This window comes from Hordeum vulgare, chromosome 2H (assembly GCF_904849725.1).
Source record: "Hordeum vulgare subsp. vulgare chromosome 2H, MorexV3_pseudomolecules_assembly, whole genome shotgun sequence".
NCBI classification, from domain to species: Eukaryota; Viridiplantae; Streptophyta; class Magnoliopsida; order Poales; family Poaceae; genus Hordeum; species Hordeum vulgare.
This window is the reverse complement of record NC_058519.1, coordinates 422853279-422997457: the sequence shown is the minus strand read 5'-3', so window position 1 is coordinate 422997457 and position 144179 is coordinate 422853279. Positions and strand designations below refer to the sequence as shown.

At 43.3% G+C, this 144179-nt stretch overlaps 1 pseudogene; it reads right to left on the bottom strand.

The window, feature by feature from the left end:
* Window positions 1-60086: 60086 nt before the first annotated feature.
* On the bottom strand, window positions 60087-126468 carry LOC123427850 (annotated as a pseudogene).
* Between the last annotated feature and the right edge of the window lie 17711 nt (window positions 126469-144179).

Here is a 144179-nt window from a genome sequence, read left to right as displayed (position 1 = left end):
GATGCACACCCACTAGTTCTACTTTTGAGCTTTCACATACTTATAGCTCTAGTGCATCCCTTGTATGGAAATCCCTACTCATTCACATTGATATCTATTAATGGGCATCTCCATAGCCTTTTGATACGCCGAGTCAATGTGACCATCTCCTCCTTTTTTGTCTCACAACCACCACCACACTCTATTCCACCTATAGTGCTATATCCATGGCTCGCGCTCATGTATTGCATGATAGTTATAAAAAGTTTGAGAAAGTGAGAGTCGAAAACAATTACTTGGCCAATACCGGGGTTGTGCATGATTTACATTAGTTGTGTGAGGATGATGGAGCATAGCCAGACGATATGATTTTGTAGGGATAACTTTCTTTGGCCTTGTTATTTTGAAAGTTCATGATTACCTTGCTAGTTTGCTTGAAGTATTATTGTTTTCATGTCAATAGCAAACTATTGTTTTGGATCTTACGGATCTGAACACTCATGTCACGTGAAATAAGTTTCAAAGGACAACTATGCTAGGTAGCATTCCACATCAAAAATTCATTCTTTATCACTTCTCTACTCGAGGACGAGGAGGAGTTAAGCTTGGGGATGCTTGATACGTCTCCAACGTATCTATAATTTTTGATGGTTTCATGCTATTATCTTGTCAAACTTTGGATGTTTTGTATGCCTTATATATATTTTTTGGGACTAACTTAGTAACTCAGTGCCAAGTGCCACTTCCAGTTTTTCCATGTTTTTGACCCCTTTCGCAGGAGGATTTTGAACGGAGTCCAAATGGAATGAAACTGCCAAAAAGATTTTTTCCGGAACACAAAAAGATCGGAAAGCCGGAGAATCAGGGCAGGTGCCCACCAGGGACCCCACAAGCCCTCATGGCGCGGCCAGGGGGGGGGGGGCGGCCCCCTGGCTTATGGGCTCCCTGAGGCTCCTTTTCCCTAGGTTTTGCGCCTATATATTCCCTAAAATCCCATAAAAAATCAGGAGATCATCGAAAGTACTTTTCCGCCGCCGCAAGCTTGTGTCTCCGCAAGATCCCATCTGGGGCACGTTCTGGTGCCCTGCCAAAAGGGGGATTCGGATACGTAGGGATTCTTCATCAACACAATGGCCTCTCCGATGATGCGCGAGTAGTTCACCATAGACCTACGGGTCCATAGCTAGTAGCTAGATGGCTTCCTCTCTCTCTTGGATCTTCAATAACAAGTTCTCCATGATCTTCATGGAGATCTATCTGATGTAATCTTCTTTTGCGGTGTGTTTGTCGAGATCCGATGAATTGTGGATTTATGATCAGATTATCTATGAATCTTATTTGAGTTTCTTCTGATCTCTCTTATGCATGATTTGATATCCTTGTAATTCTCTTCGAGTTGTGGGTTTTGTTTGGCCAACTAGATCTATGATTCTTGCAATGGGAGAAGTGCTTGGTTTTGGGTTCATACCGTGCGGTGACCTCACCCAGTGACAGAAGGGGTAGCGAGGCACGCATCATGTTGTTGCCATCAAGGGTAAAAAGATGGGGTTTTCATCATTGGTTTGAGATTATCCCTCTACATCATGTCATCTTGCTTAAGGCGTTCCTCTGTTCGTCATGAACTCAATACACTAGATGCATGCTGGATAGCGGCCGATGTGTGGAGTAATAGTAGTAGATGCACAAAGTATTGGTCTACTTGTCTCAGACGTGATGCCTATATGTATGATCATTGCCTTAGATATCGTCATAACTTTGCGCGGTTCTATCAATTGCTCGACAGTAATTTGTTCACCCACCGTAATACTTGCTATTTTGAGAGAAGCCTCTAGTGAACATTATGGCCCCCGGGTCTACTCCACACCATATTTTCAGCCTTACACTTTTTACTTCGTTGCACTTTCCGCCTTCAGAGCTCTCTTGGCAAACAATCTTGAAGGGATTGACAACCCCTTTACAGCGTTGGGTGCAAGCTCTTTGTGTTTGTGCAGGTACTCTGACTTGACGAGATTCTCCTACTGGATTGATACATTGGTTCTCAAACTGAGGGAAATACTTACTGCTCCTGTACTGCATCACCCTTTCCTCTTCAAGGGAAAAACCGACGGAAACAAGAGAAGTAGGAAGAAGAATTCCTGGCGTTGCCGGGTAAGGACTTTTGTTGTCGTAGCAGTCATCACCATCACCACTCCATCATCCTTCCACGGTTTCCGCCATCATGTGTGAGTAATTCCCTGCTGTAGGTGAAGGGGATGGGAGAGATTGGATGAGTTAGATCATGTAATAGTTCGTCGGATTGTTGCGGGCATGTTGCCTATCATCTACTATGGTGTTTATCATCTTTGCTACTACTTGTTACTCTTAATTCTTGTCACTTTGGGCCCGAGTGCCATGATTTTAGATCTGAATACCTTATGTTTTCATGAATATATTTGTGTTCTAGATCCTATCTATGAGTAGTATGCACCTAATATAGTCCGGAAGCGGCGATCCCGATGGTGACAGCTTGGGCCACCAAAGGGGACGGGCTATAGTTTGAGGATACCATGTATCCATTGATTATTAATGCTTTTGTTCTAGTGCTCTTTGACATGAGCACCTTAATATCCTTAAGTTCCATTTGGCCCCGTTGATAGATGGATGGTAGGACAAAAGATGTCATGCAAGTTCTTATTGCAAGCACGCACGACTACCGCGGGATACATGCCTAATGTTTGATATATGCCTAGATGATCATTACTTTTCTATGTTCCTTGCCCCAAGTTAAATACATGATATCTCTCATCCATGGCCAACCATCCATCTCCTTAGCCTAAAGTGTTTTAATCCTGCTAGTCGCAAGTAGCTTTACTTTCGCTGTTGTACTTTCGTTGCTTTGCCACTATTATTCCCGTTGCCACCATCACTTCCATATCACCGTTGCTACTAATATTTCTTTGCCAAGCAAGTATCTTTCAGGTGCAGTTGAATTGAAAACTCAACTGTTAAAGCTTATAAATATTCTTTGGCTCCCCTTGTGTCGAATCAATAAATTGGGTAACTTACCCGCGAAGACTGTTGCAATCCCCTACACTTGTGGGTTATCACCCACCAATCTGAGTGCTTCTGCGACCAACATCTCCACCTCATTTAGAGAGAAATAAGAAGCCAAGCTCATTCAGTTCTTCCGTGAGAATTGGGATATATTTGCATGGAAGACGTCTAACATGCTTGGGGTTCCCAGGGAGCTGGCTGAGCATCGCCTCCGAGTGGAACCAAAGGTCAAACCCATCAAGGAACACCCGCGTCGCTCCTTTGTGGAGAAGCGTAGGGCAATCGGCGAACAGATTGCTCGGGTCCTAGTTGCCGAGTTCATCCACGAGGTCTACCACTCCAAATGGTTGGTGAACGTGGTCCTCGTGCCAAAGAAGAACAATTCACTCCGAATGTGTATTGATTTCAAGCACCTCAATCGGGCGTGCCCGAAGGACCACTTCCCTCTGCCTCGCATAGATCAAATCATAGATTCCACTGCCGGGTGTGAATGCATGTCGTTCATGGATGCGTACTCCGGGTACCACCAGATCCGAATGTATGGACCTGACAAAATAAAGACAACCTTCATCACCCCATTCGGGTGTTTTTGTTACATAAGGATGCCATTCAGTCTAAAAAACGCTAGAGCTACCTTCGAGCGCATGATTCAAAAACGTGTGCAGGAACAGATCAGTTGGAATGTCGAAGCATACATGGACGACATCATGGTCAAGTCCAGGAAAGATTCCGACCTCCTGGCCGACCTCACCAAAACCTTTGAAAACCTTCATCACTTCAGGATTAAGCTCAACCCGGCCACATGCAGCTTCGGTGTACCGACTGGTAAGCTACTCGGTTTCCTTGTTTCCAAACGAGGTATCGATGCCAATCCCGACAAGATCGGAGCCATCATCCAGATGTGATGGTCGGAGCTCATCCACGATGTACAAAGGCTTACGGCAACGCCCTGCCTCTTTACCGATTGATGAAGAAATCCGACAGATTCGAGTGGACTGATGAAGTATAGGTCGCATTCGACCAACTCAAAGCTCTGCTTTCCATCCATCCGGTGTTGGCTGCTCCTTGCAGCCAGGAGCCCTTGCTCCTGTACATCGCTGCCACTAGCCAAGTGGTTATCACCATACTCACCGTAGATCGAGAAGAAGTGGACAAAGCATACAAGGTACAAAGTCCCATCTACTACATTTTTGAAGTGCTAACCCCTTAAAAACAAAGGTATCCGCATTACCAGAAGCTGGTCTATGGGATCTACCCGACTGTGAAGAAGGTGGTACACTATTTTCAAGATCACTCAGTCACTGTCATCAGTGATGCTCCCGAGGCGGAAATTTTGCACAATTGGGATGCAACCGACCGAGTGGCCAAATGGGCGATTGAGCTCCTTCCACCAGAGATCAAGTTTGAAGCCAAGAAAGCAATCAAGTCTCAGGCCCTCGCATATTTTCTTGCCAAGTGGGTAGAACAAGAACAGCCGGCTCCAGGCGTCCCCGAGCATTTGACCATATTCTTCGATGGATCCAAAATGCACAATGGCTCGGGGCTGGGTGTGGTTCTCGTTTCCCCCAGAGGAGATCGATTGAGCTACGTGCTCCAAATTCACTTTGATTTGTCCAACAATGAGGCTGAGTATGAGGCCCTCCTGTATGGGCTCTGCATTGCCATCTCACTCGGCATCCGCCGATTGACAGTTTATGGCAACTCAGATCTCGTTGTCAACCAAGTCATGTAGGAATGGGACATCCGAAGCCCAGCAATGACAGACTACTGCAACGCGGTCAGAAAGCTCGAGAAAAACTTCGAACGGTTGGAACTACACCATGTGCCCTGAGCCAAGAACCAAGCGGACGATGACTTGGCAAATATGAGGTCCACTCAGAAGATCGTTCCAAAGGGTATTTCCTCGAGCACCTATGTGCCCCCTCGTTCAAGGAGGATCTCTTCCCTGAAGAGCCCCCATAAGCAATCTGTCCATCCAATCCGACTAAGATCGACGTCCCGACCGTGGTTGACCTCTTCCATGGGATGCTGGTCATCACCCCCGAATGGACACAACCCTATCTAGGTTACTTGCTCCCACAAAGAGCTTCCCAAGGCGAAGAGGAAGCCCGCCAGATCGTTTAGTGATCTAAAGCTTTCGAAGTACTCGGAGACAAACTGTACAAGAAGAGCATTACAGGAGTCAGCCAGAACTGCATCTCTCCGGAGGAAGGACTACAAATCATGCATGAGATCCACTTGGGAACTGATACGTCCCAAAAGTATCTATAATTTCTGCTTGTTCCATGAACTTTTGGGTGACATTGTTATATGTTTTGCTACACTTTTATATCATTTTACACATATTTGGACTAACCTACTAACTCAGTGCACCCAGTGCCAGTTTTTGTCTGCTGATGTCTTTTTTGTAGGGGCTTTTACCCAATTTTCCGAAGCCCGAAAAAATCCGGAAAAATATATCAAAAAAATCAGCGAAACAAAATCTTCGGGATCACCGAAGGAGGGCCAGAGGGGGGGGGGGGCAGGGGCATCCCAGGCGGCCTGCTGGTGCGACCAGGCCCTAGGCCGCGCCAGGAGGTCGCCTGGGTGGACCCCACCTCCTCCGGTGCCCTCCTTTGGCCTATATTTAGTGTTCCGTGAGGAGACCCTCGCAAAATTTCTGGAATCGCGAATTTCTCCATCGTTCCGCCGCCGCATCGCTTCCAAGATCGGGAGCGTCAGGAGACCTCTTCCCGGGACCCTGCCGGAGGGACAATTGACCTTGGGAGCTGCTCGACCGCCATGGATGCTTCCCGGACGTGCCGTGAGTAGTCCTCCTTGGGACATGAGTCCATGACGAGTAGCTATGTGATATCTTCTCTCCAATCTTGTGCTTTAATGGTTAGTCCTTGTGAGCTGCCCTACATGATCAAGGCATCTATGTAATTCTCTTGCTTTTGCTATGCTCGGTTTTTTGGGATCCAATGGATTATGAGATTATGTTCAGATTGTTATGAGTTATATATTTGATTATCATTTTATATTATGTTCCATAGTGATTCTTGCATGTTCTCCATTGCTCTTTATTGCTGTGGCCAAGTAGTAGATCATAACTCCAAGAGGGAGCGTTATGCATGATTGTGGGTTCGGGCCCCTCGATGTCTAGCTTGAGTGACAGAAACATGAGACTAGGGGATGTGCTTGTTGCCACCAGGGAGAAAACAACGGTGCCTGTGACCACAGTTGCAAGGATTGTTTACCTTACGCATAGTTCGTTAATGCAGTTGTTCGTTGCTTTGAGTTTACACTTTGGGTGGGGCTCGCAACTTAATACTTGAGAGATGTTCTGGATAGATATCTTAAGGTGGATGATTAGTAAGTAGATGCTGTCGAATAAAGGGTCTACTTGTCTTGGCGTACTGCCCATTACTATTGAACGTCTAACTATCAAGGAGCATAATTAGCATTGCGGTGCGATCATAATCCTGTCAATTGCCCAACTGTGATTTGTCTACCCTAGCATAGTTGTTTATCATCTTTTGGGAGAGAGAGACATCACTAGTGAACATCATATGACTCCTGTCCATATCACCATCATTGTTTACACCTCCACTATTTACCGCTTTCATTTACTTTTCCGTTGCAATCACTATTACCTTCCCTCTTGTGTTTTGATCTTTTGCAAACTACAAGGCCGAAGAGATTGACAACCTCTTTGTACTCGCTGGGAGCAAAGTTATTTGTTGTGTGTGAAGGTCCATGTCTTCTGCTAGCACCAGGGTGGAAGACACCTACTTGTTGAGCCTAGGAGTCCTTCTGGTTCGATAAACCTTACAGTCTCTTTGTGAGGGAAATTTGCTGCTCACTACATCTTCACCTTCCACTTGGGTCCAACGAGGGGCGAGAAGTATATACATCATCTCGTCATCAAGAGAATTTATGGCGCCATTACCGGGGACTCCAGTATCTTTTACCTTTGCTTTTAGTCTTGTTAGTTTGCCATGAGCTGGTTAGGCTTATGGAAAACTGCAGTCTTAGTTCGCTACTTGGGGAAGGCCGCTTTACCACACTTGTGGTAGAGAAGTCTCCTCCACCTACTGAATGCATCCCATTCAAAATACCACTTGGGATAATTGAAATAATTAGGAATGATTGTTATGATGGAACAGTCAATCCTAGTATTCATTTGTTTAAACTTACATAACTTTGTGAGTTGTTTAAGATTTCAGGTTTGACAAGAGATGGAGTCGTGAGGAAATTATTTGCATTGTCACTGAAAGGAAAAGCATTGGAATGGTATAGGCTACTAGATGATTCTCACCTACGGGATTGGGAAGAGATTCAGTCTCTCTTTTACTCCAAGTGTTATCCTCTTCATGAAGTCCATGTGGATCATGGTAACAGTGCTTTATGTGATACTTATATTGTTGAGTTTATTCATGGTCCAACTGAAAATTACTATGATAAGGGAACATATGCTTATAGATATTTCAATAATATCAAGTTCCCTCTCTTTATGATGAAGGTTTTGAAGCTGCACTTGTTTTGCCTTCCTATGCTTATTGCTTTGTGCTTCAATGAATTATTCTATTGCAATATCCCTGTGCATAGGAAGCATGTTAGACTTAAATGTGTTTGGTATTTTCTTCTTGATGCTCTCTCTTTTGTTCTACAACTCTTATTCCTACGAGAGCATCATTAAAATCTTAAGCCTATCTTTATGGCTATAAAGAAAGAGCTCTAGGGATACAACCCTTGTTATCTTTACTTTGAGTTTTTTACTTTCAGTTTTAGTGGTCTTGGTACTTGTTACTACTGTAGCAACATCATTGTATCTTTATTTTTAAGCTTTGTGCCACGTTATAGCCTCCGATTGCAAGAAAGTTCAAAAATTGTGACATGCTGTCCAGAAACAGATTCTGTGTGCTTGACGGAAAGATTTGCCAAAAATCACCAGATCATCTTTTTGATCTGAATTGTTTTGACAACATTCTCTATATAATTTTCTTTCTAGCATGTGTTCTGAGTTTTTTGATTTGAGCTGCAGAAGTGCCCCGAATAAATTATTTACTACCTGTTGTTCTATTTTCACAGATTCTGCCATGTATTGCATTTTCATTGTTTTGCAAATCTTAAGCTTGCTTTTTTATTTTCAAAAACCCTTTGACATTCATAATAAGCAGTATCTTTTCTTGAAAATATATATTTCTAGCACGTAATGAATTATTTTATTAAGGGAACTAACCACTCTAATCAGCTTATGATGAGTTTCATATGAAGGGAGATTTCAAGTATGCGATGTGAGAGATGATGAAAGAAGATACAAGAGTGTCAAGCGCTCAAGCTTGGGGATTCCCCCATGTATCCCAAGAAATATTCAAGGACACTCAAGCGTCTAAGCTTGGGGATGCCCCCGTGCATCCCGTTCTCTATCAACAATCATCAGATCATCCATCTCCATGCTATATTTTTATCACTTCATATGATATGTGCTATGCTTGGAGCGTCCCGCTATTTGCTTTTTTAGTTTTGTTTGCTGGTCATAACATGTCGGAACTGTAACGACCAAGATGCGGTCCTTTCCGATCTGGGGTCGAGGCCCCCGAATAGGAAATAAGCGCATCTAAGCGTTTCGCAAGCAAGTAACATAGCACAAATAATAATAAAAGTAGACAATTCGGGATTCAACTGTCTTCTTATTAATAACTCAGAGTACATCACAGATACAATCAAGGTAGTTCCGCTACGGACTACAAAACATGGAAATGCTATGCTACCTTCCTGCAGGCCCACGATCACGACCACGCCTCAGTCCTCTCGATAGTTCACGTAAAGGCGGTCTGTCTCCTCATCGTACTGCCACGCCAGCTGGGTGCCGTCGGGATCATCTGTCTCTGGGATACCTGTACCTGCTGGGAGTTCCGGAGGAATCCGTGAGCCACGGGGACTCAGCAATCTAAGACCTTGGTGCCAGAACTAGTCATGTTATTAGGTAGGGTAAGGGTGAAGTGTATAAGGCTGCAACATCCTAAGCTTGATTAAGTGGCTAACTTACGCGAAGTAATTGTGAAGGTGGTCTACACTAGCGGTCGGGACTACTTGATCACTAAGTGATCCTGAACACCTACCTACGGCATTCATAACCCCACCGTGTTCCCGATCGAAGAGAGATCTTCGAGGGGACAGTCACGGTTACGCACACAGTTGGCAATTTTTATTAGCTTATGTTAAAGTTCTCTAATACCGGATGTTAACAAAATATTCCAAGTTGCCACATAACCGCGGGCACGGCTTTCCGAAAGATTAAACCCTGCAGGGGTGCTCCAACTAGTCCATCACAAATGAACACAGGCCGCAAAGGCATCCTCTATCACGAATCTCGTGATCTTGTCGGATTCCTTAGAGGAAAACCTCAACTCTGGAGGAAACCAAAGCTTCACTGGGATTCCTATACGCAAGATATACCGCTAAGGTAAGACAAGGATAGCAGGACCTCCCGTCGTGTCGACGACCCTAATAAGAGCCGTGTATCTCAGTCTCAGGACACGACAGATGAGCTAGACGTCAGGATGGCTAAACCTGTGGGTGACCAGTGGGGCCCCGGACATCGCTCAGGTGGGGCCAACACTCATGAGGAGCACTGGCCCGGGTTGTTGATTAAATTCCTCGGGGTAGCTATTCCCTATGCAGATTATTATGTGATTAGCCGATTAAAACCAAAGTTGGGTCCTGCCGAACAAGCCTTAGCACTACGCGATTTATCAAGGGGGTCCCCATAACAACCCCGAACGTGTTAGGAGCGATCATTATGGAATCAAACACCGGTAACCGGTAACTAAGGCGGCAATAACGGAACAAAGCACCCGGAAAAAGGCTAGGCCTCCCGTTATTTACCAAGTAAATAGGTGCATTAATTAAATAACAGAATTTAAGATAATGATATCAAGCTCATGTCATCACATGAGTCAAAGCACGTGCATCTAGCAACGCTAATATTAGTAGATGAGCAAAGCCTACTTAGCCATACAAGTTATGCTGGGAAGGGATCAGTGTAATGGGCTCATGGCATCTGAAGAGGCAATTGAATTCAGTGGTAGGCAGCGAGCAATATGACATGGAAACGAAACTAGCATAACAAGTCTAGAGATGGAACCAAGGTCATATCATCTTGCCTGTGATATCCTCAGCTTGGAATGGTTCTGGTTCGTCCTGCACGTACTCTCCTGACTCCACGTATTCGTTCTCCGATCCCGGTGCTACCCAACATAAGAATAATAGCCAATGAACAGCAGCACCACAAGATGCAACAATCACATGATGCATCAGATGAAAATTGAGCATGCACCACTATTTCTATCACTAGCACAAGCAAAATAAACTACTGCAAGTTTCTGGACAGAACTGTACACTAAGCTATTTTGACATGCATGAGGATGTCATGAACAGACGCAGCTCGTGAAAACGATGCAAAACCATATAAAGAACATTGCAAACGGAGCTACGGATCAACGGGAATCAACGAAACAAGATATGAAGCTCTACGTGGAAGAATCAACACCACTCACTCAAATGGCACAAATCTGGTATTCCCAGGTTGCCAAGACATAAAACAAGCCATCATGGATGGAATGGAGCAAGGAAGAACACCACAACATCCCCTAAGCACACACAATGATCAAAATGACAAAACTACATAATCTGCCATAATCTGCATCTTAGCTCTTCGGGAACTACATGCAACATAGCTACAGGCCTCCAAACATGACAAATAATATATGTGGCTGTTGCCAACCAAGAACACTACAAGCACCAGCAATAATCACAGCAAAAGGAATTAATATCTAGAAGATACAAGGCCACAAACTTTCCCAAAACCATCAGTTCTCAGGGACTTGGTGAAAATTCTTGCACCTGAGTTTCTGTCTTTGTTCTGAAGCTTATTGAAAGCAATCAAAACACAACCTACTGGACTCCAAATGATCTGAAATTTGACAGGGAGATTCACAAACATATCAGGTTCAAAATCCTAGCACTGAACTAAGGCTAGTTCTCAATACAATGACCAACACATCCTCATCTATAAGAGAAGAAAATGTTTCCAGAATCCCAGACTTGGTGAAATTTCAGATTTCACTAAACTGGAATTTTCAGCCACATACCCACTTTGTCTAGGCATAGTTTGCACACACATAACACCAAGTGATAAATGACACCACTATGGTGTAGAGAAAAACCCCTACTACTATCACACAAAAACTCATGCCCCTTGGGCTCCACCTATTCCATGGAATCAAAGATCAAACTTGCAACAAATCTGAATATGTCAACTCCATAAAGTTTCCCAATGACAAAAGTAACTTCACCACTGGATCCCTTGGGAGTTTCTACCCTAAGATCATATATAAAATGTGGGCACCTACTTGGGACAAGTGACCACAAGTTAAGGGAGAGAGAACTACTCCAAATCATGCCTAGGGAATGGGCATCATTTCATGTAGTTCCTACTAAGACAACAACTACAAAGGTGGAGCTCATGTGCACAATGACAAAGTGACATGGGGGTTTGAACCCCATGTTTGTGTCATGCACACCAACTCCACCAACACTTCTCTCACTATATCACCCACACACACACACTTCATGCCCCCTCTCATATTTAGCATGAGGAGGTGCACAAGTTGCAAATGGGGCTGTTTTCACCACATGCATATCATCAACTCATATGCATATCATCTAGTAGGAACCACACCACCTACACATGCTAGCAACACAAACGAATGCTAACACATGCAATGGCACTTACACACACATGCATACATACACTAGCTTCACCACATGGTGTGCAACACACACACACACAATCTGCCATAATCTAGCCACTCAAGCAAAATAATTCAAGCCACCTACACTTACATCATCTACAAGGGAGGCACCACACACACACCTACACATGTGGCTAACACCATGTGCAAGCACACACACACACATACACCTTACACATGAACACACACATGCATCACACAATCTGCCACACCTATAGCAGCTAAAGGAAGAAATAACAGGAAACAAGGAGGAAAAAAATAAACTAAAGAAAAAAAAGGGGGAGGTGCTGGGGTCGAACCCCAGACCTGTTAGATACAACACAACAACACACAGGTGCACACCACTCTGCTACGCCACTGGATCGACCAGAGAGGGTGTGCTAACAAGGTAAGCTATCCCTCCATCATTCCTACTCTACAACAACGAGGAAAAATATACAAAAGGGCTGCCTACGGGGGGATTCGAACCTACGCCCTCTCATCAGGCAGCTACGCTCCCTACCACTACGCTATGATACGGGCGACTGAGAGAGATGGAACCTAAAGCAAGGTAAACTAACGCGAGCACGCGGTGCTCTGCACAGCGCGCAGGTCGCGTCGACAGGGAGGTCGCCTTGATCTCTGCTGCTGCTGCGCACCAAGAGGGGAAACGCACACCTGCTGATGCTGCTACGCGGGGGAAGGTGCCCTGCTACTACTGCATCGCCGAGACACGCCACAACCTACTGCACCACTGCATCTACTGTCGGCTACCTGACAGAGAGAAACGCGAGCACTTCCACGGCGGACCTACGACGGAATCGAGGAGGAAGAAGGAAGGGGAGGTGCAGCCTCACCTTGGGAAGGAAGGGGGGCTCCGATCTCAAGGGGAGGAAGCCGGACCGGAGGGGAAGAAGACATGCCGAGGGAGATCCTGCCATAGACCGAAGCAGTGCCGAAGTGCACCGGGACCGAGGTGCTGACGAGGTCGAGCTCGTCGGTGTGGTCGCTCCCCGACCCTACCGACGACGGGAATGGAACGCGGGGTCAAACCCCGAGCTCCTGGACATGGCGGACTCGCCGGACGGCGACGTACGTAGGGTAGACGCGGCGAGCTTCTCCCTCTCTCTCTCTGCTGCTAGCCTACAGATCTTACCAGGGAAGAAAAGAAGAGATGGAGATGGGGATGGGGAGAGGTGGCGGCGGCGGCTGAGGGGAAGAGGAACCCTAGGAGAGGGGAGGCACGGACGCCCAGGTTAAATAGGGGGTCCCCTCGACGTTGGTGCACACGGCGGCAACTCTCTCTCTCTCTCAGCTACTGACGGAAAGCGAGTGAAGGAGGGAGACGGCGTCACGGAGGGAAGGAGGCCGCGGGGTGGGCTGCTGTTGCGAGGGAGAGGAGGAGCTGGGCCTCTCTGAGTGGGAGGAAGCCCACCAGAGCAACAAATAGAGAAAACAAACCCTGGTGCTATTATGTAATTAGAATATTTACAGAGAAAGGAAAAGGCCCACAGGACTAACTACTGAATATTAAATCAAAACAAAAATGCCCCTGGACTTGAAAATACATAAGCTATTTAAATAAAATGCAAAAGGAATTTTATGGGGCAATTAAATAAATACAAAACAGCAATTTTAATAACTATTTTGTGATTTATTGCACCTTTAGAACACCTAACAAAACCCCAAATCTTGCACAACATAATACCCACAATATTCAGTAAACAGAGGACATTTTAAAACTAGGTAAAGAGCAAGTGAAAATTTGAGCTTGGGAATAAAAGAGAGAAAATGTTTGAAACTAACAAGGGGGGTTTGAAAATAATGCCAAGCACCACCCTCCACTACCTTACACCACATCATCACATGTGCATCAACACATGAAATCACAAGATCACAAAATCACACCTAGCATGATCACATGCAATCATAACATGACATAGAATCATAAGGTATGGCAAGGATGGTATGGCATGGATGCATGCATGCAAAAGAAGAATACAAGGTGACACATGAAATCATACATGCATAGATAGCTCTCATGACAATGTCAAGGTGGTCCCACATGGGAGGTTACAAAAAGGGAAAGCTTTACACTTGGGGCACTACAAATTCTCCCACACTACAAACAAGATCTCGGCCTCGAGATCTAAGACTGGAAGAAATCGGGAAATTCGGAACGGAGGTGGTCCTCGCGTTCCCACGTAGCCTCTTTATCGGAATGGTGAGACCACTGCACTTTGAGAAACTTGACAGTCTTGTTACGGGTCTTGCACTCAGTCGCCTCGAGAACCGCAACTGGATGCCCACGATAAGAAAGGTAAGGCTGAAGGTCAATATCTTGAAGATGCACTGTGCACTCGGGGGTCTTGAAACATCTCTGAAGTTGAGAAACATGGAACACATCATGGACATTTGCAAAGGTTGACGGAAGCTCGAGCTGGTATGCAAGGTCGCCCCTCTTGCCAACCACTCTGAACGGACCAACGAAACGAGGCGCAAGCTTGCCTTTGATGCCAAAGCGCTGCATACCCTTCATAGGTGACACCTTGAGATAGACAAAGTCATCAAGCTCATAAGACATGTCACGGTGCTTGCTATCGTAATAGCTCTTCTGACGGGACTGCGCTGCTCTAAGGTTGTTGTGAATGATCCGACACATCTCCTCAGCTTCTTCTATCATGTCATTGCCAAGGATCTGACGCTCGCCTGTCTGGGACCAGTTGAGCGGAGTACGACACTTCCTGCCATAGAGAATTTCAAACGGAGCCTTGCCAGAACTAGCTTGATAACTATTGTTATACGAGAACTCCGCGAAAGGTAGAGAATCTTCCCACTTCATGCCAAAAGAGATAACACAGGCTCTCAGCATGTCCTCAAGAACTTGATTCACTCTCTCCACTTGACCACTTGTCTGAGGATGGAACGCTGTGCTGAAGCGGATCTTCGTGCCCATAGCAGACTGAAAGGAGTCCCAGAACTTGGAAGTGAAGATACTTCCGCGATCTGACGAGATCATCATAGGTAAGCCGTGCAACGAGACAATCCTGGAGGTGTACAACTCTGCCAACTGAGCTGCTGAAATGGACTCCTTGACTGGAAGGAAATGCGCTACTATACTCAATTTGTCGATGACGACGAAGATAACATCATTGCCCTTCTTGGACTTTGGAAACCCGGTGACGAAGTCCATCTCAATGTGACCAAACTTCCACTCGGGAATCGGCAAAGGCTGCAAGAGGCCTGCTGGTCTTTGATGTTCAGCTTTCACCCTTCGACATACATCACACTCGTTTACAAATTGTGCAATTTCACGTTTCATACGAGTCCACCAGAAAGTCTGCTTCAAGTCATGGTACATTTTGGAACTTCCAGGATGAATAGAGAGCAGAGAGTTATGAGCTTCTTCCATGATCACCTTCCTGAGATCACCTTTCAGGACGACAAGGCGATCCTCGAAAAACAACGTGTCCCTGGCATCAACAGTGAAACACTTATACTTGGGGAGACTCTTTCCCACGCCAATCTTGATCTTTTTCACCATAGCGTCAAGTAGCTGAGCTGCTCTGACCTGATCTTCCAAGGTAGGAGAGATCTGAAGGTTCGCAAGAAAACCATGAGGAACTAGCTGAAGATTGAGCTTCCTGAAAGACTCAGAAAGACCCGGCTGGAGAGGTTGCAGAATCAGACTGTTGCAATATGCCTTCCTGCTCAATGCATCTTCCACAACATTTGCCTTGCCTGGCGTGTACTCAACACTCGGATTAAAATCCTGGAGCATTTCCACCCAACGTGTTTGCCGAAGATTCAAGTTAGGCTGAGTGAAGATATACTTGAGACTCTTGTGATCGGTGAAAACTTCAACCTTACGTTCCAACAAGATATGTCTCCAAGTCATCAAGGCGTGCACAACAGCTGCTAGCTCGAGATCGTGCACATGATAGTTCTTCTCCGCAGGCTTCAGCTGCCTGGAGGTATAAGCAACCACCTTCCTATCTTGCATCAAGACTGCACCGAGACCCTTGAGAGAAGCATCGCAAAAGACCTGGTATGGCTTGGAATCATCCGGAGGGACCAATACCGGAGTGGAGATAAGCTTCTCTTTGAGTGTATCGAAAGCCAATTGACACTCTGGAGACCAAACATACTTGACACCCTTCTGGAGAAGACTAGAGAGCGGCTTGGCGATTTTGGAGAAGTTCTCAACGAATCTTCTGCAATATCCGGCAAGCCCGAGAAAGCTTCGAAGCTGCTTCACATTCTGTGGAGGTTCCCATTGAACAATGGCTTGAACCTTGGACGGGTCAACCTTAATGCCCTCGGCCGAGATAATATGCCCAAGATAAACCACTTCATTCAGTCAGAACTCGCACTTGGAAAACTTGGCATACAGCTTGTATTCTCTCAGTTTATCAAGCACCAACCTGAGATGTCTCTCATGTTCTTCCTCATCCTCAGAAAAAACCAGAATGTCGTCGAGATAGAGCAAGACAAATTCATTCTTGTATGGAGAGAAAATATAGTTCATCAATCGACAAAAAGTCGGAGGAGCATTAGCCACACCAAAAGACATGACCGTATACTCATACGAGCCAAAACTAGTCCCGAAGCCCGTCTTCGGAATGTCTTCCTCGCGAATGCGAATCTGATGATAGCCCATTCCGAGATCAAGCTTGGAGAATACTTTAGCACCTTTCAACTGTTCGAACAACTCAGTTATGTTCGGAAGTGGATATTTGTTCTTGATTGTCTTCTTGTTCAATGGGCGGTAATCGACACACAGCCGGTCCAAACATCCTTCTTCTTGACAAATAGAACACCACATCCCCACGAAGACGAACTTGGTCTGATCAAACCCAAACGCTCCTGCTCATCGAGTTGCCTCTTGAGTTCCTTCAATTCTTCTGGACCCAGCTTGTACGGACGTTTGCACACTAGCTCTGTGCCTGGCTCAAGCTCAATGACGAACTCAACTTCACGGTGCGGAGGCATGCCTGGTAGCTCTTCAGGAAACACATCTTGATATTCACAGACTACTGGAACTTGCTCAATAGGATTGATCTCACCCTTTTCATTCAAGGAGAACAAACATATTGTATCATCGCGCGCCGCGAATATAATCACATCCTCCGAAGAGTGGGTAAGCTTGACTTCTTTAGCTTCACAATCAATTGACGCCTTGTTTATGGCCAACTAGTCCATACCAAGAATCAAGTCGATGTCGGACTTGCCCAAGACATACGGAGAGGCCAGAAAAGAATAATTGCCCAACTTGATAGAAACATCGGGAGCACGGGTGCTAGCATGCATGAACTTGCCTGGTGAAACTACTAACAACGGACTAGGAAGCTCTTCAACAGGAACATTATGCTTGGATGCAAATGGAATGGAGAGGAACGAATGCGAAGCACCAGAATCAAATAACACTTTAGCAGGACTATCATTGACGAGAAGGTTACCCATGATCACATCAGAGGAGTTGTCTGCTTCAGCTGCATTCACCATGTTGCTTCGAGCTGATCTGGGGTTGAATTTGACAAGAGCGTTGCTTAGAGGTTTTCCTGGAGGAGGAGGCGGCAGACGGAGCTAAGAAGTACATTTGTTGGCATAGTGACCCTTCTACCCACATTTGTGACAAGTGACATCTGCTGGCTGCCGAAACTGAGTCTGAGGAGGCCCTTGCTTCTGATGCTGGTATGTCTGCTGGAAGCCAGGGTTGGGTGGGTGGGAAGAACCACGTCCACCTGAGTGTTTAAGCTGTTGTGAGTGCCGAGGAGGAGGAGGAGAAACCCAAAACCTCTGTTGCTTCTGAACCACCTGAGTCGAGGAAGAGCTGGAATCTCTGAAGCGCTTCTTGGAGTTCGCCACCCTGAGCAAGGCTGCCTCTGCTCGGAGAGCTAAGTTGTAGAACTTATCAAACTCCTCAGGATCGTGCAAAGCAAGTGCTAACTGCAAATCATCCTTTAAGCCACCCCTGAACTGGTAGATCTTGCTCTTCTGATCCGGGACATCCTGCAACGCGTAACGGGCCAGCTCGTGGAACTCGACATTGTACTTGTACACAGAATTGGTGCCCTGCTTCAAACGCCTGAACTTCCCATGCATCTCCTCAACAAAATTGGAAGGGATGTAGTGGGATCTGAAGTCACGACAAAACTTGTCCCAAGACATCACCCTATCACCTCTGGAGTCCTTAAGCTGCTGCCACCAAATAGAAGCCAGCCCCTTCAACTGAAACATAGCAAACTTGACATAATCCGCAGGACGCACATTTCTACACTCGAAATGCTTGTTCATATCAAGGATCCAATCTTCCGCATCAAACGGCTGGTCGCAAGAAGTGAACGTCTTAGGCTGGTTTGACAGAAACTGACTCAGATTGGCGAAGTGATTGCCACCCTGCTGGAAATTGCCCTCCTGATGATTGGCTCTCTCCTGGATCAACTGCAACAGCATCTGAGTGTTTGCATTAGTAGCTGCCATCATCGCCTGCCAGGCCTCTGCAGGAGGAGGCGGCGGTGGCGGAGGAGGAGGAGGTGGAGGCGGCATATCCTCACGCGCTGGGGTCTGACGAGTCGGTGGAGCCATCGTAAAGACGGACAGCATATTAGTCCACAGAATAATTGAAGATATTGCTGAATCAAAAGACAGGAATATCTGAACAGAATTTAGCATTGCACTCAAACAACATAGCAAGAGTGCATCCTCAAAGTAACAGATGACAAAATTCCGATAAGGACCACTGCAAACAAGTGTGAGCTAGAACTGCTCGAAACAAACATATGACCGAGATTTTCCAAACCTCAATCAAGCGTCTGTAGGAAGATAGTCCTATAAGATACTACTAGATATCCCACCTATGAATTCCTGAAATAACTGGTCATGCAATCAGGTACACGGATACAAGGAGTATTTCACACAACTCCTAAACTAACCCGTCACCTGTATCACATCCTTCAACACACAACCAGCATCTCGGACCTTCATCTACAATAGATCCTCGTGATCACAACGATACAAAGTGTGGTAATAACCCCGAACAATCTACACCAGTACTAGGGACATCGGGGTTATCTCACCACTACCCGTATTGAAGCAATAACGAACACCCTCCGTTCTTAGATACTCAGAAATCTGAATGATGGCGATGTGCGCAAGAATCCCTCGAGCTCAACTCCCCTGATACTTAGATTTCACAAATACCCGCGTGGTCCTAAAAAATTTTTTGAGCGAGAAAAGGAGTAGAGTTAAAGATATCCTAAGAGGGAACCTCACCAGAGCATAGAAGAGGAGAAAAAAGAGTCCTACTCTCCGATATAACTAAGACTCAAAACATTTCCTAGACTCGACTCGGCCAAGTACGATCACACAAAGGCTCCTATGGTCGCAAGGCTCTGATTACCAACTTGTAACGACCAAGATGCAGTCCTTTCCTATCTGGGGTCGAGCCCGCCGAATAGGAAAGAAGCGCATCTAAGCGTTTCGCAAGCAAGTAACATAGCACAAATAATAATAAAAGTAGATAATTTGGGGTTCAACTGTCTTCTTATTAATAACTCAAAGTACATCACAGATACAATCAAGGTAGTTCCGCTACGGACTACAAAACATGGGAATGCTATGCTACCCTGCCTGCAGGCCCACGATCACGACCATGCCTCAGTCCTCATGATAGTTCATGTAGAGGCGGTCTGTCTCCTCGTCGTACTGCCACGCCAGCTGGGTGCCGCCGGGATCATCTGTCTCTGGGATACCTGTACCTGCTGGGAGTTTTGGAGGAATCCGTGAGCCAGGGGGACTCAGAAATCTAAGACCTTGGTGCCAGAACTAGTCATGTTATTAGGTAGGGTAAGGGTGAAGTGTATAAGGCTGCAGCATCCTAAGCTTGATTAAGTGGCTAACTTACGCGAAGTAATTGTGAAGGTGGTCTACACTAGCGGTCGGGACTACTTGATCACTAAGTGATCCTGAACACCTACCTACGACATTCATAACCCCACCGTGTTCCTGATCGAAGAGAGATCTTCGAGGGGTCAGTCACGGTTACGCACACAGTTGGCAATTTTTATTAGCTTATGTTAAAGTTCTCTAATACCGGATGTTAACAAAATATTCCAAGTTTCCACATAACCGCGGGCACGGCTTTCCGAAAGATTAAACCCTGCAGGGGTGCTCCAACTAGTCCATCACAAACGAACACATGCCGCAAAGGCATCCTCTATCACGAATCTCGTGATCTCATCGGATTCCTTAGAGGAAAACCTCAACTCTGGGGGAAACCAAAGCTTAACTAGGATTCCTATACGCAAGATATACCGCTAAGGTAAGACAAGGCTAGCAGGACCTCCCGTCGTGTCGACGACCCTGATAAGAGCCGCGTATCTCAGTCTCAGGACACGACGCATGAGCTAGACGTCAGGATGGCTAAACCTGTGGGTGACCAGTGGGGCCCCGGACATCGCTCAGGTGGGGCCAACACTCATGAGGAGCACTGGCCCGGGTTGATTAAATTCCTCGGGGTAGCTATTCCCTATGCAGGTTATTATGTGATTAGCCGATTAAAACCAAAGTTGGGTCCTGCCGGACAAGCCTTAGCACTACGCGATTTATCAAGGGGGTCCCCATAACAACCCCGAACGTGTTAGGAGCGATCATTATGGAATCAAACACCGGTAACCGATAACTAAGGCGGCAATAACGGAACAAAGCACCCGGCAAAAGGCTAGGCCTCCCGTCATTTACCAAGTATATAGGTGCATTAGTTAAATAACAGAATTTAAGATAATGATATCAAGCTCATGTCATCACATGAGTCAAAGCACCTGCATCTAGCAACGCTAATATTAGTAGCTGAGCAAAGCCTACTTAGCCATACAAGTTATGCTGGGAAGGGATCAGTGTAATGGGCTCATGGCATCTGAAGATGCAATTTAATTCAGTTGTAGGCAGCGAGCAATATGACATGGAAACGAAACTAGCATAACAAGTCTAGAGATGGAATCAAGGTCATATCATCTTGCCTGTGATATCCTCAGCTTGGAATGGTTCTGGTTCGTCCTGCACATACTCTCCTGACTCCACGTATTCGTTCTCCGATCCCGATGCTACCCAACATAAGAATAATAGCCAATGAACAGCAGCACCACAAGAGGCAACAATCACATGATGCATGAGATGAAAATTGAGCATGCACCACTATTTCTATCACTAGCACAAGCAAAATAAACTACTGCAAGTTTCTGGACAGAACTATACACTAAGATATTTTGACATGCATGAGGATGGCATGAACATTTGCGGCTCGTGAAAACGATGCAAAACCATATAAAGAACATTGCAAACGGAGCTACGGATCAACGAGAATCAACGAAACAAGATATGAAGCTCTATGTGGAAGAATCAACACCACACACTCAAATGGCACAAATCTGGTATTCCCAGGTTGCCAAGACATAAAACAAGCCATCATGGATGGAATGGAGCAAGGAAGAACACCAAAACATCCCCTAAGCACACACAATGATCAAAATGACAAAACTACATAATCTGCCATAATCTGCATCTTAGCTCTTTGGGAGCTACATGCAACATAGCTACAGGCCTCCAAACATGACAAATAATATATGTGGCTGTTGCCAACCAAGAACACTACAAGAACCAGAAAGAATCACAGCAAAAGGAATTAAGCTCTAGAAGATACAAGGCCACAAACTTTCCCAAAACCATCAGTTCTCAGGGACTTGGTGAAAATTCCTGCACCTGAGTTTCTGTCTTTGTTCTGAAGCTTTTTGACAGCAATCAAAACACAACCTACTGGACTCAAAATGATTTGAAATTTGACAGGGAGCTTCACAAACATATCAGGTTCAAAATCCTAGCGGTGAACTAAGGCTAGTTCTCAACACAATGACCAGCACATCCTCATCTATAAGAGAAGAAAATGTTTCCAGAATCCCAGACTTAGTGAAATTTCAGATTTCACTAAACTGGAATTTTCAGCCACATACCCACTTTGTCTAGGCATAGTTTGCACACACATAACACCAAGTGATAAATGACACCACTATGGTGTAGAGCAAAACCCCTACTACTATCACACAAAAACTCATGCCCCTTGGGCTCCACCTATTCCATGGAATCAAAGATCAAACTTGCAACAAATCTGAATATGTCAACTCCATAAAGTTTCCCAATGACAAAAGTAACTTCACCACTGGATTCCTTGGGAGTTTCTACCCTAAGATCATATATAAAATGTGGGCACCTACTTGGGACAAGTGACCACAAGTTAAGGGAGAGAGAACTACTCCAAATCATGCCTAGGGAATGGGCATCATTTCATGTAGTTCCTACTAAGACAACAACTACAAAGGTGGAGCTCATGTGCACAATGACAAAGTGACATGGGGGTTTGAACCCCATGTTTGTGTCATGCACACCAACTCCACCAACACTTCTCTCACTATATCACCCACACACACACTTCATGCCCTCTCTCATATTTAGCATGAGGAGGTGCACAAGTTGCAAATGGGGCTGTTTTCACCACATGCATATCATCAACTCATATGCATATCATCTAGTAGGAACCACACCACCTACACATGCTAGCAACACAAAATAATGCTAACACATGCAATGGCACTTACACACACATGCATACATACACTAGCTCCACCACATGGTGTGCAACACACACACACGCAATCTGCCATAATCTAGCCACTCAAGCAAAATAATTCAAGCCACCTACACTTACATCATCTACAAGGGAGGCACCACACACACACACCTACACATGTGGCTAACACCATGTGCAAGCACACACACACACATACACCTTACACATGAACACACACATGCATCACACAATCTGCCACACCTATAGCAGCTAAAGGAAGAAATAACAGGAAACAAGGAGGAAAAAAAATAAACTAAAGAAAAAAAAGGGGGAGGTGCTGGGGTCGAACCCCAGACCAGTTAGATACAACACAACAACACACAGGTGCACACCACTCTGCTACGCCACTGGATCGACCAGAGAGGGTGTGCTAACAAGGTAAGCTATCCCTGCATCATTCCTACTCTACAACAACGAGGAAAAATAAACAAAAGGGCTGCCGACGGGGGGATTCGAACCTACGCCCTCTCATCAGGCAGCTACGCTCGCTACCACTACGCCACGATAGGGGCGACTGACACAGATGGAACCTAAAGCAAGGTAAACTAACGCGAGCACGCGGTGCTCTGCACAGCGCGCAGGTCGCGTCGACAGGGAGGTCGCCTTGATCTCTGCTGCTGCTGCGCACCAAGAGGGGAAACGCATGCCTGCTAATGCTGCTACGCGGGGGAAGGTGCCCTGCTACTACTGCATCGCCGAGACACGCCACAACCTACTGCATCACTGCATCTACTGTCGGCTACCTGACAGAGAGAAACGCGAGCACTTCCACGGCGGACCTACGACGGAATCGAGGAGGAAGAAGGAAGGGGAGGTGCAGCCTCACCTTGGGAAGGAAGGGGGGCTCCGATCTGAAGGGGAGGAAGCTGAACCGGAGGGGAAGAAGACGTGCTGAGGGAGATCCTGCCGTAGACCGAAGCAGTGCCGAAGTGCACCGGGACCGAGGTGCTGACGAGGTCGAGCTCGTCGGTGTGGTCGCTCCCCGACCCTACCGACGACGGGAATGGAACGCGGGGTCAAACCCCGAGCTCCTCGACATGGCGGACTTGCCGGACGGCGATGTACGCGGGGTAGACGCGGCGAGCTTCTCCCTCTCTCTCTCTGCTGCTAGCCTACAGATCTTACCAGGGAAGAAAAGAAGAGATGGAGATGGGGATGGGGAGAGGTGGCGGCGGCGGCTGAGGGGAAGAGGAACCCTAGGAGAGGGGAGGCACGGACGCCCAGGCTAAATAGGGGGTCCCCTCGACGTTGGTGCACACGGCGGCAACTCTCTCTCTCTCTCAGCTACTGACGGAAAGCGAGGGAAGGAGGGAGACGGCGTCACGGAGGGAAGGAGGCCGCGGGGTGGGCTGCTGTTGCGAGGGAGAGGAGGAGCTGGGCTTCTCTGAGTGGGAGGAAGCCCACCAGAGCAACAAATAGAGAAAACAAACCCTGGTGCTATTATCTAATTAGAATATTTACAGAGAAAGGAAAAGGCCCACAGGACTAACTACTGAATATTAAATCAAAACAAAAATGCCCGTGGACTTGAAAATACATAAGCTATTTAAATAAAATGCAAAAGGAATTTTATGGGGCAATTAAATAAATACAAAACAGCAATTTTAATAACTGTTTTGTGATTTATTACACCTTTAGAACACCTAACAAAACCCCAAATATTGCACAACATAATACCCACAATATTCAGTAAACAGAGGACATTTTAAAACCTGGTAAAGAGCAAGTGAAATTTTGAGCTTGGGAATAAAAGAAAGAAAAGGTTTGAAACTAACAAGGGGGGTTTGAAAATAATGCGAAGCACCACGCTCCACTACTTCACACCACATCATCACATGTGCATCAACACATGAAATCACAAGATCACAAAATCACACCTAGGAAGATCACATGCAATCATAACATGACATAGAATCATAAGGTATGGCAAGGATGGTATGGCATGGATCCATGCATGCAAAAGAAGAATACAAGGTGACACATGAAATCATACATGCATAGATAGATCTCATGACAATGTCAAGGTGGTCCCACATGGAAGGTTACAAAAAGGGAAAGCTTTACACTTGGGGCACTACAGGAACCTAGCCTACCTTGTTTGGGAGAGAGACACGCTCCATTCCACTCTAGAACACAACATAGCTTTTCATGCTTATCCTTTTTGTGTGTTCTTCATATTTTCGTAGCTACTCTCATGTCTAGCTCTTAGATTTCATGCTTATCATTTTAAGAGCTATTATTTAGGTTGATTTCGGAACTTCTTGAGTTATCATTCTTATCTTGTTTAGAGAGTTGGCTCGTTGCAATGAGTTGTGTGTGTTGCATGAGTAGGTAACTGAGGTTGCTATTTAAGTATAGTAGTAACTTGCAATTGTTTTGAGGTATTGATTTGAGTAATGTTTGGACTATTGGTGCCAAGAGCTTGAGCCTATTAGTGATAGGTGTCGTATTTTGGGAAATCCGTGTGTTTTTCAAAAACTAAAATTAGTTGAGAACTCTAGCTACTAAATTGATCGCTAACCTCTCGAGGGGTTGGAATATCTAGAGTAACCTCACGTTACCATGAGTAGAGGATGCACAATGATAACCAAACCCCCAAACATTCCTCCTCGGGGTACTTGTCTCTTTGTGAATTTCCTAACTAGATAGAGTGTTACCGATAATAAGTGTATGAGTTCTTCGGACTAATGTGAGTATTCGATTGTTGGCACTTCCACCATCCATATTTTGCTAGCCTCTTCGGTACCGTGCATTCCCTTTCTCACATTGAGAGTTGGTGCAAACTCCGCTTGTGCATCCAAACCCATGACATGATACACTCTATCATACATAAGCATCATTATATCTTTCCTCAAAACAGCCACCATACCTACCTATTAAGGTATTTCCATAGCCTTTGAGAGATACATTGCCATGCAACATCCACCATCTCATGACTTGATCTTCATGTCATACATGGTTTTGCTTGATCGTAGAGCCGCATGATAGTTGGGCCTTGCCCTCATTACTGCTACATGACGCACTAGTATCATTCCATATCGTGCTACACTCGTAGAGGCATACATTTGCATATATCATGATAGTTTTCACTTGTCTTTATGTTGAGTACTTCCTATAAAGTGTGATGATTTTTCTTTCTATTTATGTAACACATAGAGTGTTGCCCTTAAGTGAGGAAAAGATCCCAAAGTGGACAAAAAAAACATCCCAAAGAGGACACATGAGAGATAAAAAGAAAGAGCCAAAGAGGCCACACAAAAATAAAAAAAGAGAAAAAGAAAAAGGAAAAGAAATAAAAAGAGAGAAAGGGGCAACACTACTATTACTTTTGAAAGATCCACACTCGTACTCCATTACTATTTGGTACTACATAGAGATTATAATTCATGCATAACTATGTGGGGACCCTTACACTATAGAACTTGGTTTGCATATTCCAATGATGAGCCTCCTCAAATGAGATCTAGGTGTTCATGAGCAAACAAGTTGGATGCACCCCACAAGTTCCATTGGAGAGCTTACCTTAGCTCATATGTGCATCTGTTACATGGCAATCCCTACTCCTGACATTATATCTATCATTTGGCTTTCTCTCGCCTATGGTTGTCCTCATTGATGTGAGCCTTTCACACCTTTTTGTCTTCCTTCCCCATAATTATTCTATTTGCCATCCTAAGTACCAACATATCTTGCTTACGCTCATCCATTGCATGAGTGCTCAAAATCGAAAGGGAGAGGATCATTTTGACTTATGCCTGACAAGTGGTCCGGGGATGAGTCAAAATAAGATTCCGAAGGAGACTAAGTGTGAGGTTTAGTAGATTGAGTTCTCAATTAAAAAATATTTTTTCTCTGAACCCATCTCCCACTTATTGCACGCAAACACCATTTGGAGACATTCGAGTCACGGACATCGAGAGATCTTTCACCTTTATGTTCATACTTTGCTAAATTCAAGACTAGATATAGACTCTTGTTTGTTATTGTCTTGACTTGAATTGCATATTTCACTTTGTTTACTTTGAAGTTCTTATATGTGTATTAGCATGCCACCATAGAAATTATTGTGTTATCATTTATCTACTCGAGGACGAGCAGAAATTAAGCTTGGGGATGTTGATACGTCCCAAACGTATCTATAATTTCTACTTGTTCCATGATCTTTTGGGTGACATTGTTACATGTTTTGCTACAATTTTATATCATTTTACACATATTTTGACTAACCTTCTAACTCAGTGCACCCAGTGCCAGTTTTTGTATGCTGATGTCTTTTTTGCAGGGGCTTTTACCCAATTTTCTGAAGCCTAAAAAAATCCAGAAAAATATAAAAAAAATCAGCGAAAGAGAAGCTTCGGGATCACCGAAGGAGGGACAGAGGGGTGCCAGGGGCCTCCTAGGCGGCCTGCCGGCACGACCAGGCCCTAGGCCGCACCAGGAGGTCGCCTGGGTGGGCCCCACCTCCTCTGGTGCCCTCCTTTGGCCTATAGTTAGTGTTCCATGAGGAAACCGTCGCAGACTTTCTCGAATCGCGAATTTCTCCATCGTTCCGCCGCCACAGTGCTTCCAAGATCGGGAGCGTCAGGAGACCTCTTCCCGACACCCCGCCGGAGGGAGGATTGACCTCAGGGAGCTTCTCCACCGCCATGAACGCTTCCCGGACATGCCGTGAGTAGTCCTCCTTGGACCATGAGTCCATGACCAGTAGCTATGTGATGTCTTCTCTCCAATCTTGTGCTTCAATTGTTAGTCCTTGTGAGCTGCCCTACATTATCAAGGCATCTATGTAATTCTCTTGCTTTTGCTATGCTCGGTTTGTTGGGATCCGATGGATTATGAGATTATGTTCAGATTGTTATGAGTTATATATTTGATTATCGTTTTATATTATGTTCCTTAGTGATTCATGCATGTTCTCCGTTGCTTTGTATTGCTTGGCCGAGTAGTAGATTGCAACTCCAAGAGGGAGCGTTATGCATGATTGTGGGTTCATGCACCTCGATGTCTAGCTTGAGTGACAGAAACATGAGACTAGGGGATGTGCTGTTGCCACGAGGGATAAAACAATGGTGCTTGTGACCATGGTTGCAAGGATTGTTTACCTTACGCATAGTTCGTTAATGCAGTTGTCCGTTGCTTTGAGTTTACACTTTGGGTGGGGCTCGCAACTTAATACCAGCGAGATGTTCTGGATAGATATCTCAAGGTGGATGACTAGTAAGTAGATGCTGATGAATAAATGGTCTACTAGTCTTGGCGTACTGCCCATTACTATTGAGCCTCTAACTTTCAAGTAGCATAATTAGCATTGCGATGCGTTCATAATTCTTTCAATTGCCCAACTATAATTTGTTTACCCAAGCAGAGTTGTTTATCGTCTTTTGGGAGAGATACATCACTAGTGAACATCATGTGATGCCGGTCCATATCACTATCATTGCTTACACCTCCACCATTTACCGTTTTCATTTACTTCACTGTTGCAATCACTATTACTATTCCCGCTTGTGTTTTTATCCTTTGCAAACTACAAGGCTTGAGAGATGGACAACCTCTTTGTACTCGTTGGGAGCAAAGTTATTTGTTGTGTGTGTAGGTCCACGTCTTCTGCTAGCGCCAGGGTGGGAGACACCTACTTGTTGAGCCTAGGAGTCCTCCTGGTTCGATAAACCTTACAGTCTCCATGTAAGGGAAAACTTGCTGCTGACTACATCTCAACCTTCCACTTGGGGTAACCATGGAGGAGCGAGAAGTATATACATCATCTCGTCATCAAGTAAAGTTTTTTGGCGCCTTTGCTGGGGACTCCAGTCTTCAAGATAGGGGAGTTGCACACTATCCTTTACCTTTGCTTTTTTATCTTGTTAGTTTGGTTTCTAGTTTTTGTTTAGAGTCTTATACCAAAAACCAGAAAAAATAGTTGCTTTGTTCTTGCGTGTTGCCGCTGCTATGGGTTCCATTGCGAACACCAAGTTGTGTGACTTCACTAGTCGTAACTATACTAGTCTATTGCTCCAATTACCACTAAGGGTCTTTATAAAAATAAACCTTGTGACTATAGTAGTCATTATGGAGAATTATGCCCTTGGCATGGTTGCCCCGCGAAGCCACATGATCTTTGGTTTGAAGTTGCTCCTAAATGTCCCCAAACTTGGGAAGACAGCCAAACTCTTATAATAGAGAGCAAATCAAACATAGAGGATGACACTACAATTCTACTTAATAGCAATGATATTGATTTTTACAATTGTAGTCTTTCTGAAGTTATCACCTTTTTGCAAAGAATGGCTAAAGACCCCCACACTAGTACACTTAATATTGCCTTCACCGAGCATATTACCAATGCTCTTATCAAAGCTAGGGAGAAGAAGCTCAAGCTAGAGACTTCTATTCCTAGAAAACTAGAAGATGGTTGGGATCCTATGGTCAAAATTAAACCGAGTAATATCTCTTGCTTTGCTTTATGTGATGTTGGAGCTAGTGCTTCCGTTATGCCAAAACAATGAATGATATGCTTGATTGGAAATCTTATGATGCATGTTCTTTGGTGTTCGTCTTGTTGATTCTTCCATAAAGAAACCTTTAGGGAGAATTGATGATGTGCTTATTATTGTCAATCATAATTATTTGCCCGTTGATTTTCTTATTATGGACATTGAGTGTGATCCCTCATGTCCTATTATTTTGGGACCTTTTCTCCGCACCGTTGGTGCTATCATTGACATGAAAGAAGGGACCATTAGATTCCAATTTCCCCTTAAAAATAGAATGGAACACTTCCCTCGAAATAAGATTAAGTTAACTTATGAGTCCATCATTCGGGCAAGTTATTCTTATGGAGTTGATAATACTTGATCTTTTGGCACTATGCCTAGCTCAAAGGCATAAAAGACAACGCTTGTTGGGAGGCAACCCAATTTGTTTTTACTTTACATTTTAGTGGTCTTGATGCTTATTACTACTGTAGGAACATCATTGTATCTTTATTTTTAAGCTTTGTGCCAAGTTTTAGCCTTCGATTGCAAGAAAGTTCAAAAGTTGTGACATGCTGTCCAGAAACAGATTCTGTCTGCTTGACAAAGAAATTCGCCAAAAATCACCAGATTTGATCTGAAGTTTTTTGAAAGCATGCTCTATAAAATTGTCTTTCTGTCATTTGTTCTGAGTTTTTTGATTTGAGTTGCAGAAGTACCCCGAAAAAATTATTTAATACCTATTGTTTTGTTTTTCACAAATTCTGCTATGTTTTGCATTTTCATCATTTTGCAAATCTTAAGCTTGCTTTTCCTTTGCAAAAACCTTTTTGAAATCATGAGAAACAGTAGCTTTTCATGAAAATCATTATTTCGAGTAGGCAATGAATTATTTTATCATGGGTGCTAACCACTCTAATCAGCTTATGATGAGTTTCGTATGAAGGGAGTTTTCAAGTATACGATGGAAGATGATGAAAGAAGATACAGAAGTGTCAAGCGCTCAAGCTTGGGGATGCCCCCATTCACCCGTAAGAAATATTCAAGGAGAGTCAAGCGTCTAAGCTTGGGGATGCCCCCGTGCATCCCCTTCTCTATCAACAATCATCAGTTCGTCCATCTCCATGCTATATTTTTATCACTTCATATGTGATGTGCTATGCTTGGAGCGTCCCGCTCTTTACTTTTTAGTTTGTTTTAGTTTTTCTTGCTATTCATAACAAGTCGGAATCTAGCCTGCCTTCTTTGGGAGAGAAACACACTCCATTCCACTCTAGAACACAACATAGGTTTTCATGCTTATCTTTTATGTGTGTTCTCTATCTTTACTTAGCTACTGTCATGCTTAGCGCTTAGTTTTCATGCTATATCTTTTTAAGAGTTATTATTTAGGTTGCTTTTGGAACTCTCTTGAGTTATCATGCTTGTCTTGTTTACAGAGTTGGCTTGTTGCACTGAGTTGTGTGTCTTGCATGAGTAGGTAATTAAGATTGCTATTTAAGTATAGTAGTAACTTGCAATAGGTTTGAGGTATTGATTTGAGTAATGTTTGGACTATTGGTGCCGAGAGCTTGATCCTATTAGTGATAGGCGTAGTATTTTGGGAAATCCGTGTGTTTCTCAAAAACAAAAAAAAATAGTTGAGATCACTAACTACTAGATTGATCGCTAACCTCTGGAGGGGTTCGAATATATAGAGTACCCTCACATTACCATGGGTCGAGGATGCACAAGGATAACCAAACCCCCAAACACTCCTCCTAGGGGTACTTGTCTCTTTGTGAATTTCCTAACTAGATAGAGAGTTACCGATAATAAGTGTATGAGTTCTTCGGACTAATGTGAGTATTCAATTGTTGGCACTTCCACCATCCATATTTTGCTAGCCTCTTCGGTACCGTGCATTGCCCTTTCTCATCTCGAGAGTCGGTGCAAACTTCGCTAGTGCATCCAAACCCATGACATGATACACTCTGTCATACATAAGCCTCATTATATCTTTCCTCAAAACAGCCACCATACCTACCTATTAAGGCCTTTCCATAGCCTTTCCAAGATACAATGCTGCTGACCCACAAGTATAGGGGGATCGCAACAGTTTTCGAGGGTAGAGTATTCAACCCAAATTTGCTTGTTCACCAAAAGGGAAGAGAAAGAATATTCTCAAGTATTAGCAGCTGAGTTTGTCAGATTCAACCACACCTAAAAGATTACTGTCTGCAAGCAAAGTATCAGTAGCAAAGTAGTATGATAACAACGGTGCCAGAAACGATCTGTTGACGGCAGACTATTCCTAACTGTTGTATCAATGGTGCTAGTAGGTTGCACGTGGGCGAGTAACTATTCTTCCCCGACAACAGTGTCGGAAAATGATCTTGCAACAAGTAACAGGGAAGTAGCAAGGAACAGCAGTAGCAACAACAGTAGCAAAGTGGCCCAATCCCTTTTGTAGCAAGGGACAAGCCTAGATAAAGTAACGTAGCGAGGACCAGTAGTAAAAGACTCGTAGGGAGTAGATCGGTGATGGATGAGTATGACGGATGTGATTCATCATGTAACAGCTATAACACAGAGAGATATATAACTAGCTCCCATTCGTCAATCTAATGTAGGCATGTATTCCGTATGTAGTCATACGTGCTTAGGGAAAAGAACTTGCATGACATCTATTGTCCATCCCTCCCGTGGCAGCGGGGTCCTAATGGAAACTATGGGATATTAAGGTTCTCCATTTAATAAAGAACCGGACCAACACATTAACACGTGGTGAATACATGAACTCCTCATACTATGGTCATCTCCGGGAGTGGTTCCGGGTATTGTCACTCCGGGGTTGCCGGGTCATAACACATAGTAGGTGACTACAACTTGCAAGATAGGATCTAAAACACACATATATTGGCGACAACATAATAGGTTCAGATCTGAAATCATGGCACTCGGGCCCTATTGACAAGCATTAAGCATAGCCAAGTAGTAGCAACATCAATCTAGAACATAGTGGATACTAGGGATCAATCCCCGTCAAAAACTAACTCGATTACATGATAGATCTCATCCAACTCATCACCGTCCAGCAAGCCTATGATGAGATTAATCACGAACGATGAAGAGCATCATGGAATTGTCGATGGAGGAAGGTTGATGATGACGATGGCGACGATTTCCCCTCTTCGGAGCCCGATACGGACTCCAGATCTGCCCATCAGATGAAGAACAGGAGGTGGCGGCGCGTCCATATTGTAGAACGCGATGAAACCTTCTCTCTGGGTTTTTCCAGGCGAGACGGAAGATATAGAGCTGAGTTTGGGGGCGGTGGTGCCACGTGGGCCCCACAAGCCCTCATGGCGTGTCCTAGGGGGGTGGCCTCGACCTGTGGGCTTGTAGCCCACTGGCACGCCCCCTCCGGTGGATCTTTGCGCATGTATTTTTCTTTTATTCTAGAAAAAATCTCCATAAATTTTCAGGACATTCCGAGAACTTTTATTTCTGCACAAAAACAACACCATGGCAATTATGCTGAAAACAGCGTCAGTTTGGGTTAGTTCCATTCAAATCATTCAAATTAGAGTCCAAAACAAGGGCAAAAGAGTTCGGAAAAGTAGATACGACGGAGATGTATCAACTCCCCCAAGCTTAAAGCATTGCTTGTCCTCAAGCAATTCAGTTGACAAACTGAAAGAGACAAAAGAAAAACTTTGACGAACTCTGTTTGATCTTGTTGTTGCAACTATGTCTAACTCATAACCAGAATTTCAGCAAGATCACAAGAAAACCACATAAGCAAATGACATCTAGGTCTCATGGTAAACTCATATCAATGGCATAATCAACTAGCGAGAAAATAATAATAAGCCTCAAGTGTCAACACTTCAATCAAAACAACATGAAGCAGTACGAACATGTGGTATCTCGCTAGCTCTTTCTGAGACCGCAAAACATAAATGCAGAGCACCTTCAAAGACCAAGGGCTGACTAAACATTGTAATTCAAGGCAATGAAGATCCAGTCACAGTCATACTCAACACAGTTTAAAGAAAAGCATAAAAATGACAGAGGTGCTCTCTAATTGGTGCTTTTGTAAGAGGGGGATGACTCAACGGGAACATAAATAGACAGGCCCTTCGCAGAGGGAAGCATTGATTTGCAGAGGTGCCAGAGCTCAAGCTTTTAAAACAGAGATAATAATTTTGGGTGGCATGCTTTCATTGTCAATACAATGACTAAGAGTTCTCAACATCTTCCACGCTACACATGCTATAGGCGGTTCCCAAACAGAAAAGTGAAGTTTTGACTCCCCCACCACCAATCAATCACACTCCACGGCTAGCCGAATCCTCGGGTACCGTCCATACCAACATCAATCCTAGGGGAGTTTTGTTTGCAATTATCTTTTCGATTTGAGCATGGAACCGGGAATTCCAATTACCGGCCCCTTTCTCGTGAATGATAGTGAATAAACACATATCAAGGATAACACGCCTAGCATGGAAGATACCAATAGCCCCCTGTCACCACATGAGCGGTTCGGGCATGCAAAACAGATTATTTCTTGAAGGTTTAGAGAGTGGCACATGCAAATTTACTTGGAACGGCAGGTAGATACCGCATATAGGTAGGTATGGTGGACTCATATGGCACAACTTTGGGTTTATGGAGGTGGATGCACAAGCAGTATTCCCGCTTAGTACAAGTGAAGGCTAGCAAAAGACTGGGAAGCGACCAACTAGAGAGCGACAACAGTCATCAAAATGCATCGAGATTAACTAACATTGAGTGCAAGCATGAGTAGGACATAAATCACCATGAACATGAACATCATAGAGGCTATGTTGATTTTGTTTCAACTACATGCATGAACATGCGCCAAGTCAAACCACTTGAAACATTCAGAGGATACCATCCTATCATACTACATCATAGCCATCTCAACATTCATGTGGGCATCCAAGACAAACCATTATAAGCTCCTAACTAAGTAAGCATTGCATAAGAAACTATGATCTCTAAGTTGTCATTGCAAATATGTTTCTCTCACAACAAAGCTGAACTAGGAACAGTGAGCTAGTCATATTTACAAAAACAAAATAGATCGAGTTCATACCAGCTTTTCCAGGCTCAGTCACTTCATCATATATCGTCATTATTGCCTTTCACTTGCACGACCGAATGATGTGAACAATAATAAGAGTGCTCGTGCATTGGACTACGCTGGAATCTACAGGCAAACACAAAGGCGAAGACAAAGTAATATGGCTCTTTGAAAGCTAAACAGGTATGCATGCAAGAGCCACTAAACATTGTAACCAATATCTTCTACCTTGACCCAGAGAAAAAGAAAACTATCTACATGGGAAAGCTCCCAACAAGCAAAAGAAGAAAAAGAAAATCTTTTTGGTTTTTTCAAACTAGATAGACACACGAAAAGAAAACGAGAAAAAGAAAATAAACTAGCATGTATGATACAGTGGCAAAGTGTGAACACCGACGAACAAAGTGAAAGCATAAGCAAGAATGTAAAGTCGGTGAGTACACGTACTCTCCCAAGCTTAGGCTTTTGGCCTAAGTTGGTATACTCCCAAGGATGGTCCTGGCGAAACCAAAAATCATAATGAGGGTTATACGGGAGCGCTGCAACCACTTCCTGAATAGCTGCCTCACGGAGACGAGCAACCTTTGACTCCCTCTCATACTCCTCTGGTTACGTAATATCTCCATTTTACGTGAAAGTCAAAGAAAGAAGGAGTAGGAAGGGTAATATGGAAAACACGCTGCCGGTTAAATATCAGACGGTATAGGAGGGATTCGTCATCCCTCTCAAGGATCTGGTAGCGTGTCAAAGCGACGCGGTCAAGGAAAGCTGTATGGAGTGGGGGATCTCCTTCGCGGATGGGAACTCCAAGAAAATTTGCTATGCGAGTGGAATAGATCCCACCAAAGAAATCCCCTTTAATAGCATTATTATTCAGCCTCCTTGCTATAATATCTCCCATGTTGAAGCTTTTTCACCCGTCACTGCACTCTTAAGGATATTAAGGTCGGGTGCGCAGAGGTGACAATGCTCAACCTTGCCATTAATGCATCTTCCTATGAAGAGGGCAAAGTAATGCAAGGCAGGAAAATGAATACTCCCCATCGTAGCTTGCATAATGTCTCTAGTTTCTCCAACTGTAATACTAGAGCAAAAATCTCTAACCGAAGATTTAGGAGGATCATTGAGGCTACCCCAAATAGGCATCTTGCAAATTCTATTGAAATCCTCTAAATCCATGGTATAAGATTTATCATAGAGATCAAATAGTACCGATGGCTCACGACCAGCTGAAAATTTGAATCTATGAACAAAAGAGGCAGTGAGAGCAACATACTGTTCACAATTATCAGAGATGAATTCTTCGAGTCTGACGTTGTGAACAAGCGCATCAAACTCATCTTTGAAACCTTCCTCAATCCTAAATTCATCACAAGGCCATTCACATGGTTGTACCTGCGCGTCCCTAGGCTGGTAAGGATCAGGCTCCCGAATCGCAAGACGGGGACCTCTCTTGCTTGAGGAACCACCATGATAGTTTCTCCTGAACATCTTCCTTCTCTGAATTTTTCAGTGATTCTGAGGAAAGGTGAACAAGGTTCAACTAAAATGGTAGCAAGTACTCCCACAAGTGCCTAGAGGACATATTACGCATCAAAACTAGTTGGGACCAGCTAGAATCAGCATGCAAAGCTCAAGAACATGGTCACGAAGGCAGCAAAAATACGCGGAGTATAAGGCACTAGAGCAAAAACTAATTGGACCAATGGAGGAGTCATTTACCAAGGAGTAATTTTCCCAAAACAGTTCGGAGAACGGTGATTTGAGCAAAGAGATCGAAAATCCCAGCAAGAGGAGCAAGAACACGGGTTTGAGCTGCGAAACGATTTTTTCTGGAGGTAGGAGAACCAGATGAGAGCAAGAATGAGTAGAGGGGGTGCCTGTGGGCCCCACAAGCCTGGGTGGCGCGGCCAGGGGGTGCTCGCGCCCCTAGGGCTTGTGGCCCACTGGTGTGGCCCCAGACAAACTCTTTGTCTCAGAATTTTTCAAAAAATCCAGAAAAAATCATACTTGATTTTCAGGACGTTCGAAGAACTTTTATTTTCGGGGTACTTTTCTACCGGACGCTAAAACAGAAAACAGGGAAAACTAAACTAAATCTATCATTTTTCTTCCAAGCAACGAAAGTGAAAGCTTGGAACAGAGGTTTGTGACTCCTTGATTCATCCATATCATGGTCATCGAAAGAAAATCTGTCAATGAGGTTGATCAAGTCTTCTTGACAAACCTTTTCAAATCGCAAAAGAGAACGGAGAATTTTCGAATAGTCACTAGGTTACCTCAATGGGGTTGTGTATCTCCCCAACAACCATATCATTCTTCATCTTGACACGAGGAATAAGGCATTCAAAGCTCCCAATAAGAATCGATGAAGTCTTTTTGATAGCATTGATGCAATGTACTCGATATTGTTTCTTCGGAAAGTGCACCGTATGCTCATTACCGTTGACATGGAAAGTGACATTGCCTTTTTTGCAATCTATAACAGCCCCTGCAGTGTTTAAAAAGGGTCTTCCGAGGATGACAGCCATGGCATCGTCCTCGGGAATATCCAAGATAACAAAGTCTGTTAAGATAGTGACGTTAGCAACCACAACAGGCACATCCTCGCAAATACCGATAGGGAAAGCAGTTATTTGTCGGCCATTTGCACAGAGATTTTAGTGGGTGTCAACTTATCCAGTTCAAGTCTACGATAAAGAGAGAGAGGCATAACACTAACACCAACTCCAAGATCACATAACACAGTTCTAACGTACTTGCCTTTAATGGAGCAAGGTATAGTGGGCACTCCAGGATCACCTAGTTTCTTGGGAGTTCCACCCTTGAAGGTATAATTAGCGAGCATGGTGGAAATCTCAACCTCAGGTATCCTCTTCTTATTAGTCACAATATCTTTCATGTACTTAGCATACGGAGACATCTTGAGCATATCTGTCAAACGCATGTGTAGAAAGACGGGTCTGATCATTTCAACGAAGCACTCAAAATCCTCATCATCCTTTTTATTGGATGGTTTGGGAGGAAAGGGCATAGGTTTCTGAACCCATGGATCCCTTTCTTTACCATGCTTCCTAGAAGCGAAGTCATTCTTATCGTATCTCTTAGTCTTAAGCTGTGGGTTATCAAGATCAACACTAGGTTCAATCTCCACATCCTTTTCATTGCTAGGTTGAGCATCATCATGAACATCACTATTAATATTATCATTAGGCTCATGTTCATCACCAGATTGTGTTTCAGCATCAGAGACAGAGGCATCGTTTGGACTCTCAGGTGTAGCAGCAACAGGTTTGCTAGCGTGAAGGTTCCTATCATCTTTCTTCTTCTTTCTAGGATGACTTGGTGCATCAGTGCTAACTCCTTGAGAATGTTGTTCAATTCTCTTCAGATGACTCTTAGGATACAAAGGTTCCTGGGTCATTCTACCGCCTCTAGTGACGACTCTTACAGAGTTGTCATTCAACTCATTGAGCAAGTCATTCTGAGCTTTAAGTACTTGTTCTACCTAAGTAGTAACCATAGAGACATGTTTACTCAGAAGCTTAAGATCATTGACGTTTCTGTCTACACAAGCACTTAAATGACTAAGCATACAAGCATTCTTTTCCAATTGTCTGCTAACATAATCATTGAAACTTTGTTGTTTGGCAACTGAAAAGACCTCGATGACGCCTAGAGGGGGGGGGGGTGAATAGGCTATTTAAAAACTTCTTCGGATTTGGCTTAAACCTAATGCGGAAATAAACTAAGAGGATACTTGTCAAGCACAAATCCTAAATGCACTAGGCACTGCAACGTGTATCAACAACACGATCTACCAAGATGGAAACAATATAGTTACTAATAAGCACAAGTAAGTTACACAAACTTACTTGAGCTATATCACACGACAAGTAGGTGAACAACACAAGATACTAGATCACACTATATCACACGATATATCAAAAAGTTGCAAGTATGAACGTGTGAATATAGAAGGTATGCTTGAATGATTAATCTTGTACAAGAAATAGCCAACACAATATAATGAACACAAACAATATGCAATGTATGTATGCTCAAGTAACACAAGTAAACCACAAGTAAGGAGTTAGGGTTAAGGATAACCAAGGTCACTGAGACAAAGATGTATCCCGATGTTCACTTCCTTGGAGGGAAGCTAGTCACCGTTAGAGAGGTGGATGTTACCACGAAGGCACACCAACGCCACGAAGAGTCACCCTATTCTCCATTTGAGATAACACCACGAAGGCGTTTCTCAACCACTAGTGGTAAGCCTTTGAGGTGGCTTCCAAACCCTCACAAACTTTTCCGGGGGGTAATCACACGGATTGATTCCTCTCCGAAGAACTCCTACCGCCTAGGAGTCTCCAACCTCCAAGAGTAACAAGATCACGGGGAATGCTCAAAACTTGCTCAAATCTCAAATAGCTTGGGTTGAGAGGAGGAGAGGGAGACGATCTATCTTTTGATTGGAACAACTCTCAAAGGGGCTCACAAATGCTCTTGGGATCTAAGATTTGGTGTGAGCAAATGTGTGTAAGGTAGAAGTGTGTTCTTATGAGGATAAGGCTGTGTTGGGAACCCTCTCACGAAGTGGGAGGGGGGTATTTATAGTGAGGAAAGAAAAACAGCCGTTGGGGACACTTTAAGTCACACAGGGGTCGGACGTCCGGCAGTTTATGGAAGTCCGGGCGTCCGCAAGGGGTCGGACGTCCGACAGGGGTCGGTCGTCCGAGAGCTGTAGATATGTCTGGAAACACTGTGAGTTGAACAGGGACCGTACGTCCGGAGAAGGCCAGAAATCTGAGTTATTCGACTCAACTTCTTCTGGTGCAAGGTTCCAGATTTCTGAAGGGGTCGGACGTCCGGCCCTCGGACTTCCGGAGGGAGCCGGAAATCCGAGTTATAGAGCTCACGTTCTTCTGGTGCAGGGCTCCGGATTTCCGAAGCTGGTCGGTCGACCGGCCCCCGGATGTCCGGAGGGAGCCGGAAATCCGAGTTATAGGGCTCAAGTTCTTCTGGTGCAGGGCTCCGGATTTTCGAAGCCCGTCGGTCGTCCGACCCTTGACCGGCCCTCGGACGTCCGGAGGGAGCCGGAAGTCCGAGACATTAGACCTGTTTTGAGATAGGAGCAGAGTAGAGAATATGTGGTATTGAGCAGAATAGTGGATATCTATTTTGAGCAAGTTCATCACAAAAACCTGTGATCCCCTCTTAATAGTGCTGGATCCCTAAAGACTCAAGAATTGTAAAAGGGATACCGATGACCCATGCTTGAGTGTGTACTTTTATTCGCTGATCATCACTCCGCACCGCTAACATCAAAGTAAATGATACCTTGAGTTAGACCTTTCACTTGAGCTTGATGTTGCTGTTCCTTCTTGGCTCAAGTTGAAAGCAAGACATGATGAAGTCTTCAAGTAGCTCTCCCATACACAATGTGGAAAGCCTAGCTTATGTATTCATCTTCATTTGTCCATCATGTGAACATTCACAAGAATCAAGCATGTAGTGCTCAGGAATGCTTATCTTGATCTTGTCCTTGTTAGCACATGAGCTTGTCTTTATCAACACATGATCATTAACAATAGTTTCAATGATATATTCATGCTGATCCACTTGAACTTGCACACCACAATTTTGATGACGATCACCACTTTGACGTCATCCTTCATGGGTTGTATGAGATCTTCCTTTTGACGCAAGCCCATGGAAGCACACCTAACCCCCACATAGGACTCTCACAAAGACCATGGGTTAGTACACAAACACGTAATGGACAATGCTTACCATACCATGGGATCACGCTTTGTGTGTTGATCATCTTGATTTGCTCTTTGTGTGAGATCTTGATCAACCTATTGTCTCTATGACCATTCTTTGGATAATACCTTGAATACCATCTTGGTCATCATATAAACTCCTTGAACCCAACAGATGGACTTCAAGAAGTGCCTATGGACAAATCCTTTGATTTTCTCTTTGTCTGAGATCTTGATCAACCTAGTGTCTCTATGACCATTCTTTGGATAATACCTTGAATACCATCTTGGTCATCATATAAACTCCTTGAACCCAACAGATGGACTTCAAGAAGTGCCTATGGACAAATCCTATAAATATAACTTAAGGCAACCATTAGCCCATAGGAATTGTCATCAATTACCAAAACCACATATGGAGATATATGCTTTAACAATCTCCCCCATTTTGGTAATTGAAGACAACCACTTCAAGAGAGTTTATATAAGGAAATAAGCATAACCAAGCGCACACATACAAGGTAATAATGCATGCGTGCAAGATGTAAATGCTTATGCAATAATAGCAAAACCCTCTAAACATATCCAAAGTAAACTCTCTAAACTTCTCCCCCATTGGCATCGATTGCCAAAATGGACGAAAAGTTTAGAAAGCCAATATAGTAGGTGGTCCTCCAAAAAGTGTGTACTTCTCAGCAAATGAGTGCAGAGAAATACACAAATACAATGACAAGTAGTTGGAGGGAAATAAACTATATTGAGGACCCAAAGATTGCAAATAAAAGGATCGTATGCCACAAAGACATACAAAAATAGAGGCAAGCAATCAAAAGATTCCAGATGGAACAAACAATCATATGATCCTTCCAACCACATGAATAAAAGATATTATGATAAAGGCAACAGAGTGTTTTATCAAAAACTAGGGAAGCTCCCCATGATTTGTGCACTAATACAAGATTTTTGTATTTGATACAGGTGCACAAAATAGGATAGTTGCTCCCCCAAAATTAATAAAAACACACAACAAGTGCAAGTAAATAGATGAGACAATAAGCATATGAATTGCACAAAACAAATGGTTGAGCAACATGTAAAAGAAGCAACTTAAGAATAGGCTCAACCAAAGTAATGTGTGTGAGTCATGGCAAAGCACTTGAGAATACTAAGATAAGGATGATCATTTCTCATCAACATAGTCTTGATGAAATGAGATACAAAGTGCAAGACATATCATTCCCTCACACACATACTAGAAAATGGGTTCACAAGCTTACTAATAAACAAAAATAAGAACCAACGCTTGTGACAACCCATTGTGAAGATAGGAAGTAAGAACCTTGTCAACAGGAGGGATACTAATTGAAATGGCAAAACCCTCATCAAGACAAGCATGAGGAAAAATAATCTTCACGGCCAAAGAGTGCATCAAGATGTAGGAAAATAAGATGCGCACTCAAAATAAATCCTTTCACGAAGCCACCAAAAACTGAAAAAGGAAATGCAATGATGGACGTGAAAGAAAAGAGGATATCAATTAGAGATGTAACTTCTCTTATGTGTAAAAGATATATATCATCATGATTGTCTTCTACTTAGAATCTTTTACACACGAAATGGTTACAAGAAGGAACAAACTAGATATCCAAAAGGAAGTCATAAATATATCAATGAGATCTTTTGTTTGGAAGCATAGCACATGGCCTAATATTTTCTTATTGTACAATATGAACTTCCAGCATACAAACCTCAAGGACATCCCAACTAGTAGTAAGACATCATCGTTCGGATGCTTTGAGAAAGCAAACAAGTACTACAAGAACGAATCAAGAGATTCATGCCATGATGCAACCTCGAAAGGAAAAGACAGGTTGGGGCCTTTGCAAGAAAAGAATGCATGAAGTGGATACTTGTTACCGAGACAACATTGGATTGATGTAGTAGATAGTTGTTCTTTGATCATCCTAACTTGGCTCCAATAATCACATGGTCTCAACACCTTCCTTATAGGTGAGCCGGGCATCCAATGCATCTCCAGTTGTTCCTGGAACAACAAAACAAACAAAATGGTGCCCAAACTCATTGGGACCAAAGAGTTAGAAAACCAGCAATACATAGGACAAACTCCACATACATATGTGCATATAGATATGAAGTTGAATTTCATGCACACTTTAGCCAATTTATGACAAGGTGGAGTTTCCCCTATATATTGGGTCAAAGAAGGAAAGCAAGCAAAAGAAGTTGTAAATAGTAGATATGCATGCTCAAGACTCTCAAGAATCAACTTAACACAAAGTTGATAAGTCACCAAAAGACAAGGTATCAAGTGATAATAAGATCCTAAACAAAAAAGGAACTATCACTTGAAGGATATCAATTAAAAGATACCTCAAGAATGAGATATCCATTGACACATGCCAAATAAAAGGAAACAAGAAACCAATTGAAGGAAAACAAACACGAGGTATCTAATTTCCAAAAGAGAGCTAGGTTCCAACAAACCAAGCCCTCGACAAATTTTCATGATGGCACAAAGCATCATAAAGAGCAAGACTTGCCTCCCATCAACACACACTTGATGGGGATCAAAAGATTTTATGATGGGTGAATACACAGAGTGTTCTAAAGAAAATAGGATAGCTCCCCCAAGGGACGTGCATTATATAGAATTTTCATTTAAATACAAAATGCACACGATGGGATCATCACTTTCTCTATATCTATAAAAACAATAGACATGTTAAGATAGATCCATAAGAGGCAAGGAAGACAAACGAAACACAAAATCCAATGTAAAGACGATTAGCAATTCCTATCACATGATGGGCATACCAATTGTCAAGGACAAGAAGTATTTTGGAAGTGATACTCATTGGTAGATCGCAAATATATCCAAGATCATTTTTACCCATAAAACGCAAGCAAATGACACTTGTAGAGATAACATGCCACCTAGGAATAAGATAATTTACAGTATCAACACTAAGTGGCAACACCTCAAATGTACACATTTTCTAGGTTTGTAATATGCACATCGCATATTACTCCCCCATACTATGATAAACCAACAATATTAACAAGTGGCAAATTGAAACCAACAAGAGATAATTAATGGACCATATAGAACTTGAATTTCTCATGAGTAAGACATACCACATAGAAACTAGATAATCTTGAAATATCAAAACTAAGTGGTATTCCCCATGTATACACATTTATAGGATTGTAAGGTGTGCAAAGCACATCACTCCCCCACAATGGGATAATCCATTAGTCTCTCACAAGAGCCAATAAAAATACAAACAAGATGCAAAAGGCTCAATACAAGACTCACATGTACATGATATGCAAACCAACATACACATACTCGATTACTCAAGATAAGCAAGTTGGAAGAACAACATATACAAACGCATGCAAGGTACAAAACCACAACATGCAAAGGGGCAAGCACCTAACAATGTAAACAATTTAAGTATAAGTTACCGTAAGGAGGCACATTGGATATAAGATAGAAACTCAATAATCCAAATGACTTGGCTTGAGATAATATGAATGATGAAGACCCATTAATTCTTCATTATGTATCCAAGTCTCTAATGTCCTCCATAGTCACCTATTGATCAAGTTTGAGCTTGTTGGTCCCCAACTACGTTGGGTCCTAAGAGGTTAATCACAATAGGCTTGGCAACCCAAATGGTTCTTTTCTTGACACCATTTTGAGTACCAACAAACTTGGCAAACACATTGCCAACCTTATCCTTCCCAAGGGAATAGATATCATCAATAGTGATTGGGTTGGATAAGTTACCTCTTGTGCAAGACGAAGCGACGTGACCCTTCTCACGACATAAGTAGCAACATCTAGCCTTTGCTTTCTTCCCAGTTGATTTCTCACCACGGGGAGTGTTGGCTTGGGTCTTATTGGGAAGAGGCCTTCCTTCAACTTGTAGCTGAATATGTTATTGAGTTTGTGGCCGCTTCCCTTGTTGCTTGTGACTTTGAGACTTCGTCTTCAGAGGGCAAGATCTAACATGGTGCCCTTTAACTTAGCACTTGAAGCAAATGATTTTGGCCGAATTATTGACTTGTTCTAGGCCCCTCTTGTTCTTGTTTGAGTTCACTCCAACATCATTTTTGTCATTCAGAGATGTTTGCTCACACATGACGTTGTTGAGTGTGGACATCCCTTCATGACACTGTTCCAAGTCTTTCTTCAAAGAAGCGACTTGGGCCTTGAGCTCTTCGATTTCCTCTGCACGGTTAGTATCAATGCAAGTACTAGAGGAAGTGTAAGCTTCAATGTTAGAGCAACAAGGCAAGGAAAGTAATTCATCACACGAGGTAGCAACATTATGAGTAGACGAATTACGAGGACTAGCACATGGAAATATAGTACTTTGACTAGAAGTAGTGCCATTGTCCACATGAGGCTCACTTGATGTTACCTTGGTGATGATAGACTCATGAGCTAACTTTTGCACATTATAGGATGTTAGAAGATCGGCATGAGAGCTTGTGAGCATTACATGGTTTTCTTCCAATTTCCCATAATTGCTAGTTAGTAAATCAAGTTGAGCACGTAGCTCAATATTCTCCTTCAATGTTGATACTTCAAATGAGGTAGAGTTAGATGTACAAGTATCATCAACAATATGAGAGGAGTAAGTAGCAAATAGAGACTTCTCATGAGTAGATTGAAGCTCCTCATAGATCTTAGAGGTTTTGATGAGCTCTCCCTTGACATTATTGCATTCAAGGAGAAGGACCTAAAAATCCTTTTTAAGTTTATCATGAGTAACTTCAATCTCTCCTTTTGAAGATCTTAAGTCTCTACATGCTTGATGACTCTTCTCAAGTTCATGTTCAAGTTGTTCACTTTTAGCTTGTTCATGATTAAGTGAATCATTACAATTTTCAAAGTAAGCAAGAACATCTTGGAATCTTTGAAGAGCATTATTTTTAGCTTTATGAAGAATTTAATTGATCACATAGATATTTTCAGTCAAGTCATCATCATCATCCTCATCGCAAATATCATCGTTATTGCACAGGGAAGATGATACCTCATTATTACCTCTTGCCATGAGGCACATGTGAACTGGAGGAGTTGATGATGATTCTTTTGGTGAATCAGATTCTTCATTAGTCAAAAGTACTTCATATTTCTTGATTTCCCCTAAATGATTAGTCATAGAGCAACTAGGGAGAAACAAGATATTTTGATCAAGAGGACACGATGAAGCAGGCATATCACCACAGATATTTGTCGAGGGATCTTTAGGTGAAATGCATGACCTATCAGCACAATAATTTACACTATGTGTGGTGCTAGATATGCTCGTGTCCATAGAGGCTATGACTCGTGTCCATAGAGGCTATGACATTTTCATCAACATATATTTCTTCACTCACCATGTCATTACCTTGTGAGATTGAAGATGCTGAGGTGTGCAAGCAATCGGATATGGAAGTAGTGGTGGACTCTTTAAGATCGAAAAGAGTGAAGAGCTCATGCACCAACTCCTTCATCATAATACCGTCTTCATCAAGATTGGACCCACCATATATATCTTCAAGTTTAGTCCAAACTTCATGAGCTGACTTGCAAGTCGAGATAGACTTAAACACTTCAGGACTTATGGTTCGATGAATGGCAAGAAAAGCCTCACAATCAAGATACATTTCGTTAGTAGATGAAGATGCATCATCCTTTTTGTCGGCAATCCCTACAAGAACAATTCGTAAAGTATTTGGGCCCATGGCCCGAAAGTGATGAAGCATACGAATTCTCCATAGGGTATAATTTGTGCCATCAAAGTCAAAGGTGTCATTGTGCACTAACCCAATAGTCGACATCGATACTCTCTAGGTCGTGAAACCTAATTAAAGAGAGACCTAGCTCTGATACCAACTGAAAAGACCTCGATGACACCTAGAGGGGGGGGGGGTGAATAGGCTATTTAAAAACTTCTTCGGATTTGGCTTAAACCTAATGCGGAAATAAACTAAGAGGATACTTGTCAAGCACAAATCCTAAATGCACTAGGCACTGCAACGTGTATCAACAACACGATCTACCAAGATGGACACAATATAGTTACTAATAAGCACAAGTAAGTTACACAAACTTACTTGAGCTATATCACACGACAAGTAGGTGAACAACACAAGATACTAGATCACACTATATCACACGATATATCAAAAAGCTACAAGTATGAACGTGTGAATATAGAAGGTATGCTTGAATGACTAATCTTGTACAAGAAATAGCCAACACAATATAATGAGCACAAACAATATGCAATGTATGTATGCTCAAGTAACACAAGTAAACCACAAGTAAGGAGTTAGGGTTAAGGATAACCAAGGTCACTGAGACGAAGATGTATCCCGATGTTCACTTCCTTGGAGGGAAGCTAGTCACCGTTAGAGAGGTGGATGTTACCACGAAGGCACACCAACGCCACGAAGTCTCACCCTATTCTCCCTTTGAGATAACACCACGAAGGCGTTTCTCAACCACTAGTGATAACCCTTTGAGGTGGCTTCCAAACCCTCACAAACTTTTCCGGGGGGTAATCACACGGATTGATTCCTCTCCGAAGAACTCCTACCGCCTAGGAGTCTCCAACCTCCAAGAGTAACAAGATCACGGGGAATGCTCAAAACTTGCTCAAATCTCAAATAGCTTGGGTGGGAGACGATCTATCTTTTGATTGGAACAACTCTCAAAGGGGCTCACAAATGCTCTTGGGATCTAAATTTGGTGTGAGCAAATGTGTGTAAGGTAGAAGTGTGTTCTTATGAGGATAAGGCTGTGTTGGGCACCCTCTCACGAAGTGGGAGGGGGGTATTTGTAGTGAGGAGAGAAAAACAGCCGTTGGGGACAATTTAAGTCACACAGGGGTCGGACGTCCGACAGTTTACGGAAGTCCTGGCGTCCGCAAGGGGTCGGACGTCCAACAGGGGTCGGTCGTCCGAGAGCTGTAGATATGTCTGGAAACACTGTGATTTGAACAGGGACCAGACGTCCGGAGAAGGCCGGAAATCCGAGTTCTTCTGGTGCAAGGTTCCGGATTTCCGAAGGGGTCGGACGTCCGGCCCTCGGACGTCCGGAGGGAGCCGGAAATCCGAGTTATAGAGCTCACGTTCTTCTGGTGCAGGGCTCCGGATTTCCGAAGCTGGTCAGTCGACCGACCCTCGGATGTCCGGAGGGAGCCGGAAATCCGAGTTATAGGGCTCAAGTTCTTCTGGTGCAGGGCTCCGGATTTCCGAAGCCTGTCGGTCGTCCGACCCTTGACCGGCCCTCGGACGTCCGGAGGGAGCCAGAAGTCCGAGACATTAGACCTGTTTTGAGATAGGAGCAGAGTAGAGAATATGTGGTATTGAGCAGAATAGTGCATATCTAGTTTGAGCAAGTTCATCACAAAAACCTGTGATCCCCTCTTAATAGTGCGGGATCCCTAAAGACTCAAGAATTGTAAAAGGGATACCGATGACCCATACTTGAGTGTGTACTTTTATTCGCTGATCATCACTCCGCACCGCTAACATCAAAGTAACTGATACCTTGAGTTAGCCCTTTCACTTGAGCTTGATGTTGTTGTTCCTTCTTGGCTCAAGTTGAAAGCAAGACATGATGAAGTCTTCAAGTAGCTCTCCCATACACAAGGTGGAAAGCCTAGGTTATGTATTCATCTTCATTTGTCCATCATGTGAACATCCACAAGAATCAAGCATGTAGTGCTCAGGAATGCTTATCTTGATCTTGTCCTTGTTAGCACATGAGCTTGTCCTTATCAACACATGATCATTAACAATAGTTTCAATGATATATTCGTGCTGATCCACTTGAACTTGCACACCACAATCTTGATGACGATCACCACTTGACGTTATCCTTCATGGGTTGTATGAGATCTTCGTTTTGACGCAAGCCCATGGAAGCACACCTAACCCCCACATAGGACTCTCACAAAGACCATGGGTTAGTACACAAACACGTAATGGACAATGCTTACCATACCATGGGATCACGCTTTGTGTGTTGATCATCTTGATTTACTCTTTGTCTGAGATCTTGATCAACCTAGTGTCTCTATGACCATTCTTTGGATAATACCCTTAATACCATCTTGGTCATCATATAAACTCCTTGAACCCAACAGATGGACTTCAAGAAGTGCCTATGGACAAATCCTTTGATTTACTCTTTGTCTGAGATCTTGATCAACCTAGTGTCTCTATGACTATTCTTTGGATAATACCTTGAATACCATCTTGGTCATCATATAAACTCCTTGAACCCAACAGATGGACTTCAAGAAGTGCCTATGGACAAATCCTATAAATATAACTTAAGGCAACCATTAGCCCATAGGAATTGTCTTCAATTACCAAAACCACATATGGAGATATATGCTCTAACAACAACAAAGTTATCAAATTCATCCATGCATAAGCTAGCAGGTTTATCAAAAGGAATATCACTCTCATCAAACCTACGCACATAATTGCTTCTACTACTTGTATCAGGTTATCGAGACCATGGATCTCTTCGATAGGTGGTAGATTTTTGACATCTTCAGATTTAATGCCTTTCTCTCACATAGATTTCTTGCCTTCTTGCATATCCTCAGGACTGAGGAATAGAATACCTCTTTTCTTCGAAGTTGGCTTAGGAGGTGGTTCGAGAATAGTCCAAGCATTCTCATTGCACAAGATATTATTCAGTAGAATCTCAGCTTGTTCTACGGTTCATTCCCTGAGAACACTACCAGCACAACTATCTAGGTGGTCTTTGGAAGCATCGATAAGTCCGTTATAGAAGATATCAAGTATTTCATTCTTCTCAAGAGGGTGATCAGGCAAAGCATTCAGTAGCTGGATGAGCCTCCCCCAAGCTTGTGGGAGACTCTCTTCTTCAGCTTGAGCAAAGTTGTATATTTCCTGCAAGGCAGCTTGCTTCTTATGGGCAGGGAAATATTTTTCAAAGAAGTAGTAGACCATATCCTGGGGGCTACGCACACAACCAGAAGCAAGAGAAGTGAACCAGGTCTTAGCATCATCCTTTAGCGAGAAAGGAAACAACTTGAGCATATAGTAGTGGCAGATCTTTTCCTCACTAGTGAATAGGGTGGCTATATCGTGCAGTTTGATAAGATGGGCTACAACCGTTTCAGACTCATAACCGTGAAAAGGATCAGATTCGACCAGAGTGATTAACTCAGGGTCGACAGAGAATTCATAATCCTTATCGGTCACAAAGATAGGCGAAGTGGCAAACTTCGGGTCGTATTTCATCCTAGCATTCAAAGATTTTTCTTTCCACTTGCGTAGTAATTTCTCAACATCATAGCTATCCTTACACGCAAGAAAGTCCTCAGCTATCTCTCCCTCCATAACATAGCGCGTATCAGGCATAACAGGCAATTCAGGCATAGTAGCAGGTTCTACTTCAATAGTATCAACAGTTTCAGAAGTATCATCACATCTAGCAGCAAATCTAGCAATATGTGCATCAAGGGCACCTAGTGGCAAAGCAGTATCAGGCATAGCATCATCATGCATAGTATCAAGCATATCATCATCACACATAGTATCAAGCATAGCATCATCAGGCATAGTATCTAGCATAGAATCATCATAAGCATCATGGGCAGCAGAAGTAGCATCATCAAGCACATGCGACATATCAAGATTTCTAGCAGGAGGCAAAGTCGCAAACTTACTCATAACTGAAGGTGAATCAAGTGCAGAGCTAGATGGCAATTCCATACCTCTCCTCGTAGTGGAAGGCAAGATTTTAGTTCTTGGACCTTTCGGATTCCTCATAGTGATCAACAGACGTCAATCCCGAGTGACTCAAAGAATATACCTGTGCTTCCCCGGCAACGGCGTCAGAAAAAGAACGTTGACGGGAGAATATTCTTGACTTGGCTTTCCGGGCAATGATGCTAGAAAAAGGTCTTGATAACCCACAAGTATAGGGGATCGCAACAGTTTTCGAGGGTAGAGTATTCAACCCAAATTTGTTGGTTCACCAAAAGGGAAGTGAAAGAATATTCTCAAGTATTAGCAGCTGAGTTTGTCAGATTCGACCACACGTGAAAGATTAGTGTCTGCAAGCAAAGTATCAGTAGCAAAATAGTATGATAGCAACGGTGCCAGAAACGATCTGTTGACGGCAGACTATTCCTAACTGTTGTATCAATGGCGCAAGTAGGTTGCACGTGGGCCAGTAACTATTCTTACCCGACAACAGTGTCGGAAAAGGATCTTGCAACAAGTAACAGCCAAGTAGCAAGGAACAGCAGTAGCAGCAGCAGTAGAGTAACAGTAGTAGCAACAACAGTAGCAAAGTGGCCCAATCCCTTTTGTAGCAAGGGACAAGCCTAGACAAAGTAACGTAGCGAGGACCAATAGTAAAAGACTCGTAGGCAGTGGATCGGTGATGGATGAGTATGACGGATGTGATTGATCATGTAACAGCTATAACACGGAGAGATATGTAACTAGCTCCCGTTCGTCAATCTAATGTAGGCATGTATTCCGTATGTAGTCATACGTGTTTAGGCAAAAGAACTTACATGACAGCTATTGTCCATCCCTCCCGTGGCAGTGGGGTCCTAATGGAAACTACGGGATATTAAGGTTCTCCTTTTAACAAAGAACCGGACCAACACATTAACACACGGTGAATACATGAACTCCTCATACCATGGTCATCTCCGGGAGTGGTTCCGGCTATTGTCACTCCGGGGTTGCCGGGTCATAACACATAGTAGGTGACTACAACTTGCAAGATAGGATCTAAAACACATATATATTGGCGAAAACATAATAGGTTCAGATCTGAAATCATGGCACTCGGGCCCTAGTGACAAGCATTAAGCATAGCCAAGTAGTAGCAACATCAATCTAGAACATAGTGGATACTAGGGATCAATCCCCGTCAAAAACTAACTCGATTACATGATAGATCCCATCCAACTCATCACCGTCCAGCAAGTCTACGATGAGATTACTCACGAAGGATGAAGAGCATCATGGAATTGTCGATGGAGGAAGGTTGATGATGACGATGGCGACGATTTCCCCTCTCCGGAGCCCGAAACGGACTCCAGATCTGCCCTCCAGATGAAGAACAGGAGGTGGCGGCGCCTCCGTATCATAAAACGCGATGAAACCTTCTCTCTGGGTTTTTTCCGGGCGAGACGGAAGATATAGAGCTGAGTTTGGTGGTGGTGGTGCCACGTGGGCTCCACAAGCCCTCACGGGGCGGCCTAGGGGGGGTGGCCGCGGCCTGTGGGCTTGTGGCCCACTCGCACGCCCCCTTCGGTGGATCTTTGCGCATGTATTTTTATTTTATTCCAAAAAAATCTTCGTTAATTTTCAGGACATTCCGAGAACTTTTATTTCTGCACAAAAGCAACACCATGGCAATTCTTCTGAAAACAGCGTCAATCTGGTTTAGTTCTATTCAAATCATGCAAATTAGAGTCCAAAACAAGGGCAAAAGAGTTCGGAAACGTAGATACGACGGAGATGTATCATATGCCATGCAAAATCCACCATCTCATGACTTGATCTTCATGTCATACATGTTTTTGCTTGATCGTACAGCCGCATGATAGTTGGGCTTTGCCCAAATTATTGCTACATGATGCGCTAGTATCATTGCATATCTTGCTACACTGGTAGAGGCATAGATTTGCATACATCATGATAGTTTTCACTTGTCTTTATGTTGAGTACTTCTTATAAAGTGTGATGATCTTCTTTTTGTTCATGTAAAATATAGAGTGTTGCCCTTAAATGAGGAAAAGATCCCAAAGAGGACAAAACAAAAGATCCCAAAGAGGACAAATGAGAGATAAAAAGAAAGAGCCAATGAGTCCACAAAAAATAAAAAAAATAAAAAAAGAGAAGGGCCAACACTACTATTCCTTTTGAAAGATCCACACTCGTACTCCATTGCTATATTTATACTACATAGAGATTATCATTCATGCATAACTATGTGGGGACCCTTACACTATAGAACTTGGTTTGCATATTCCAATGATGAGCCTCCTCAAATGAGCTCTAGGTCTTCATGAGCAAACAAGTTGGATGCACCCCCATTAGTTCCATTGGAGAGCTTACCTTAGCCCATATGTGCATCCGTTGCATAGCAACCCCTACTCCTGACATCATATCTATCAATTGGCTTTCTCTCGCCTATGGTTGTCCTCATTGATGTGAGCCTTTCACACCTTTTTGTCTTCCTTCCCCATCATTATTCTATTTGCCATCCTAAGTGGCAACATATCTTGCTTACGCTCATCCATTGCATGAGTGCTCAAAGTCGAAAGGGAGAGGATCATTTTGACTTGTGCCTGACTAGTGGTCTGGGAAATGAGTCAAAATAAGATTCCGAAGGAGACCAAGTGTGAGGTTTAGTAGATTGAGTTCTCAATTAAAAAATATTTTATAATCTCAACTCATCTCCCAGTTCTTGCATGCAAACACTATTTGGAGTCATTCGAGTCACGGACAGCGTGAGCTCTTGCACCGTTATGTTCTTACTTTGCTAAACTCAATACTAGATATATACTATTCCTTGTTATTGTCTTGACTTGAATTGCATATCTCACTTGCTTTACTTTGAAGTTATTATATGTGTGTTAGCATGTCACCACAGAAATTATTTGCGTTATCACTTATCTACTCGAGGACGAGCAGAAATTAAGCTTGGGGATGTTGATACGTCCCAAAAGTATCTATAATTTTTGCTAGTTCCATGATCTATTGGGTGACATTGTTATATGTTTTGGTACACTTTTATATCTTTTTACCCATATTTGGACTAACCTACTAACTCAGTGCACCCAATGTCAGTTTCTGTGTGCTGATGTCTTTTTTGCAGGGGATTTTAGCCAATTTTCCCGAGCCCCAAAAATCCTGAGAAAAATATATAAAAATCAGCGCACCAGAAGCTTCACAGAGCACGAAAGGGGGCCAGAGGGGTGCGACCCACCCCTTGGCCGCGCCAAGAGGCCGCCTGGGTGGGGCCCACGCCCTCTAGTGCCCTCCTTTCGCATATATTTACCCCTTGACGAGGAAAACCCTATAGGGGACCACAATCGCAAACTTCTCCATCGTTCCGCCGCCGCAGCACTTCTGAGATCGGGAGCGTCGGGAGACCTCTTCCCGGCCCCTTGTCGGAGGGAGGATTGACCTCCGGGAGCTTGTCCACCGCCATGGACGCTTCCCGGACATGTCGTGAGTAATCCTCCTTGGACCATGAGTCCATGACCAGTAGCTATGTGATGTCTTCTCTCCAATCTTGTGCTTCAATGGTTAGTCCTTGTGAGCTGCCCTACATGATCAAGGCATCTATGTAATTCTCTTGCTATTGCTATGCTCGGTTTGTTGGGATCCGATGGATTATGAGATTATGTTCGGATTGTTATGAGCTATATATTTGATTATCCTTTTATATTATGTTCCTTAGTGATTCATGCATGTTCTCCAATGCTTTGTATTGCTTTGGCCGAGTAGTAGATTGCAAATCCAAGAGGGAGCGTTATGCATGATTGTGGGTTCATGCCCCTCGATGTCTATCTTGAGTGAAAGAAACATGAGACTAGGGGATGTGCTGTTACCACGAGGGATAAAACAATGGTGCTTGTGACCATGGTTGCAAGGATTGTTTACCTTACGCATAGTTTGTTAATGCAGTTATCCGTTGCTTTGAGTTTACACTTTGGGTGGGGCTCGCAACTTAATACCGGCTAGATTTTCTGGATAGATATCTCAACATGGATGATTAGTAAGTAGATGCTGGTGAATAAACGGTCTACTTGTCTTGGCGTACTGCCCATTACTATTGAGCCTCTAACTTTCAAGTAGCATAATTAGCATTGAGGTGCGTTCATAATTCTGTCAATTGTCCAGCTGTAATATGTTTACCCAAGCATAGTTGTTTATCGTCTTTTGGGAGACAGACATCACTAGTGAACATCATGTGACTCCGGTCCATATCACCATCATTGCTTACACCTCCACCATTTACCGTTTTCATTTACTTTATTGTTGCAATCAGTATTATTATTCTCGCTTGTGTTTTGATCCTTTATAAACTACAAGGCCGGAGAGAGTGACAACTTCTCTGTACTCGTTGGGAGCAAAGTTATTTATTGTGTGTGCAGGTCCACGTCTTCTGCTAGCGCCTGGATGGGAGACACCTACTTGTTGATCCTAGGAGTCCTCCTGGTTCGATAAACTTTACAGTCTCTGTGTAAGGAAAAAGTTGCTGCTGACTACATCTCAACCTTCCACTTCGGGTAACCAACGAGGAGCGAGAAGTATATACATCATCTCGTCATCAGTTCATAATCGAAGGATTATCCTCACAGCTTCACAAAAGGCTTATGTATGACTTTTACTCAAATGTACCTGCAATGTACTTCACAAAAGGCTTATGCGGACTTGGTTACGTGTAATGTTTGAGTGTCCGACTTCTATTCAAATGTACGCCAACCATACATGGTTGTGTAGTTTTCTTTATCTACACAGTACATTTTTTCTAATTTCAATTTTGGCTGAAGTATTACATTTTTTGCATGATGCTGAAATTCTATACTCGTTTAGCTTGGAGTACATGATGTTGAAAGTTTATACTCGTTTAACTTGGAGTATGAGATTTTAATAAGGCTAAAAGTTTATACTGGTATAGCCTTGGAGTATTATTTTTGTGTATGTGAGAATTTTTCTAAAATTAGGTGCACATAATGTAGCAACATTTATATTGCAGACATTGATGCAAAATATATGTCATTTCTATTCAGATTTCACTTGTCTCATGTAAGTACATAATGATGATACAAGAATATTTGTTTTCCGCATCAGCATATTGAAAATGCACATAGTGAACTAGGCATAACCATAAAAACAATGTCCGCGTACATCATTTTCTTTTACAATGACTCAACTACCTATTCGTACATATTTCACTTAGCAACAAACATTTCAACGGGTTCTAAGATAACCGGTTTTGTTGCAATGTTGCCTATAAACCTCGAAGCTTGCATAGGCATCTAGGCATGCATAGTTGATCTGGTCATGGTCTAGGCTAGACTTCTTCCACTGAGTAAGGGTGATGCTTTTGTCCTTGTAAGGACTTATTTTGCAACCTTCTTTGCTAGCCTCTCCAATGAAACCAAGCCACCTTCTTTTGATTAGGAACCTTGATACCTAGTCCCTACACGTCGACGGGTTTCTTGAGAACCAAGTTATAGAACTTGAGATTTTTTATGTCATTGCCAATGGCGATGCCTACAAATTTGATTGTTTCATTGCCAAGGAAGCTATGGAGAAGCGGAGGAATAAAATTCTGAGCATGAGCCTAGTATAGCTGGCAAATTAGGCAATGCTTACCCACACAAAGGTGCAAGACAGCGACACGTTGCGGCTCTTGATTTGAGAGTGCAACTTGTTGCTCAATTGGAAGCTTCTTGCGCTCTTTGTTGTTGACATATCTAGTGTATTCACAGTCGAGGCTGTCGACATGCCACTTGGCGTGATTAAGATACTTTTTCAAGATGAACCATATGAAGGCAACAACTGTTGAGGGGTTGCTAGTAACTGTAGTATGGATTCTTATACCATCCTTGTTGATATGAAAAGGCGGTCTAGATGATTGTTGTTCACACTCTTGGGGAATTGGACACAGACTTTGTCGTCCCTAATATTGCGAAGCTCGACATGGTAAACACTTTTTCGCCGATGTTGATGACATACTAACTCAAACGAAGCCTTGGAGGATACACTTCCTTGAGGGTACACTTCCTTGCATTCAAGGGAAAAATTGAGAACCTTCTTAGAGATTTCTTCACTGGATTTATCGGCCATCAAACGAATAGGATCTGGAGCATCAACTTGAACTTTATCCCAATCCTTTGATGTTCTTCCATGTAGAAACCTTGAGGAGGTAAATATAATCATGGCACTACCCTCATTCATAGGTTCCTCATAGTGGAGTTTTTTTCACCATCTTCCCTTTTCCTTGTTTGTCCATCCTCATACTTCCCACAAACTTGAGTGTAGTGCAGACTTTCATGCATTTGTCTTGTTCAGTTGGTGATGTAGTTATAGTACCCAGATGTTGATTTGTTAAAGTCGTACATGGACCAGTTGGCACATCAAGTCAAATGTCTCCAATGCGGAGTTTCACCGAATGCGGCACCTGACCCTCCATACCTTCGAATAATGAAAACCATATATGAGTTTTCTTTGAGTATATTTTGTGTACACAATGTTTATATACTTCATGTACTTTATAAATTCACATATTGTAATCCTATGTTGGAATTCAAAGATGAGGGGAGAAATAGGTCCCAGCATGCGTGCCAGAATTTGATGGTGGAAAAATGACGGGCGTGAGACACACGTCCACGTCATTGATATAAAATGAATAAATACAGCGCATACGATACATAAAAATAAATTGAAGATCAAACATTACAGGTACTTATTTCTAGAACTTTTACATTTACATAAAGATTCTGTTAGTTACATCTTTAAGAGAAAACCATTGATTAAGAATTCTAACATATCTACTACATAAGATTGCAACACATTTCTATTATAATATGCCACAAGAAAAATCATCCTCGTGGTAAACGCTGAACCCCCGCTTGGCAAACTTGAAGTTTATCCGCGGTGATTATCTTTGATGCCGTTATATTTGATGTTTTGCCATACGTTTCTCTATATGAAACAATTTTGTTTGTGTTCAATTTTATTTATGTTATGATTTAAAATGAAGATTGAATTTGGCCAAGCATAATTTGGCCTTATGAAAGAGGAGGGGTAAAACTAAAAGGGTGTTTGGATACGTTTTAGTTCCATGACTAAAAGTAGTGGGACTAAAACTTGCTAGCCTCATCCATGCTTGGATCCAAATACTAAAGAGACTAAAATCAAGTTAATGAGAATTTATTATCCTCCAAACCCTCTAATCTAGAACTTGCATGTGTTAAAGGAGAGGAGTTAAATGAGGAGAGATGACTAATCCATATTTTAGTAGGGGTACCCCTGACTAAAAGATTTTTGCCTCAAGAATAGTTTTAGCCTCTCTTTAGTCAGGGGTGCTTGGAACTTTACCCTTTTAAAGAGACTATTTTTAATCAGACTAGTTTTAGTCCCTTGAATCCAAGGACCCTCTGAATAAAAGCTACTACAATTCCCATAAATCCACTTCAGTTTGCTTACATGGCGCAGGAGGGTTGTTGCCGTGTGTGATGGGAGGCGGAGGATGCACGGTGGGAGACGAATGAATGAGAGATTCCTCGGCTGTCCATAAATTACATATTAGCACGTGCATAATCGAGAAATCAGAATAGAATTGCTAGGATCTGAACGAATTAAGAAGATGGGTGGGAAAGGGGCGATCAGAGAAGGACGATGGTGGTCATAGCTCATCCCGTGTTGGTTGAGCTCCACCGGCAATTCCCACAGTGGTGGCTAGTACCGCAGTCTCACCATGGATCCTTGAGGAGAAGGGGCAGGTGTCCGAGATCCCGAACGCCATGGATCATCGAGGAGATCGTGTCTCTCTGCTCGGGGAACTAGGTGCGGACCCATAACGCCACCAGAGCTGGGTGGAGAGCAACAAATGCTGATGAAGGAGAGGAGGGAGATGGTTGGATCTGACAGGATTCTTTTCAGATTATTTTGTTGAAATAACCAGATTCTTTTTGGATGGACCGCGAAGCTCGGGGAAGTTTTTTCGCTTACGTGCCGTGGCCTTGGCGTGAAAGAATTTTGTTCCTGCATCACCTAGTCGCATCCAGGTGAGGCGTGATGCTTGCCATCGACGAGCTCGTTCTAGTGCCGCTAGCCCTAGTAGCCTCAGTTTTAGCAGTTTACGGAGATGGAATTCTGCGTCTGAGAGCTGTCGCCTCTCTTGTGCTATGTCTAGTCCAAGCACTACTTCCGCTGCAAGATGAAATTGTAGTTTTGCCTGGCTGAAGAAACCCTTGCTCCAAGTCTTCAAATCACGCGCCGTCCTAGTCAACTTAGTGCTAATTATTTTGAAGGGACAAGAAGATTGCACTGGTCTATTCCATGCCTTTTCGACCGTGGCGTGGAAGCGTGGGAAGCTAGGCCAAAAATTCTCAAATCTGAATTGTGCCTGCCTAGTGGTGGCTGTGGTGTCCAGGAGTAGTAACGGGCAATGGTCTGAAGTTGCAGTTGATGCCGCATGCAGGGACACCGAGGGGAAGTAGTTGTCCCAGGGGATGTTGCAGAAGAACTTGTCGATGCTGACGAGGGTGGGATCCCGACGCTCATTGCTCCATGTGTATTTGCGGTTAGTGCATCTAATCTCTTTTAGTCCCGCCGAGTCGATTGCCGATCTAAACCTACCCATTACCCTATGGTTGAGGATAAGGTTATTCTTGTCGCGCGCTTCGTATATGAGATTAAAATCTCCATTGATGAGCCATGGCTCAGACGCCGGTGGTGCGGAGGAGGATACTTCCCTTAGGAAATTTTCCTTTCTAACATCGTCCGCCGGGCCGTAAACCGAGGACACCCAGAAGCTATTCTGGTGCCCCAGCAGAGTAACCTTGGCCGTGACGGCAAAGACTCCTATTGCATGGGAGGTGATGGTGGCAAGGTTTTTATCCCAAAGGATAGCTGCACCTCCACAAGTGCCTAAGGCCGGCAGCGCGATACATCCGGTTAGATTTTCTCCTCTGATATCCCTAACTAGTTCTGGCGACCAGGCATAAATCTTAGTCTCCTGGAGACATAGGATAGCCGCCCGTAGTTTGTTAGCCATCTCCCCGATAGCCGCCCTCTTAGCTGGGCTGTTAAGACCGCGTACGTTCCAACACATAATTGGGGGAAATTTTTCACTCATTTGGAAACGTAGCAAAGCTCGAAAGGAAATAACTAAATGGCCTCAGGCCGTTGACACCCACAGCCAACTTAACTATGGCGCGCCGGCGCCCACCAACAGCCCCCAAGATGCGCCGGCGACGAGTTGCCTCCTCTCTACCCGAACAAATTCTCGACGAACCTAAAACAAACCTAAACCGAGCTATCCTCAGTTGCCGATCGATAGACTGGTCGATTCTAGACCTTCCGTCGGTGAAAAACAGGGGGTTAGATAACCCTTTCTCTCAGGAAGAGGTTTGGGAGGCGATAAAAGCGTCACCAGCAGAAAAGGCACCCGACCCTGACGGCTTCACAGGGACGTTCCTCAGGTCCTGCTGGTCCATTATTAAGGAGGACATAATGAGTGTGTTTAGTAGCTTCTACAAGTTAGCAAGGGGAGATTTCGGCAGGCTTAACACAGCTACTGTGATTTTGATACAAAAGAAAGAGGGAGCCGAAAGGGTGGAGGACTTTCGACCAATTAGCCTAATCCACTCGGTGGCGAAACTAATCACCAAAGTTCTATCCCGACGGCTAGCGGCACAGATTAACACCATCATCTCCCCGGCGCAATCAACTTTCTTGCGCTCCAAGTCCACTCAGGACAGTTTCCTCTATGTGCAAAACGTAGTGAGATCACTACATAAGAGGAAAGTTCCGGCCCTGCTACTTAAAATAGATATAGCAAAGGCCTTCGACAACGTCTCATGGGAGTATCTGCTAGAAACACTGCAGCAACTGGGATTCCCAACTCGTTGGCGTGACTGGATGGCGCTTCTTTTTAGCACTGCATCATCGTCGGTCATGCTAAACGGCTCGGCCGGCCGCTCTTTCTACCACCAAAGGGGACTTAGACAAGGAGACTCCCTATCGCCGCTTCTTTTCATCATAGCAATAGATTCACTACATCGCCTGTTGGAAAAAGCGACGGAGCTGCACCTGCTAGACCCATTGCTGGGGAGGGACTTCTCTCTACGGGTCAGCCTATACGCCGACGATGCGGTCATTTTTGCCAACCCAACCAAAACTGAGATAGACTCACTGATGGTGATTCTCCGTAACTTCGGGCACGCATCGGGTCTCCGCATTAACCCGGCGAAGTGATCCGCCTCGGCCATCCGTTGCGAGGGGATCAATGTCCACGACATCCTGGCTAGTTTTGGAGGCGAAATAAAGGGCTTCCCGCTGAAATATTTAGGGATGCCGGTCACCCTCGCACGACTACGGTTAGTCCACATTCAATTCATCCTCGATAGGATTAGGGCTAGACTAGCAGGATGGAAGGGTAGACTTCTAAACATCGCGGGAAGGAGAGTCCTAGTTCGCAGCGTTCTGACCGCCCTACCAACCTTCGCATTGGCGGTCCTTAGGACGCCCAAGAAATTCCTTGCCGAGGTAGACAAGGTTAGGCGTCGCTTCCTTTGGGCACAGGACGATGAACCTACCGGTGGAAAATGCAAAGTTAACTGGCCGACAGTATGCTCCCCTGTGGAAAACGGAGGCTTAGGAATCTTGGAACTGAATCGCTTCAGTAGAGCGCTTAGACTGCGATGGCTATGGCTATCTTGGACTAGCAGTGAGAGGCCGTGGCATGGCATGGCTCTGCCACGTGACGAGGCCGACAGGGCCCTTTTTCATGCGTCCACAACGGTAACCCTAGGAAATGGAGGAACGGCAACATTCTGGCACTGCTCCTGGACGGGATCGGGAAGCCTCAAGACGTCCTTCCCAAATATTTTTAGACACTCTAGGCGGAAAAACAGATCGGTCCGAGATGCACTCACTAACAACACTTGGCTATCAGACCTCGTCCATGGGAACACGGAACAACTCTGGGAGGAGGCAATCAGGCTGCACAGGTGGGTCCAAGACAGGGACATCCAATTGCAAGAAGGAATTCAGGACACAATCTCATGGAATCTGGAACCTTCAGGAGTTTACTCAGCCAGATCGGCATACAAGGCCCAGTTCCAAGGTCACCTGAGATGTGACCACAAGAAGCAAATATGGACAACTTGGGCGCCTACACGGCTCAAGATCTTCATCTGGTTGCTGCTGAAGAACAGACTCTGGTGTAACGATCGTCTCCAACGCAGAGGCTGGCCCAATGGCTATTTCTGCCAGTTGTGCCACCGAAATCTAGAATCAGCTAAGCACCTGTTCTGGCAATGCCCGCTGTTCATACAAACCTAGACACACGCAACATCGCATAACGGATGTGCATCGCTGCACCCGGGAACATGGGCGGATAGTGACAACTCAGCAGAGTCACTAAATTTGATGATCAACTCAGCCTTGCCGAAGTACAAAAAAGCAATCAAGACAATCATCATTTTGATCCTCTCAGAGATATGGAAGGAGAGAAACGCATGCACCTTCACGGACAAGTCGGCAAATTTCCAAAGTTTGAAACATGCTATCAACAGCACCGTAGAACTTTGGAGGCAGGCCGGAGCCAAAGTTTTGGAGCCCCGTTCTGGGATCCTCCATGAGATATCTACCCCTGTAACCACCCTCATTGTGCTGGGGGTGTTTTCTTTTTATCCCTTTGTTTTCCTTTTTCTCCTTGATCACTATGATCACCACCCCCCACCACCACCTTTGTCACGTTTTTTTCTCCACGCTGCTTCCTGCTTCAAATCAATATATGCCAGCCTCATGCTGGATCTTTCAAAAAAAAGCTAGGGGAAGAGACAGTCAATTTTTCTTTCAAGACAAGAGAGAGATCGACAAACGAAAGCGAAAAAGCAACTGCGTGAGTGTGTCCATGCCCAATATATCAATATACCTTTTTTAGACTACTAGTACAAATGCCCGTGCGTTGCACCGGGCGAAAACATGGATATTTCATTATTTTTAATAAAAATCTACATTTTGATAAGAACTGGAACACTTTTTAAACATGTCACGTTTTTATGAAAATTGAAACATTTCTTCGTAAAATAACTTTTTTTGAACAGATGTTTCTTAAAAAAAATACTTTTGGGAATTTTATTTTATTTGAGAAATTACAAACAGACTTTCCTGTAATTTCATTTTTGTTCGTCGGCACCTTCACCGCAATCTCCCTTCCATCCGGCATCTTCCCGTAGTACACTATCCCGAAACCCCCGAGCCGATCCTGTTCTAAAAGTTCTTGGTCGCCTCTTCGAGGTCGCATAATCTGAAGGGATGGCAAGTCTCGGTGGCGATTTCGCACGACGGCGCATTTGACTTCTGCAGCTTGTGCGCGGGCGGGGCCGCCTTTGTAAGTCATCTGAACAATAATGATTGAAGGTTATAGAAGAGTTGACAACAGCCACACGCTCACACAAGGGAACACTACAAGAAAAATATAACAAAGGTGTGAGGAGGCGACCTTCTGGTGGTGGGTTCTTCTTGTTGGTTTTGCGCGTTAGCACGTAGCAACAGAGGGAAACTGCAAGCAACAAGGATACTCCAAGCAGCGCAGATATGCTGATTATTATGTGGTGCTTCTCTTGGCTCCCTGCCTTCAGGTCCATATTTCCAGCATAGCTGAAAATTTTACAGTGAGGAAAGCTTAAATATTAGTAGCTGATAGCAAGCTATTTGAATAATTGTTGCTGGAATAATATGCTAATTAATGTAGTGTATGAAGGAAAGAATACCAACTTGAAAATAATGCCTCTGCTTTTCAGAGCTTTGGGGATATATCCAGACAGCTTGTTATTCTGAAGATAGCTGCATTATTTGTAGAATAATATTCGGCAGTCAGTTCACAAGGGCATGTTGTGACCTTTTTTTTGTACTACAAGTGCAATTAATTGGACACAGTAAGCAAGGGTTGGATGAAAAACTCACAGCTCAGTGAGCTTGGGCAAGCTGCTCAAATATGAAGGCACACTGCCAGTAAGCTGATTGTTCTGAAAGTGACTGCATTTTTATTCAGTCACAAAATTAATGAAGTATCCATTCATGAGAAAGACGCAATTAGCAATAACGGGAGGTCAACAATCTAAAATGAGACAGGTGACTCACATGATTGAGAGGTTCGAAGAGGCGGAAAAGGTCTCGAATCGGACCTGTCAGCATGTTATCATCAAGTCGACTGAAATAAATTCATGATCAATCAGGACATGTGTAGAAGGAATAGAGGTATTAGTTCATGGTTTAATCAGAAGAACATTCTGTGAGAAGAAAGGCAGTGGTGAAAGTTGTTACATTTCTGCTAAGAATGTCAAAGCCACGAGTTCCGGAGGTACGCTCCCTGTCAAGTTCTTCCCTGAAAGATTTCTGTTCACAACTAAAGGTTGTTAAAGCGCAGATATACACTAAACATTCAGCACATGATCAGGAAGCAAAAGTATGGAGAGTTAAGTGAAAAGATTACATACATTGAAACCACTCTCAGTTGTGGTTCTGAGGAGCATCTGACCCAGGACCATGGCGAGGGCCAGCAGGGATCGCCGCCTTCGTTGGCCCAATCACCGAAGGACGTGTACCGCGATGCGAGGCTCGCCATCGTCAGCGCGTCCGGGGACCCGGGCTCAATCTCCACATACTTGTAAATCTCAAAAGCGTTGAGAATTGGTCCCCTGGACGAGTCGTTGGTCTTTTTGAATGCGAACAACAACACGAAGGGCAGTGACACGTTATAGTAGCCTGGCTAGTAGACCCGTAACTTCCCAGGAGCATTCTCACCGACGTCGACGGTGGCCTTGCTAACGTCAGATAGGCCTGGGATGAATAGCTTGAACTTGCGCCTCTCGGGGACGATGGACTCCTCGATCTCAGTGAAATAGGAGAAGGCCCATCCATCACCCGGGAAGCCGTTGAGGTTGAGCCGGTAGGTGAGCTCGCCGAGGGTGCCTACAACAGCAGTCTGCATCACCTTCTCCGGTGGCCTCTCACTCGTGGCGACGAACACTGGCTTGTCGGTGGACACATTAACCGTGTTGGGTGCCGCGTCGACCAGGTAGTTGGCCCACCGGACCATGTCTGACTCCCATATCCGGTCGTATGGATCATCAGGATACCTGCATTCATTGAACTAACCGTGTTCATCAACTCAGTAATTTTTAAGAACTGTAATTGATTATGATCAAAGCAACAGAAGAAAAAGAAATATTTTTTGAAACAGAGAAGAAGAAGAAGAAAGAGATTTTGTTGCACAAGATTTAGCTTAGGGAATTGGTTGTTTCTGTAATGAAATCCTGATGTTGCCTTGCCTGGTTATATTTGATGTTTTTTTCTAATGGGTGAACCCGAGCTGACTGCCTCATGGTAACTGGATAAATATAATTACAAACAGAAAATCTTTGTGGCTTTTTACATGAAAAAAAAATTCCTCCATGAAAGGTCTTTTCTGGAATGTTAGAGATTGTTTGCATGATATTTTGTCTGCCCACAAGGTTGACCTTGTGGGTGTTAAAGAAACAAGGAAGTCGAAAATTTCTCATGGTTTTCTATAAGCAAATTCTAGCAGAACTAACTATGCTACGCTTGACCATCTGCTCACAGTTGAAGGTTTTGCTAGTGGAAACTTGGTTTGGTTTAATAAGAAGAAGGTTGAAATGTTTCCAGTTTGTCACCGTGGTTAAAAACAAAAATGATGGATTATTTTGGTTTACTGGTTATGAAGGTAAGATCAACATCTATCTTGGTCCAACCTTGTGGAAAAACAGTGAAGTGGTCTAAGATACAGAGAATAATTCTTGAGGAAAACCTTTCGTCTGAGGAAGAGATGAGGAATGCTATCTTTTGGAGAAAAATGAGTTATTCTTGAGGCTCGCAATATTGCAAAAAGATCCCTTACTTGCTATCTGTAATGAATGAAATTGCTAGAAAAAAGGGGAAAAGAAAAGAAATAGAAAAAGAAGACCAGAGGGGATCTGGCGAGGGGGCGCCGAAGTTGATGCGGGCGGCGAGGGCGAGGAATGCGCGGGCCTCGCCATCAGTGCGGTAGAGCGAGCCGTTGAGCGGCCTGAGCTCGAGCGTCGATATGAAGGGCCGGCCGGTGGTGGCGTTGGAGAGGCAGACGGAGACGGTGGAGGACTGGGCCAGGACGACGGCCTCCCTGGTGAGCCGGTGCCAAAGGACCCCATCCTCGGCGTCACCGAGGCCTTCCTCGCCGACCCCATGGCCGGGAGAGACCCACCTCGACGCGTCCGGCCGGACGTGGAGGAGGTGGCTAGTGGCGACGTGGCCGGGTGCTAGGAGGAGCCGGTCGGTGGAGAGGAGGGGCAGGGGGGCGGAGGAGGCCGGGGGAGGCGCGGGGGTGGCTGGCGCGGGGCGGCCCTGGCGGCGGTGGGGTGGGGCGGATCCGATCCGGGGGCGAGGGGCTGCCCTACGGCGGTGGGGCGGATCCGATCGGGGCGAGGGGCTTTCTTGCAAATCTGAAATGTTTTTCCACTTAATCAGGGACTGCGGGTTGAATGCTCGAAAACGGAGGGACTTTTTCTTAAAAAATCCACGACGGACGGCAGAAGCGCTCCGCGCTTTATTATTAGGGGAGACTAGCAAAAGGGCCCGTGCGTTGCAATGGGAGAAAAAAATACCACACGCTTTTAGTCTTTTTATAATCATTTTGATTTATTAAAATAATAAGCTAACTAACTAATGTAGTCAGTCCTATCCTATTTTGTTGAGAAATCAACCCATCCATTGTTAATTACACCATGAAGAGAAATTGAGCAGGACAAGCAAAGCAAAACAAAGAGGCTACGTGAATTGATCAATGGACTGTTATCTTATTTCACTCATGGGGTAGAGAATGTGGGATCAAATGACAAACTGAAGGTGGTGTTTCATTATCTGTCTCTACAACAATACAATCTTACATTCAATACATTCATTCATCGGCAAACAAATCCCCACAAAACAAAATTTCTTGCCGGTGCTTGGCACACGGTTGGAGGCATGGGGAGGCGATCTGACCAGATGATGAGTTCCTGCCGGAGGAGGGGATACGATGAGGGGAGCAAGCGTTAGGCGCCTCTATCTGGCCATAAGGAGTCGCTGTTGCCGCGCCATAACCTTGGAGTTCCCCGTGTGAGCCATGGAGGCCCGCCTCCACCTGTAAGTACTTCGCTCCGTCGCACCGCCGCCATTCTGCATCGAGCAGACGCATCATCCCCAGTCACTGTAGCTATAGTGTTGATTTGATCCAGAAGCTGTGCTCGAGCGCCGAAACAGGGGCAACAAGCGGGCATAGGTACGGTCGCAGAGGCGGGTGGGTTGAGATCGATAACAGTGATGGTTGAGGTCGGCCGCGATGGCGAGTGGTGTGGCAGCGGCCTGGGCACACGCAGGGTGGACCAGGGTCGACGCGATGCGCTCGAGCGCCGCAACGGGGGCAGTGAGCGGGGAGAGGTACAACCACGGAGGCGGGTTGGTTGAGATCGGCAGCGGTGGCGGTTGAGGTCGGCCGTGGCGGCGAGTGGTGTGGCGGCTGCCTGGGCACATGCCAGGGTGGCCCAGGGTCGACGGGAGGAGGCGATGCGTACGAGTATAATTTTTGCAGCGAATCGGTTTTTCCTTTTGCGTTACAGATAAATGATGGAGCGTGGGTTGAATAATAAAAATGACACGGGCTTTTTTTATAAAAATGCCGCGGTGGGTTTTCCGACGGAAGCAATAGCCTCTTTATTATTAGGTATAGATAGTAATTGAGCACGTGCAAATTCATGTTCTGACTAATATTACAAACATACATGAGAACCAACATACACTTCAAGATATTTTAATTCCCGCATATGCAAAGCACGTCTAGGCCAATGTATAAATCTAAAATTTGCTATTGATAATTGCAAATAACTCATATTTAATTATCAAGCAAATACTGATGTCTACATATGCTTTTGGAAAGCCAAATAATCACATATTTATGAATTATTTTCATCTAGCTTGTCGGAAACTATTATTTCCTTCTCCACAAATTCAGTGTGGAACTACTTTGATGTTAGCAAGACACTTCTGCTAATTAAAATATGGTTTTCAGAAGATCCTTTGCATAGTGTTATGGGTACTGAGAGCTGAAAAACCATAGTGGGCAACTATTAAACATACGATGCATAGACAAACACCAGAAAGGTTGGCCTTCAATGCTTGATATGCAGGCCACTCTGTCTAGGTAAAAAATGATCCGGAAATGTCAACCTCATTAGTGAAATCCTGAAGAAGAAGAAATGCACCACATGACCCATCATATATCACAGAAATCAAAGAATCATTTTGCATGCTTTGAACAGAGCACAGTTTAGTTGTTTGAGCTAAGAGATAGCAAAATCTTGAACATGTTGACACAAACTAACACATCGAACAAGACATAAGGGAGGGGATGAGCGGGATAGACGACCACTCCAAAGGCCTTGGCTGATCTTTATTAAAATAGAAAAGATGAGTTACATGAAGAACCGTTTGGATACGCAGAGATGGTGCTGCTGGCGTCTACAAATACAACAGAAGCAGAAATTACAGAAACTGATAGAAACAATGCACAATTCAACACATCCTAAAATCTTCTAGAATGACTTTGAAGACCACCCGAACAAAGCTAGAACACCATCACAGATCCTCGTGTTTCTCTCCTTCCACAGCTTCCAGTGCACCATGATCATCATAGTGTCGAAATCCTTCCTCAAATGCTTTGGGCCCAGCCTTTCTAGCTTTGATGCACCACTCCTCCGTGCCAGCGAAACCGCCCCATGGAATTGGAAAATCAACATCCGCCCAGCCACGCACCTTGTTCCAGACTAGTCCGGTGAACCTATAGTGAACGAAGAGATGTGTGCGACATTCAGGTTGAAGACGACAAATCTGTCATGTGATGGAGTGCGACCAACCCCAAAGTACGAGATTGTCAACCATAAGACATCGCCTGTGAACCGCGAGCCACATAAAGAACTTGCAACACGGTTGAGCCTTGGATATCTGGCGAGGTGATCACTTCGGCGATAACATGCCTAAGGAGATATTGGCTAACACCAACAGAGAGAGGCCTTGATGTCTCTGATCCAGTTTCTGTTGGACAGACCATCGGCTACCGTGACGTTTCTTGGGCACAACAGTGAGGATTGTCGGCACCAGGTCCTAGAAGGAACGCCCACCCTACAACCATTTGCCCTCCCATAAATCAGCTATTGTCCCGTCACCCAGTTTATGTAGGAACAAACTCTGAAAAGGGCGAATGTCGCACCATCAGGGTCAGCCAGCACCAAGTGCTATAGGCGAGGCTCTTGATCCCAGCGAAGCCATTGTCATCGGCAACGGGGCGTCGTGCCAAAGTATCACATGTTTAGCACTCCGAGTCCTCCATGCTGCATAGGAATGCAAACACGGGGCCATGGTAGCACACAATGTCCGTTGTTAACCTCCGCTTCCCCCTTCCAAATAAAACCTCTACATTTACGGTTGATGATGTTAATTGTTGGAAATATGCCCTAGAGGCAATAATAAATTATGTTATTATTATATTTCCTTGTTCATAATAATCGTTTATTATCCATGCTAGCATTGTATTGATTGGAAACTCAAATACATGTGTGGATACATAGACAACACACTATCGCTAGTAAGCCTCTAGTTTACTAGCTCATTCATCAAAGATGGTCAAGGTTTCCTAACCATAGACAAGTGTTGTCACTTCATAATGGGATCACATCATTAGGAGAATCATGTGATGTACAAGACCCAAACTATGAACGTAGCATATTGATCGTGTCGTTTTATTGCGATAGTTTTCTGCGTGTCAAGTATTTGTTCCTATGACCATGAGATCATATAACTCACTGGCACCGGAGGAATACCTTGTGTGCATCAAACGTCACAACGTAACTGGGTGACTATAAAGGTGTTCTACAGGTATCTCCGAAGGTGTCCCTTGAGTTAGTATGGATCAAGACTGGGATTTGTCACTCCGTGTGACGGAGAGGTATCTCGGGGCCCACTCGGTAATACAACATCACACAAGCCTTGCAAGCAATGTGACTAAGTGTAAGTCACGGTATCTTGTATTAAGGAACAAGTAAAGAGACTTGCTGGTAACGAGATTGAAATAGGTATGCGGATACCGACGATCGAATCTCGGGCAAGTAACATACCGAAGGAAAAAGGGAATGGCATACGGGATTATATGAATCCTTGACACTGAGGTTCAACCGATAAGATCTTCGGAGAATATGTAGGATCCAATATGGGCATCCAGGTCCCGCTATTGGATATTGACCGAGGAGTGTCTCGGGTCATGTATACATAGTTCTCGAACCCGCAGGGTCTGCACACGTAAGGTTCGATGACGTTTCGGTATAGTTGAGTTATAGGTGTTGGTAACCGAAAGTTGTTAGGAGTCCCAGATGAGATCCAGGACGTCACGAGGAGCTCCAGAATGGTCCAGAGGTAAAGATTGATATATAGGAAGTCCTGTTTTGGTCACCGGAAAAGTTTCGGGCTCATCGGTAGTGTACCGTGAGTGCGGGGAGTGGTGCCGGGGACCATCAGGAGGGGTTCCACGCTCCAAGGGGTCTCATGGGCTATGGTAAGAGATAAAACAACCCCTAGTGGGCTGGAATAAGTTTCCACTAAGGCCTATACGGTTTGAGAAGGAAAAATACAAGGTGGAAAGAGTTTCCAAGTGGGAAGGTGGAAAGAGTTTCCAAGTGGGAAGGTGGAATCCTACTCCAAGTAGGATTGGAGTAGGACTCCTCCACCTCCAATTTCGGCCAAACCTTGAGGGTTTGAGGCTGCCTCCTCCCCTCCCTCCCTCGTATATTTACTATAGGTATTGATGGTTTTTGAGACACAACTTTGCCACGTGCTGCTCGACCCTATACCACGCAGTTTTTCCTCTAGATCGTATTTCTGCGGAGCTTAGGCGAAGCCCTGTCGGAGTAGATCATCACCACCACCGGCGCGCCGTCACGCTGCCGAAGAACTCTTCTCCTTCTCCGCCCCTCTTGCTGGATCAAGAAGGTGGAGATCGTCATCGAGCTATACGTGTGCTGAACGCGGAGGTGCCGTACGTTCGACACTAGATCGGAACAGATCATGAGACGGATCGCAAGACGGTTCGTGTAACAGATCGGAAGATGGTTCGTGGGACGGATCGCGAGATGGATCATGGGACGGATCGCGGGATGGTTCGTGGGACGATTCGTGGGGCGGTTCGAGGGACGTGAAGACGTTCCACTACATCAACCGCATTTCTTAACGCTTCCTGTTGTGCGATCTACAAGAGTACATAGATCCAAATCTCGTCTCGTAGATGGACATCACCATGATAAGTCTTCGTCTGCATAGGAATTTTTTTGTTTCCCATGCGACGTTCCCCAACAGTGGCATCATGAGCTAGGTTCATGCTTAGATGTTATCTTGAGTAGAACACAAAAGTTTTTGTGGGCGGTGATGTGCGATTTGCTGCCCTCCTTAGTCTTTTCTTGATTCCGCGGTATTGTTGGTTCGAAGCGGCTCGGACCGACATTATTCGTACGCTTACGAGAGACTGGTTTCATCGCTACGAGCAACCCCGTTGCTCAAAGATGACTGGCGAGTGTCGGTTTCTCGAACTTTAGTTAATCAGATTTGACCGAGGAGGTCCTTGTTGAGAGGTTAAATAACAATTCATACATCTCCGTTGTGGTGTTTGCGTAAGTAAGATGCGATCCTACTATATACCCATGGAAACCACGTAAAACATGCAACAACAATTAGAGGACGTCTAACTTGTTTTTGCAGGGTATGCTTGTGATGTGATATGGCCAACGACGTGATGTGATATATTGGATGTATGAGATGATCATGTTGTAATAGTTAATATCGAATTGCACGTCGATGCTACGTCAACCGGCAGGAGGCATAGGGTTGTCTTTAAACTAACGTTTGTGTTTGCAGATGCGTTTAATATATTGCTAGGACGTAGCTTTAGTAGTAATAGCATAGCATACACGACAACCTCGATGGCGGCACGATGATGGAGATCATGATGATGGGGATCATGGTGTGGCGCCGGTGACAAGAAGATCATGCCGGTGCTTTGGTGATGGAGATCAAGGAGCACTTGATGATGGCCATATCATGTCACTTATGAATTGCATGTGATGTTAATCTTTATGCACCTTATCTTGCTTAGAACGACGGTAGCATTATGATGTGATCTCTCACTAAAATTTCAAACTCAAATTGTGTTCTCCCCGACTGTGCACCGTTGCGACAGTTCATCATTTCGAGACACCACGTGATGATCGGGTGTGATAGACTCAACGTTCACATACAACGGGTGCAAAACAGTTGCACGCGCGGAACACTCGGGTTAAACTTGACGAGCCTAGCATCTACAGACATGGCCTCGGAACACATGAGACCGAAAGGTCGAGCATGAATCATATAGTTGATATGATTAGCATAGAGATGCTTACCACTGAAGCTACTCTCAACTCACGTGATGATCGGACTTGAGATAGTTGATTTGGATCATGTACCACTCAAATGACTAGAGAGATGTACTTTTTGAGTGGGAGTTTAAAATTAATTTGATTAGTTAAACTCTAATTATCTTGAACATAGTCAAATGGTCTTTGCGAATTACGATGTAGCTTGCGCTATAGCTCTACTATTTTTATATGTTCCTAGAGAAAATTTAGTTGAAAGTTCGTAGTAGCAACTTTGCGGACTTAGTCCGTAAAACTGAGGATTGCCCTCATTGTTGTGCAGAAGGCTTATGTCCTTAATGCACCACTCGGTGTGCTGCACCTCGAGCGTCGTCTGTGGATGTTGCGAACATCTGACATATACCTTTTTGATGACTACGTGATAGTTCAGTGCACAATACTTAATGGCTTAGAAGCAAGGTGCCGAAGACGTTTTGAAAACATCACAGAACATAAGAGATGTTCAAAGAGATGAAATTGAGATTTAATGCTCGTGCCATTGTTGAGAGATATAAGACCTCCGACAAGATTCTTTGCCTACAAAGTAAAGGAGAAAAGCTCAAATCATTGAGCATGTTCTCAAATTGTCTGAGTACAACAATCGCTTGAATCAAGTGGGAGTTAATCTTCCAGATGAGATAGTGATGGTTCTCCAAAGTCACTGCCACTAAGCTGCTATAGCTTCGTGATGAACTATAAACAAATCAAGGATAGATATGATGATCCTTAAGTGATTTGCAATGTTTGACACTGCGAAAGTAGAAATCAAGAAGGAGCATCAATTGTTGATGGTTAGTAAAACCACTAGTTTCAAGAAGGGAAAGGGCTAGAAGGGATACTTCATGAAACAACAAACCAGTTGCTCCTCTAATGAAGAAACCCAAAATTGAACCCAAACCCGAGACTAAGTGCTTCTGTTATGAGGGAAACGGTCACTGAGGCGGAGCTATCCTAGATACTTGGTAGATAAGAAGTCTGGCAAAGTCGACAAAAGTATATTTGATATACATGATATTGATGTGTACTTTACTAGTACTCCTAGTAGCACGAGGGTATTGGATACCGGTTCGGTTGCTAAGTGATTAGTAACTCGAAATGAAAGCTATGGTATAAACGGAGACTAGCTAAAGTCAAGGTGACGATACGTGTTGGAAGTGTTTCCAAGGTTGATGTGATCAAACATCGCACGCTCCCTCTATCATCGGGATTGGTGGTAAAACCTAAATAATTGTTATTTGGTGTTTGCGTTGAGCATGAACATGATGGGATCGTGTTTATTGCAATATGATTATTCATTTAAAGAGAATAATAGTTATTCTATTTGCTTGAATAATTACCCTCAATGGTTTATTGAATCTCGATCGTAGTGTTACATATGTTCATAATATTGGTGCCAAAAGATATAAAGTAATAATGATAGTACCACTTAGTTGTGGCACTGCCACTTGAGTCATGTTGGTGTAAAATGCATGAAGAAGCTCCATGCCGATGGATCTTTGTACTCACTCATTTTTGAAACGTTTGAGACATGCAAAACATACCTGTTGGTATAAATGCATGAAGAAGCTCCATAGAGATGGATCGTTTGGACTCACTTGATTTTGAATCACTTGAGACATGCAAATCATGCCACATGAAACAAGAGAGTAACTTGTTGGGAGTAATACATTTTTGATGTGTCTAGTCCAATGAGTGCTAAGGCACGCAATGGATATCGTTATGTTCTTACTTCACTGATGATTTGAGTAGATACGGGAGTATTTACTTGATGAATCACAAGTTTGAAATATTGAAAAGTTCAATGCTATTTCAGAGTGAAGATCGTCGTGACAAGAGGATAAACTGTCTACGATATGATCATAGAGATGAATATGTGAGTTGCAAGTTTTGGTACACAGTTAAAGACAATGTGGAAATTGTTTCGCGATTCATGCCACCTTGAACACCAGAAGTGTGATGGTGTGTGCGAACGTCATAGCTATGCCCTATTTTGATATGGTGCATACTATGATGTCTCTTATCGAATTACCACTATCGTTTATGGGTTATACATTAGAGACAACCGCATTCACTTTAAATAGGGCACCGCATATTTCCGTTGAGATGACACAATATAGACTATGGTTTAGAGAAACCTAAGCTATCGTTTCTTGAAAGTTTGGGGCTGCGATGCTTATGTGAAAAGGTTTCAGTCTGATAAGCTCGAACCCAAAGCGGATAAATGCATCTTCATAGGATATCCAAAACAGTTGGATACATCTCCTATCTCAGATCCGAAAGCAAAGTGTTTGTTTCTAGAAACTAATCCTTTCTCGAGGAAAGGTTTCGCTCGAAATAATTGAGTGGGAGAGTGGTGGAACTTGATGAGGTTATTGAACCGTCACTTCAACCAGTGTGTAGCAGGGCGCAGGAAGTTGTTCCTGTGGTGCCTACACCAATTGAAGTGGAAGCTGATGATAGTGATCATTAGAGCTTCGGATCAAGTTACTACAAACCTCGTAGGTCGACAAAGGTCGTGTACTACTACAGAGTGGTACGGTAACCCTGTCTTGGAGGTCATGTTGTTGAGCAATAATGAACCTACGAGTTATGGAGAAGCAATGGTGGGCCCAGATTCCGACAAATGGCTGGAGGCCATGAAATCCGAGAGAGGATCCATGTATAAAACAAAGTGTAGACTTTGGAAGAACTACTTGATGGTAGTAAGTCTATTAAGTAAAGACTGATCTTTAAAAGGAAGACAGATGATGATGGTGATAAGTCACTATGAAGAAAAGCTCAACTTGCCGCAAAGATGTTTTCGATAATATCAAAGAGTTGACTATGATGTGACTTTCTCACTCGTAGCGATGCTACAAGTCTGTTGGAATTATGTTAGTAGTTTCTGCATTATTTGTGAAATATTGCACATAGGAAGACAAAACATTGTTTCCTCGATGGTTTCCTTGAGGAAAGATTGTATGTGATACAATCAGAATGTTTTGTCGATCCTAAGGATACTAACAAGTATGCAAGCTTCAGCAATCCTTTTATGGACTGGTGCAAGCATCTCGGAGTTGGAATATACACTTTGTTGAGATCATCAAAGCTTTTGGGATTGTACAAGCTTTATTAGAAACTTGTATTTCCAAAGAAGTGAGTGGGAGCACTATAGTTTTTTTGATAAAGTATATGTGGTTGACATATTGTTGATCAGAAGTAATGTAGAATTTTTGTAAAACATAAAGCTTGTTTGAAAGGCGTTTTTCAAAGGAAGACCTGGATAGTGCTACTTAAAACATTAAGCATCAAGATCTATGGAGATAGATCAAAATGCTGAAACAGAACTTTCAAATGAAATGCATACCTTGACAAGTTTTGAAGGAGTTCAAAATAGATCAGCAAAGAAGGAGTTCTTGGCTGTATTGTAAGGTGTGAATATGATTAAGACTCAAAAGCCCGACCACAGCAGAAGAAAGAGAAAGGACGAAGGTCGTCCCCTATGCCTTAGCCGTAGACTCTACAGTATGCCATGATGTGTACCGCACCTGATATGTGCCTTGCCACAAGTCTCTTAAGAGGTACAGAGAGTGATCCAGGATTGAATCACTGAACAACGGTCAAAGTTATCCTTAGTAACTAATGGACTAAGGATTTTTTCTCAATTATGGAGGTGGTTAAAGAGTTCGTCGTAAAAGGTTACGTCGATGCAAGCTTTGACACTAATCTGAATAACTATGAGTAGTGAAACGGATTCGTATAGTAGAGTAGATATTTGGAGTATTTCCGAATATGACGTAGTAGAAGCATCTATAAGATGACATAAAGATTTGTAAAGAACACACGGATCTGAAAGTTTCAGAACCATTGACTAAGACCTCTCTCACGTGCAAGACGTGATCAGACCCCAGAACTATATGGGTGTTGGATTCGTTGAAATCACATGGTGATGTGAACTAGATTATTGACTCTAGTGCAAGTGGGAGACTGTTGGAAATATACCCTAGAGGCAATAATAAATTAGTTATTATTATATTTCCTTGTTCATACTAATCGTTTATTATCCATGCTAGAACTGTATTGATTGGAAACTCAAATACATGTGTGGATACATAGACAACACACTATCCCTAGTAAGCCTCTAGTTGACTAGCTCGTTGATCAAAGATGGTCAAGGTTTCCTAACCATAGACAAGTGTTGTCACTTGATAACGGTATCACATCATTAGGAGAATCAAGTGATGGAAAAGACCTATACTATGAACGTAGCATATTGATCGTGTCATTTTATTCCTATAGTTATCTGCGTGTCAAGTATTTGTTCCTATGACTATGAGATCATATAACTCACTGGCACCGGAGGAATACCTTGTGTGCATCAAACGTCACAACATAACTGGGTGACTATAAAGGTGTTCTACAGGTATCTCCGAAGGTGTCCGTTGAGTTAGTATGGATCAAGACTGGGATTTGTCACTCCGTGTGACGGAGAGGTATCTCGGGGCCCACTCGGTAATACAACATCACACACAAGCCTTGCAAGCAATGTGACTAAGTGTAAGGCACGAGATCTTGTATTAAGGAACGAGTAAAGAGACTTGCTGGTAATGAGATTGAAATAGGTATGGGGATACCGATGATCAAATCTCGGGTAAGTAACATACCGAAGGACAAAGGGAATGACCTACAGGATTATATGAATCCTTGACAGTAAGGTTCAACCGATAAGATCTTCGGATAATATGTAGGATCCAATATGGGCATCCAGGTCCCGCTATTGGATATTGACTGAGGAGTGTCTCGGGTAATGTCTACATAGTTCTCGAACCCGCAGGGTCTGCACACTTAAGGTTCGATGACGTTTTGGTATAGTTGAGTTATAGGTGTTGGTGACCGAAAGTTGTTTGGAGTCCCAGATGAGATCCAGGACGTCACGAGGAGCTCCGGAATGGTCCGGAGGTAAAGATTGATATATAGGAAGTCCTGTTTTGGTCACCGGAAAAGTTTCGGGCTCGTCGGTAGTGTAGCGTGAGTGTGGGGAGGGGTGCCGGGGACTATCGGGAGGGGTGTCACGCCCCAAGGGGTCTCATGGGATATGGGAAGATATAAAACAGCCCCTAGTGGGCTGGAATAAGTTCCCACTAAGGCCCATAAGGTTTGAGAAGGAAAAAACACAAGGTGGAAAGAGTTTCCAAGTGGGAAGGTGGAATCCTACTCCAAGTAGGATTGGAGTAGGACTCCTCCACCTCCAATTTTGGCCAAAACTTGTGGGTTTGAGGCTGCCTCCTCCCCTCCCTCCCTCCTATATATACTAGAGGTATTGAGGGTTTTTGAGACACAACTTTGCCACATGCTGCTCGACCCTATACCACACAGTTTTTCCTCTAGATCGTATTTCTGCGGAGCTTAGGGGAAGCCTTGCCGGAGTAGATCATCACCACCACCGGCGCGCCGTCACGCTGCCGGAGAACTCTTCTACCTCTCCGCCCCCTCTTGCGGGATCAAGAAGGTGGAGATCATCATCGATCTGTACGTGTGTTGAACGCGGAGGTGCCGTACGTTCGGCACTAGATCGGAACGGATCATGAGACGGATCGCAAGACGATTCGTGGGACGGATCACGAGATGGATCATGGGATGGATCGCGGGACGGTTCATGGGAAAGTTCGCGGGGCGGTTCGAGGGACGTGAAGACGTTCTACTACATCAACCGCGTTTCTTAACGCTTCCTGCTGTGCGATCTACAAGGGTACGTAGATCTAAATCTCCTCTCGTAGATGGACATCACCATGATAGGTCTTCGTGTGTGTAGGAAATTTTTTGTTTCCCATGCGACGTTCCCCAAAATTAATAGCAGAACACAACGTTGGCAGCACTGCATAATATGAAGGGGAAGCGCTATCATAACTGATTTGACCAAGGTTAGGCAGCCCATCGTGAGAGGGAGGCCCATGTATTTGATTGGGAAGGATTGGAGCTTGCAGCGCCTGAACCGAGCAACGCCCTAAGGCTGCTCCTCCCTGCGACCAATGCTTGTCATGGTGCTCTTCTGTAGATTAACATGGAGCGTCGAGATGCAAATGAAAATGTCCAAGATGCGAAGAATCACCTCTTGGTCTTTGTTGCCTGGCTTGAAGAAGATGATTCCGTCGCCGGCAAAATAGAAGCATGAGGGACCTGACAGACGAGAACTAATCATATTTCCTAGCATCCTCTTTCTTAGACCCCTACATGCTAAATGGAAATAAAAATAAAATAAATCAATCTCCTAGATATGATCACTAACACAGCTAAATGAAACATGAGTAGATCAAACAAGGGAAAAAGATAAATCTGCACCATGATCATGTGGTAACACACCCTAAAGTTAAATAATGGACATAGGAGAAAAAGAAACAATACAATATAGTACATACCAAATTATCCTAAGAAAACAAATGCATGTCCATTTGCAGTTAAAATAAAACTTTAGATGGTCAAAATGTAAAATGCTGATGGCTGATTTCAGACTTGACAACCTTAGCTTTTAAGTTCAAACTTACTGTGTGTACATTTAAATAGCATCGACTTACGTCCTAAACTATCGTAGCAAAAGTATAATTCACATTCATGGTATCAAAAGGCTCAAGTGAAGGAAAAAAATTGCACACAATGTTTCTACAAAAATGCGAAATGAGCAAGCTATAATAAAGGAAAAGGAAAAAAAGTGATAGGAACTATCATATTTCTCCAAAATTGAGTGGAAGGTGGTGCACTGGGATCCATACATGATCAGAGCCTCGGCATTTACAAAAATAAGTTGTATGGTATGCTTTCTAAGTCACAACAATGTGTGAATAAAACTTACGAAGTTAAAAAATGTCTTTTCACTAATCAAAGTTCAAGTCTAGTAGACAAGTTCATCTATGATTATGTAATGTTGACTACATCAGACTTAACTTTCAGGGAAACTGCATACATATCCATCTTGAGTGATTGAAAAAGTGGATGTATTTCATTTCCTATAAACCATGATACTGATTAGAAGCTCAGAACTAAAGTGGCTGTCTTATTTTGTAGAAACCATGAAACCAATGAGAATTCGACAAAGTATTCTTGAAACAGAACTGAGATTTAAGTTAAGTAAGATATCGGTACAAGTATGAAACTTTATAAGTGATAATCCTACATCATACTCATAAATGAAACTATAAACTTTCATATTTCAAGGAAAATATTCAAATATTGACACGAAAACAAAAAAAAACTCTAAGCAGCATGCCACCATGAAAATCATGAACCATGCATACTCTCAGAAATGACCAACCTTTCCAGTATTTTCATGGGAAGACATTGGAGAAAACATTAAAAGCTTGGAATATCATGAAGTGCTAGCAGTTAAATTTTGAGGAATAAAGTACTAATGACCATGGATCTAAGTGGACAAGCCAATGGCAACCAGAGATGATAGAGAATCATATCATACCTTCCAAAATCACAACTCTTGCTCAACAGTAACAACCTGAACATAAACAACCAGATTTTTAAAAGTCAGCTCCATTCCAATTAATGTAAGTAATGTTGTTTCACATTCCGTATAGTATTCATGACATCATTATGGGAGAACGATATGATAGGCTCTGAGACAATATAAGCATGTCTCAACACCTCCTTCCACACACATGTCAACACCCACAACTTTAGCATGGTGTCCCACCCTTGTCACCGCTTATCCTTCTTCCCATCCTAGGCCCTATTTATCCTCCTTCCCGTTGTAAGCCAATGGTAGCCGCGGTGTTCACCTGACCATAGTGACCTATGCCTAATAATTACAAAGCGATGAGCTCGGTGTGAGGCAGGCAACCACCATTGACACACTCCTGGGCCCGACTTCGAGTGAAACAGGTGTGTAACACACGGCCCCAGCAAGGCCAATCGGGTGCCCACGCAACGAGTTTTCTTTGGCTGACTATTAAGGAGTTTCCATGAACCAGTTGCCATTAGTCAGGTGATAATGCGGCTAAATGAATCAAACATATGGCTAAGTGATATACGGTATACATAGTCTAGGAATATGATATTTTTCTTTCATGGTTTCCACAGGTTTAATAGCTTCCCCTCATGAGTAATATAGAAAGCCATGATGTAATAGATGCTTTTTCCTCTTACTGTTTTATGAGATTTTTCTATGTTTTATACATGATCAAAACCATATGATTATACATACCATCTTTGCATGTCGTTGCATGTATCTACATGTACGACTCAGTAATCCTCTCTTCGCAACGTCCCTTGCATGTAATCATATGATCCTCATGATCTCCAAAATTACCTGAGCACATCGTCCATGCATCATACAAAAATTAGTGAATTAGATATAAGAATTTGTCCTAATAAATAAACTTGTGGTTTCAGTGCATATCTTTATGAAAAAAATCAAATTGCATATGAAGCCAATGGTGTTCCATAATGTATTGCTATACTAAATTTGCTTCTGATGGGTTAAGACTCCACGGGATACAAATACAAAGATTTAATTGGAAAGACGAAAAGGAGCATAAAGCTTTTTCATTCATGCATTGATACAAACAGTTGTTGGGCAACCTCCTTGAACCTGAAATTGGAAAAAGAAAGGACGGACCTACAGCTTGAGAATAAATTTAGAAGAAGCAAGACCATAGATATCCCCACACAGCCACACCGCAAGAGAGAATGCATTGCATCCCAATTCAGTGTCCAGCAACAGTAATAAGATCATATCCCCGTTCTGAACTGCTGGAAGATCTAGCTGAAGAAAAACTGGAGGCACACTCATGTGCTCTGCTCCTCACCTGACGTGTGCGCCCGTGCAAGCAGCCCATGTTTGAGCTGTTGCCACAGCACCTTGCTTTTGCCACATTAGGAAGGGCGAAAGGGCCGGCTAGACGTGGGCCAGTGGCCGACATGCAGGCGTATACCCGCGCATGTCAGTTCGAGGTGGCCACGACAGCGGGCATGGGGCGGAGGCCACTGTTGGCGAGGGGCGGAGGCAAAAGCTGAGAGGAGGAGATGCGGCCACGTCGGAACATAGGCGACTCGAGCGGCGGCGGAGGGTCAGGTGGTTTGGGGAAGTAGTTTTCTCATCCATGTGAGGGAGTTGTTTATCTCGCCCACGAAGCGGCACAACGTGATTAGTTGGAATCGATGGGTTAGTGTCGTTCAACTTTCGTTTTCGTTGGTGCTTAATAACGTTAAAGTATTTTAGACCATTAGATTTGTGATTAGACGGTTGATATGTTAAGTTGGATCTGCCCTCTCGTGCTTTTAATAGTAGAGATTATACATCTTTATACTTACACTCATGGGAACGTTTTGTGGGTTGCGAACACTTCACAAGCGGACCAAAGCCTCCAACGTGGTAGAATGCCAGCCTAGGAGCTGATCCTAATGGGCCATGCACATGCAACGGTGGCCCTGTTTCGTCTAAAAGAGGAAATACCTATCATACTTCCAAAATAAAAGAAATCATGAAATCATAAGAGGAAAGGCACCAGGACCAAATCCCAACTAAATCATGTGGCCATGATTGCAACCTCCATAAAGCACACAATAGCTCTTCTTTTTTCCATGTCTCATTTCTCATATAGTACCATATGTTACTATATATATGGAAAATACCCCGTATAGTTACTCTCATGTCTCATATACTACTATATGGTAGTATATATTAATTTATCACTTTGAGTATTGAAAGTGCGTTATATCGACTAGATGGAGGGTGAATAGGAGATTTTTACAAATTCATCACCGAGGAAATTCCTAGTAAGGAAAGTCCTCAGTCATGAACTGAGTGCAGCGGAAATAATACAAAGTAAGAAGTGCAAAAACATCTACAACAAAGTACTCATTGGGATTTTAGAGATTCGATTTAAACAGGTCACAAGTACAAGATAAGCAAGTGAAGAATAACTCAGTTGAAGAATTTGAGGTGAGGAATTCAGAGAAAATCTTCAGTCAAATTCTTCAAACAATACATATGAGAGTCCTCAATATGAAATTGAGGAAATGAGAGTGTTGAGGAAATAGAACCAGTAGCTTATTAAGACAGTTGTTGATGACCCAGTTCAAACTGCTGTGACAGTTGTACGTCTAGTTTGGAATGGCTTGGTATTGAAACCAAGGGACACATAGTCCAAAGACACACAGTCCCTACCGTATTAAGTCTTCAGGGAAGACTTCCAAACCCTCACAAACTCTGTCACCCGACGTTCCACAATTAACTACTAGATGCTCTAGACCATGACGCCTAGCTGTGTGGAGGAAGCACAGTCCTCAAAGGTAACAAGCGTCGGTTCCACATAGAATAACTTCTTAAGTGATGCTCAATCAATTGGGTTTTGGTTTGGGTTTGGGTGTTTGAGGTATTTCCTCACTTGATGATTTTCACTCAAAGGCTCAAGGAATTTGGGTTGCTCTAAATGACTAGTGTGAGTTTCTCTCGGAGCAGCCAACCAGCTAGTGGTTGTGGGGGCGGATATTTATAGCCTGGGAGCATACTGACATGATTTGACATAAATACCCTTTCATAATATGACCGTTGGGTGGATAAGATATGGGACAGGTGGCGCATGGCGCGGCAATGGTCGAAACTTTCAACTATGAAACTCCTCATGTCTCTCATGTTCCTCACTTTGAGGATTTGGTAGATGTAGGTTTGGGTTGAGCATCATGAGGAAATTCGTTCCATAGTTTTACCTCGACCCCCTTTAACAGTACGGTGTTCGTATGACTCAAGTATAGAGAAAATGAAACAAAAAGAGTAAATATTCAAGCTTCAAAGTCTTCAGTGTATTTTTTGGGACACACCAAATTCCTCATCTTCAATATATTCATGAGGAATATCATTTTCTTCGCAATTTCTTCGCGATCAAAGTCTTCAAGGAATGACCAAAGTCTTCACCTGAAGACATTCATTTTTAGGGGTCGATATTCATCGAATAACAAACTCCTCAGTGACTTATAGAGCCTGTGTATGCTCACAAAGATATGAGTCTCTTAACCTATAAGTCTTTAAACCACCAGAATCATTAAGGGGCACTAGATGCACTTACCATCTTCCCCTTTTTGGTGGTTGATGACAAGTAGGTTAAGTTTTCAATGGGGATAATAATATGAAATGTAAGTACGGAGTTTGAGGAATTGGAAGGCCAGATATAGAGAAACTCCCAATGAAGATGTGCATGTTTTGAGGAATTTGCGTTGAACAACAAATACACATTGATGATATACGTCATGGAGATCTCCCCCTGTATCTTGTTAATCATGCATGCATTTGACTTATAGTATGAGGAATTTGAAATGCATGATGAAAAATGGTGTTTGAGGAATTTCAGCATGCATGCATTAATTATCTTGAGGAATAAGAATGCGAGGAAAAACGTTCAAAAGTGTTAGAACACCATCGGGCTTAAGTTACAACTCATTACATAAAAAACTTCAGAAGAACTAAGAGTTTGTAAGTTAATAAAGTTTATAAGCCCATAAATTTATCCCGCTTGAAGACTAACTCTTAGATTTCTCCCCCTTTGTCATCAAGTGACCAAAAGGGACAAAACTGAGGACTAATGCCCATGAAGATCTTCACTTTTGTGTTGAGGAAGTGGCATGAGCATTCTTCGAGTCAAACTTCCTTGTTGGGCCAGTTGTGGTATCCGTAGGTTCTTCATCGAAATCAGCAGTGCGAAATGAAGAAAATGAGTTGTTGCTTCTGTGACAACAGACCTTCCCCTGCAACGGCACCTGAAGATTGCTGCTAGCACTCCCCGGCGACGAAACTAGAAGAATGTTGTCGATGCCCACCAGCGCGTGGGTTCGCGGCAATTTTCGGGGGTAGAGTATTCGACCCAAATTTGTTGATTCGCCAGACAAGAGGTGAGAGGATACTCTCGAGTATCAGCAGCTAAATTTATCAGATTCAACCACACCTGAAAGATTAGTATCTGCAAGCAAAGTATCAGCAGCAAAGTAGTATGATAACAACGGTGTCAGAAACGATCAGTTGATACGGCAGACTATTTCTAACGGTCGTATCAATGGCGCTAGAAGTTGCCCGTTGACAGAAATTGTCTGTTCCCGTCAACGATGAGCGAACCAGAATTGTAGCAGGTAGAAGTAGTGAAACGAGTAATAGCAGTGGCAAGGAACAGCAGTAGTGACAGCAGTAGCAAGTAGCAATAGTAGCAAGCTACAGTAGTAACAACAGTGGTAGTAGAGCAAGACAAGTAACAGCAGTAGCAGTAGAGCAAGACAAGTAACAGCAGCAGTGGAACAAACTCGTAGGCAATGGGTGGGTGATTTGTTTGGATGATATTCATCATGCAACAGTTATAACACAGAGAGATATATGGCTAGCTCCCGTTCGTCAATCTGATGTAGGCATGCATTCCGTGTGTCGTCATACGTGCTTAGGGAAAAGAACTTGCATGCCATCTATTGTCCATCCCTCCCGTGGCAGCTGGGTCCAAAAGGAAACTACGGGATATTAAGGTTCTCCTTTTAATAAATAACCGGACCAACACATTAGCACTTGATGAACACATGAACTCCTCAAACTATGGTCATCACCGGGAGTGGTTCCGGTTATTGTCACTCCGAGGTTGCCGGATCATAACACATAGTAGGTAACTGCAACTTGCAAGATCGGATCTAAAACACACATATATTGGTGATACCATAATAATCTCTAATCTGAAATCATGGCACTCGGGCACTAGTGATAAGCATTAAGCATGACAAAGTAGTAGCAACATCAATCTCAGAACATAGTGGATACTAGGGATCAATCCCCGTCAAAACTAACTCGATTACATGATAGATCTCATCCTACTCATCACCACCCAACGAGCCTACGAATAGATTACTCACGAACGATGAAGAGCTCCATGGAATTGGAGAGGGAAGAAGGTTGATGATGACGATGCCGACGATTTCCCCTCTCCGGAGCCCAAAACGGACTCCAGATCTGCCCTCCAGATGAAGAACAGGATGTGGCGGCGCCTCCGTATCGTAAACGCGACGAAATCTTCTCTTTTTATTTTTTCTGGGACGAAAGTGAATTTATAGAGCTGAGATTGGGGGCGGCAGAGCCACGTGGGCCCCATAAGCTTGCTAGCCGCCACCAGGGGGGCGGCTACAGGGCTTGTGGCCCACTGGCCCATCCCCTCTGGTGGATCTTTGCGCAGGTATTTTTCATATTTTCCGAAAATATTCTCCGTAAATTTTCAGGACGTTCTGAGAACTTTCATTTCTGCACAAAAACAACACCAAGGCAATTCTGCTGAAAACAGCGTCAGTCCAGGTTAGTTCCATTCAAATCATGCAAATTAGAGGCTAAAACAAGGGCAAAAGAGTTTGGAAAAGTAGATACGATGGAGACGTATCAACTCCCCCAAGCTTAAAACCTTGCTTGTCCTCAAGCAACTCAGTTGACACACTGAGAGAGAAAGTAAAACATTGACAAACTCTGTTTGATCTTGTTGTTGCAACTATGTCTAACTCATAACCAGAATTTCAGCAAGATCACAAGTTAACCACATAAGCAAGTGACACAAAGGTCTCACGGTAAACTAATATCAATGGCATAATCAGCTAACGAGCAAATAATAATGAGTTTCAAATACCAACACTTCAATCAAAACAAGCATGAAGCAATATGAATAGGTGATATCTCGCTAGCTCTTTCTGAGACCGCAAAACATAAATGCAGAGAACTTTCAAAGATCAAGGGATGACTAAACATTGTAAGTCATAGAAACGAAGATCCAGTCATAGTCATACTCAATATCAATCAAAAGCAAAGCATAAAAATGACAGAGGTGCTCTCTAATTGGTGCTTATAAAGAAGAGGATGACTCAACAGGAAAATAAATAGACATGCCCTTCGCAGAGGGAAGCATTGATTTGCAGAGGTGACAAAGCTCAAGCTTTGAAAACATAGATAATAATTTTGGGTGGCATGCTTTCATTGTCAACGCAATGACCAAGAGTTCTCAATATCTTCCATGCTACTCATGCTATAGGCGGTTCCCAAACAGAAAAGTAAAGTTTTAACTCCCCCACTACCAATCAATCACACTCCACGCCTAGCCGAATCCTCGGGTACCGTCCATACTGACATCAATCCGGGGCGAGTCTTGTTTTACAGTTATGTTTTTGATTTAAGCGTGGAACTGGGCATTCCAATTACCGGCCCCTTTCTCGTGAATGACAGTGAATAAACACATGTCGTGGATAACACTCATAGCATGGAAGATACCAATAGCCCCCTGTCACCACATGAGTGGTTCGGGCATGCAAAACCGATTATTTCTTGAAGGTTTAGAGAGTGGCACATGCAAATTTACTTGGAATGGCAGGTAGATACCGCAAATAGGTAGGTATGTTGGACTCTCATGGAAAAACTTTTGGGTTTATGGAAGTGGATGCACAAGCAGTATTCCGCTTAGTACAAGTGAAGGCTAGCAAAAGAATGGGAAGCGACCAACTAGAGAGCGACAACAGTCATCAAGATGCAATGAGTTTGACTAACATTGAATGCAAGCATGAACAAGATATAAATCACCATGAAGACGAACATCATAGAGGTTATGTTGATTTTGTTTCAACTACATGCATGAATATGCGCCAAGTCAAGCCACTTGAATCATTCAAAGGAGAATACCATCCTATTATACTACATCATAGTCATCTCAAAATCTATGTTGGCAATCAAGACAAACCATTATAAGCTCTCAGCTAGTTAAGCATGGCATCAAAAACTATGATCTCTAAATTGTCATTGCAAACATGGTTCTCTCACAACAAAGCTGAATCAGGCATGAAAAGCTAGTCATATTTACAAAAACAAAATAGATAGAGTTCATACCAGCTTTTCCAGTCTCAGTCACTTCATAATATCATCATTATTGCCTTTCATTTGAACGATCAAATGATGTGAACAATAATAAGAGTGCTCGTGCATTGGACTCTGTTGAAATCTGTAGGCAAACACAAAGGAGAAGACAAAGTAATATGGCTCTTTAAAAGCTAAACAGGTATACATGCAAGAACCACTAAACATTGTAACCAATATCTTCTACCTTGACCCAAAGAAAAAGAAAACTATTTACATGGGAAAGCTCCCAACAAGAAAAAGAAGAAAGAAAAATCTTTTTTGGGTTTTCTCAAAAGGACACAAAACAAGAAAACGAAAATAAACTCGCATGGATAATACAGTGGCAAAGTGTAAACACCGTCTAACAAAGTGAAAGCATAAACATGAATGTAAGGTCGGTGAGAACACGTACTCCCCCAAGCTTAGGCTTTTGGCCTAGCTTGGTCTACTCCCAAGGATGGTCCTGGCGAAACCCAAAATCATAATGGGTGTTATACAGGAGTGCTACAGCCATTGCCTGAATAGCTGCCTCACGAAGTCGAGCAGCCGTCGCCTCCCTCTCATACTCCTTTGCCTCTCCTATGGTTATGTAGTATCTTCGTTTTACCTGAAAGTCAAAGAAAGCAGGAGCAGGAAGGGTAATATGGAAAACACGCTGCCGGTTAAATATCAAGCGGTATAGGAGGGATCCATGATCCCTCTCAAGGAACTGGTAGCGTGTTAGAGCGACACGATCAAGGTAGGCTGTATGGAGAGGAGGGTCTTCGGAACAGATGGATACTCCAAGAAAATTTGCTAAGCGTGTAGCATAAATTCCACCAAAGAAATCCCCCTCAATGGCATTATTGTTCAGCCTCCTTGCTATTATAGCGCCCATATTGAAGCTCCTATCACCTGTTACTGCGCTCTTAAGGATACTAAGGTCGAAAGCGCATAGGTGACAATGTGCACCCTTGCCGTTAATGCACCTACCTATGAAGAGGGCAAAGTAGTGCAAGGCAGGGAAATGAATGCTTCCTATGGTGGCTTGCGTGATATCTCTGGTTTCTCCAACAATTATACTGGAGACAAAGTCTCTGACCGAAGACTTAGAAGGATCATTAATACTACCCCCATCGGGTATCTTGCAAATCCTATTGAAATCCTCCAAATCCATGGCGTAGGATTTATTGTACAGATCAAACAGTATGGATGAGTCACTGCCATCTGAAAATTTAAATCTACGCACGAAAGAGGCAGTGAGCATAGCATACTGTTCACATTTATCTGAGAGGAATTCTCCTAACCCGGCATTGCGGACAAGTGTATCAAACTCATCCTTGAAACCTTCTTCGATCATGAACTCATCGGAGGGCCATTCACATGGTTGTACCGGTGCGTCCCTTAGTTGATAAGGTTCGGGCTCCCGAAAATAAAGACGGGGACCCTTCTTACTTGAGGAACCACCATGAAACTTCCTCCTGAACATAATTTCCTTTTGCTGAAATTTTTGAAGTTCAAGAGAAAAGTGAACGAAGACCAACCACACCTTGTAGCAACTACTCCTACTAGCGCCTAGAGACCGTATCACGCGCTAAAACTACTTGGGACCAGCTAAATCAACATTTCTAGCTCAAGAACAGGGTCACCAAGGTAGCAAGAATACGCGAAGGATAAAGCACTAGAGCAAAAACTAATTGGACCAATGGAGGAGTCACTTACCAAGGAGTAATTTCCCCAAAACGGTTCGGAGAATGGTGTTTTAAGTAAGGAGATCGAAAATCAAAAACAAATGAGCAAGAACACGGGTTTGAGCTGCGAAACAATTTTTTTCTGGAGGTGGAAGAAGAGGATGGGAGCTGGAATGAGTGGAGGGGGTCCCTGTGGGCCCCACAAGCTTGCTAGCCGCCACGAGGGGGGCGGCTGCAGGGCTTGTGGCCCACTGGTCAGGCCCCCATGCCAGCTCCCAGGCCCATTATTTTTCAAATATTCCAGAAAAAAGCATACTAAATTTTCAGGACCATCGGAGAACTTTTATTTTCAGGGTATTTTTCTCCGGGACGCTAAAACAGAAAATAGGAAACACTAAACTAAATCTATCATTTTTCTTCTAAGCAAGAGAAAATGAAAGCTCAAAATAGAGGTAGGTGACTCTCTGATTCATCCATTTCATGGTCATCGAAAGAAATCCGTCAATGGGGTTGATCAAGTCCTCATGACAAAACCTTCTCGAATCGCAAGAGAGAATGGAGAATTTTCGAATAGCCACTAAGTCACCTCAATGGGGATATGTATCTCCCCAACAAGCAAATCATACTTCATCTTGACACAAGGAATAGGGCATTCAAAGCTCCCAATAAGAATCGATGAATCTTTTCGATAGCATTGATTCAATGTACTTGATATCATTTCTTTGGAAAGTGCACTGTGTGCTCATTAGCGTTGACATGGAAAGTGACATTGCCTTTGTTGCAATCTATAACAGCCCATATGTCACATCCCTAGATTATAGCTTGTAGTTAGTTGCATCAGTAAGCATTCATGAATGCATTCAAATCAATTTCATTGAAATTTGGATGATCTACAAATGGGGATGACCAAACCCTAACACCAAACAACATCCAAATAGGGTCAACAAGAGAAAAATCCTAGCTACTCCATATTCAAAAAAAAACCCTAGCAACTCTATATGCAAAACAATTCAAAAGTGGTGACAAATCAATGAACCAAAATGGTTTTCATAAAAGTCCATCATTTTTGATAAATGTTGGAAAGAAAATATCAGGGGTGATATATATTTTCAAAATACTTTTGGCATTTTATTTCAAACTCAAAAGCCACTGAAATCAATTAATTAATTGATTTCAAATACTTCCTAGTTTTATAAAATGTTGAAAACTTCACATGGGGTTGGAAATATTCCAAAAAACACCCCAGAGTTGTTTAGCTATTTTCTTTGAATTAGTTGGAGCCAAAACAAATAAAAAAAATGTTAGAAATAACAAAAAAAGAAGAAGAAGAACTAACCTGCGCTCACCTGGTCGGCCCAGCCCACCAGGGCATCCCCCTGCTCGTCGTCTTCCCCGAGCAGCTCCGTGGCAGCAGCGCGTGCGCCGGCTCCACCTCCTGCTTGCCACCTCCTGCTCGCCCCCCGTCCTCATCTCACCGCCCGGAGATGCCCTAGACCCCCTCGATATCATCCTCCTCTTCTCTCTCGAGTTTCCTCTTCTCTCTCTGCTTTCCCTCGTTGCCGCCATTGCCGAGATCGCCGAGCTCGCCTCCAGCTCGTCTCCGGCCACCCCTCGCCTTCCTGACCGGTTCATTAGCTCCGCCTCGCCGAGAAGTTCCTCACCGTCAACCTCTCCGAGCACCCGAGCCACTACAGCGTCGCCATCGCCACCTTCTTCCTCCTCTGGTCGCTGGAGCTCCCCACCTTGATTCGCTGGCCAGCGACTCTCTCCGACCTCCCCGATGCCAGAAATGGATCCCTAGTGAGCCCCTGCTCCTTTCCCATCTCTTCCCCGCGCGATAGCGTCCCCCTGAGCTGCTCCCCGACGAGCCCGACCTCCGGCCGCCGCGCACGCTCGTCGCTGGCACCTCTTGCGGCCACCCTAGCATCTCCTGATGCCCCTGCCAGATCGGGCGCTTCGCCAGCGTCCCGTAGCTGCAAACCGTGCCTGATTTGGTGCCCTGTAGCGCCGTTTAGGTCGTCTCCGGCGAGCCCTCCGCCGCGGCTCTGGTCGCCGGCGACCACCCTCCGGTGGGGGCCGACGTGGCCACCTTAACCCGCCACTAATCAGGCCTTAGAGCCACTGCCAGAGGGCCCCACGCCTGGTTAAACCCCAATTAGGGGCTGGTCACCACGGGGTTAGCCTCTGGGTCACTCACCAGTGGGCCCCACTGGTCAGGGTTTGACCTGGACCGGCTCGTTGACCTGCTGACGCAGGGATGACATCAGCCTTACACAGTAATAGCTTTTTCTGATTTTAATTAATTCCAGAATAATAGCAAAACTTCAAAAATTCATAGAAAATAAAATATAACTCAGATGGAAATAATTTATATATGAAAAAGGATCACAAAAATCCAAAGAATCTGATTATGGCATTTTCATGTATGTTTGAAAAAGTTAACATCACCAAATAGGCAAAATGGTGAATAGGATAAATTTCATATTTAGTTTGGAGATGGAATTTGATACTTCTTTGAATTCCACTTCAATTGTTATGACCAAACATTGGTCAATGCAAATCAGTACCTCCAAATACTAACTCCATGCATGTTGGAACAATTTGTTATGAGCATCAGGTCGAATCAATTATAAGGGTACTTGGAAAAATACCCGGCTTGAAGTGATGTTTGAATCCTAATTCAAACCAACTTCAACTTAAGAAATGATAGCCACATTAGCCCTGTCACCTTTCATTTCATGTCATGAGCATGCATCATGGTGTTGCATTTCCGTGAAGTGATTGTTGTTCCTTTCTTGTTTGCCGGTGTTGTTCCCTCCCGGTAGACGATGTTTCCGACGATGTGATCGTTGACATTGATGAAGACTCATTGCTATCTTCAGACGTGTCACGCAAGCAAACCCCTTGAGCATATTGATATAAACCCACTCTCTCGCTCCTGCTCTCTTTTACTGCATCAGGACAAACACGATTCAACTATACATGTTATTGGTAGTTGAACCCATTCCTCTGCATGACCTGATTTTGTCACAGTAAATAGTTGAAACCACTTAGCATGAGTAGCAACTGCTTGAGCCTTGTTGTGCTTACTCATCCATGCTTGTTTACAATGCCTGCTATGCTTAGAGTCGTGTCGGGTCTGATCCATCTTAATGATGTATCGGAACGGTTGTGTTCATGTCCTATAGTGTGAGAGTAAAGGTGTGAATCTGATTTGGTAAAGGTAGAGGCCATGTAGGAGTACATGGCGGGTTGTCTCATTGGGACCGTCCTTAAGAACCGAGTTCTGTGTGTGTTATCCAAGACAAGATACTACCACACATTGGGATACTTAATTGACCCTCTCGTCTTATTAATCGCCTAGATCTCCGTCCAGGAGTAACAATTAGTTTCTGGTGTTTGTAGGAAAAGTGTTGGCGGCCGTGTTTAGCTCTGCCCGACTGGGTACGCTTCACTACGGTAGATACATAGTGGCACGGTGTACCAAGTGGCACCCGGATGGTGGGCTTGGGAACCCTGCGCATATCGTTTGGGGCCGTAGAGGAAACCTCGACCGGACTTCCTTGCGGGTTCAGTCTCAAATAGGCGATAAACCTGGACTAGGGTCTTGTGTGGTTAACGGTCGTGGACGACACCCACGCCAGTGCTTCCGCTTGAAGTTTGCCGAGATGCATGACGTGCACATGGTGATAAGTGGTGGGAGCGTGTGTGAATAAGGATACCCCTGCAGGGTGATTTAATCTGTTCGAATAGCCGCGTCCTCGGATATGGACTACTTGGAAACATTTCATGGTACATAGACAATTTAAATGGATACTCTAAAACATGCAAGATAAGTGTGAGTGCTATGGAAGGCCTTCTCGTAGGGAGACGAGAGCCGATCCATAGTGGTGTATTGAATTGGTGAATATGTGGACTCGTGTGCGCTATCCCGCCTCAAAGAAAGAACTTGTAGTCGTAGTACATGTTAGCCAAGATTCAAAGCTGGCTTGCTGCAATCAAACCCCACAATCCTTTCATTGAAACATGATGCATATGTAGATAGTTCTGATGTAAGACTTGCTGAGTACCTTTGTACTCACGGTTGCTTTATTTATGTTTTTGCAAAAAATACTTAGACTCATTAAAAGGTTCTACGCGATGTGTTTGATGTTGACCGGAATAGCTTGGGAATCCCAGACAGAGGTCTGGCTCCTTTGGTAGGGTCGTAGTAGCTTTTCAGGCTCTTCCAGCCACTTTTAGTAGATGTCTGTACCCAGACACGATTTGCTTCCGCTTGTTGTTTGTATGAATTGAGTGTCCGTTCACGAGACCCCTGTTTGTAATATCACACTATGTTGATTCTTATGAGTCCTTAATAAAAGCTTGAGTCATAGAGTTATGTTGTGATGCCATGTTGTATCTACACATATCGTGCATATTGTGTGTATGTTATGAAATGCATTATATGTGTGGGATTCGACACCTAGTTGTGTGCCTTTAGTAGTACTCTTTACAGGGAAATGCCTCTTTGTGCTTCTATCGAGCCTTGGTAGCTTGCTACTGCTCTAGACACATTGATTGACCGGCGTGTATCCTTCCTTGCTGTTGTGTCTGTCCCCTCGGGGAAATGTCACGCGGTGTAATGGAGTCCTTGTAGCTTGCTACGACTCATCTACACACGCTGTTGATTGACACCTGCCTTGCTGGGTTATGTATGCCTGCCCCTATAGGATGTACCGCTTGGGTTTATAACTAGTCATGTTGAACCGGGTTCTTTGTCGTTTGAACGCTAGCAACATATTCATATACATGAGCCAAAAGACGCAAACGGTCCCGGCCAAGGTAAGGTGGTGGCCGTGGAGTTTACCGTGCGTGAGGCCGCAAAGTGATGTGATGTGTTACAGGCTGGGTTCTTATGACCTAGGATCGGGGTCCCGACAGCTTTGGTATCAGAGCTTGACTGCCTGTAGGATAACCAAGCCAAACTGGTCGATGATGAGTCTAGCAACTCTTTAGTTATATAAGGGAGTTGTTTGTGGAAGGGAACGAAAGGCTCTTTTACTCCTTTCCTTGTGTCATTCTTATTCTGAGTCACCCTCTTCTTTATTCTACGAGGTTCAAGAATTAGGCTTTCTCATCTATTCATTAGGATGACGAGTTACTATGCTGGAGACTTAGAGAAAAGTTGTTGTCTTCCTGGATTAGTGTCTCCATAAGAATTCAATTGTTATGGTGTTAGTTTTCTTGCAGGTTGCCTCATATTTCATGCCCGCACAGCCGTTATGCTGTCCGAGTTTTCCAAAGTTCCTAAATAATCTGTTGCAATTGCAACTTCCTTCCTCTTATTTCTAATGTCTTTTGGCCAGACAAAGCACACTAATCACTATGTTGAGGTACTCTATTACCTCGACGTTTTGTTGAAGTATTAGGAAACCATGTTACTCTGAAAACTATCCAATAGTCTAGATGTGTGCCGCGTCTTCCAGTGTGATAGTTCTGGTCATCATTTCAAAAACATCTCGTGATGTTATTTAGTTTTTAGGTATTCTATTTCTGGGTCATTGAATCCAAGGATCATTCTGGTCATCTCTGTTGATAGTGTTGCTAGTTCCTTTAGAATGATTAGTAACCTTGTTGTAGCTCCCAAGGTTCATGGTATATGATTCTTCCAACACCATGAATCATCTTTGGCAGAAGTTCTTCGTGAATTAAAGATCATAACAAGAGTGCTCGTGATGAGTTCTCTACTCCATATTGTGATTCTGCCTACCCCGCCCTTGTGCATGGGTTACCTGGAAGAATGTTGAACTCGTTCGACATTCTAATCCATGCATCCCTAACTCAAGAAATCATGTGCTCTTGAGCTGGCCCTATCTAGTTGTATTTTGACCTTCATCATTGAAAGGATAGTCAAGAGTAGTTGTGCATTCATGTCATCGATGTCTTCTATTTTGTGGTCTGTCAAGTTGTTCTATTCTCGAATGACTGGGAGAAGCAAACTCCAGTACCACATCCATTTCTTGGATTGGTTCAAAGTAGTTGCATTCCACAGATCGAAATGTTAACCCAGCTTTTGTTCTGTTCTATCTTGGAGTATTACCCTCTTGTTCTCAAGAATGTCGTGAGAATTGCACTATCTCTTATGAGCTCTTGATGTAGCGATACTTCTCTCTATCATTGTTCATCCCTCGGTTTTCGTGTTGGTTGTAACCAGAATATCGACAAGTGAACCATGATGTGTGAAATCAATACTCCTAGCAATGCCATTGTTTAGTAGTTAATGGACAATAATTTCACTCTTATGGTGATGGTGAATGAATCGTCATCCTAAGATTTAGTGTGCTACCTAGTCCATGTTTCATGGTGCACTTTCGATCAATGAATTAGGAATGTGTCAATCCCTCTCTCTATTGATCACATCATCTTGCCCTGAAAAGCGAGATTGTTCCCGAGCTTAATAACATATCGGTGGTTCGTGATTTTCCGAATATCTTCTCGGAGGTATTACCAGGTTGTTTCCTGACTGTTATGATAGAGCTCGTGATCAAGTTGGTTTCTCTATTAGCCATCTTCTCCAAGAATCCGTGTTGTATACCCCGAGCTAGTTGGTTAAGCTAAACAACAACTTGGAGAGTTGGAAGATAAAAGCTTCGCCTAAACTTAGCTCATTTAAAAAGGATATTTTTCCTGTTTTGTGAGTTTGAAGAAGATGTTATTGTCATCGGCTGATTCGTGTGATCAATTGTTGCGTATATTATCTTGTCCAATTTTGATTTGAGTATGGGCTATTGTCAAATCAAACTCAGAACCAAAGATTTTTGTAGCAGTGTCTTACTCATGGATTTCTCTGAGCATACACCATTATATTCTTTGATCTGACCAATGCTATTATCTTGCTCACATAGTTGTGGAAATCCATTTATATGGGTATCTTGATGAATTGTTGTTGAGCCCATCGGCAACATTCTAACTTGTTCCATGATCTATGTTGGACATTAAGCTAGTCCTGGAAACTTTTAAGACATTGTCTTCATGTCTATTCATGAGGTATATGTTAGGTGTAAGAAGTGACTTCCTCTAATTCATGTGCACCTGATGCAAGTTGCTGCCGTGAATTCGAGAAAAATTAATTTGTTTCTTCGGAATCATTCCAAGTCAATCATGCAAGTGCGAAGTATTCTATGGTTTGATAGACTGATCATCTTCACTCCATATGTATCTCCTAGCACACCAAGCCACTGATTGATTTGTTCAAGGAAAATAAGTTGGGTGTCATTCCCGAAGGGCCCAGAGGGAGTTGCACATGGCTTCGATATCCGCAATGATGGTTCCCAAATCAGAACTCAGTAGTGTTTTGTTGTAAGATTTATATGTGTTCATAGTTGTCTTCGGCAGTGTGTTCACGTGGGTCTTGCGATCCAGATCATGTTTTGGAGTTGTCTTCCGTAGTTCATTTCCTGAGAATCACGCAACATTATCTCGTCGATTTGTGTTGCAAACTTTATTTTTGGACATGTTGAGTCTGAAGCATCGTGGCACCAACCAGAGCTGAATCTCAGGCAGTTATAATGGTTGGAACTTTCCCCAAGAAATATAATATTGGTCTCTATGTAACCCGATAAAGTGATGTAATGGCTAACACATCTAGGCAGAAGACTTGATATTATAATATCTTGTATCAGCAATCTTAGCCATCTCTCGTGAGGTTTTGTATGACTTATTTTGGAAGTTGTTCCTCATGGACTCCCCTTTGATGCCCCGAATTCTGACCTATACTTGATGTGCTAGATATCAAGCATGATCTATAATTTGGTTGTGCTAGTACATCAAGGAGAACATTAGAAGCGGAGTGCTAAATGTCTCCTGGTCGATCAACCAGATTTCGTTCCCTTGGCACACCTAAGGTGAAATATGAGGAAGTGTTGTCTTCCTTTGTATCTGCATCCTCCATCACTGTTCATCATGGTAGCATGTTTTGTCACCAAGATCTTGGCACAGATATTGGTAAAACTTTGATGAATATGGAAATGCTCAAGTTCTTGAGAGCACGCTCAGACGCTAGGTTATATCCTCGGTAATACTTGGAATGTGCCTTCCGTTTGCCGAGTTGTTCTATAACTCTAGTTTCTTTCCAACTGAGTATGCCATTCTTTCAAATTCCTCCAACAATCATTTGTGAATTGCCTTACTCTGGTATGAAGAGTTTCAATGATCTTTGGATCAAAAGTAATTCTTTTTGCCACTTAAGGGAATAACTCTACGAGTCACCCTCCTACAGTGCCCCGTTGTGGTATGAAGGGTAACTTAATCCTCGCTACTTTGAAACCTCGCCACCATCTGTTTTAAGCCTGGATTTTTTGCCTACCAATTGAACCTCTGTCATATGTCTCATTTCCTCGTCCATGTTATGTGTGTTGTGTCTCAGCTCAAGGGACGTTCCTACGTCTCATTCTATGAGTTGATCTTGAGTTGCTCGATCTTCGAGGAGATCGAATCTTGTGTAGTCTCCCAGTTCTCTTGTCGTCAAGCTAGATGAAGACCTCAAGGACAAAGATGTAAAGATCAACATGGTGCGATCAATCAACATCCTCGAGAGGAGCAATTGGATCGTGAAGATTGTGATAGTTTAGTGTCCCCTCTTCCTCTTCCCGACTACGCTTGAATCTCGGGACGAGATTCTTGTTTAGTGGGGGTGAGTTGTCACATCCCTAGATTATAGCTTGTAGTTAGTTGCATCAGTAAGCATTCATGAATGCATTCAAATCAATTTAATTCAAATTTGGATGATCTACAAATGGGGATGACCAAACCCTAACACCAAACAACATCCAATTAGGGTCAACAAGAGAAAAATCCGAGCTACTCCATATTCAAAACAAAACCCTAGCAACTCTATATGCAAAACAATTCAAAAGTGGTGACAAATCAACGAACCAAAATGGTTTTCATAAAAAACCATCATTTTTGATAAATGTTGGAAAGAAAATATCAGGGGTGATATATATTTTCAAAATACTTTTGGCATTTTATTTTAAACTCAAAAGCCACTAAAATCAATTAATTAATTGATTTCAAATACTTCCTAGTTTTATAAAATTTTGAAAACTTCACATGGGGTTGGAAATATTCCAAAAAACACCCCAGAGTTGTTTAGCTATTTTCTTTGAATTAGTTGGAGCCAAAACAAATAAAACAAATGTTAGAAATAACAAAACAAAAAAGAGAAGAATAAGAACTACCCTGCGCTCACCTGGTCGGCCCAGACCACCAGGGCCTCCCCCTGCTCGTCGTCTTCCCCGAGCATCTACGTGGAAGCAGCGCTTGCGCTGGCTCCACCTCCTGCTTGCCACCTCCTGCTCGCCCCCCGGTCCTCATCTCCTTGCCCGGAGATGCCCCAGACCCCCTCGAGCTCATCCTCCTCTTCTCTCTCGAGTTCCCTCTTCTCTCTCTACTTTCCCTCGTTGCCGCCATTGCCGAGATCGCCTCCAGCTCGTCTCTGGCCACCCCTCGCCTTCCTGACCGGTTCATTAGCTCCGCCTCGCCGAGAAGCTCCTCACCATCAACCTCTCCGAGCACCCGAGCCACTGCAGCGTCGCCATCGCCACCTTCTTCCACCTCCGATCGCCGGAGCTCCCCACCTCGATTCGCCGGCCAGCGACTCTCTCCGACCTCCCCGATGCCAGAAGTGGATCCCTAGTGAGCCCCTCCTCCTTTCCCCTCTCTTCCCCGCGCGATAGCGTCCCCCTGAGCTCCTCCCCGATGAGCCCGACTTCCGGCCGCCGCGCACGCTCGTCGCCGGCACCTCTCCCGGCCACCCTAGCCTCTCCTGATGCCCCTGCCAGATTGGGCGCTTCGCCAGCGTCCCGTAGCTGCAAACCGCCGCAGCTATGGTTGCCGGCAACCACCCTCCGGTGGGGGCCGACGTGGCCACCTTAACCCGCCACTAATCAGGCCTTAGAGCCACTGCCAGAGGGCCCCACGCCTGGTCAAACCCAAATTAGGGGCTGGTCAGCGCGGGGTTAGCCTCTGGGTCACTGACCAGTGGGCCCCACCGGTCAGGGTTTGACCTGGACCGGCTGGTTGACCTGCTGACGCAGGGATGACATCAGCCTTATGCAGTAATAGTTTTTTCTAATTTTAATTAATTCCAGAATAATAGCAAAACTTCAAAAATTCATAGAAAATAAAATATAACTCAGATGGAAATAATTTATATATGAAAAAGGATCAGAAAAATCCAAAGAATCTGATTATGGCATTTTCGTGCATGTTTGAGAAAGTTAAAATCACCAAATAGGAAAAATGGTGAATAGGATAAATTTCATATTTAGTTTGGAGATGGAATTTGATACTTATTTGAATTCCACTTCAATTGTTATGACCAAACATTGGTCAATGCAAATCAGTACCTCAAAATACTAACTCCATGCATGTTGGAACAATTTGTTATGAGCATCAGGTTGAATCAATTATAAGGGTACTTGGAAAAATACCCGGCTTGAAGTGATGTTTGAATCCTAATTCAAACCAACTTCATCTTAAGAAATGATAGCCACATTAGCCCTGTCACCTTTCATTTCATGTCATGAGCATGCATCATGGTGTTGCATTTCCGTGAAGTGATTGTTGTTCCTTTCTTGTTTGCCGGTGTTGTTCCCTCCCGGTAGACGATGTTTCCGACGATGTGATCGTTGACATTGATGAAGACTCATTGCTATCTTCAGACGTGTCAGGCAAGCAAACCCCTTGAGCATATTGATATAAACCCACTCTCTCGCTCCTGCTCTCTTTTACTGCATCAGGACAAACACGATTCAACTGTACATGTTATCGGTAGTTGAACCCATTCCTCTGCATGACCTGATTTTGTCACAGTAAATAGTTGAAACCACTTAGCATGAGTAGCAACTGCTTGAGCCTTGTTGTGCTTACTCATCCATGCTTGTTTAGAATGCCTGCTATGCTTAGAGTCGTGTCGGCTCTGATCCATCTGAATGATGTATCGGAATGGTTGTGTTCATGTCCTATAGTGTGAGAGTACAGGTGTGAATCTGATTTGGTAAAGGTAGCGATGAGAGGCCATGTAGGAGTACATGGCGGGTTGTCTCATTGGGACCATCCTTAAGAACTGAGTTCTGTGTGTGTTATCCAAGACAAGATACTACCGCACACTGGGATACTTAATTGACCCTCTCGTCTTATTAATCGCCTAGATCTCCGTCCAGGAGTTGCAATTAGTTTCTGGTGTTTGTAGGAAAAGTGTTGGCGGCCGTGTTTAGCTCTGCCCGACGGGGTAGGCTTCACTACGGTTGATACACAGTGGCATGGTGTACCAAGTGGCACCCGGATGGTGGGCTTGGGAACCCTGCGCACATCGTTTGGGGCCGTAGAGGAAACCTCGGGCGGACTTCCTTGCGGGTTCAGTCTCAAATAGGCGATAAACCTGGACTAGGGTCTTGTGTGGTTAACGGTCGTGGCCGACACCCACGCCAGTGCTTCCGCTTGAAGGGTGCCGAGATGCATGACGTGCACATGGTGATATTGGTGGGAACGTGTGCGAAGAAGTATACCCCTGTAGGGTGACTTAATCTGTTCGAATAGCCGCGTCCTCGGATATGGACTACTTGGAAACATTTCGTGGTACATAGACAATTTAAATGGATACTCTAAAACATGCAAGATAAGTGTGAGTGCTATGGAAGGCCTTCTCGTAGGGAGACAAGAGTGGATCCATAGTGGTGCACTGAATTGGTGAATATATGGACCCGTGTGCGCTATCCCACCTCAAAGAAAGAACTTGTAGTCGTAGTACAGGTTAGCCAAGAGTCAAAGCTGGCTTGTTGCAATCAAACCCCACAATCCTTTCATTGAAACATGATGCATATGTAGATAGTTCTGATGTAAGACTTGCTGAGTACCTTTGTACTCACGGTTGCTTTATTTATGTTTTTGCAGAGAAGACTTAGACTCATTAAGAGGTTCTACGCGATGTGTTCGATGTTGACCGGAATAGCTTGGGAATCCCAGACAGAGGTCTGGCTCCTTTGGTAGGGTCGTATTAGCTTTTCAGGATCTTGCAACCACTTTTAGTAGATGTCTGTACCCAGACATGATTTGCTTCCGCTTGTTATTTGTATGACTTGAGTGTCGGTTCTTGAGACCCCTGTTTGTAATATCACACTATGTTGATTCTTATGAGTCCTTAATAAAAGCTTGAGTCATAGAGTTATGTTGTGATGCCATGTTGTATCTACACATATCGTGCATATTGTGTGTATGTTATGAAATGCATTATATGTGTGGGATTCGACACCTAGTTGTGTGCCTTTAGTAGTACTCTTTACAGGGAAATGCCTCTTTGTGCTTCTATAGAGCCTTGGTAGCTTGCTACTGCTCTAGACACATTGATTGACCGGCGTGTATCCTTCTTTGCTGTTGTGTTTGTCCCCTCGGGGAAATGTCACGCGGTGTAATGGAGTCCTTGTAGCTTGCTACGACTTGTCTACACACGCTGTTGATTGACACCTGCCTTGCTGGGTTATGTATGCCTGTCCCTGTACGGATGTACCGCTTGGGTTTATAACTAGTCATGTCGACCCGGGTTCTTTGTCGTTTGAACGCTAGCAATATATTCATATACGTGAGCCAAAATACGCAAACGGTCCCAGCTAAGGTAAGGTGGCGGCCATGGAGTTTACCGTGCGTGAGGCCGCAAAGTGATGTGATGTGTTACAGGCTGGGTTCTTATGACCTAGGATCGGGGTCCCGACAGCTTTGGTATTAGGATGTGATGTGATGTGTTACAGGCCGTGAATTATTTCTCCTGAGAAATGAAGATGCCATTGCATTGTTGACGAATTTGCAGACCTAAGAAGAATTTCAGCTCCCCCATCATGGACATTTGATATTCCTCACCCATCATGTAGGCAAATTCATCACTATAACGTTTGTGAGCACAAACAAAAATAATGTCGCCAACATATATTTGGCACATGAATAGTTCATTGTCATAGGATTTTGTGAAAAGAGTAGGATCAAGTGAACCGGGTTTGAAGCTTTTCTTCATGAGGAATTCCTTCACTATATCATACCACGCCCTAGTGGCTTGCTTGAGGCCATAGATTGCCTTTCTGAGTCTGAAGACTTTGTCAGGATGCTTCGGGTCTTAAAAACCCGGGGGCTGAGCAACATATACTTCTTCCTCAAGCATACCATTGAGGAATGCACTTTTCACATCCATTTGATATAGAGTAATATTGTGATGGTTAGCATAAACAAGTAATATTCGAATAGCTTCAAGTCCAGCAACAGGTGCAAAAGTTTCATCAAAGTCAATTCCTTCAACCTGTGTGTAGCCTTGGGCTACAAGCTGTGCCTTGTTCCTCACAATCTGACCATCCTCATCTTGCTTGTTTTGGAAGATCCACCAGGTGTCGATGATATTGTGTTTGCGAGGATTTGGTCTTTTGATGAGTTACCATACTTCATTTAGCTTGAACTGAAGAAGTTCATCTTGCATGCCTTGAATCCACTCAGGTTTGGTGAAGGCTTCAGCAACTTTTGATGGTTTTGTGATAGACAAAAAAGAGGAATGCCCACAAAAGGTAACTAAATGTGAACCTTTTGAGCGAGTGAGAGGACTTGGCGCATTGATGTCATCAAGGATTTTGTCAAGTTCCACTTCATTTGCAATCCTTGGATGAGCTGGTTGAAGACATTGTTTGGGCTGAGGAATTTGATCTGTAGCATTTTCCTCATGTGCACCAGCTTGAGTTTCATCAGTGTTGGAGACGACTTCTCCAACAATGTGTTGTTCCTTAGTAGGAATGATATCTTCAGTAGCTTGATGACCCACAAATATCGGGGATCTATCGTAGTCCTTTCGATAAGTAAGAGTGTCGAACCCAACGAGGAGCAGAAGGATCTGACAAGTGGTTTTCAGCAAGGTAATATCTGCAAGCACTGAAATTATCGGTAACAAGTAGTTGTGTGGTGAGATGATTCATAGCAAGTAGCAAGTAACAAATGTACCAACGGTGCAGCAAAGTGTCCCAATCCCTTTTGTAGAAAGGGACAAGCCTGGACAAAGTCTTATAGGAGGAAAAACGCTCCCGAGGACACACGGGAATTTCTTTCATGCTAGTTTTCATCATGTTCATATGATTCGTGTTCGTTAATTTGATAGTTTGATATGTGGGTGGGCCGACGCTTGGGTACTGCCCTTACTTGGACAAGCATCCCACTTATGATTAACCCCTCTCGCAAGCATCCGCAACTACGAAATAAGAATTAAGACAAAGTCTAACCATAGCATTAAACTAGTGGATCCAAATCAGCCCCTTACGAAGCAACGCATAAACTAGGGTTTAAGATTCTGTCACTCTAGCAACCCATCATCTACTTACTACTTCCCAATGCCTTCCTCTAGGCCCAAATAATGGTGAAGTGTTATATAGTCGACGTTCACATAATACCACTAGAGGAAAAACAACATACAACACATCAAAATATCGAAGGAATACCAAATTCACATGACTACTATTAGCATGACTTATCCCATGTCCTCAGGAACAAAAGTAACTACTCACAAAGCATAATCATATTCATGACCAGAGAGGTAATGAGTAGCAGCAAGGATATGAACATAAACTCTTCCACCAAATAATCCAACTTGCATCAACTACAAAGAGTAATTAACACTACTAGCAACCTTACAAGTACCAATCGGAGTCGCGAGACGGAGATTGGTTACAAGAGATGAACTAGGGTTTGGAGATGAGATGGTGCTGATGAAGATGTTGATGGTGATGAGTCCCCTCCGATGATAGGAGTGTTGGTGATGATGATGGCGACGATTTCCCCCTCCGGGAGGGAAGTTTCCCCGATACGATCGTCCTCCAGAGCTCTAGATTGGTTCTGCTCAAGTTCCGCCTCGTGGCGGCGGCGAATCCTCCGAAAAGCCTCCTCCTGAAATTTTTCGGAACGAAACCCTTCATATAGCAGAAGAGGGGAGCCAGTGGGCCAGCAGGGAGCCCACAAGCCCCCTAGGCATGGCCGGGGGGGGTGTGGCCGCCCCTAGCAGGCTTGTGGCCACCTGCTGGCGCCCCTCTGGCACTTCTTCGGCCCAGTATTTTTTATATATTCCCAAAAAAATCCACGTTGATTTTCACGGCTTTTGGAGTTGCGCAGAATAGGCATCTCAGACTTGCTTCTTTTTCAGGCCAGAATTCCAGATGCCAGCATTCTCCCTCTTCATGTAAACCTTGCAAAATAAGAGAGAAAAGGCATAAGTATTGTACCGTGAAGTGAAATAACAGCCCAAAAATCAATAACTATCAACATGAAAGCATGATGCAAAATGGACGTATCAACTCCCCCAAGCTTAGACCTCGCTTGTCCTCAAGCGAAAGCCGAGCTCAATAAATATGCCCACATGTTTAGGGAGAGAGGTGTCGACAGAACAAGATACGAAGATACATGCATCATGATCTTGATCAGAACAGCAATACCAACATATAATCTCTCATGTTAAAGTGACAATTCCTTCACAAAGTAAAGTATGGATCAAGAACCTTACCGAGAATTAGCAACCGATAGCGTTTAGTCATTGAAGCAATTGCAATTTATCACAACATCAGAAAGAGTCAAATAAGAGCTTGTAAAGCAAATCCACATACTCAATCATCTTTTCGTTCTCTACAATTACTACAACTCACGTGGTACTCATGAGATCAAAGTTTCAGCTAAACACAAAGAAAGATAGGGGCTTATAGTTTTGCCTCCCAACTTCTTACCTCAAGGGTAATGTCAACAATAATAATTCATGAATGCTTACCTCCAAGTTCACATATGAATATAGATCTTTCCCTAGCATATGACGTTAGCCAAGATAAAGGCGAAACAAGGAATTGGTGAAGATCGCCATGACTCTTTCAAGAGCAAAAAGTAAAGGTACAAGATAGGCCCTTCGCAGAGGGAAGCAGAGGTTGTCATGCACTTTTGAGGTTTGGATGCATGTCCTCTTAGTGCGGAGGAAAGTCACTTTATATTGCCTCCTGTGATAAAGAACTTTATTATGCAATCTGTCGCTTTTATGTCTTCCTCATCACAGGTTCGTACAAAGCTTATTTTCCACACGCTAATAGACCATACATATTAGGGAGCCATTTTTATTGCTTGCACCGATGACAACTTACTTGAGGGATCTTATTCAATCCATAGGTAGGTATGGTGGACTCTCATGGCAAAACTGGGTTGAAGGTTTATGGATGCACAAGTAGTATCTCTACTTGGTGCGGGAGTTTTGGCTAATATGAGGTGGAAGAAATCGTCACATGCTAAGGGATCTCTAATCATATAACATTGTTCGGAACCAAGCAAACACAATTCATTATGTTGTCTTCCTTGTCCAACGTCTACTTCTAAGCATGCAATAGTTTAGTGAGTGTTCACAATCATAGATGGTGTCAAAGATGATGTATTTATATGTGAACCTTTCCTTCTTTATCACTTCCTGTTAATTGCAACAACATTCATCTACTCTCAACAAGTTTCAATCAACATTCTTTTTATATGTGAAGCCATCACTTCCCATAAGATCATTACATGATCTTTCATTCTTTTGTTCTTTTTTCACTCTTTTGATCATGGCAAGAGGCAAAGCCCTCAACTAAGACACTCTTTATTATATGGCTCACGAGCTCGAATACATCGGGGGTGACACAAAGCAAAACTCAAGACTAAAACATTAAGACTTTTAATCTACTAGAGAAAAAGAAAACTGAAAAGGAACAAACTAAAACAAAGGTAAAGGCAAAAGATGTGATGGTGATACGATACCGGGGCAACTCCCCCGAGCTTGGCACAAGCCAAGGGGACTGCCCATACCCATGATTAGTTGTATTCCTTTGGAGATGATGGTGGTGGAGTTGTTGCAATCTTTGATTCCAAGAGGGCCATTAATCTTTGATTTATACCTTGGAGATCTGTGATATATTTCTCCAGCAATAAAACTTCACGAGTGACATAAGTATTGCGAGCACGAGTTGTTTCACAAAACCTCAAGAGTTCAATCAAGGATGGAGACAATAGGTGGAGGTAGGGTTGGAGGAAATCCACTTCTTCAACTTCTTCCTTGTTGAGCACAGATTGCACTTCGTCCCATGCCTGATCCTTCTCCTTAGTTTTTCCCTTGGTTTCTTTAGGTAGCCTTTCCTTGGCCTCCATTCTTTTCAAATCAGCATTTACTTCCCCATAGGCTTGAGGGAGATTGTTCTCCCCCACAGATTCATGGGACGACATCTTGCTCTAAATCTGCGGCAGAAAACACGCTCGAAACGAAAATAGAGGAAATTTGTGTGATACGAGGGTCAGACCTTTCGGGAGAATATATAATGATTTTTTCCAGACTAGAAGGAGTACTCCACACGAAAACGGAGTCCGGGAGGCACACGAGGTGGCCACAAGCCCCCCAAGCGCGGCCAGGGGGTGGGCCCGCGCCCGGCAGGCTTGTCGCCTCCTCGCGCGCTTTCCGGACTACTTCCAATTTTTCTATTTTTTCAAAAATTCCTACTAGGAAAGTTTTGGAGTCTGTTTTCTTACCGAATCACATACCTCTTCGTTTTCGGAGTCTGAAATAGGCTCATAAATATCCCTTAGGGATTCTTTCGGAGTTATGGTATTGATGATATTGCTTTCAACATTTATGGGAGTACCTCAGATATAATGCTTGATTCTCTACCCATTTACAACTCTTGGACAATTACCTTCCGTGTTGTTGATCTTGATAGCACTAGAACGATATACTTCGTCAACTATAATCACCTAGATTTAGAGAGAAGCTTGCCTGCAAAAAATCTTAAACGAGAATTATATAGCAAGACATAATCACCTACATTGAACTCACACTTTTGTATCCTCTTATCATGCCACCTCTTAACCTTTTCTTTGAACAACTTGGCATTATCATATGGCTGAGCTCTCCATTCATCAAGCGAGCTAATGTCAAATAACCTCTTCTCACCAGCAAGTTTGAAATCAAAGTTGAGCTCTTTGATTGCCCAATAAGCTTTATGCTCTAGCTCAAGAGGTAAATGACATCCTTTACCGTACACCATTTTGTATGGAGACATGCCCATGGGATTCTGATAGGCAGTTCTATAAGCCCATAGTGCATCATCGAGCTTCTTAGACCAATTCTTTCTAGACCTGTTGACAGTCTTCTGCAGAATTAGTTTAATTTCTCTATTGCTTAGCTCTACTTGACCACTAGACTCAGGGTGATAGGGGGACGCAATTCTATGGTTGACATCGTACTTAGAAATCGTTTTACGGAAAGCACCATCAATGAAATGTGAACCACCGTCGGTCATCAGATATCTAGGGACTCCAAATCTAGGGAAAATAACTTCTTTAAGCATCCTGATAGAAGTGTTGTGATCAGCACTACTAGTGGGGATAGCTTCTAACCACTTAGTGATGTAATCAACAGCAACTAGGATATGAGTATACCTGTTGGCTTTTGGAAAAGGTCCCATATAATCAAAGCCCCAAACATCAAATGGTTCAATGACAAGTGAATAGTTCATAGGTATTTCCTGACGTTTACTGGTATTACCTACTCAGATGGTTTCATGCTATTATCTTGTGAACTTTGGATGTTTTGCATGCCTTTTATATATTTTTTGGGACTAACTTATTAACTCAGTGCCAAGTGCCAGTTCCTGTTTTTTCCATGTTTTTGACCCCTTTCAAAGGAGATTTTAAAACAGAGTCCAAGCGGAATAAAATCCCCGAAAAGATTTTTTATGTAATGGAAGAAGATCGGGAGACTTGAGATCCAAGGCAGGGTGCCCCAGGGGTCCCACAAGCCCTCACCCCACGGCCAGGGGGGAGGCCGCGGCCCACAGGCTTGTGGGCCCCCTGGACATCCTTTGCCCTAGGGTTTGCGCCTATATATCCCCAAAAATTCCACCAAAAATCAGGAGATCATCGAAAGTACTTTTCCGCCGCCGCAAGCTTCTGTCTCCGCAAGATCCCATCTGCGAAGGGGGGATTCGGATACGGAGGGCTTCTTCATCAACACCATGACCTCTCCGATGATGCGTGAGTAGTTCACCATAGACCTAGGTGTACATAGCTAGTAACTAGATGGCTTCTTCTCTCTGTTGGATCTTCAATACAAAGTTTCCATGATCTTCATGGAGATCTATCCGATGTAACCTTCTTTTGCGGTGTGTTTGTCGAGATCCGATGAATTGTGGATTTATGATCATATTATCTATGAATCTTATTTGAGTTTCTTCTGATCTCTCTGATGCATGATTCCATATCCTTGTAATTCTCTTCGAGTTGTGGGTTTTGTCTGGCCAACTAGATCTATGATTCTTGCAATGGGAGAAGTGCTTGGTTTTGGGTTCATACCGTGCGGTGACCTCACCCAGTGACAGAAGGGGTAGCGAGGCACGCATCATGTTGTTGCCATCAAGGGCAAAAAGATGGGGTTTTCATCATTGGTTTGAGATTATCCCTCTACATCATATCATCTTGCTTAAGGCGTTACTTTGTTCGTCATGAACTCAATACACTAGATGCATGCTGGATAGCGGTCGATGTGTGGAGTAATAGTAGTATATGCAGAAAGTATCAGTCTACTTGTCTCGGACGTGATGCCTATATGTATGATCATTGCCTTAGATATCATCATGACTTTGCGCGGTACTATCAATTGCTCGACAGTAATTTGTTCACCCACCGTAATATTTGCTATTTTGAGAGAAGTCTCTAGTGAACACTATGGCCCAAGGGTCTAGTCCACACCATATTTTCAGCCTTACACTTTTTACTTTGTTGCACTTTCCGCCTTCAGATCTCACTTTGCAAACAATCTTGAAGGGATTGACAACCCCTTTATAGCGTTGGGTGCAAGCTCTTTTGTGTTTGCGTAGGTATTCTGGACTTGACGGGATTCTCCTACTTGATTGATACCTTGGTTCTCAAACTGAGGGAAATACTTATTGCTCATGTGCTGCATCACCCTTTCCTCTTCAAGGGAAAAACCAACGCAAGCTCAAGAGACGACAGAAGGATCTCTGGCACCACTGCCGGGGAAGGACTTTTGTTGTCATAGGAGAAGGATTTCTGGCGCCGTTGCCGGGGAGGATCAAGTCAAGAACTCATCCAAGTAGGTGTCGCAAACTCATATCTTGCATTTACTTTGTTTGCCAGTTGCCTCTCGTTTTCCTCTCCCCCACTTCACAATTCACCTTTTTTGTTTGCCTTTTCGTTCACCCTTTTTCTCGCTTGCTCTTTGTTCGCTTGTGTGCTTGCTTGCTTGCCGAAGTCACCATGAATGAAAACACCAAACTTTGTGACTTCTCGAATACTAATAATAATGATTTTATTAGTACTCCGATTGCTCCCGCCACTAGTGCGGAGTCATATGAAATCAATGCCGCTTTGCTGAATCTTGTTATGAAAGAGCAATTCTCTGGCCTTCCTAGTGAAGATGCCGCATGCCATCTTAATACCTTCATTGAGCTTAGCGATATGCAAAAGAAGAAAGATGTGGATAATGATTTTATTAAATTGATGTTTTTTCCTTTCCCGTTGCGAGATCGCGCAAAAACTTGGTTTTCTTCTTTGCCCAAAAATAGTATCGATTCTTGGGATAAGTGCAAAGATGCTTATATTTCCAAGTATTTTCCGCCGGCTAAGATCATCTCTCTCCGTAATGATATCATGAATTTCAAGCAACTTGATCATGAACATGTTGCACAATCTTGGGAGAGAATGAAATTAATGATTAAAAATTGTCCCGCTCATGGCTTGAGTCTTTGGATGATTATACAAATCTTTTACGCTAGCTCGAATTTCGCTTCTAGAAATATCTTGTACTCCACCTCAGGTGGAACGTTCATGGAAATCACGTTAGGGGAAGCCACAAAGGTCCTAGACAATATCATGACGAACTACTCTCAGTGGCACACTGAAAGGTCACCTACTAGTAAGAAGGTACACGCTATAGAACAAATTAACTCGCTGAGTGCTAAGATGGACGAGTTAATGAATTTGGTTGCTAGTAGAAGTGCTCCTTTGGATCCTAATGATATGCCCATGTCTTTTTTGATTGAGAGTAGCAACGCTAGCTTGGGCGTTAATTTTGTTGGTAGGAATAACTTTGGCAACAACAATGCTTTTAGAGGAAACTATGTTCCTAGGCCTTTTCCTAGTAACTCCTCTAATAACTTTGGCAACTCCTACAACAATACTCATGGAAATTACAATAGGTTACCCTCACATCTAGAGAGTAATATCAAAGAGTTCATCAACTCTCAAAAGATTTTCAATGCGTCCATACAGGAAAAGCTACTCAAAATTGACGATTTGGCTAAGAGCATTGATAGAATGTCTAGTGATGTTGATGCTTTGGAAGTTAGATGTGCTCCTCCTAAATTCAACATGGATGAAATTTGAAAGCTATGCCTGTTTCCATGATTGAGAGCCAAGAAAGAACCGCCCAAATTCGTGCTAGACATGAATGGCTTAAAAAGGCGTGTTCTCGTCATGAGAATCACGAAGATCTTAAAGTGCTTGGTGTGACTCCCATTGAATATTTGTTTTCTTGTGTCAAACCTAATGATTATGGGACTGGATATCAATCCACTTTGGTTGAAAAGTGCCCCAATGATTCGGAGTCCATCTATCTTGATGCTAAAAGCATTGAAAGTGGAGTAGAAGATGTTAAAACTTTGAGTAGTAATGAAATTACTACCTTGGATTTCAAGGAATTCAATTATGATAGTTCCTCCTTGATTGAATGCATTTCTTTGATGCAATCAATGTTAAACTCTCCACACGCTTATAGCCAAAACAAGGCCTTTACCGATCATATCGTCGAAGCTATGATATAATCTCTTGAAGAGAAACTTGAATTGGAAGTCTCTATCCCTAGAAAGCTTCATGATGAGTGGGAACCTACCATCAAAATCAAAATCAAAAACTATTAATGCAATGCTTTATGTGATTTGGGTGCTAGTGTTTCCGCGATTCCAAAGTCTTTATGTGATGTTCTGGGTTTTAATGAGATTGAAGAGTGTTCTCTTAATTTGCATCTTGCTGATTCTACTGTCAAGAAACCCATGGTAAGGATCAATAATGTTCTTATTATTGCAAATAGGAACTATGTACCCGTGGATTTCATTGTGCTTGACATTGATTGCAATCCTACATGCCCTATTATTCTTGGTAGACCTTTCCTAAGGACTATCGGTGCTATCATCAATATGAAGGAAGGGAATATTAGATTTTAATTTCCTTTAAGTAAGGGCATGGAACACTTTCCTAGAAAGAAAATAAGATTGCCTTATGAATCCATGATGAGGGCCACTTATGGTTTGAGCACCAAAGACGACGATACGTGATTCTATCGCTTTTATGCCTAGCTAAGGGCGTTAAACAATATCGCTTGTTGGGAGGCAACCCAATGAATTTATCTTTTTCTTTCTGTTTTGTTGCGTACACACCATCACAATTCTGTTGTTATTGTGTTTATTGTGTTTCTTTTTGTGTTTGAGCCAAGCAAAACCTTTATGACTAGTCTTGGTATTGGTTGTTTGATCCTGCTGGAAAAAGACAGAAACGTTTCGCTGACGAGATGATTTTTCATTTTTATCCAGAAAGAGCTTTTGAGTTGATTCTTTTTTCTGCTTGTTGATATGCCTTTTGCTCATGCCTTCGTAATTGTTCAGATTTTTTGAGGTACCATGAGTATACGAAGTATACAGATTGCTATAGACTGGTCTGTTTTTGACAGATTCTGTTTTTGTTGAGTTGGTTGCTTGTTTTGATGAAACTATGGTTAGTATCGGGGGTGTACTAGCCATGGAAAAGTGAGAATACAGTAGTCCAACACCAATATAGATAGAATTCAAGTTTGCTACAGTACCAAAAGAAGTGGTAGTTTGTTTTCTTGTGCTAATGTTAACACGAGTTTCTGTTTAAGTTTTGTGTTGTGAAGTTTTCAAGTTTTGGGTGATGCTCTCATGGACAAAGAGATAAGGAGTGGAAAGTGCTCAAGCTTGGGGATATCCAAGGCATCCCAAGCCAAATTCAAGGATACCAAAAATCCTAAGCTCGGGGATGCCCCGGGAAGGCATCCCCTCTTTCGTCTTCAATCCATCGATAACATTACTTGGAGTTATATTTTTATTCACCACATGATATGTGTTTTGCTTGGAGCGTCTTGTATCTTAGGAGTCTTTTCTTTTTGTTGTGACACAATCATCCTTGCTGCACACCTTTTTGAGAGAGAGAGACATGCACTCATCGTGATTTTTGCTAGAATGCTCATAGTGCTTCACTTATATCTTTTGAGCTAGATACTTTTGCTCATAGTGCTTCACTTATATCTTTTGAGCTAGATACTTTTGCTCTATGTGTTTCACTTATATCTTTTAGAGCACGGTGGTGCGTGACTTGGTAGTTGGCTTATGCTACGAAAAGTAGTCCCAAATGTGATAGGTACCCAAAGAGGATGCTAAAACCTCCATCTTCATGTGCATTGAGTAGAAAGAGAAGTCTTGATTCATCTCAATTAGTTTTGAGACGTGGATTTGGTAATATTAAGAGCTATGTTAGTAGGGTGTTGGGAATCAAGAAATACTTGTGTTGAAGTTAGTGATTCCCGTAGCATGCACGTATGGTGAACCACTATGTTAGGAAGTCGGAGCATAATTGATCTATTGATTGGCATCCTTTGTGTTGAGGTCGGGATCGCGCGATGGTTAGCACCTACCAACCCTTCCCCTAGGAGTATGCGTTTAGCACTTTGTTTCGATTACTAATAAAAACTTTCGCAACAAGTATGTGAGTTCTTCATGACTAATGTGAGTCCATGGTATAGATGCACTTTCACCTTCCACCATTGCTAGCCTCTCTAGTGCCGCGCAATTCTCGCCGGTGCACAAATCCACCATATGCCTTCCTCAAAACAGCCACAATACCTACCTACTATGGCATTTTCATAGCCATTTCGAGATATATTGCCATGCAACTCCCACCGTTCCACTCATGACTTGTGTCGTCACTCTCATATTTCCATTGCATGATCATAAGATAGCTAGCGAGATGTTTCAACGTCACACGCCAAGCTAGATCGTTGCACATCCCGATACACTGCCGGAGGCATTTCCTATAGAGTCATTTCTAAGCTTTGAGTTGTGAGTAAATAAAAGTGTGATGATCATCATTATTATAGCATTGTCCCATGTGAGGAATAAAAAAAGAGAGGCCAAAGAGCCCAAATAAAAAAAGAGAGGCCTAAGAGCCCAAATGAAAAAAGAGAAAACAGAGAAAAAGAGAGAAGGGACAATGCTACTATCTTTTTCCACACTTGTGCTTCATAATAGCACCATGTTCTTCATGATTGAGAGTTTCTTGCTTTGTCACTACCATATGCTAGTGGGAATCTTCATTTTATAACTTGGCTTGTATATTCCAATGATGGGCTTCCTCAAAATTGCCCTAGGTCTTCGTGAGCAAGCAAGTTGGATGCACACCCACTAGTTTTCCTTTTTGAGCTTTCACATACTTATAGCTCTAGTGCATCTCTTGTATGGCAATCCCTACTCATTCACATTGATATCTATTAATGGGCATCTCCATAGCCTTCTGATACGCCGAGTCAATGTAACCATCTCCTCCTTTTTGTCTCACAACCACCACCACACTCTATTCCACCTATAGTGCTATATCCATGGCTCACGCTCATGTATTGCATGATAGTTATAATTTTCTTGAGAAATTAAGAGTGCAAAAACAATTACTTGGCCAATACCGGGGTTGTGCATGATTTACATTAGTTGTGTGAGGATGATGGAGCATAGCCAGACTATATGATTTTGTAGGGATAACTTTCCTTGGCCTTGTTATTTTGAAAGTTCATGATTACTTTGCTAGTTTTCTTGAAGTATTATTGTTTTCATGTCAATAGCAAACTATTGTTTCGAATCTTACGGATGTGAACATTCATGTCACATGAAAGACATTGCAGAGGACAACTATGCTAGGTAGCATTCCACATCAAAAATTCATTCTTTATCACTTCCCTACTCGAGGACGAGTAGGAGTTAAGCTTGGGGATGCTTGATACGTCTCCAACGTATCTATAATTTTTGATGGTTTCATGCTATTATCTTGTCAAACTTTGGATGTTTTGCATGCCTTTTATATATTTTTTGGGACTAACTTATTAACTCAGTGCCAAGTGCCAGTTCCTGTTTTTCCATGTTTTTACCCCTTTCAAAGGAGATTTTGAAACGGAGTCCAAACGGAATAAAATCTCCGAAAAGAATTTTTCTGTAACGGAAGAGGATCAGGAGACTTGAGAGCCAAGGCAGGGGGGCCCTAGGGGCCCCACAAGACATCACCCCGCGGCCAGGGGGGAGGCCACGGCCCACAGGCTTGTGGGCCCCTTGGACCTCCTTTGCCCTAGGGTTTGCGCCTATATATCCCCAAAAATTCCAAAAAAATCAGGAGATCATCGAAAGTACTTTTCCGCCGCCGCAAGCTTCTTTCTCCGCAAGATCCCATCTGGGGCATGTTCTGGCGCCCTGCCGGAGGGGGGATTCGGATACGGAGGGCTTCTTCATCAACACCATGACCTCTCCGATGATGCGTGAGTAGTTCACCATAGACCTACGGGTCCATAACTAGTTACTAGATGGCTTCTTCTCTCTCTTGGATCTTCAATACAAAGTTCTCCATGATCTTCATGGAGATCTATTCGATGTATTTATGATCAGATGAATTGTGGATTTTGCGGTGTGTTTGTGGAGATCCGATGAATTGTGGATTTATGATCAGATTATCTATGAATCTTATTTGAGTTTCTTCTGATCTCTCTTATGCATGATTTCATATCCTTGTAATTCTCATCGAGTTGTGGGTTTTGTCTCGCCAACTAGATCTATGATTCTTGCAATGGGAGAAGTTCTTGGTTTTGGGTTCATACCGTGTGGTGACCTCACCCAGTGACAGAAGGGGTAGCAAGGCACGCATCGTGTTGTTGCCATCAAGGGTAGAAAGATGGGGTTTTCATCATTGGTTTGAGATTATCCCTCTACATCATGTCATCTTGCTTAAGGCGTTACTCTCTTCGTCATGAACTCAATACACTAGATGCATGCTGGATAGCGGTCGATGTGTGGACTAATAGTAGTAGATGCAGAAAGTATCGGTCTACTTGTCTCGGACGTGATGCCTATATGTATGATCATTTCCTTAGATATTGTCATGACTTTGCGTGGTTCTATCAATTGCTCGACAGTAATTTGTTCACCCACCATAATACTTGCTATTTTGAGAGAAGCCTCTAGTGAACACTATGTCCCCCAGGGTCTAATCCACGCCATATTTCAGCCTTACACTTTTTACTTCGTTGCACTTTCCGCCTTCGGATCTCACTTTGCAAACAATCTTGAAGGGTTTGACAACCCCTTTATAGCGCTGGGTGCAAGCTCTTTTGTGTTTGCGCAGGTACTCTTGACTTGAAGAGATTCTCCTACTGGATTGATACCTTGGTTCTCAAACTGAGAGAAATACTTACTGCTCCTGTGCTAGATCACCCTTTCCTCTTGAAGGGAAAAACCAACGCAAGCTCAAGAGACGACAGAAGGATCTCTGGCACCAGTGCCGGGGAAGGACTTTTGATGACGTAGCAAGAACCCATCTGATAAGTCTAGGTTTAGCTTCCTTCTTCTCCATGAGGTACGTAATAACAGCATGATCAGTGTGAATAGTGACTTTGGAATCAACTATGTAAGACCTGAACTTTTCGCATGCAAACACGACTGCTAAAAACTCCTTCCTTAGTAGCATAGTTTCTTTGGGCACTGTCTAGAGTTTTACTAGCATAGTGAATAACATTCAACTTCTTATCAACTCTTTGCCCTAGGACAACACCAACAGCATAATCACTAGCGTCACACATGATTTCAAAAGGTAAGTTCCAATCAGGTGATTGAACAATAGGTGCCGTTATCAAGGCCTTCTTAAGTATTTCGAAGGCTTCCTCACAATCATCGTCAAAAACAAAAGAATATACTTTTGCAAGAGATTGGTAATAGGCCTAGAAATCTTAGAGAAGTCTTTAATGAACCTCCTAGAGAAACCAGCATGACCAAGGAAACTTATTATACCTTTGATATCTGTGGGGTATGGCATTTTCTCGATCGCATCAACCTTAGCCTTATCGACTTCAATAACTCTTTCAGAAATTTTATGTCCTAAGACGATGCCTTCATTAACTATAAAGTGGCACTTCTCCCAATTCAAGACAAGATTGGTGTCTTTACATCTCTGCAAGACCCGATCAAGGTTGCTGAGGCAATCATCAAAGGAAGACCCGTAAACGGAGAAGTCATCCATGAAAACCTCAACAATCTTTTCACAAAAGTCAGAGAATATAGCCATCATACATCTTTGAACGGTGGCAGGTGCATTACATAAGCCAAAAGGCATACGTCTATAAGCAAAGGTACCGAAAGGGCAGGTGAAAGTGGTTTTTTCCTGATCAGATTGTGCAACTGGTATTTGGGAGAAACCAGAATAACCGTCTAGAAAGCACAAGTGTGTGTGTTTAGACAGTCTTTCTATCATTTGGTCGATAAAAGGCAAAGGGTACTGATCTTTCCTAGTGACTTTATTCAATTTCCTAAAATCAATCACCATCCTATAGCCAGTAATAATCCTCTGTGGGATCAATTCATCCTTATCATTAGGGACAACGGTAATGTCTCCCTTCTTAGGGACGCAATGCACTGGACTCACCCAATCACTATGAGCGACAAGATAGATAATACCTTCTTCCAGGAGCTTTAGTATTTCTTTTCTTACTACCTCTTTCATCTTAGGATTTAATCTCCGTTGATGATCAGCAACTGGTTTGGAATCAGGATCGGTTTTAATCTTGTGTTGGCATAGAGTGGGACTAATGCCCTTAAGATCATCAAGAGTATATCCAATAGCAGCACGGTGCTTTCTCAGAGTTTTTAGTAACTTCTTTTCTTAATGCTTTGAGAGGCTAGCAGTAATAATAACATGATATATCTCTTTTTCATCAAGATAAGCATACTTAAGAGTATCAGGCAACTGTTTAAGCTCGAACACATGATCACCCTTTGGTGGGGGTGGATCCCCAAGCAGTTCAACAGGCAAATTATTCTTAAGGATAGGATATTGTTCTAAGACAACCCTATCTATCTCATCCCTTTCATCCATATGCATATCATTTTCATGCTCAAGCAAGTATTGCTCTAAGGGATCAGTAGGAGGCATGACAAGAGAAGCCAAGTCAATAGTTTCATCCTTACTAGGCAACTATTTTTCATGAGGTTGTCTACCAAACTTGGAGAAATTGAACTCATGTGACACACCTTCAAAGCCAACAGTGACAGTTTGCTTCTCACAGTCAATATGAGCATTGACAGTATTGAGAAAAGGTCTGCCAAATATGATGGGACAAAAGCTATCCTGAGTGGTAGCAAGAACGAGGAAATCAACAGGATACTTCGTTTGACCACACAAGATTTCAACATCCCTAACAATTCCCACAGGGCAGATAGTATCTCTATTGGCAAGCTGAATAGTGACATCAATAGGTTCTATCTCAACAGGTGCAATCTCGTCTTTAATTTCATCATATAAGGATTGAGGTATTGCACTAACACTAGCACCCACGTCACATAAACCATGATAGCAATGATCTCCTATCTTAACAGAAACAACAGGCGTGCCGAAAATAGGCCTATGTTTATCTCTAGCGTGAGGTTTAGCAATTCTAGCAGCATCTTCACAGAAGTGAATATTATGTCCCTCAACATCATCGGACAAGAGATCTTTGATAATAGCAATGCTAGGTTCAACTCTAATTTACTCATGGGGTGTAGGTGTTCTAATGTAGCCTCTACGTATCACAGTTGAAGCTTTAGAATGATCCTTTATCCTAACAGGGAAAGGTGGTTTCTCAATGTAAGCACCGGGAACAATAGGATCATTATAGGCAATGACTTTCTCTTCAACTGGATTGGGTTTAACTACATTGACTTCTAAAGGAGGATGATATTTAAACCACTTCTCTTTGGGGAGATCAATATGAGCAGAAAATGATTCACACAATGAAGCTACTATCTCAGAGTCAAGTCCATACTTAGCGCTAAAATCACAAAAAGTATTTTTTTCAACAAAGGATTTAACGCAAGCAAACTTGAAATTCATACCTGACTCCTTACATTCATCAAGCTCCCAATCTTCAGAGTTGCGTTTAATTCTCTCCAATAAATTCCATTTGAAGTCAATATCTCTCATCATAAAAGAACCGGTACAAGAACTGTCAAGAAAGCCGAGCATAGAAGTTCTGAATGATAGTCTCTCTCGAGAGCTCATGGTTGGGGCATGAATATAACATTGATTTAAGCCTCCCCCAAGCTTGAGAGATGCTTTCTCTATCACGAGGCCAAAAATTATAAATATAATTCCGATCACGATGTACTAGATGCATAGGATAAAACTTTTGATGAAATTCCAATTTCAATTGATTGTAGTTCCATGATCCAGTATCATCACATAGCCTATACCATGTCAACGCCTTATCCCTCAAAGATAAGGGAAAGAACTTCTTCTTGACCTCATCCTCGGGCAAACCTGCAAGCTTAAATAAACCACAAACTTCATCTACATAGATTAGATGTAAGTCTGGATGTGATGTTTCATCTCCTGTAAAAGGATTAGCCAGCAGTTTCTCAAGCATACCCGAAGGAAATTCAAAGCAAATATTTTCAGTAGGTGCAGCAGGTTGAGGAGAAACTCTTTGTGCTTCCGTTCGAGGTGAAGATACCCCGAACAAGCCCCTCAAAGGATTAGTTTCCATAGTGACAAGTGACCATAAATTTCAGCACACTATATGAATGTTTCCTTACCAATTTCCACTTACCAAAGGCGCTTCACTCCCCGGCAACGGCGCCAGAAAAGAGTCTTGATGACCCACAAGTATAGGGGATCTATCGTAGTCCTTTCAATAAGTAAGAGTGTCGAACCCAACGAGGAGCAGAAGGATCTGACAAGTGGTTTTCAGCAAGGTAATATCTGGAAGCACTGAAATTATCGGTAACAAGTAGTTGTGTGGTGAGATGATTCGTAGCAAGTAGAAAGTAACAAAAGTAGCAATGGTGCAGCAAAGTGGCCCAATCCCTTTTGTAGCAAGGGACAAGCCTGGACAAAGTCTTATAGGAGGAAAAACGCTCCCGAGGACACACAGGAATTTCTGTCATGCTAGTTTTCATCTTGTTCATATGATTCACGTTCATTACTTTGATAGTTTGATATGTGGGTGGACCGGCGCTTGGGTACTGCCCTTACTTGGACAAGAATCCCACTTATGATTAACCCCTCTCGCAAGCATCCGCAACTACTAAAGAAGAATTAAGACAAAGTCTAACCATAGCATTAAACTAGTGGATCCAAATCAGCCCCTTACGAAGCAACACATAAACTTTTGTCACTCTAGCAACCCATCATAAACTTCTGTCACTCTAGCAACCCATCATCTACTGACTACTTCCCAATGTCTTCCTCTAGGCCCAAATAATGCTGAAGTGTTATGTAGTCGACGTTCACATAACACCACTAGAGGAAAAACAACATACAACACATCAAAATATCGTACGAATACCAAATTCACATGACTAATATTAGCATGACTTATCCCATGTCCTCAGGAACAAAAGTAACTACTCACAAAGCATAATCATATTCATGACTAGAGAGGTAATGAGTAGCATCAAGGATCTGAACATAAACTCTTCCACCAAATAATCCAACTAGCATCAACTACAAAGAGTAATTAACACTACTAACAACCTTACAAGTACCAAACGGAGTCGCGAGATGGACATTGGTTACAAGAGATGAACTAGGGTTTGGAGATGAGATGGTGCTGATGAAGATGTTGATGGTGATGAGTCCCCTCCGATAAGAGGAGTGTTGGTGATGACGATGGTGATGATTTCCCCCTCCGGGAGGGAAGTTTCCCGGGAGGATCGTCCTGCCGGAGCTCTAGGTTGGTTCTGCTCAAGTTCCGCCTCGTGGCGGCGGCGAATCCTCCGAAAAGCCTCCTCCTGAATTTTTTCGGAACGAAACCCTTCGTATGGCAGAAGAGGGGAGCCAGTGGGCCAGCAGGGAGCCCACAAGCCCCCTAGGCGCGGCCAGGGGGGTGGCCGCGCCTAGCAGGCTTGTGGCCACCTGCTCGCACCCCTTTGGCACTTCTTCGGCCCATAATTTTTTATATATTCCCAAAAAAATCCATGTTGATTTTCACAGCTTTTGGAGTTGCGTAGAATAGGCATCTCAAACTTGCTCCTTTTTTCAGGCCAGAATTCCAGCTGCCGACATTCTCCCTCTTCATGTAAACCTTGCAAAATAAGATAGAAAAGGCATAAGTATTGTACCGTGAAGTGAAATAACAGCCCAAAAAGCAATAAATATCAACATGAAAGCATGATTCAAAATGGACGTATCATAGCTTTGTGCTTAATAGCTTCTTCAGGAGTCAATTTATCTGGCACAGGAGGCAGTTGCTCTCTTTGTGAGTTGTTAGTTTCATCGAAGTGCACATCTACAGTTTCAACAACCTTATTCTAATAGGTGTTGAAGACTCTATAGGTGTGCGAGTCCTTTCTGTAACCAAGCATAAAACCCTCATGTACTTTAGGTGCAAATTTTGAGCTATGGTGATGATCTCTAATCTAGCATCTTGCACCAAAGACTTCGAAATAACTTACATTAGGTTTCTTGTCAATGAGGAGTTCATATGAGGTTTTCTTGAGGATTTTGTGAAGATATACCCTGTTGAGGATGTGGCAAGTAGTGTCGATTGCTTAAGGCCAAAAGCGACGAGGTGTCTGATATTCCTCAAGCATAGTCCATGCCATTTCAACCAGAGACTTGTTCTTGCATTCAACGACGCCATTCAGCTGTGGAGTATAAGGAGCAGACAGTACGTGACTAATACCAAGTTCATCAAGATAATCATCAAGACCAGTATTTTTGAATTCTGTCCCATTATCTCTCCTGATGTGTTTGATCTGGACGTCGAAGTTTGTTGAGGCTCTTGTGGAAAATCGTTTGAAGACTTCATGCACTTCATTTTTGTAAGCAATGATGTGTACCCAAGTATAACGAAAATAGCCATGAACGATGACAAAGCCATATAAAGATATTGCATTGGTTAGAGTAGCATAATGAGTAGGTCCAAACAGATCCATGTGAAGCAATTCGAATGGACGAGAAGTAGTCATGATAGTCTTCGAGGGGTGTTTGGATCTGGTCATTTTTCCAGACTAACAAGCACCACAGAGATGGTCCTCGAGGAATTTGACAGATTTGATGCCAATGACATGCTTCTTCTTTGGCAGTGTGTGCAAATTCCTCATGCCTGCATGACCAAGTCGACGATGCCATAGCCAGCCTCCTAAGGTTTTTGCTAGTAAACATGTGGCTAGTTGAGGACCTGTGGAAAAATCAACAATGTACAAGTCTCCTCTCCTAAAGCCTTCGAAGACTTTGGATTTGTCAAATTCCATGATGAATACACATCTATATTTTCCAAAGATGACAATCATATCAAGATCACAAAGCATTGAGACTGACATGAGGTTAAACCCAAGACATTCGACAAGCATGACCTTGTCCACGCGACGATCCTTAGAGATAGCCACTTTACCAAGTCCCAATACCTTGCTTTTATCTTTATCAGCATAAGTGATTTGCTTCAGTGGTGATGGATTCAGTGATATATTCATCAATAAGCTTTTATCACCAGTCATGTGATTTGTGCAACCAATGTCAAGAACCCACTCTATATTCTTGGGTTTGTCATCCTGCATATGAATTAGTAAACCTTACCATCTCATATGCTTCAGACTTGAAGAATATGATATCAATTTCATCGGACAAGAATTTCATCATAAACCGTAAATTTGAGGATGTGTTAAATGTAATCATTTCATCATGTTTTAGCTTGCGTCCAATCAAGCAATTTCCTGAGGTCTCCACCAAATTCTTCAGATGATGACTTTCATATGGAGACCTGACCTGCGGAAGTGATTAGTTCGATTTCTTCACCACCCACATATGAAGGGGTGGCAAAGAGTTCATCATCCTGCGAGCACCACATGGGAATGGAGGCATTGAAGCTAATTCACTTCTTTTCACAGTAGGGGGTTAGAGTACTCAAATGAATAGGCAGAGAAATTCTTTGAGGACTTATGAACATAATGATTTGAGAAATCATGTCCATATTCATGTCCCTTGTAGTTTCCCTGCATATCAAAAGCATTAGTGCGAGTACGTGCATAATTTTGACCATTTTAGGAATTTGATCCTCGTGAAGACTTTGGTCCACCTGAGGAATTTGATGTGGGGTTCTGGTTCTTCAATGGTGGTGTCATGAGGACATTCACCTGAAGATATTCCAAGCAAATTTTGGGGACCCAGATTTTCCTCAGGGGAGGTCCATTCATGCAGTTAGTTCCAACATGTCGAGCAAATACTTCACCAGATTGATTTTTGAACAATTTATAGTTGGAGTCAAATGACTCATCAGAGCAATAGGACATTTCACATGCAAAGCCTGTTAGAGTAGATGGATCAATGGGAGGACCTTTAGCAGCAACCCATGAGGTTTTGGGGTACTACCCAGGTTTCCAGTATGATCCATCATCATTCAATTTCCTCTCGAAGGCAATGCCCTCTTTCCTTGGGTTCCTATTTATAATCTGCTTTTTGAGCACACCGCAAAGAGTTTGATGCCCTTTGAGGCTTTTGTATATGCTTGTCACATACAATTCCTTCAATCCTGCATTTTCGTCAGTAGCATTTGTGGTTTCCTCAAGTGAAGAATTTGATACCACAGGAACAGTTGAAGAATTTGTAGAGATAGAAGCATTTGATGATTTAGGTGAAGAACTAGCAGTTTCAAGCTTGATGCATTTCAGACATGGTGGAATGAAATCTACCTGTGCAGTACTGATCTGTTGAGCAAGCAATGAATCATTTTCAATTCAAAGATCATCATGAAACATTCTTAACTTCTCAAGATCAAGCTTCCTTCGAAGAAATTCATAGGAAAGTTTCTCATGATCAGCCAAGAGTGTGCCATAGAGATCTTGAAGACTATCAAATCTAGACTGAAGACTTTGAACATCTTTAGTGAGGACTTGAGTACGTTTCATTTCATCATTCAACAGATCATCACTTCTGTCTAGCAGTTTCTGAAGCTTTTCAATAGAACCTTGTTTCTTAGTGGCAATGTTTGCAAGTTTACAGTAAATGGGTTTTGGATAATCATCAGGTTCACAGTCACTTGAATCAGAGGAGAAAGTGTGGTTTGGTACCTTTGAACCTTTTGCCATGAAGCAATAGGTTGGAGCGAAGTCATCACCATATTCATCAGTGTAGTTGGCGTTGTCATTTTCTTCAAGGTTGAAGATCGACTTGCTGATGAATGTGGTAGAAAGTGCAAGGCTTGCCACACCATATTCTGACTCCACTTCAGAACCTTCCTCTTCATCACATTCCAGAGATTCTTCTTCATAATCCATTTCCTTGCCAATGAGTGCCCGAGCCTTTCTGAAACTGGTCTTCTTGTGCGATGAGGACTTTGAAGATGAGGATTTTGAATATTTATTCTTTTTCTTCGAGTCATCAGAACTTTCATCCTTGTGTTTCTTCTTCTTTGGTTCTTTCATCGAGCGAGGACAGTCAACAATGTAGTGACCATATTTCTTGCATTTGTGGAAGTTTTTTTTCTTGTAGTCTTCAGATGAAGATTGTGATTTCCTCATATCTTTTCTTGAAGATTTTCCGAAGTGGCCACGCTTTTTGAACTTTTGGAATCTCCCCACGAGCATTCCAAGTTCTTGTCCATGTTCTTCAGGGTCACCGAGACTGCAATCTGAATCTTCTTCTTCAGATGAGGAAACAGCCTTAGCCTTCAGCACACGGGGTCTTGAATAGCTTGGTCCATACAGATCTCTCATTTCTTCTTGTTGGAATTCATGAGTATTGAGTCTCTCAAGTATATCATCACGATCAAGCATCTTGTAGTCTCTTCGTTCTTGGATCATCAGTACTAGTGTGTAAAATGATGGATCAAGAGATCGTAGCAGTTTCTTCACAACTTCATGGCCAGTGATGTCTCTAGAGCCGAGAGCTTGCAATTCATTTGAGATGTCGGTGAGGCGATCAAAGGTATGTTGGCAGCTTTCATTTTCAAGCCTCTTGAAATGATTGAATAGATTGCGAAGAACATCGACACGAGAGTCATGCTGTGTTGAGACTCCCTTATTGACTTTGGACAGTCTATCCCAGATAAGCTTAGCAGTGCCCAAAGCACTAACTTTGCCATACTGACCTTTTCTCAGGTGGCCACAAATGATATTCTTCACTTGCAAGTCAAGTTGCTTGAACTTCTTCACATCAGCGGCAGAGATAGTAGCAGGGATGGAGGGAATACCATTTTAGAGAATATACCAAAGATCATTGTCAATTGCTTGAAGATGCATTTGAATCTTGGTCTTCGAATAGGGGAAGTCCTTTCCTTCGAAGGTAGGACATCCTGCAGTAACCTTGATCATACCTGCAGTCGACATAACTAAAACTCCAGGCGGTTAAACCAAAATCACATAGAACAAGGGAGTACCTTGCTCTGATACCATTTGAAAGAGCGTTATATCGACTAGAGGGGGTGAATAGGCGATTTTTCGAAATTCATCACTGAGGAAATTACTAGTGAGGAAAGTCCTCAGTCATGAACTGAGTGCGGCGGAAATAGTATAAACTCATAAGTGCAAAAACAACTACCGGAAAATACTCAACGTGATTTCAGAGATTCGGTTTGCACATGTCACAAGTACAGGATAAGCAGGTGAAGAATTTGAGGTGAGGAATTTAGAGAAAATCTTCAGTCAAATTCTTCAAACAGTACAGATAAGAGTCTTCAATATGCAACTGAGGAAATGAGAGTGTTGAGGAAATAGAACCAGTAGCTTGATGAAGATAGTTGGTGATGACCCAGTTCCAACTGCTGTGACAGTTATACGTCTAGTTTGGAGCGGTTTGGTATTGAAATCAAAGGACACACAGTCCCGTGACACACAGTCCCTACCATATTCTCCTTGAGCTAAGGACACACAGTCCTCGCGCAACACTCGTGGTAAGTCTTCAGGGCAGACTTCCAAACCCTCACAAACTCGGTCACCCTGCGATCCACAATTGACTGCTGGATGCTCTAGACCATAACGCCTAGCCGTTTGGAGGATGCACAATCCTGAAAGGTAACAAGCATCGGTTCCACACAGGAATAAATTCTTCAGTGATGCTCAATCACTTGGGTTTTGGTTTGGGTTTGGGTGTTTGGGGTATTTCCTCACTAGATGATTTTCACTCAAAGGCTCTGAGGAATTTGGGTTCCTCTAAATGACTAGTATCACTTTCTCTCGGAGCAGCCAACAAGCTACTGGTTGTGGGGGCGGCTATTTATAGCCTGGGAGCATCCCGGCATGATTTGACATAAATGTCCTTTAATAATATGACCGTTGGGTGGATAATATCTGGAACAGGTGGCGTGTGGCGCGACAACGGTCGGAACTTTCAACTTTGAGAGTCCTCATGTCTCCCATGTTCCTCACTTTGAGGATTTGGTAGATGTAGGTTTGGGTTGAGCATCATGAGGAAATTTGTTTAATAGTTTTACCTCGACCCCCTTTAGGAGTACGGTGTTCCAATGACTCAAGTATAAAGAAAACGAAACAAGAAGAGTAAATCTTCAACTTTAAAGTCTTTAGTGTATTTTCGGCGGGACACATCGAATTCCTCATCTTCAATATCTTCACGAGGAATATATATTTCTTCGCAATTTCTTCGTGATCAAAGTCTTCAAGGAATGACCAAAGTCTTCTACCGAAAACATTCATTTTTAGGGGTCGATATAATATTCATCGAATAACTCAAACTCATCAGCGACTTATAGAGCCCTCGTGGGTAAGATAAAACACTAAATAGATAGATTGGTAGATGCAAATAAAGTAGCAACAAATAAAGCGCCATAATATATTTTTGGGCTTTGATAATATAGATCTTAAAAAAAGATAAAATAAATTGGAAACACGAATAGGAAAATATATCTTGCAAATACGTGATGAGATATAGACCCGGGGGCCGTAGGTTTCACTAGTGGCTTCTCTCGAGAAAATAATATAGATTCAGTAAACAAATTACTGTTGGGAAATTGATAGAAGAGCGAATAATTATGATGATCTCCAAGACTATGATCATGTATATAGGCATCACGTCCAAGATAAGTAGATCGACTCCTGCCTACATCTACTACTATTACTGCACACATCAACCGCTATCCAGCAAGCATCTAGTGTATTAAGTTCATGGAGAAATGGAGTAATTCTTTAAGAATGATGACACGATGTGTACAAGATTTATACATGTAGGAATAGTCCCCATCATTTTATCCTTCATAGCAACGATACATGTGTGTCCTGTATCCTTCTGTCAGTGAGATTGATCACCGCAAGATCGATACCATCACAACGCACGTCTTCCCATTGCAAAATAAAAAGATTAGGTTGGCCAAAAAAACCGAATATCAGAGAAGAAATACAAGGCTATTATAATCAAGAATGGATATAATTTCATAGATCTGATCATAAACTCATAGTTCATCGAATTACAACAAACACACCACAAAAGAAAGATTCACATCAAACAGATCTTCAAGAGACCATTGTGTTGAGAAGCAAAACGAGAGAGAAAGCCATCTAGCTAGTGCCTATGGACCCGTAGGTGCTACTCACGCATCATCGGAGGAGAAGCAATGAGGATGATGAACCCCTCCATGATCATGTTCCCCTCTAGTAGGGTGCCGGAAAGGGCTCTAGATTGGATCTACTGGCTTTTGGAACTTGCGACGGCTAAAACGATTTTACGTTGACTCCTCTAGGGTTTCATGAATATATGGGCACTTATGGAGTCAAGAGGCGGCGAAGGAGGTGCTCGAGGCCCCCACTACCCAACAGGGCATGCTAGGGGCCCCGGGCGCGCCATCGTGCCTAGTGGGCTACCTAGGCCTCCCCTCAAGAGCTTCCTTGGTTCTCATGTTTCCTTCCTGTCCACAAAAATATCCAAAAAAATTCGTGGCATTTGGACTTCATCTGATATTGATTTTCTACGAAGGAAAAAACAAGCAAAAAATAGCAACTAGCAGTAGGCACTATGTCAATAGCTTAGTCCCAAAAAATGATATAAAGTTGCTATAAAATGATTGTAAAACATCCAAGAATGATAATATAACAAAATGGAACATAAAAAATTATAGATACGTTGGAGATGTATCACTCTGCGTCGTGGATCCTAACAGACTTCACGTGAGGCCATCCCGAGCGCCGCCTCCATGTATTGCGGGGATGGGCACGACGCGGCCAATGTCTACCACTGCCTGCCCTCCCCCACCGCATCACCCCCTCCACTCCCCCTCCTCACCATTGCTGCACCGTCCTCAACTCACCTTCCAGCGGCGGATCCGGTTCGGTAACCGCCACCAGTGCTCCTCCTTGCGACGGATCCGTGTCGACAACCGCCCACACCACGCCTTTGGGCGGTGGATCCGGGCCGGCAACCGCAACCACCGATGCCTCCTGCTTCCTCTGCTGGCGGGGACATTTTGCCTCCTCCCTTGTTGCTTTGATCTCCATGGTGATGAAGGTCAGTGCCAACGACGACACCTGTGCACTTCATAAGGGCCCTTTTTCATCTCTTTTCGAATTTTGGATTTGTAGTGCACTCAGATACCACAAGGAGTGCGCCCCGCACCCTCGTGTGGTTCATCTACTGCCGCAGACCCCCTTCCCTAACATCTCTACTTCACACACGAGTTGCTCTTCTATCATTCATGGGCACGCGCTTGACAGGGCTGTTGCTGGTGTGAGCTACCACCACCTCTCCTCCCGGCGGGATCATCCTTGCATGTAGTAGGGTATGTGTGGTGTAGTTAAGCCACCGTGGACGTGCGGTGTGATGCTCGCATAGGTGCAATTCGTGGGCGCACGAGCGAGGACAACAACAACATCTTGGTCTCGGGCGAGCTCCCGTGTAGTTCGAAATCCCGCTTGGCGCAATGCAGTTGACTACTGCTAGGTGCACTTTATGGTGCTTGCTGGTATAAATTTGCAGCAAAATGTTTGTATTCATTTTTATAATGGATGTAGTTCATTAAAAGTACCTCTATGGTTTGCTTTGTGAAAAGGAGAGAAAATAAAAAATCACGATGAGTACATTATTTTTCGATGTAGTTTGATTTGTCCATGGAGTTAATAAAAAGGTTGAAGTTTATTGTTTGGCGCGGCGAGAAAAAAGAGAGGTTGAAGTTCACCTGTTTTGCAGGGAGGGAGAAAAATAAAAAAAGAGATTGACTACACCCAGGATGAAAGTTATTTGTCTAGTCCTGTTTATTTGTAAGCCTTTCTAAGAAAAATTATATCCGTGTTGGGAAATTCAGTATTTCGGTTGTCGAGAAGCTCAATTTGCACTACGTCGTTCATTGGAATAAGGATAAGGCTAAAATTTGAAGTACAAAAAAGACAAAAAAACTCATGTGGTTCATTATTGGTAGTGTAGAGGTTCACTTTAGTTAGTATTGCGATTGACTTACGCCCAATATGAAGTGTAGTAAAAATATTTTGGAAACAACAAAAAAGGTAATGTGGTTCACTTTTCGATATTGTTGTGGTTCACTTGCGCTCGACATGAAGCGCGATCCACTTTCTCTTGTGAAAAAAAATCACGTCTAACACAAAAACGCATGAAGTTCGCTTGCCTTTCTCATGCAGTGCGGTTTTTCTATCTCAAGGAGTGTGTTCTTTTATGTGAAGCGGTTCACGTGTCGATTTTGATGTCGCAAAAAATAGAGTGTCCGTATTTTGGTAATTTCAAAGCCGCTCTTAAACCGTAAGGAATTAGAGAGAGTTTCTACATGAAGAAGTTGTGCCTCGTCGATATCTTTCCAACGCCGTATATTTGCATCGCTCCGACGAGTGGTTTGGAAAAATTCATAAAAATATGCTCGCTGCCACTCGTACGCACGTGCACCGTGTTCAAAATTAATTTAAAATAGTAAGGAATCTCAACAAATGACCAACATATAAATGTTGCGCTTGTTTCATAGCTTTCCTACGCCGTATCACACGCTTCCTTCTGACAAACATTTTAAAAACTACAACAAAAACCAAATTAGAAAATTCAAAAAACTTGAAAAACAGAATTTTGCCTTCTAGTAAATTTGAAACCGCTCTTAAACCGTAAGGAATTAGAGAGTGTAATCTACAAGAAAAATTTGTGCCTCAATGATATATTTCCAACTCCGTATCACTTGCTTCCTTTCGACGAGTCGTTTAGAAAAAAAATGCGAAAATTCGCTCGCTATCATCTGTCATGCGCCCATCGTTTTCGAAATTGTTCTTAAACCGTGAGGAATCTTGAAAGTGTTCAACATTACAAAGTTGTGCATTTTTTGTAGCTATCCAAAAATATATTATAAACCTCGTTGTGACAAACGTTTTAGAAAATGGAGCGAAAACACTGCCGAAAAAATGCATGCAGTTTTTTCTACTCACATTGCAGTGCTTGTTTGATAGGGATGAAGTGCACTTGCGTTAACCATGCAGCTCAGAAGTTATGTGAGAATAGTTATTGTACATCCAGTGTGAGAATAGTCAGTCTGATATGTATATACATATATATATATATATATATATATATATATATATATATATATATATATATATATATATATATAGGGTCGCGCTATTCGTCACCCTGGGTGAGGAATAGTTATTTTTCACCCCCTTTTATTTTACCATCAATGCATCATATTTTTACGTCCCATAATTTTTTTCTTACTTCTTACCTGAAAAGAGAACGTAAGAAAATATTAAATCACTGTAAAAAATAATTTACGCTATGTAAAGTTACAAATGTATAACCATAGTGTAAAATACACATAAAATACATTTTTTTGGGTCTTCTGACGCATATTTTTGTTTTCTTATGCCAATTTTCATAATGAATTAATATGCATGTATCTATTTATATAACAAATAAAATTTATTTATGAAACAACCGTAGGATTACCTCGGGTGAAGAATAACTCATTCTACACCCTGAATGATGAATAGTATAAAGTCTATTCATCACCCACGATGGAGAATAAGTTATTCTTCATTTGATGTAATCTTATGAGCGTTTCATAAATAAATTACAATTGCAATACAAATAGTTACATTTTTATTGGTTCAATACGTAAAATTTGACATAAGAAAACAAAATTATAGGTCAAAAAAATAACAATTTATGTATATTTTACGCTATGACTTTATGTTTGTAATTTTACATGATATGATATATTTTTTATCGCGATCATATATATTATTACAGTCACTTTTATGTATCAAATAAGACAAAATTTATGACACATAAAATTACGATGCATTAGTGTAAAAATAGAGGGGTGAAGAATAATTATTCCCCATCGAGGATGACGAAAAGACTTTATATATATATATGTTAGCAGAATAGTTATTCTGCGAACATTTCCTAACTACACGCTCAAACGGTAGTGCAGTGTATTCCTATCAAAACGAGCACTTCATTGTCATGAGAAAAAACTGCACGCGCTTTTTTGACACCGTTTTGGCTTCAGTTTTTACACCGTTTGTCGGAACAAGGCGTATAATAAATAGTTGGATTGCTACAGAAAATTCCCAACTTCCTCAAATTGAACATTTTTCGAGATTCCTCGTGGTTTGAGAGGAGTTTCGAAAATAGAGCCCGCATGATGGGCTGCACGGAGCGTATTTTCGCAATTTTTTCTAAACCGCTCGTCAAAATGAAGCAAACGATATGATGTTGGAAACATATCATGGAGCCGCATTTTTTAATTCCTTCCGGTTTGAGAGTAATTTCGAATTTACTAAAAAAAGAAAGTCTGTTTTTAAATTTTTTCTATATTTTCTGTATGTTTTTCGGTGCAGTTTTTAAAGCGTTCGTCAACACGAGGTGTATGATACGACATTGAAAAGCTATGGAACAGACGCAACTTTCATATGTTGGACATTTGTCGAGATTTCTCACGGTTTTAAATGAATTTTTAAAACGATATCGCTGCGTGCGAGTGGCAGCAACCGTATTTTCATAAAAATATTCAAACCACGTGTCGGAACGGTACAAATGATACGGCCTTGGAAATATATCGACGAGACGCAACTTTTTCATGTAGAACACTTTATCTATTTCCTTATGATTTAAGAACAACTTTGAAATTACCGAAATGCAGACACTTTGATTTTTCGCGACACCCAAATCAACGCGTGAACCTTATGAGATAGAAGAGCACACTGTTTTTTAACGGTAAACCACACTGCCTACGACGGATAAGTGCGCTGCATGATTTTTCTTTTGTCGGACGTGAATTTTTCGCACAAGAGGAAATGAAGTGCGCTTCACATCTGGTGTAAGTTAACCGCGACACTACCGAAAGCGAACCACATGTGTTTTTGCCAACGTTTTTCATAACTTGTTTGTTTACACGTGTAGACCAGGCAAGTGCACTGTAGGTACTGAGGGAGGGAACTTCGTCTAGCGAGAAGCGAATTTCTTTGTGATATTTTTCTTCATGTTTACCAAGTAAACCAGAAAGGAGTTTTGGAGCGAACTGCGAGAGAGAATATAGTGAGCTTCAGGACATACATAATTTTTTTAATGTTTTTCTCGCTCAAACTACAAGGACCGTTTTTTAATGAAGTGACCCACTTGTCATTTACATGTAGACTGCGCTAGGATTTTTTTGAACTTTTTACAAACATATCCTTGAATAGTTAAACAAAACAATCATCAAAGCATAAAAATTCACACTAAATTGCGCACATATGCCATTTGATATGCACAGCAAGGCCTTGTGAACCGCGTACGTATGCCGCATCTCTGGTTTCACGACCGAATTGCACGACCGGGACGCATAGACAGCACGGCGACATTGCCGGACACAACAGCCTCCGGCAAACTGCGCAGGGATGGACCGCAACACTATGGGCATCTGGACCATACACTATCATGAGGTGAGATGCAGCACCCCCGCATTGTCGTAGTCGCTTGAAGCCATCGACACCGCGGAACTACATGCCGCCGTTGGTCGAGCTGCACTCCCCCATGCGTGCGTGCAGAATCCGTGTGGGTGCTGGGATTCCACTCCTTGCTCCACCTTGTTTGTAATTCTCTAGCGATAGAGGAAGGGAGGTGGAAGGGGGGCACATATCCAGCTCACCCCTAACTGGCGGGAACTCGTAGGAAGAAGATGTGGTGAGATGTAGTGGGATGGGAAGGTGGAGGTGGAGGACTGGGAAGGGAGAGTTGGCGGCGACACCCAAGCTCACTAGCCCCCTCCAATCCTTGAAGCCAAGTCCCTCTTGACACGGGAACAAAGAAGATGCCGCCAGGGGAACTAGGCGCGGATCCCATGCTAGGCAGCCATGGGAGGACGGTGACGGGCGGAGCCAGCTGCCCCTCGACCCGGTGGTTTGCAGGGCACAGTGGCGCTCATATCTGACGTAGGCCATGCATGTAAGGACGATGATGGGAGGATCTAGCGGCTGGATGAGGCGGGGCAGATGGGCGGGGGGATCACAGCCGTGGCCAGGGTGGGGCAGTGTTGTGCTGGGGCCGCCATGGCTGACCATCGCAAGGCGGACTGTGTGAAGATGGTCGGAGTTGGTAGGCGTCGCAAGGCTGGACCATGGGAGGCCGGGACGGGGCCGTGGCGGATGCGTTTAGGGGAGGAGGGTGGGTTGGTTCGTGGGGGTGGGTGGTGCTTTTCTTTTCTTCTGGTTATCTATTTTGTGGTTCAGATCGGGGTGCCGAGGAAGTGCTAAAGTGTTAGTAGAATAAGGAGAAATGTTATAAGAATAAGGTCTTAAGGGGTGTTATTATAATAGACCCACCACATATATACATATTATCAGATTGTGCTGAATAAGTTCATAAAAAGGGATTTCTATTTTCACGACCCTGGTTCCTTAGTTGTGCTCAATTTTTCCCAAGCCAACTAACTTTGCTCATTTTTGCCCTCCCTCCTCTACCATGTGCTCACAAAAGGCAAATAGAGCGCCACCATCTAGACAAAGCATTTGACCGTTACCTCCTCACTAGTGGGTCGGCCTCACATTCTCACATGTGGGGCAACATACCTCATGCGTGATGTTTTTAAACGCATAATGGAAGGACAACGACACAATTGTTAACATAAAAATTCGTTGTCTGATGTTTTCAGGCGGAAAATAATCAAGTCCGACTAGGCGATAAAACGGTCGTCAATGGAATGAGCTTATGTTAAGGCAGATGGGTCCAACATAATTTGGCGGTGCATCAAGTGAGACGTGGCCTCGTGCCGGACTGAACCATCCCTGTCCCGTCTTCGTTTGTAGCAGCGGGCTATGGGTGGAGGAGCTATCGTTCTCTGTTGTGGCGTGGATGAGGTAAGTGAATTCGAAATCCTACTCCGTGTGGATTTACATCTAACTGTGTCACCTCATTTTTTTGGCGGATTTGGAGTCTAGATTGTGTGGGGCGCGGGTGGGCAGAACAAGATGGAGCCGACACTAACAAACAGCGGGGTGGTGCTTCAAGGGTTGCTACCGTTGATTGGAATTTGCTAGAGTTAGATGCCCCTATAGATTTGTTCAATTCACCAATGGCTGACTCTTAGATGGCAAATTTTATTGGCTTTCAAGTAGATGATAGAGATAAGGAGGAGGGGGATGAATCTAGTTTGTCTATTGATGCTAATAGGGATCCATCTGAAGATGTGGACATATAGTTGATGAAAGATGGTGATGATGGTGTTGATGATGCACACGATGACGAGCGAGTGAATGTCTATGACAAAGAAAACCCTGTTATTGAAGTGAGGTCGTTGTCGCCAAACATGCATGAGTTATAATGTGTTTCAAGACTTATGCTGTCAAGACTCAGTGGGCTAATAGAAAGAAGTATGATGTGGTGTGCAGAGGTTTTGATGAAAACACTAAGCCTTGCAAGTGGTACATATCTGCTAGACGCCAACCTGATGGTAGTACCATCACAGTTAATCAAATTCCACATCAACATACTTCTATTGCAAGTTCATAGAGAGTGTTAACGATGACATCACACATTTGGGTTGCAGAAAAGATTACTCCTATTTTAGACAAGATACCAAACACTACTGCAAAGAAACTTCTAGTAGACCTAGAAAATCAGTACCCCATTAAGTTGAGACATACTAGAGTGTGTAAGGCAAAAAAAGGGAAATGTGACAATTATATGGTGATTGGGAAAATACCTTTAGGATGCTTTATAACTTCAAAGCAGAGGTAGAGAAGAGGTCACCTGACAATGTTGTTGAGATAGATACTGAGGTAATGGAGGACGGCAAAGTCGTTTTTCTAAGTTCATTATGGCTTTAAAGTCTTGCATCGATGGCTTCAAAGTAGGGTGTTGTCCATATTTGAGCATAGGCTCTTCTTCTTTAATGGGGAAGTGGAATTGTCAATTCGTAGCAGGCAACACTCTAGGTGTTCACACTTGGATGTTCCCTGTTGCTATTGGCCCATTTCAGTCAGAGACAGAGGTTTCATGGACATGGTTCATGATGCAGCTGAAAAGATGCATAGGGCTAGTGTGACCTTTGGCATTCCACATAGATGCATGTAAAGAGCTAGAAATTGTAGTCAAGAATTATTTTCCCATGCTTAGTAGAGGGAGTGCTTCGGCCATATGTGGATGAATTTGATCAAAGAATTCAGTGGGGAGGAATTCAAGCACACGCGGCCAATAGTAAGATCTTACACTAATCAAACACATTCATATCGTCTTAGTAAAATAATTGCAACATGTAGTGAGTTTGGTCCATGGATGAACACCTACCATTCTCTATTATGGTACATGCGAGGATTTAACACTGCCATGAAGTGTGATTATATCTACAACTTGGCAGAGTGTTTTAACAACAAGGTGAAATTGTTTGTAAACTTGCCTGTGTATGACATGCTTGACCAAATAAGGATCATGATCATGCATTTGTGGGAATTGAGAAGAAGTATTGGTGGTTTTCTGTAGGGGGATAAGCTACCTTTAGTGGTACAACAGGTGGTCAAAATGAGCAGAAATGTTCCACATTTTTCTATTAAAAAATCTACAATGTGTGGTGATGAAGTTAGAGATACCAAGATCGGGAAGCGCCATGTTATTAACACTGAAATCATGACTGCACTTGCCTCGAGTGGAAACACATTGGGAAACAATGTGAGCATGCCATGCTTCTCTTGGACACCCGCCCGAATGTAAACATGCACCAATATTTCCATGAATATTACTTAGTAGCAAGATTGAATGGTGCGTATGCAGCTCCAATTCCAACACTTCCATATCAGTCTCACTGGCCTGAAGTGGAGATCGAGTTTTCCATGTGTCCCCCCTTAATGAAAAGAAAGGTTGGCTGGCCTAAGGAGCGTTCATTCAAGGGATCATCTGAGACATCATAGAGTAGTAATAAGGGGGAGAAAGATGCAAAGCCTAAGAGGTTACATAAATGTAACAAAAATAGATCACTACAAGAAATAAGCTTGTTTATGACAAAAAATATTGACGGCGGTTTTATTGGTCATAGATCTATGACTAAAATCTACAAAAAGGTCATGAGGTGTCTAAGAGGGTCCAAACCGTAGAAACTTTTGACCATCTCTACCAAGAAGGTCATAATCCCATTGCCCAAAAAGGTCACTGGCATGTGTAGCTCTATTTATGCCCGCATTGTAGGTCCTCCATGACAATATTAAGAAGGTCATAGGCTTAAACAGAGGTGACTCGGCAGAAAACTCAACAATTTCGCCTATGTGTCTTGTATAGGTGTCGACAAGGCCACAAATGGAAAATGAATTTTACGTCCAAAGAAAATGAAAACTCCCTTTAGCAACATTGTTTGCCATTCCAAGATGCACCCTTGTGCAAAATTGTTTGACCGATTTCCTTCCGATTCCATCTGATTTCCTTCTGATTCGGCAGAAAACTCTTTAAATGGCAAAAATAGCTTTAGACGCCCGCCACGTGGCTCCAGAGTGTGACTCCCTTCATGAACGGCACTGCGTCTTCACTTGAGGATGGAAACAACCACACAATAGGTTACTTCTCATCTGTGGAAACATTTATGCCTTAGATCGATGACATGCCGCACATCCACCCGAGATTCATGTGTGGTAGCAGTTGGGCGGGTTCACATGGTCCTAGACGAGGCCGCCGGATCCTTCACCGATGTGGATGCAGTTAGTACTTGCCCTCCTTCGTTGGTCAAGAGGGTATAAAAAATTAGAAGAAAAATAAAAAGAAGAACACAATTGCATGAGCTTGATTCCTATTGGTGGAAACATTTGTTCCACAGATCGATGACGTGGCGCATATCCATCCATCTATCCATCTAGCTCTCCACCCCCACATCCCTCCATCCTTCCATAGAGAAAAGGAAAAAAAAATAGGAGCCCACGAGAGAGAGAGCACCCACCAAACTCCAGCGTCATCCCCCCCTCTCTGTCTCGTAACCATGATCCCCTCTCCCGCGCCGCCGCCACCACCCACGCCGGCCTATTCCGGTGAGCTCTGACAACGGGAAGCACTCCCCCGAGCTCCCCAAGCTCCACGCCTCCTTCTCCTTCATCTAGAATCCGCGCTCCCGCCCACCATTGTTCCTCGTGGCTAGCTAGGGTTTCGACCGCCACCTCATCTCCGGCGACGGCGAGTCCACTAGCCTGCGGATCCGACACCAGGCTATCCCAGGTTGGTACTTCCACTCATTCCTTGCACATATTCTCCCTCCCTTTTCTACAGCATGGCATGGATGGGACGGCGGCAGCAACAGGAGGGCGCGTTCCATCTACAAGCACTGCCGCCACCGCGCGCACGCTTCATCCTCCACGCTCTACGGCCTGTTGCAAGTCCTCACCGAGAACGTTAGGGAACTGTAAGGGTTCGTCCTTCTTGGGGAACTGTCAGGGTTCGATTCTGCATCCATTATTGCTCCACTTTGCTGGTTGTTTCAACTCCCATCATTTAATTCAGAAGTGCTGTATTCTCATAAAGCCAAAAGTGATGATTGTGAATGTAGTCCTGCATAGTTAGGTTAGTAATATCAACTATCAAGTAAAGATTGCACTCTAAAAAGGCAAAATCCAGAAATCTTTCAGAATCTTATAAGCACTCAATTGATTTTTGCCATCCCTTCTCTTGTAACATACATGTAGCACTAAAGACACTTGTAGTGGTTCATAGGATTCTACGAGAGGGGGACCCTACATTTCGGGAAGAGCTTCTTAATTTTACACAAAGGGGGCATATTCTGCAGCTCTCAAACTTCAAGGATGACTCTAATAACTACTTGGTGCAGTATGCTCTAGCTTTGGTAAGCTCTAATTATTTCTCTCATAGATTTGTTTGTCCTCTAGCATCTACTGATCATTTGATTTCACCTGAAGTATGCTTCATAAACTATCTAATTTGTGCTCTTCAACCTATCTAACTGACATTGGTGAAAGTTGGGAAAGCCATTTTTCTGTTACTTGTTATGGATGAAACTACCTGGACTTTGGAGGAGCTGCAACCACTAGAACTGGCTATGGAACTCCTTTGTTATAACTTATAACTCTGTAGTTTACATCTTGTCATCTTTGTTTTTGAAAAACTGTAGGATAGTCGTTTGTGCCTTGCCCTTCTAGTTGTTTCTTAGACACTGTCTCTCAATGTTGATCCTTCCTTCGGTGTATAGGATTCATACCCTGGCCAATTTTTTCTTCTTCCAATGCTCCTGGTTAATGCGGAAGCATTTTCTTAAGTGTATGTACTATTCATAGATGTGTTGACTGTAAGACACCTTGTGTGTAGAATTATTCAGTTATGCACCTGTTCTATTTCTTTACTAAGATTATATTTGAATTTAAAAATTATTTATCTTGATTCCTTTTTTGTGTTGCTAGATAATCAAACTAAAATTTGTTGTGTTCTCAACCTCGCCACCACTTCTAACATGCCGATTTAACTGATGGGGTGAATGACTAAGGATTTACTCTCTTTTGTACATGTGTTAAAAGAGAATTTCAGAATTTATTGTGCGATCAATGATGGAATTATTAACCTTGTTGATAAGGTAAAAGATCCCTAAGGGTCAGTTTTCTTTTCTTTAAACCTTCCTTGTAACTTAAATATTGTGTCTGTTGCCCCATTCTTTGATAAAATTTCAGGTTGTGGGTTTTTTGCCCCACAGTAAGCAGTCAAAAAACAAATCTAACACTACCCTATTCACCTCACCAATCTAAATATTCTTACAGTATATATACCAGTGATAATAATAATAGTCAAAGTTGGAGCAGTTTCATGGTCCAGTTTCTAAAAACACCGCGTATGTTTTTTGCCGGAGTTAGTAGCTGACTGCTAGATGCATCCTCTTTGCTCATGGACGGACCATGAAGCCGCCCAAGATTTGCAGTGTGGCAAGCAGGGACACCACATTGTTAGCAATTAACACAAGCATTCTGTGCAGAGGTAGAAGGCAAGTTTTGTTTGGGGTAGGTCCTTGCGCATATCACTGTGATAGGCTCCCCATGCATGTACTTGAGCCTTTTAGGTAATGTTATAGAAAATAGCTATGAGTCAGTCTTTTCTACATGCAGATTCTTATCAACGAAGTGAATCACATAGAATATTTTATACTCATCAAGTAACAGTAACAATAGCTATTTTGTTGTATGTATATTAAACAGTTTGTCAACCACCCATTATTTTCTTATGTGTACTATAAGCAAACTCGATCCTCATATCCCTCATGTTTATTGCTACAAAATTGGTGCGCCTAAGTTTTGGCCCTCAATCCCATTTTCTTCTTGCAGGCGGCAATGGCAAGAGCATATTGTGTAGAGGAAGAGGATGAGAAGAAACTTGTGGTTCTCATCCAATCTTTGTGGAAGTTTCTTTATGTGCGATTATGCACTTGTTGGGTCCTTTTTCCGTGCACTTGTACTTGCAGAAATATTCTGTTGTGCGCATGTCAAACTATTTTGATGTGCCCTTGTGCCCTTGTTAGGCATTGAACCTTAATGCGTGGAGTCGGTGGATGATATTTTGTATTTATGTGATATGCTACTGAAATGAAATATACATTTTATTTGCAATCTTTTATTCTGTTATACTTATTTTTAATGGGCCTATCATGAGATATGTGTGCTTCTAGCAAAAAAATGCTTCAACCTAAACAAATTAGACATTTTCAATAGTAAAATAGGTATCGGGCCAGGATCTGAAATTTATGATGATTTCATTTGGTCACTAGCAATGCCACATCAGCTTGGCCACGTGAGATCCTACGTGGCTCACACAAATGGGTAATGACCAAACCAAAATTTTGGTCGATAGAGACCTACGACCAAAATTTTAGAAAGGTCATGTTTGTTCCTTCTTGACGGCCAACTGTTGACGTTGTAAATTTGGTCAAAAAAAGGTCAATAAACAAAAACGATGACAAATCAATGACCAATATAGGGAGTCATAATTGACCTTATTTCTTGTAGTGGATGCAAGTTTTGCCAGGAACAGGGGCAGAGAAAAGGATCTCCAAAATGTCGTTAGACTCGTCAAAGGCCAAAGTATGTTCATGTTTGTGATGTTTTTATTTGGCTACTATTTTTATTCCTAACCAAATGAAATGCTTTGTATGTCATGAGGAAGCGCGTAGGCCAGCCCCAGGTTGCTTGAACATTGCAGACTAAAGCTAATCCGGTGAATAAAACCAAGACCATTATGGATCTTTGTGTTGTGAAGAAGTGAAAACTATTTGTCTATGAGTCTTATTTGTGTGATGTAATGCTACTTGTATTTTGATGTGTGATGTACTTTAAGACCTACGTGACAAGATCCAAATTTGAGTCGGATCTCAATTTTGAGACACATTTGAAATTTTCACTTGTATGGGTATTAATGTTCCACTGCATGCTTAAGTTTTATGCATGCCAGATGATCAATCTAAGCACTTTAGTGAAGTAAAACTCATATTCATGACAAACTATGCTCCAAATGAGCTCCAAAGAGGGTAAATATCCCTATTTATAAGAAATTTTTTCGAACGTATCTAAATGAGCAAAAAAAACTTTTCATATAGTGTGCAAATATAGGGCCCACGTCCAATATTAGATCATTTAGACAAACTGTGCATTGGTTAACCCTCAACCCTAGCTCAATCCCCTTAAAAACCTTGCAACCTTCTTCGTGATATCTAAGTTATGTGAAGGGAATTTTCTGAAAATATCCGTAATGTTGGTCTCTAATTTTTTATTCATAGCAACTTTGTAACATAAAACAAAGATGTGCGCAAGTTTTAAAAAAAATAGTTATGCTCGACCATAGCGCTCAAACCCCTCTCAAAACCCCTCAAACCCCTCTCAAAAACTCTCAAACCCCTCATGGAACCACACAACAATCAAGGACATTGGATCGCTATTCGGGAACAGTATAGATCAAGCACTAGGGTTTGGCACCTTAGATCCGCGAGATTGGACCCGATTGGCTACGGACTGGATGCGGGTAGATGTTCAGTGGCTATGGACATGGGTGACCCACCTAGCAGTGTGGGAACAAGGACACACGATAGCGGTGTGGGCCGCGTGCTTGACGCCTTTTCTGAAACGAATTCAATCGGGGAGGGACACTTGTCGAATCGATGGGCCGGTGTAGACAAGTGAACATCTTAGTTTTCCATGCATGCACGCAGCCAACCGATGCAACATCGTCGCATAAGGGCAATTAGTGCACCATCAGGACACAACTTTACCTATCATCATGCCTCGATTTAGTGTGGAGGCTACGATGAACGCATTGAGGCGGGTGTGTCACACTCCGGAACACATTCAAATGGGTGCATCACATTGCGAATATTTAAACACCTACCATCCACGTCTTCACCCCAACTCGATCTCATTCATCTTCACCAACTTACCATCGAACCTCCCGTCCAAGACAATATGCAGTACTATGGCCCAACCAACCGTCTCGAGGCCACTTTATCAGAGATGTGGTACCCCACCGGGGTCATCGTGGAGAACACGCTTTGTGTGTGGGCCATCTCAAGGTGGAGGTGCTCGAGAGAGATGGAAAATTTCTTCCTTGGCGCTGGCTACCGACACCTACCACGCGGCTCTCCTTTGATGTTCCACGTGGAAGAGGGTTGTACCATGGGAGGTGTTGGGGTTGGCCTCACTCCTTGCTTCACTGACCGCCTCGACTGCCACTTCCTCCTCAACAAAGTCTTCTGGTGTGGGTGCGAGTTCATTGCCTTCACTACCCACAACATCTTCAGCAACTTTGACAATGTCTTCCTCACCGCCAATGGCATGCACACTCTCCCCTACAACACCAAGGACAAGGAGTGAACTTGGTGATGGAGGGGGTCGGCCGTGCTAAGTTATTTGACACATCCCTACTCCCTAATCTTAAACTAAATCTTCTGGTTCAACCCACGAGCAGCACACAACAAGCACATCATCGAAGCTAAGGACATCCCAGAAGGCACGTCGCCCGATGATGTTAAAGTGCGACATTGCGACGGGGCCATCGAGGCGATGCATCTGTGTGGCGCGGTCCTACTCAAGGATCTGTGACCATGTCAGGATGTTCGGATTGAATCCTAGATGCACACTCTCCCCCGACGTCAGACTTGCACGAAATCAAAGGACGACACACATAAAGGGCACCATACCGACGACGGGGACATGCGCCACTAGAAGCCCCCCACATTTAGAACCCATCCCGATGGCACACGAGTGCCACGTGGCGCAGGGACGTCGTATATGGTGAGAAGCTTGGCTTCATGGAGAGTGATATGCACGGCCACACTATGGATGCGGAAGGAGACGAGTGAGCGGAGATGCTAGGTTTTGTGCTACAGTGGCACAAATTGCTGATAGGGTTGTGGAGGTGAGAAAGGAAATGGGATGGGGGCTGCACATATGGCACGGGAAGGGGTGGGTTTGTAGTGTTAAGCCACCATCAATGGACGCGGCGGGGCAACTCTCCATGTGTGAAAACGCGAGGAGAAACAAGAGCTGACGCTGATTCAGTTTTGCATGCTCGTGGGTCCCACACGTTAGCCATGGATTGTGTAGGATCAACTGGTGACACGAAATCAGTAATGCATGCACATAAATGTGGGTCCCATACGACTATATGCATTGGGCGATGCGAATGCATGCGTCCTTACATGGAGGTCCCAAGCATGAGCAACGACGATGTGAATGCATGTGACCTTACATGTCGGTCCTACACGTCAGCAATGGCGATTGAAATGCATGCGCCTTACATGGCGGTCCCATGCATCAGCACCGACGACGCGAATGTCGGCCTTACATGGTGGTCCCACGTGTCAGCAATGATAATGCGAATGCATGTGCCTTACATGGCGGCACCATGTGTCAGCACCAACAATGCGGACGGAAGCCTTTCATGGAGGTCCCACACATTAGCAATGACGTATGACGGTTAAAGGCTTTCACCCAACGGCAAGGCCCGGTTTGGCGTCTTGTGAGGTGCGGGCGAGTGGAAGAGGGGGAAGTAAGCAAAAAATAATGGACAGGGCAAAATGAGGAGAACTAAGGAACCAGGTGTTGGGGATACACATAACAGGTAGGCCCATGAAGGGTCGAAATACCTTAATAGAATGGGGTCCGCACATCAAGTGGGTACAGATAAATACATACATACTATCCACTCAGACAAGTACATTCCATACACTCGGATGAGATTCAACCACTCGGCCATATGACTCACTCGGATATGCAAGGACCATCAGTCGGCAAGGCAGTCAAAGCATATAGAAGGTTTTGTAGTGGGCTGACATTATGGCATCAATGCGCCATCTTGTAACATAAGTGGCGAGGGTGTGGCACACACTATATAAGCCACCCCGCCACATAGCTCAGGGCTGGCTCATTCTTCTCCCTGGGCTTCTGCGCCATTAGTCTTAGGACTTAGCTCGGGCATGGAAACTCGTTCTCACCTCTTTCCCTCAAATACACCATGTAACTCCATGTTAATGACACGTAAGCTAAGACTCTATGAACCACAAGACGTGGGGTTGTTATCTCCACCGCCATAGGCATGCACTCACTAAAATCATCGCGTCACCCATTTGCATATTGATAGATCATGCTCCTTTATCCGACTCCTTTCCATTGTCGGAATAATTCCCACGACACTTGGAGCCCACCATGGGGCATGGCGCCTATCTGGCCATGATGCACATGGTTTTTTCTTAAATCTTGAGAAACCCAGGCTCTTTTGGGGTGATCTCCCGGAGAACAAACAATCATCACCAAATTATGGATATTAGAGTTTTCATCCATCAATTCGTCTATGAGAAGGCAAAACACTCATACAGAAGGATCGGGGAGAACAAGAGTACACACGGCTCTCGTGCAACATCGATCACCGGCTCACCTCTCGGGCATTCAAGCAACGTCGTTGGCCTGTCATCGTCTTCAGCCTCGTTTGTGCCGCCAACACTATGCTCCAGCGCATGAATGCTAGCGCCGCCCTCCGTCTCCGCCTCATCTATGGCGCCGTTGTCGTTTTCGATATCTTCCACATTGCCAATGCTGCGATCCGGCGCACGAATGCCAGTGTCGTCCACTGTCTCCACCTCATCTGTGACACCGTCATCGTCTCCGGTCTCATCCGCATCGCCAACACCATGCTTTGACGCACGAAGGCCGATGATGTATGTTGTCTCCGACTCATCTGCGGCATTGTCGTCGTCTCCGGCATTGTCGGCGTCGCAAACGCCATGCTACGGTGCAAGAATGCAAGCATCATTATTCGTCTCCATCTCGTCCGTGGCATCGTCAGCCGTCTTCGTCCTCGTGGGTGTCAAAAATGCTGCGCGTCATCACTCTGCTGGCTGTGGCTTCGTCACTTGGCCGCCCGCGTGACATCACTCCACTGAACGCGCCTTCGTCACTTGGCAGCCCCATGCGCCATCACTTCGCTGGACGCGCCTTCGTCACTTGGCTACCCTGTGCACTGTCACTCCGTTGGATGCGCCTTCATCACTTGGCCGCCCCGCATACCGTCACTCTGTTGGATGAACCTTCGTCGCTTGGCCGCCCCGCACGTCGTTCATATGTCTCCAATGTATCTACTTTTCCAAACACTTTTGCTTTGGTTTTGACCTCTAATTTGCATGATTTGAATGAAATTAACCCGGGTTGACGTTGTTTTCAGTAGAAGTACATTGGTGTTATTTTTGTGCAAAAATAAAAACTCTCGGAATTGGATGAAACTTTTTGTTAATTATTACTGGCATTTATAATGAATTATTGAGCGAAGACCTACCAAAGAAGTGCTGACACGGGGCCACTAGCCAAAAGGGCGCGACACCCTGGCCACACCCTGATGACTTGTGGGGCCCACATGGCTCCTCCGACCCTAATTCCAGTCCTATAAAATCAAATCTTCGGAGAAAAAATAGAGAAAAGTTTTCATCATGTTTCGCGAGACGGAGCCGCCACCACCTCCCGTTCTTCCTCCGGAGGGCTGATATGGAGTCTGTTTGGGGCTCCAGATAGGGGGATTCGTCGTCGTCGTCATCACCTACCCTTCTTCATCAACACCGCCACGATGTTCACCATCAAGAGTGAGTAATTCCTGTGTAGGCTTGCTGGACAACGGTGGGATTGGATGAGATTGATCATCTAATCAAATTAAGTTTGATAGGGGTTGATCCCTAGTGTCCACTATGCTATGAGATTGATGTTACTATGACATTGCTATGCTTAATGCTTGTCACTAGGGAATGAGTGCCATTATTTCAGATCTAAACCTATTATGTTTTAATGAATATGTGAGTGATTTGGATCCTATGTTGCAAGTTGTAGTTACCTATTACAAGTCTTGATCTACATATCCCAAGGTGACAATAATTGGGATTCTTTCCGGTGATTGCCGTAGTTTGAGAAGTTCATGTATTCACTATGTGTTAGTGCTTTGTTCCAGTTCCCTATTAAAAGGAGGCCTTAATATCCCTTAGTTTCCAATAGGATCCCGCTGCCACGGGAGGGTAGGACAAAGATGTCATGCAAGTTCTTATCGCAAGCACGTATAACTATATATGGAATGCATGCCTACATTATATTGATGAATTGGAGCTAGTTCTGTTTCACCCTAGTGTGCAACTGTTACATGATCAATATCAGCCAAATCATTATCCATCAGTGATCCACATGATTACACTTCAGATATACTGATCTTGCTAAATTACTATTGTTGTTGCTACTGTCACACTTGCTACTCAATT